At 41.5% G+C, this 144,179-nt stretch overlaps 1 protein-coding gene across 2 annotated transcripts; it reads right to left on the bottom strand.

Annotated features, from left to right (window-relative positions):
* Positions 1–25,417: 25,417 nt before the first annotated feature.
* Positions 25,418–139,431, bottom strand: grin2ab (glutamate receptor, ionotropic, N-methyl D-aspartate 2A, b). 2 transcript variants are annotated; one of them, XM_005460723.4, is made up of 20 exons: positions 138,088–139,431; positions 137,101–137,307; positions 111,024–111,248; positions 110,772–110,930; positions 56,433–56,599; positions 56,193–56,327; positions 55,992–56,091; positions 54,304–54,509; positions 50,734–50,848; positions 50,414–50,616; positions 44,727–44,895; positions 42,142–42,295; positions 40,568–40,693; positions 38,068–38,297; positions 37,215–37,375; positions 35,056–35,243; positions 34,040–34,278; positions 31,802–31,985; positions 30,092–30,875; positions 25,418–29,997 (listed from the first exon to the last, which is right to left on the bottom strand). In XM_005460723.4, the coding sequence occupies exons 1-20, from the start codon at positions 138,103–138,105 to the stop codon at positions 28,995–28,997; spliced, it is 4,773 nt and encodes a 1,590-aa protein (XP_005460780.1). In that variant the 5' UTR covers positions 138,106–139,431; the 3' UTR covers positions 25,418–28,994. The 2 variants fall into 2 exon arrangements, with proteins under 2 accessions (XP_005460780.1, XP_005460781.1); XM_005460724.3 differs by lacking the exon at positions 138,088–139,431 and adding an exon at positions 111,362–111,427 and having other exon boundaries at positions 137,101–137,223.
* Between the last annotated feature and the right edge of the window lie 4,748 nt (positions 139,432–144,179).

Raw genomic sequence — 144,179 nt, 5'->3', positions numbered from 1 at the left:
TATCTTTAATATTGCAAATGAAAATTTTTGCTTGTAGCGGCATAACTGCTACATCATCACCCTGATCTCATTTTGCAGCTCCATGTGCAGCTTTTTAGCTTCTTGTTTTGGTTTGCAACTTTATTGTTTCGTCTCTCTGCTGTCACCAAAATTGAGCAGCAGGGAGATATTTTCCACAAAAAAATAAAAAATAAACTGCTCTAACAAGCCCCACTGGTTGACAGGCAATTAGATGCTAAACTCAGGAGAGCAGTTTAGCTACAAAACAAATAATGAGTTGGTTGAGGCCCAAACGGGGCAGATTCAGTGGGACGAGCAGACTTGATAGTCGTCAGGTGGCCAGAAACATGTCTCTAAATGAATGTCAAAGGTCTTTCCTCTGTACATTTTGTTGCCTGAAAGTAGCTGCAGGCAAACAGCCAGAGTAAAGTAAAATTGCACGATGCAATAACTACACATGGAGGTCCTTTGCTGCAGGAGGTGTTTACTCACTCCTTTGTCAAACCTTTTCCAGTTGTTGATATGTCACGGCTGTGTGTATTTTTTTTCCTCCCCTTTTTCTTCCCTGCACTGTTCCCTCCAAGTAGCGCAAAAAATAAATGACTGCAGCAACCCAAGAATCATCTGGTGGACATGAATGTTGCATAAGGCTGTCCAGCTGAGAAAAGAGGTATTTTAAGCCTCTTTGAGATGAAGAGAATTCAGCAGAAAGGTGTGAGACGAACAGGTTGAGTTCAGAGGGAGCTCGGAGACATGTGTTAGGAAGCATCAGCGAAGTACAGAGAAATCCTTGTGGTGACTCGGAAGGAGGAGGCAGCTCATTGACCTGGCTGTGCTCTGCAGGTACAGGGACACACTGCTCTTTAACTGTCTGAGGGAAGGAGAACATTTTTCAGGAATTTGTACATCGGCTACACGTGTAATTTGGAAAGTAGTTCTCAATGGTTTAAAAGGGTCTAAGCGTTTTTCCTCGGTGGAGGTCAGTAAGAGAGCTTATTTAGAAAAGGCATAATTTTCATTTCAGCTTTGGGGGAGCAATCTGCTGGGAACTGCTCAAGACACTACAATTATATCCTTCACCACCATGTGCACTGTGCTCTTAATGGGTATTATTCATGCACATTATAAACACCAGAATCTCTGTGTGTGGTACTTAACATGACATACTGGCCTAAACAGTGACTGTGTGCTGTAATTCAGGCTTAATGAGCAGCAGTCGACGTCTAATGGGGGGAAAAAATGCTAAATTTATTTGATAATTCAGTGAACAGTGTGGCATTCTTCATGGAATTCTTTGTGGCAATACATTAGCTAGCTTTAGAGGTTTTTTGACCACAGACAGTATAAAAGATGGACACAGGCAGCCGCTGGTTAGTAAAGTCCCATTGTCAAGCATCGAGTGAAGAGAGGATCGTGCCATGAAGTCCCACGTTCACTGGCTAAAGACTTGTTGGTCACAAATCGTTGTAGCATATCCTGGAGTATTCTCCTTTCCGACTCTTAGAATGGCACTAATTTTAAATGTTTTAGTCATAAATATACATTAAATAATTGACAATTATGTCTTCCATCAAATTGATGCTTTCTCATAAACTTCGACTGAATCCATTTAAAGGAGGAGGCAAATGTTTTTGTTGCTCCATCATCTTGAAGGACATCACTGTTCCGCCTAATGGGAATGCGGCTATGCATGTGACTAAGCTAAAGGAAGAGAGAACAGAGAACTCATAGCTGTTTGTGTGGCATGGAAGCAAATTTTAATACACCTGCACCTTTACACTCTAATATGAAGGATCATAGCCTCACACCCTGAGAAGAAGTCACCTTCACCAAAGAAGCAAAAACCCAAAGGAAAGACACAATGTGGCCTACGGATAGAATGAGAGTAAATATTGGAACAGCAGCTTTTCCCAGATGGAGGGAGTGTCAGAGAGAGGAGGATTATAAAGATCTTTGCACATGGGCTTTGAAAAAAGGAAAAAGTTTCTTTGATAAAAGTGTTTGTCCTACTGTGGCCATGACACCATCACAACTTCCCTTCCAAAATGGTTAGTGAAGTGTCGAGAAAATCTCAATATAAGGCAGAACTGTACCAGGCTATAAACATGCTTTTTAATGGTGTAAAGTTTGACTTTTTAACATGGCAGTCTGATGGGAATCTCAGGTGGCCGCTTGAGTAACTGCAGTTTACAGGGTTCATTTTTGTGCCCCTTAGTCGCTGATGTACAACATGCCAATCGTGTTATATCTCGAAAGGGGGGAAAAAATGCACATGAAAATGTAATTTGGTGATTGTAGCTTGAATTAGCCAGCTTTAGTTACAGCCCACATAGCAGACAGGTCTGGCCCGGATCTGGTGTCAAGCCGGCACTGCTGGCTGACATCTGGCATGGTAAGTGGTATGTCATCCAGATATGGGCCAGGCCTGGCGTAGATGGCACTGTTTATGTGATGGCATGCCACATCTGGCCCGATTATGGTTTGGTTTATGTGGCCCAGGCTCATAGAAAACAGGTTTGGCCTGGATCCGGCATCAAGCTGGCACTTCTGACTGACTGGTGTCATGGCAGGGTGTATGTCAACCAGATGTGGGCCAGGTCTGGCAATGATGGCACTATTTATGTTCCTATTTTCCTATTTTAGTTAGAAGACCCAAATGCCATGTTGCAATACTATACAGCTATGCAGGTTTGACAGGTTTGTGAGTGTACACTTTATCCAAAACCTAGTGAGGGTTTACTCATGTTTACCAGTGGGTGGCTGTAGCTCAGGAGGTAGAACAGGTCACCTACTGATTGGAAGGTTAGTGGTTCGATCCCTGGCTCCTCCAGTCTGGATGTCTAATGTATGAATGTAGTTAGGAAGCACTCAGTTTAGAGAAACTGTGTGTGATTGGGTGGATGCGGCATGTTGTACAGAGCACTTTGAGTAATCTGGGAGAGTAGAAGAGTGCTATATAAGAATCAGTCCATTCACTGTCTGAACAGAGTTTTGTCATGTTACTTTTGCACTATGTTGTTCCGGCACATGTTGCTATTACATGGCTTGATTAAGGTACACATTAGGCTGACATCTGGGGCCAGAGCTGAAACTGTTCTGGGTCAGCACAGGGCCAGCAGTGTGTCTGCAACTGGCCTTGTGCTGGCCCATGTGTAGGCCACCTCTGGTAAACCAGATCTGGGCCAACAAAGGGCCGTCATTCTTTGCGGTATGTGGGCCATGTGTAAGCACATTGTGTGGGCCAGATCCGGGCCATAAAGTGGTTTTCAGCAGACACTGTGCAGCTGCCACCTCTGACCTCAGCCTCTGTCTGTGTCTCTTTCCCTCGTAGGTCTGAGGAGAGCCGAGATTGCAATGGACACTCTATAGAGTTAATTGAGGGGCATAAATGATTTATATGACATATGAGCGATGACAAGTCCCATTGCCTTCTCATGAAATTACACCTGTAAGTATGTGGAGGATGCGTGGGTGGATTAGATTCATCTTGACATGTTGCAGCGCTTAAAGGAAAGCTTCTGAGTGTTTAAAGTCTGCCACATGTAAACACGCTGATAGAAACCGGCTGCTGTAATCGCTCGTACTGTCGTTAAGCAGAGTTCCCTTTGTGTTTTGAAGATGATAGAGAAAATCTTGCCTTTGTCACATATCGAAATGTATGTTTAGCTCAGACAAAGCTAAAACCGCCCTTCAGCAGTCAGGATATGGATCAATAGCATGAAAGATTACAGCAGCTAGCAATGCTCAGGGCACACAGCTATTGTACCAAAACTAATATGAAAATCTATACCTAAGCTAAACCCTAATATATGTAGCGAATGCTGAGCCATTTCTTTTTGTGTGTGTCTGGCAGACAAGGATGGTGGTCATTTATTTTAAATTTTGAGCAGGTTTTAGGATGAAAGACACTCATAAAGCACACAAACAAGCCAATCTGGTAGGATTCCTTCCTTCTACGTCTATAACACGCAGGTCGCAGGAGTTCCTGCACAGGCTTGCTTCAAACACATCAAGCCTGCCCGTTGACTCGGTGACAGTGAGCCGATCTGTGCAGCCACTGATTACAGCTGGACCTCTCCTTTATCTGAATGCACACCACCTTTCCATCTCTGCCAGCACACAGCGCTCCTTGGAGCTCTGTCCATTTTCACACCTCTGCTCTCTCCCCGAGGACCCAAGGACTGTTTCACCAGATTTGCAACGTGCGAGCTGAAATGTAAAACATGAGATCATTTCCCCTAGCTTCGTTTTGACACATTTCACGGATCAAAACAAACACCACACCGAGTGACCCATGCGTGAGCATACGAACGCCCTGTCGAGTCATCCGTAATTTGCAAGCGTTTGTGAAAAAGCGACGGCGCACCATTCGTGATTCCCGTGTGTGCGAGTCACCTCTTTGAAATGGTTCAGGGCAGATTTTAGTTTCCAGAGTCCTGAGGCTCAGGAGAAACCAGACTAAAACTCTTCTGACCACAGAGCAGTGGACCAATACATTTTCCTCACACTAATAACAGAGGAGTCTGGGGAATTTGTTAATCCTGTGTTTTGTGGATTTATAACGGCTTATCTCTGTTTTCCCCAAGGTATCCTGTTAGAGGTGCTGAAGGAGTGTGAGGAGCCAGGGTCACTGCTTTGAGCTGTTCAGTCTTTTTACCCTCAGAGCGAGAAAGCTGGGTTTTAGTTGCCTGGTATCAAATCAACCCTAATCCCGCAGGAGGATCTGGAAGAAGTTGGAGGAAGTTTCCAGGGGAAGTTGAAGGGAGGAAGTCATCTGCTCTGCTGCGACCTGGATAAATGTTGAGAAAGTGCTTGGAAAACTGTAGAGCCACAATATGATGTTTTCTTGAATGCTATACTTTCAGACTTGTTTCCATAGTAAACCAAAATATCTTCCTTTATTTTTTTATAACTATGACAAGATCTTGCATTGATGTAAAATACAAGGCTTCATTTTAGCTCTAAGACCATTTCTTAACACGTGGTCTGTGAGCTGTTGGTGGAATCCACCTTTAATTACTATGTGGGCTTTGTGGCATAACTAAAGGCAGTCCACCGTTTGCAAAGATGAATTCTGAATACACAATAAGTCAGTGTGAGAGTGCAGCATCGTACTGATGATCTCCCTTGTAATAGCAGTGGAAAAATGAGAAACATCTTTAAAAGACACGATGAGTGAAAAAGGACATCTGCTCCTCGACTGTCATGTCCTGATGGAAATGATCCATGATCCAGTAATGTAGGACTTTAGCACAAGTGTACGTGACTTATCCGTAATTCCAGCATAATATGTGCAGGAATCAGCATGAATTATTCTATGAATAAATGCATGACATATGAACTCATGAGCATTCATGCTAATAATGGAGGGTGATGTGTGGCATTAGCCTGCACTTGGCACATATACATTAATTAGCCTATTGGGTCAAATGAGCCTTCAGCGGTACTTCATTGCAGCTAAAGATACAGAGTGGAGCTTTTTTGAGTTTAAATTATATATTTCACTCAAGTCTGATTCAGGTGAGACTTAATTTGGGCTGTTTTATATGGAAATTATAGAAGTTTTGAAACATCTCATTCTAGCTCCAGTCCCTGGTCTGTCTTCACACTTCTTCATCTCTGGACTTGCATTCATAATCATAGTCAACACCGTCTTTAAACTGTAATGTTTTATATATCAGGAAGTTATAAAATAATCTTGTAATCAGAAGTTCTTAAAATTAGGTAAATAAACGAGCTACAAACATGATATATTATTATACTGTTCCATTATTTGTTTCACAAACACAAAGCCAAAACGCAGAAGCAGTGTGTGAAAATAATGTATAATCTTACAGCCTCCATAGGAATTAAGAGGGTAAGTAGCAGCCAGAAGCAGCTAATTAAATGTATTTGATTAACTGATCAACTGTTGCTACACATCCACTCAGGAAGGGAATGAAACCATTTCCAAACAATAAGAGGTCCATTATTCTAGAGTGAAAAAGATTATTCGCAAATGGAAACAGGCACTGATGAGACAGTAACAAGACAGGCGTCAATCTTCCCAGAAGTCAAAGTCCTGCAAATTCACGCCAAAGTCAATGCTCAGAAAAACTAGCCGACCTCGTCTATAAAAAAACAAAAAACAAAAAGTTAGCATGTTAAATGTTAGAGCTCATGATAGTATTGTTAGAAAGAGACTGAACAAGGAGAAAGCCTCTTCTATTGAAAACAAACATGGCAGCACTGCTTATGTTAACAAAGTGAAGAGGTTTGATCATGTGCACTGTTTGGTGGGAACCAAACACAGCACATCAGCACCTCATACGAACTGTCAAAGGACAGTGATGGAGGGCCGATGATTTGAGTGTTTTGCAGCAGAGGGACCAGGGCCTCTTGCAGTAACTGAGTCGATTGTGAACTCCTCTGTATACCAAAGTATTCTTGAGTCAAATATGAGGCCGAAGCTTGATCTAAATTGGTCATACAACAGGAGAATGATCTGAAGCACAGCAGCAAATCTACAATTTACAGTCTCAAGATCTCTTACCAGGTGTCTCACCTGTTTCAGGTGACTTCAATAGGTCACGTGATAGGGTGGTGCACGGTCTCACAGTGGTTTCATCCAAAAACTGGTGGTAATGACCCATGTCTTTTTTCACACCTTGGCTCATGTGATGACTCACATGATTAATAGTGAGTCAATGATCGCCTCCTAATTGACAACAACTGTTAGGGATTAAATGCCTGGAACTCTGCACATGTTGGCTGTAGAACTGAAGAAGCCTCTTGTATGAGGTGAAATGTCTTCAAACAACTTAAAGAAATCCAGTCTTCTTCCTTCCAGCTTTTAAGTCTTTTAGGAATGCTTTCCTTAAGGTTTAGGAGGGTGTTTATGCAAATTTTTCACCATTTTTCCAGAAGTGCATTTGTGAGGTCAGACACTGATGCTGGACAAGAAGGTCTGCCTTGCAGTCTCAGCTCTGATTCATCCCAAAGCTGTTCTGTTGGGGTGAGGTCAGGACTCTGTGCAGGCTCCATAGACCTTGCTTTGTGCACTGGTGCACAGTCATGTTGGAACAGGGAGGGACCATCCCCAAACTGTTCTCACAAAGTTGGGAGAATGAAATTATTCCTTTCACTGGAATAACGTTTAGAGTCCAACTCCTGAACAACATCCCCCACACCATACTTTACACTTTGCAAATTCCAAACCCAGACTCATCAATCAAATTGCCAAGTCTGCACACTGTTCTTAAGTTGCCGAGGTTCCTAGTCATCTCCACTTTGTTATAATAGAGCTGACTGTGGAATATTTAGTAGTGAGTAAATTTCATGACTGGACTTGTTGCACAGGTGGCATCCTATCACAGTACCACGCTGTAATTCACTGCGCTCCTGAGAGCAAGCCATTCTTTCACAAATATTTGTAGAAGCAGTCTGCATTCCTAAGTGCTTGATTTTATACACCTGTGGCCATGAAAGTGATTGGAACACCTAAATTCAATGATTTGGGTGGGTAAGTGAATACATCTGACAATATAGTGTTTGTTGCGAGACATGTCAGAATTTAAGACAGATCCTACTGACGAACCATATTAATAAATACTGAGAAAATGTCATTCATCTGCACATAACTGCTCACAGACTCCACACCGACTGGATACAGGTCTTTAAATGGCAACACTGTATAAATGGAGTGCACCACAAGGTTAGCAGCACAGGCCTTGGAGAGGCTGGATCTAGATCTCCTGGGAATCCCTGCACTTAAATATACTGCAATCAAAAACAACCTTTCCTCCATAGAAAACACTGCTTATTATGCTGACCTTGCTTTAAGTGTATCAGTGGTGTTATTATCCTAATGTATTCTGTCCGTGCTCTTCACCTGTTTTGTTGGCGTCATGTTGTTTGATCATGTCTCTACACCCATTGCATGAATACAGAACAAAAAGCACAGCCTCCGGGATAACAGCGCCACTATTTTTAATTTCCCATCATCAAATTAGTATTTTTCCTTTACCCACTCTGAGTCCATCCCTGCCAGTTTAAAACCAGTGGTCACATACTAGCTGCATTAATCACAAGTGGTGTCCAATCGAAGGCATCAAAAGCACCAATCAAAAGCATCTGACTGCAGCTACATTTAATGAGTTTTGCTGGTGAGAAAAGACTTCATGAATATTAAAATATCCGGTCACTTTATGTGCCAAAGCAAAAAATGATTCACAGTTTGGTCCACAGAGGCTGTTGTTGTGCTAACTTTGTGAAGACTCTGGAAACATGTGAATTCACTGTTAAAAGCAATTTGTGTGTTTGCATTTCAAATGTACGCGCTGATGATAGATTACTTTAACAACTGACAAAGCAACAAAGCCGCTAGCTGCACGTTTTCATCTCCTCTGTCACGTTTCCACTTCCATGATGCAAGGCTGAAAAAAATCTATTTTCACTGCGATATCACCCAATCTTACTTTCAAAGTGTGACAAGTGTGTGTTCTAACTGTCAGCCTAGCTTATGTGTATAAATATATGTGTGTGTGTCTGCTGACACCAAGTACATTGGGGTGCAAATTCTCTTTGCAAACACATGCACAGTGTGAGCACGTTTAGCCGGCCCTTGAACGGTGTCTTCTTTTCTGCCTCCCCGCTGCAGATCCCTAAGATGGCGGTCGTCACTGTCACTGACGTCAGCATAGTGCCAGCAGGGCTGATGTCAGTGTTTCGGCTGCTGTTACAGGTATATGACTGACTTTTCAGTGATGAAACAAAAGCTGACAGATCAAAAAAAAAAAAGTAAAAGAAGTGGATGGCTGGAGAGCTGAGAGGGCACTAATATCTCATAGCCAAAGCTTTGCCCCTGCCGTCACGCCTCTTACAATCCAAATTTGACAACTGCCACCATTCACTTTCCCCTCTTCCTCCCTACCTTTTCATTCTCTCTGCTCAGCAGCTTCTGTTTCCCTTTCTTCTGCTCTCTATATCTCTTTCTTTCTCTCTCCTCCTCCTACGCGCGCCCCCTCACCTCTTTTCTCTCGTCGTTTGATCAGCAGAGCAGCATCTCAGCAGGAGTATTTAAGGAAAGAGAAGGCTCCCCTGCTTTATTCTCTCTTTCGCACCCCTCTGCCTCACATCTCTCTGTGCTCTCGTTTGCTCCTTTCCCCCTGTTTTCCTCTCACTTTAATATTCCTTCTTCACTCCTCCTTCTCAAACTTTCTTAGCTTTTTCATCCCAAATTCTTCTTGGTGTTGCCTTTTACACAATAACTACAGTGCTTGTGTACACATCTGGTTGTACGTCTTTAAGTGCGCGAGTAGAGACGGTACAGTAGTAGTGTTCAATTACACAGCAGGAGAGTTGCTTCTGAGTCACTCAAACTAATCTGGCCTGAAGGTGCAGCCCCTGAGACCTATAATGTGTGTGTGTGTGTGTGTGTGCGTGCATTGCTAAAAGCACATTTTTATAATCAGTTATCATGTCATCGCGTCATATGATAACCACTGAAAAAGGATATAAATATTTTGCAGGACTCTAAAAGTAGTTTAACTCCTTTTTCCATAAAGATGACCTCCCCCGTACCCTCAATGATGAATTTTGACACCTTATATACACCACCTGTATATTCCCTTTATGCATGTTATATTCAGCAGTTTTCATAGCAAACACAAATCCTACTGAAAAACCCAAGCCAACCCAGCTCAACAACTTTGTTGGTAATGTATAATGCCGCTGAGGGATATTGTGCTGGTAGGAGCTTGACTGTTTCTAGAAGATGGATGTAGCCACTCCAACTTCACCATAGTTGGTGAGCAAACATTTTGAAACCTCAAGTTTCGCATTCTGGCTTTGTCCTTATCCTTTAAATTTGGTTGTAAACAGACAGTAAGGAAAGGGTACCGCTGGCTGGCTAGCTTGGTTAGAAAGGTGCTTTTAGCTAGCTTAAAACATCCCCAATATACAATACACAAAGTGTGTACAGTTTCTTTCCACACCAGGATATAAACATGTAGTCATATGAAAAAAGATGTATACCCTCTTTAATTCTTTACAGTTTTTACATATAATGATACAATAAAAATCATCTGATTCTGAGCAGGTCTTAAAATTAGCTAAATACAACACCAGATGAACAACACTGTATTATTATTTATTTAACATATCATCATGTTAGAACTCACTGATTCAGTTCTGCTGTGTTCCCATGTGTTTCCACTTCCCTTGATCAGCTTCCTTTGTATCTTGTCTGCTTCTTCCTCTGTTCGTTGTTGCGCTCTCCCTCATTGTGGTCGTAGTGTTTGTCTATCTGTTAGTTCAGCTTGTTGTCAGTTTGTCAGTCTTGTCTTTGTCCTTCTCTTGTATAGTTCTACTTTTGTTGTTGTCAGCATTTAATTAAAGCTGCGATTTTGCAGCTTTGGTCTGCTGAGTCGTCTGGGTCCACACCCTGTTTGCCACACACTACATGACAATGTGAGTGGATGGGGACTAACTCATTTTGGGAGCCACCCAGGAGTGGCCGTTTGACGACCTTTGCTTTAACCTTTCTAAACAAAGACTCTAACAGTCACATACACTCGATGCTGTGATTGTCCAGCTATGTGCTTCAAGTAATTATCATCATTTAAGCACTACACGGCTTTAGATTTTTGATCTAGGTTTTCGCTGCTGATACAATTAAAAACATATTCTATTCATATATTATAAAAAAGAATAGCACGACACTGTAGAAAAAGATTTTCATCCACTTCACTAGTACTGATATTTGCACTTAAGGAAAAGTGGCCACGTTGTAGCCCATGTGTCCTTATTCTAAACACAAACATTTCATAATCCTCTGAATGTTTTTATACACCGTGGTAGGCTGCATGTATGTTCATACATATTAGCAGCTTGTTGGGACTTAGTTTCTCAGGGCTGAATCCCCACGCTGAGGCTCAAGAGACGTTACACAAGACAAAATTGTTCATTGGATGCGACAAGTATTCTCACCGAGCTGCAGAACGATGCCTGACAGCCTCACACACCTCATCAAGTATTTAATGCAAACTATGTTTCATGCATGGCTGTCTGCGTGTGCTGTGTGTTTCTGTGTGTGTGTGTGTGTGTGTGTAGATGAACAGTTTTTTATAAGAGCTGGGCACTGACAGAAGACGGGAGTACATCCTCTCTCTCTCTCTCTCTCTCTCTCAGACACACACACACACACACACACACACACACACACACACACACACACACACACACACACAGATGAGGCCTCCAGAGTTCAGCTGGCTCCGTCCATCGCCATCGGCAGTCAGCCTTTCTGCATATTGTGAGACACTAAGACATTTAAAGAGCAGAGGACATAGAGTGATGGGATGGCAGCTGGATATTGAGTCAAAGTAAGTGACAGCTCAGTTGTAAACTAACAGAAAATGAATCTATTTTTTTACATTTTTGTTTTATTTAGTGAAGGACTAGTCCTTTAAATTTGGACTGTTAAGAGCACTTAGTAGCTGCTGCTTTATCAGAGGACAGGTGAACACAGAAAACTTTTCAAAACGCCCCAATTGTGACCCAGGTGACAGTTTTGCTCGTTGGTGCTCTCACGCAGTAAGACACAGCAACAGCTGGAAGGTGTCAAAGCTCCACAGCACTCATGCTGGACAGTGAGACCTGAATCATCCTTTGGACACAGGTTCCTGAGATCACCTATAAGGGTTGTCAAAAAGAAATTAGCAGTCAGTGCAAATTCGACCTTAAGTTGGTCTAATAACTTCAGGTATTACTAAACTCTGGGATAAGTGGAAATAGTAACAGTGGGCACACCTGAACTTCCTGTCTTATGTGTCCTAAAATATAATTAACTCTTATTTCTGGATTCTGATTGGATCATTGTAACAACTTGTAGATTTGCTGCTGTTGGTATCGTTGTCCTGCTACATGACCCAGATTGGGTATGAATTAAAGCACGAATGGTTGCCTGCCTTTCAGTGTTAGCCCTGCAGTGGACGGGCAGCCTCTTGCCCTACGACAGCTGGGATAGGCTCCGGCCTCACTCACTCGGTTAAGAGAATGAATGGAAGAATCGCTTAATTAGAATGATGACTGAGAATAAATGCAGTAAAATTTCATGTATCACATCATCCGTTTTAGCATAGTAGAATGGGCCAGAAAGGAGCCAAATGAAATGCACTGTAGTGGTTAGTCTGTACAGCTTCCCACAATTACTACAATTTAGAAAAAACACTAAAGCTGACTTTTTTCACTGTTTTTTTAAAGGTTTCGAAATGCCTGCAGTCGCTGTGAGTGACTCCCAGTCCTTTAAAGGACAGGTTAAACGTAGGATGTCAATTGCACAATCCCGTGTGATGAAGTGGACGAGTGGACAGCCATTTCAGAGCCACTCCACGCTGCTAAGAGGGCTGTGATTTGCATTGGCCTCTCTGCCGGCCTTGGTTTTTCTCATTGTTTCCCGCTGAGCCAAACGTAAACTCAAAATGGCAAACATAATCAACTCCTCCAGGTGGTCTTATGAGTCATATGTTAGAAGTTCCCTTTCGCTTTAATCCAGCCCTTGATTAAAAGGTCCTCAACAGGGGCTCTGAATCCCACCTGCTCTTCGCTGCCGGGGTCGATATATGAATTATTTAAATGTCCGCAGTCCCTTTTGCTTGGCTGGTCTCACAACCACGAGAAAGGGCGGTGACATTTTGTCTCATAACAGGACAGACAATGGAAGAAAAAAGTTTTCATCCACCAACAGGAAACCAGACCACATTTCCACCCTGTGAGCAGCTCACCTAAAGGCAGTGCAGGCACCATTAATTATGTCTGTGCTTTTCAGCGACAAGCCAAAATATCTGTTGTGATTAGGTCTTAGAAATCTACCTTTCTTCTTTCATTTAAAGTGTGAAAAGCTCTTCCACACTTGTGTGACAGCTGCTCAATTTTCACACTACAAAGCAATCAAAGACGAAGAATACAGGCTTGAGAACTGATTGCTAGTGTGCTAGTTTATTGATTAGGTTAGTGACTGAGAAAGGCTAACTCCAGCAGCCCTGTCCTCGTCTTTGCTGGATTTGGGGAACTTTGGAAATGTTGATCTACACTTTACTCAAGGCAGCATTGTGCTGGCTAACCACGTTATTATTCTTTTTCCATTTAAAAGCCTCTCATCTTCATTCTTTATCACACTAAGACTTGAACACAAAGAGATCAGAATAAAAATTGGCAGAGAAAAAGCTCTGCCTCTATACTATGAATCATGTCATTCCCTGAGTGATGTTCTATGAAGGATGAAAGCATCAAACATTTGAAGATGCCAACACCAAAGTGAAGATAGCAGCATTCCTTACTTTCTAATGTGAGTGTGGACTGATAACAGTACAAACCATCCAAGAAGTTTGTGCTTCAGGATCGTTGACTGAAATTCTTGCACTGTGTCAGTTTGTTACACTCATTAACTCATATGAGTGTCTGTACGTAGATCTGTAAAGTTTGTGAGTGCATGAAAGCTTTTTATTGTAATTCCTGGGTTAAAAACAACAACAAGGTGCTATACACTCACTGGCCACTTTATTAGATACACCTACCTAGTATTAGGCTGAACCCCCTTTTGCTTTCTGAACTACTGTCATAGATTCATCTTTCATCACTCATCCAAGTTGTCTCCATCTCCGACTGAAGAAGTCACAGGGATGAGTAACGAAACGTTTCTCCCACTGAAAACGTTACGTCCAGATGAACAGAATCAACCTTCTGGGGTACCCTGAGACCATCAAACCCCATCAGGAGCCTGAACCTTTCACACAAGGCAGGTTGGATCCACGAGTTCATGTTGTTTACCAGATTCTGATCCTGCCATCTGAATGTAGCAGTAAAAACGGAGACTCATCAGACCAGCCGATGTTTTTCAATTCTCCCGTTGTCTACTTTGGGTGAGACTGTGTGAACTACAGCTTCAGGTTCCTGACCCCCCTGCCTTCCTATCAGCTTGAAGCAGTCTGGCCATTCTCCTCTGACCTCCAGCATCGACATGGCATTTTCACCCAGAGAACTGAACTCGCTGGATATTATAAACTCAAGAGATGGATGTATTTTGAAATACTCAGATCAGCCAGTCTGACAGCAACAACCATGCCACATCACTTAAATCACCTTTTTTCTCCTTGAAAGATGCTCAGTTTGAACTTTAACGTGTCATTTTGACCACAACTACGTGCCTACCGTCATCGGGGTTGCTGCCACCATTTGAATGGCTGATTAGATACTACTGCATTAACAAGCAGCACCTAATAAACAAGTGTACACCTCCATATACAGTTAACTGTCTCATAAACAGAAAAGAACACACATATTTTGATCACATGAAAACAGACCCACACCCACAAAACACTGTCAAAGTGTCAGCGAGAAAAAAAACCCCTCCCACAGTTTGTATGTCCCAGTCGACAGGAACAAATAATGTCTGAGTGATTAAGTAACAAAGATCTGACGCAGGCTGAGGGCTTCCCACGGCTAGGAAACGTTACAGACAGCATGAAACTCTTCAAACACTTTGGACAGAGACACAGCGTTACCTGGGCTGTCCATGCAGCGTGAAAGACAATCAGAAATCTTTGTTCTGTGTTGAACTTATTTAGCAACATTAGACTAGGTGTGTGTGTGTGTGTGTGCAGCAATGTAAACTATAAGAGATCAAGACAATGTTCACCGTTCGAGGTGTGCAGCAGGAGGGATTCGAGTGTAAATCCATATTCAGCCAGTGGGGAACATGCATCAGGCCCAGCGGTGAGTTTCCTTTTAGGAAAGAAGAAATACAGTGTGATCCCCGCCTCCCGTCGAGTCTTCCAGTTTGACTTTTACTCCTGGTGGGAACATAATTCAATACAAGTGTGGACAAGGATTCTTCTTGTCGAGTGGACTTACAGGCTTCTTCTGACCGTGAGATGTTCCAAAACAGCGAGTCAACGACGGTTAAAAGCTGCAGAGCTCGCCTCAACTGCGCACATGACTCCATTTTTTAACATCTTTGTGGTCAGAGCTGCATAATTTATGGCCTCAGCCAACATTGCTGAATGGTTTAAAAGCTGGCTTACTCAACTGAAAGCCATGTTTGACAGTGACAAGTACTTTAACAAATCACTAACTGCATTTTATTTTTGTAAAACTTTAAGGAAACTCAGAGAGAGGTGCAGACAGGGGTCAGTGTGGGTACAGATACTGCGAAGTTAAACGAGACAAATTTATTTGAAATTCCTCAGCGAATGTTCGTGTCTTGATAATAATAAAAAAGTGATAATAGGACTTCTGACATTCGAAGCAAAAGATGTACCAGTTGATTTCCTTCATTCAATTTTGCAGCACACACAAAAAAAAGTTCTTCTAAACCTGCATTTTTTTCTAATGGCCAGCAGGGGGAGACTCCTCTGGGGGCAAGAAGAAGCCTGCACTGAACTGGAGGCTACCAAATGCATTTTCTAGGCTCATTTAACCTTTTTTGTCTTTTTTCTTTTACAGGATGTTTTTATCATGATGATTTATATGTGACTGGACTAAATCACTATTAAATAAAATTAAATAACAGAGGATAGAAACGCTTTCTTACCACTCCACAAAAGGTTTGTGTGAAGGGCTTATTCAACAAAAACATTGCCAACAACATGATTTTTTGTAATTCTGCCATGAAATATCACATTAACTGAAGTTTTACTTTGTACTGCTATTTTAAGAAGAGCTCATGATCACCATCCAGTTATTTTGCTGCTCACCTGTCCTTTGACAAATTGACAAAAATGACATCACCCTCATGTCTGTGCGTGAGTACGGATCTAGATCCAGAAGGCGATCCACTTAGCTGAGTATAATGACTGAAAACTATATATAATTAGTAAGAGGATCTGAATATTTATGGTGCCTTTGTAAAAGGTAAGGTGATGTCCATATAAGTGACTCCACAGCAACAGAGCTGCAGGGGATGAAAAATGGAAGTGCCAAAAACTGCAGTTCCTCTAGTGGCCACTTGAAGCTTGATCCAAAAGTGAGTCAGTCCCCCTACACTTCCACATTAAATTGTCCAACTCTAGAGAAGAAATAAACACTTTTACAGCTTGGTACATAAAATAAGTTCAAGCCTCCTTCCCTCTTCATATAGCTTCCCCCCCCTAAGGCTTAACATTTGCATTATTAGGGGTCTGACTGAAAGCTGGATGCCAGCTGTAGCTGTCTGCTAGCAGCTAATGTCTTAGTACTGGACCCTCTCATCCCAATACGATTGCTTCTCACTGTGAAAGACCAACAAGACATCAGCCCAAATGTTAAAACTCTGAAGCCTCACAAAGGGGCTTCACATACTAGTGGGTGACATCACAGTGGATCCTTCACTCTCTGGCACAACACACAGTTGTTCCTTTGTTTGCTTATTTTTGACTTTCATGTAAACCAGTGTCATAATCTTTTTTTTTAAGTCTGTGTTGGTGTCAGTTTTCTTATCTGTCAAATTCTTCCCTTAAAATCAGGAAATAGAATGAGTAGTAAAGGTATTTTCAATAGTCAAATTGTGGAAAACTTGTTTTTTTGTACATTTTTAATAATTTGCATTATTGATTTTAATCTTTGGCTGGTGTTCACAATAACAAAGCACTTATTATGTTGCTTTGTTGGCAGCATGTTGATTAGTTATCTACATTTCTGCATCCAGGACCTACAGCACTTGTACGCCTTGTACTGTATTGTCCCTTTTTGGCATCTTTCAGTTCATAATTTGATGCCACATACGCTGAATCAAAGTCGAGACGCTGCCCTCATCACCATCTCACCGAGCAAACTCAGATTAAGTGACAGAAAGATTTCTCTCCGTCTGGGCGACAAAATATTGCTAAAACTTTTTTTCCCCACCAAGCAGATGACACGAACAATAAATATTATTGCTGATGGTTATGCTGATCTCTCACAAGGTCAGCCATGTAGTAAACAGGAGTGTTTGAAGAGATGCTAGATAAATTACAGGCTGGACTCTGACAAATGACTGTGTCACTGAACTAATGAGTGAAGCAGCATGACATAAAATGAATGCTTTGAATGAGAAACAGCCTCCAAAATGTTAAGACATGTTGTACATTTTATGCACACATATGCACAAACTGTCCTTGTTCAGGGGTGGAAGAGGAGGTGGGTGATGCAGAGGGGGACGATGCCCAGCGGCGAGCACTTTCCCCCCGGGGAGGGCTGAGTGCTTCTCTCTCTCCCGCCTGGAGCTTCATCATTTATAGACGAGACAAAATAAAACAAACACAACAAAACGGCGTGAAGTCTGGGAGCTGTGGCTCTCACAGATACACACTCTCACGCGTTGAGAGGCTAGCAGAGATGCACACGGAGCAGAGTTTTATCCAATTCCTTGTTGCTGCCTCCCAGCATCCCTCAGCCAGCAGCAGTCAGGTGGAAACCTTCTATTAGAGTACCAACAATGCCACACACTGTGCACGTGTGCAGCCGGCTGTATGTAACATTAATGGTGTGATTAGCCAGGTTATTAAAGCTAAATTTACTCTAAATGCTCTGTGTCTATTCTTGCACCTGGAAACACCCTGATTAGCATACAGCTATTAGCATAAGCATAGCGTGGTAGCTACTCTTTCTGTGTGTGAGTGAGAGAGAAGGAAGAGGTGAGACAGGGACTAGTTGTCATCAGTCATGAGTGACATCGCTTCACACAGTGCTTATTTCAGATTTATAGCTTCCTACCAAAGAGGCCATGTTGCTTTTGTTGCTCAAACTGAGCTGACTGACAGAGACTGTGGTGTCATTCAGACATCAGCTGTCAGTGTTCAGTAAAGCCAGTAGAAAGTCCACATCAAAGATGTGAAAGGAGTCGTTTATCCCGGACATTAAATAGTAGAGGCATTCAGTATTGGACAGATGGAAGCTTGGAGGACTTGCAAAGACTCAGATAAAAAAACTAAACAAAAAACAAAACACCGGTCAAATCTGCTGATCCAGAGAAATTGTCCCAGTAGCAAATATGGTGAGCCCAATTAAATTAGTAAGAAGATACCATTCAATATCTCTACTAACCACAACATACAGTCTTGGATCAAATTCTTTCTCTGTAGTGTGCCAGTGAAGCTTCAGTTAGATCTTTAGTATGTTTTAGTATTAGTATGTTTTATATTTACACTCATGTGAAAAAGAATACAGTTTTGAAAGGGCTCTGTGTGGTCCTGTGGAAAAAGTAAGTACACAATTACTTGTTTGGAGGGGTTGACAGGAGAAGGTCTCTTTTCTCTAAAAAGAGCATGGCTGCACAGTTTAGGATTGCAAAGTTGCATCTCAACAAACCACAACAGTTCTGGAACAGTGTTCTTTGGATAGATGAGACCAAAGTGGCCACAGCTCCACGGGACCTGGGAACATTGCAGTCATCGGATCAACCATAAACTCCTCTGTGTACCAAAGTATTCTAGAGTCAAATGTGAGGCCATCTGTCCAACAGCTAAAGCTTGGCCCAAACTGGGTCATGTAGCAGGACAATGATCCTATATCTGAATAAGAAATTGAATGAAACAATGTGTTACAATGATCCAGTCAAAATCCAGACCTAAGCCTGATTGAAATGGTGTGGTGGGACCTTAAGAGAGCTGTGTGTAAATGATGTGAGGGACAGATAAAGTCATACAGAACACAAATGTATAGTTATTGCTGTTAAAGGTGGTTTTATAAGCTACTGAGTCATGGGGTTCACTTAGTTTTTCACATTGTTGTGCTGTCTGTCCAGTTACCATGCATGCTAAATACCAGAGTTACCATAATCACTTGTTTTTCAGTTAAAAGTAGGGTTCAGATCAAGCACCGTGAAAGTTCAACATATCAGTGCTTTTATCAGCCAAAGTTAAAACCAGACGCAGTGATATACTGAACGAGAACCTTTAAACACTGCTTACTGTTGATTGGGTAACAATAGAGTTATTTTCAGACTGTTAGTTGGCTGACTTTGAAGACATTTGTTAGTGCTGATTTTTTAATATGGAGTCTGTAAAGAGTGAGAAGTGGTTACATAAGAAGACTGCATCTTGAATTGTCACATAATGGGAACGCTAAGTGGAAAACACAGGAATATTTCCACAGCATAAACATCACCCCCCCATGACAAAGAGGCTTGGGACAGGTGCTCAGATAACAATAAAATAAAGGACTTGTGATTAGGGATGGGAAATGAGACCCTGTTCTCAGAGAGAACCAGTAACTCTCAAATTAGAGCCAATGTGAATGAGTGAGAGAATCGATATTGATAATGGAATCAGAATTGCTTAATTCTTATCAATTCCCATCCCTACTTGTGAAATAATTGATTAACTGGTATGACTCCCTGCACTGAATCATACTTGTTATTAATCTCTGTCTCTCTTCCACAGCATGTCTTTTATCCTGTGTTCCTTCGCTCACCTCAACAGGTTGTGGCAGATGGCCCCGCCCCTCCCTGAGCCTGGTTCTGCCGGAGGTTTCGTCCTGTTAAAAGGGAGTTTTTTCTTCCCACTGTCGCCAAAGTGCTTGCTCATAGGGGGTCGTATGATTCTTGGGCTTTTCTCTGTATGTATTATTGTGGGGTCTACCTACCTTAAAGTGCCTCGAGGCGACTGTTGTTGTGATTTGGTGCTGTACAAATGAAATTGAATTGAATTGAACTGAAATTGATCTGTAGTGATGTGTTACTTGACTGCGTTAAAAATGTAAAGTTATTTTAATAACATGTTACACCTAACACTAGGCACTAGGAGCTACTGCTGCTAACATGTTATCCCATTTCTCCGAGCACCTGAAGGGCAAACAAAGCTAATCTCAATAAGCAGAATCCTGCAAAGCATTATGCAGATTTCTGGTACTGGAAGATTCCTGGTTTCTGTTTAGATTCAGTTTTTGCGTGGCCTTTAGTGATCCAAATAGTTATTATAGGAGGGATAGCATTAGGGGAAATGCATCGGTTTCAACCATCCGCTATAATCTGATTAGGTTTTAGCTTTTGATTTGCTTTGTAAACTTCAATTCAATTCAATTCAATTTTATTTATGTAACTCCAAATCCCAACAACAATTACCCCAAGGCACTTCCCTTTGTTTAGATATGGAGACAATGAGACAGTGAACAAAAAACTGACATTTTGGGTCAGATACACCAGAAGCCCAGATAAACTAATCATTGCCAATTCAAACATTCTCCTTTTCTGGTTTGCGTTGCATTGAAGATCACTACATTTTTCTGTGAAGTGCTCTTTGGGATGGTTTTTATCAATTTTGCTGTCAGGTTTGTGGCAATATCAAAATAATAATGATAAAAAAGTGGGCATATTTAATGTAAGCTCAAGTAAGAACAAGCATGTCTTTGGACTGTGGGAGGAAGCCAGAGTACCAGGAAACATGCAAACTCAACAAAGAAAGGCACCGGCCAGATGGTGGATTCAAACCCAGGACCTTCTTGCTGTTAGGTGACGGCGCTAACCACTGCAGCACTGTGCTGCCATTTATAGTAATGTGTACTTATATTACTTGTGTACAAGCAATATGATGTGATTTTTCCAGAAAAGTAGTAGGTAATGAGTAATGATCATCTAAAACTGCACTTCCCATCATCTTTACTGTGCATTATAGTGTCTTTCAGCCCATGGTTTTCAGCTTTGGCACCAACTTTTACATTGATTCTGCTCTTATGTGTGATGTTTTCAACAGCAACCAGTTGCTATGTAAAAATGCTCTAAGAAATCACTGTGTACCAATCAGAAGACCTAGTCAGCAACTACTTAGTGAGCGTAGTGGAGCACTACATATCTGATGATCAGCAGATAGGGCCTTTTTAAATGAGTTATTATTCAGCTGTTAACCCTTAACGAATATTTACTGACCATAAGACACAACCAGTTATTAAGAGAGAACCACAATGATTTCAAACATCAATGTCTTTGTAGGCCTCATAAGCTGCTCGGTGATTGCAGTGTCTCAGGTGAGTCTGACTCAAATGAAAATGAAAAAAAGTCTGGAGGTGTGGAGCTAGAAAGAAGCGGGACCTCTGTATCTGTTGCGTTACAGGTAATGTAGGCGGCAGGTTTTGACAAGGAAGATGAATGTGTGGAATTATAAAACGTAGTCTCTGGCTCTGTATTGATTTTGATCCCTTTCACAGATGTAATGCTGAAAAAAGGGATTTAGAGAAACACAGCCGCGCTGTCCATCAAACGTCATCTGTCAGCTTCACTGAACCCGTCCTAAAGTCGACCTTTGCAGTCGTGAAAGGAGCAGCTCGGCTCTGATCCAGACATCCAGAAAGAAAAAGTCCTCCTTTGACTATTCAAGTCCCGAAGGCAAAACTCCAAATCCAAAACTGCCCGTCCCTCCCACCCTGCCTCCCCCTGCTGCACCGATGACTTTGACGGTAAAATGCTGTCAATCCTCATCAGATCGGCACGAGAACGGCCTGTGAATGTCGACATAGGGAAAAAACTGAAACTTCTCCTGCCTCTCTGCTCAAGCTCATGATATCAAGGGAAAGTGGGAAAACATTTTCACACTGAAACACTCGCTCACTCGCACACAAAGTGAGCGCTGACCGCTGGAGGCTGAGAATAGATGTTCCAAGTTTTGATGCAGTTGATGTAACTATTATTTCTCCCATTTTTTTCTGCTCTCCTCTCCCCTGCTTCATGTTACACCTATCTCGTCTTCTCTCCCTCCCCCTCCTCCTCTGCCGCTCTCTCTCTCATTCCTCTCTATTCATCTCCTCTCTCTCTCTCTCTCACTCTCCTTCCTCCCCTTTCCTCTCCTCTGACTAGGCTCAACTCACTCCAGTATTTTTAGTATTAGTGAGTAGGCGTCGCCAGGTCCTTATGAATTTTCATGGGTTTGTTTAGTGTGTAGGCTGACATGCTGCTCTCTCTCTCTCTCCCTCTCTCTCACACACACACACACGATCAGAGCAGTTTAAGAACACAAGAGTGCATGCTAACACACGCGCACGCTAACACACGTGTTAAGTGAGTAGGCTGACTGCTGGTTAATGAGGATGTTTGGAGTCTAGGGAAGAGCCAACAGCCTACAGCGGCCCTGTCAAAGTCAGCACTATCACCCTCATCGTCCTCCATCATCCTCTTCTCTCTGACTTATTCCTCTTGTTTTCCTTCTGACTCCTCTCCAGCCGGGGGCTTGCTCAGATGGAGACGTTCTTAATCCAGGAAATTAATTATCTTCATTTATCTGCTTCATCTCACACCCCTAGAGAGTGGCTATATGTGGGAGAAGGCCCAGTCAGATGTGTGTGTGTGTTTGCGTGTGTAGCCCTGGGATTATGTCTGTGTATCCGCAGGAATATCCACATTTAAGAGTGCGTTGTAAGTTACTGCAGGCGGGCAATGATCATATATATTCTGCCCCTGTGTGTTACAGTAATTACATTACAGCCTGACGTGTGGGGTGGCTCGATTCTATTAATTAAAAAAGAGGAAGAGGCTCGAGTCTGAGAGTGTGTGTTGTTGCTCTGTCCATTAGATACGAGCATATGGATCACGTCAGGAAGAATTAGGCCGTCGTGGTCCTCGCACTTAGACTTGGAGCACACACACACACTTGTGCACAATTATACACTCATGTGGGCCTGTGCAGATGCTCTGTGGTGTGTTTTGTGATGTTTCCTCCACACAAAGACATCTCAAAGAAAGTCTGGATGGCTGCAGCGGGAGTCATCTTGTCTTTGTTCTCTGCTCTCGTCCTTTTTCCTCTGGCTGCAGCTGGTCTGTGGCTTGTGACAGATCCTCCAGCCTCGGTGTGTGCCGATTTGCAGCACTCATAGAATTGTGCGTGCGCGATTGTGTGTCTACGTGCTCTTGCCTGCTCCCCTCTCCTGTCCCACTTCAGCCCAGATTAGAGTGTTCGTCTCCTGAGGGAGACAAAAATATAAAAATAAAGCTTTTTACCAGAACACTGATCTGAACACATACGTATATATACACATATTGTGCGCGCAGACACACACACACACACCAGGGGTGCATTATGAAAGCCTACAGAGAGAGGGACAGAGAGCTCTTTTGCAGCAGAATCCAAAAAGCCCTTCTCTCTGAGTAGTCAGCAAACTGCAGAGATGGAAGGAGATACATACAGAAGCAGACAGAGAGGCCCAGTCTGACGAGGCATACGAGTTATACTAAATGTCTTATGTTGCCAGGTTTCTTTATCCTCCTCCAGCATAACCTGCTTTATCTATAGCACATTAATAAGTCAGTGGGTAGTTATGGAGAGCAGGAATTTTTCCAAGTACAAATGTTGGAGGTAGTTTCTGTTTCTATAGTGCAGAAACTGGGAATCATCGTATTGCAGCTAGAAGATTTAGTCAGGTTTTTTTTTGGCTCATACTACTTATATACAGTGGTGCTAAATACAGATTTTTTTGTACTGAAAACATGAAGGAGAGTTACCAGAGTCACTGCTTTATGATGCCTTGTTGTTGCGCTTATGAGAGCAAAGTGTGGGAAAAGACACTCAAAGGGGCAGAATGGAGGACAGCAGAGAAAAGCAAACCAGTGAGCTATGTAATTGAATTAACACATAACAGTAATAATGATAATACACACACAATGGGACTGCAGTGAAGTGAATAGATACAGGAATCCTGCTTTTTTGTCTTCACAGGAGTGTTTTTTCTTCTTCAGTGACACAGATGATAGAGGCCAGTCGTAGATCATGGCTTTGCAAATTGTACTGCAGTATCTTTGTATCACGATATCATCGCTGTCACTGGAAACCTGTCATGATAGCAGCGATAGTGATAGATGCGTTACACTGTGATTGCCACACCTCGATGTTTTTGGTACTTTGATTAGATGAACACAAGTGTCGGTTGTGATCACGTTTCATTTTTTGATAATGCATCAGTGTAACACATTGTTGTTCTAAATTCAGTAATCACATTACAGCTATGATTATGTCTTTTTTTTTCATTAGGTCATTAGGTAGGGGGTTTGTGTCAGCATGTAAGACTGTAGATTGAGTAATGCAAAAACAATGTAACGAGCAGTGTATCAAAATACTTTCTCAAGGGAGTAATTAAGTAATGCACTTTTAAAAAATGTAACAAATGATGTTTTATACATTGCTTTTACCAAGAAGCCTTTCATACTGAGGGTAAACAGAGAGAAGTTAAAACTAGACTCATAATCAAAGGGAACAGGCTTTATGGAGTGATGACAGCAAGCTTGAACATTTTGGTGCAGATCATCATCAATGTGTACAGAGAAAGGCAGGAGAGGTACAGCAGGGAGTGTCTACAACCATCAGTAAAATATGGTGGAGGCTCTGTCATGGTTTGAAGCTGCACTTTAGTCAGTGGTGTTTGGGATCTTGTCAAAATGGAAAGACTTATGAACAGAAATATATTGACAGATTTTGATCCACTAAGCAATACCATCTGGAAAGCATCTGATTGGCAACAGCTCATCAAAGTCATACCTGGATAGAAAAACAATGGAGCACTGTCAGTCATGGATTGGCCTCCCCAGAGCCCAGACCTCAACGTTATTGAAGCAGTGTGGGATCATCTTGACAGAGAACAGAACAAAAGGCAGCCAACATTCAAAATAAGAGCTTTGATTGTCCTTTTAGAAGCCTGGAGAACTATTCCTGAAGACTACTGATAGAAATGAGAAGAAAGCTACGAGTTCAGGCTATTTTGCCTTACATACTGTATTTCCATGTATATTTTCAGATGTTTCTAAATCTATAGGTGTGAATGTGTGAATAATTGTCTGACTGTATATGTTAGCCCTGCAGCAGGTTGCCGACCTGTCTAAGGTGTACTCCACCTCTTATCCTATAACAGCCGGGACAGGCTCCAGCCCCTACCCCCGTGAGCCTGAAGTGGAAAAGAATGGATGGATGGATAGTCATAGAGCTTATTTTTGTGAGGATACAAAAGAACATGGAAAAAGTTCACTGGATTTTTGTAAATGGAGCTTAGGCAAACCCAACTTAGGGGACTGGCCCACAAAAAGAAAATGTCTACAGGACCACTCTCAGCCCCAAAAAGCAGGGTTAGAAGAAGTTTCAGAATCTCTTGCAAAGATGGGGTAGGAGTGAGAAGGTGAATTCCTCTGACAGTTACAAGGACTCTGAAACGTTGTCTCTGGGTCAAAAGGACATAATAAAGAAAATGAAGACACTGAAACAGGATTACAAGACAATAAAGCATCAAAACAAGAAGATACTACCTGATGGTTGGCCATTACATCGCCTCAGAGTTCCTATTAGCCCTGCTAATGCAGGCAGTATAAATGCCAGGAAGGTTCCTGGCTCCCCGGATCTGTTTAGTCTAAAAGTGGCTAATGAATAATTGTGTTTTATTTTTCTTAAACTTCATGTTTAACACTTTAAACGTGAATTAGTTAGTGACAGACAGAAGAACTGACACAACCCAGACAAGTAGAAAAATGTAACCTTTACTTATTTACAGATTGTACAGAGGTACTGAGTGACAAGGTAGTATTTACAACACAACTAGTAGCTTAGAAACCCCTGAACTTATACATAAGTGAGATACACGGCAGGGAGACCCACAGGACTACACACCAACACACTCTGTCCAGCTAGTACTGTGTATGTGTGTTTGTGTGTGAACACCTGGGCCAAACTGAGATCTGTGCTGAGCCCCGGGAACACTAAGCGTGCTCCTCGATAGCGGCTATGTGGGAGCCAGCCAGGTGCCTTACCGCTGACATCATGGGGCCAAGAGCCAGGAAGTGTAACCATCCAGGCCTCTGACCAAGGCGTGGAAGGGTACGTGTTGGTTCGTGTAGTCCAGTAGGTCTAACTCAGGGAGAACTTAGGTGTTGCAGCAAAATAGGTACCACCAGAAACACGAGCACGTCATGCAATTTGAAAAATCTGAAAGTAAAACCAAAAGGTTGGTGTAAAAATCTGTGATGGTGGACATACAAAAACGCATACCTCATGCTCGCTTAATCACAACGGTACAGACGCAACATGTGTGTGTGTGTGCCTAGCTGTATTTGTGTTGTATGAGTAAGAGCCAGGTCAGAAGGTTACGTGTGGGACGAAGGGAAGAGAGTCCAGAAAAGCACACACACACACACCACAAACAACCTGTAAATACACACATCCTCTGTCTTATATAAATGCCTGCACGGTGTAAAACACACACGCACACAGATACACACACACTCACACTCGCTCACAGGTAAAACAGCACAGACTTGTAGTGGAACTATGTGGGTGGGAGGGGGGTTTTGTATTAACCACACAGGCTGGACGATCATTATTCATTGAGTGTGAATCAGATGACCCAGCTACGTGCAGCTAGTTAACAGGCATAGTTAACTAGTCATTAACCCAGCAGTGACGACTGTACAGTGAGGTCCCAACCAGCAACACACCAGAGGGGAAAAAAATAAAGAAATAAATGAAAAAAAAGAAAAAACAAAAGAAAACAAAATCACGATAATCTAAACCATGCCAGTCTTTTTTTTGTTTTTAAGAAGCAGAATTAAAAAGCCACGTTGTTATCGAAATGAATTCAACACTTAATACCATTCAAATCAAACAAATGAAATCAGTTTCTAACATTTAAAACAAAGATTTTCTCTGTACAGAAGTATAATATTGCAACCTGATATTGTGCATATAACTCACACATCAAACCTGTTAAGATTACCAAAAGAGGGGCGGCGTTCACCGTTCAAAGGTGCATTTTTTTGTTCAAACTCTCTTGCATTCTTTGCAGCCAATATATATATTAGATATATGTGAGCGTGGTTTGCCTGTGTGTGTGTGTGTGAGAGAGATAGAGGGAGAGAATAGAGCATAGAAAGAAAGAGAATAGACAGACGCTCAGCTAATGGGATATCAAGTCCTTTTTCCATCAAAATCCTTGTGTTAAAAAATAAATACATTAATAAATTTAAAAAACAAATCAGTGCCCTTACTCAGTAGATTATGGATTTCTAGAACACTCATACACACATTGCCAGCTTGTTGAGTGTGTCTGTGTGCGTGTGTGTCTGTGTGTGCGCGAGTGTTGCCTCTGTAACGAGTCACTTTGCAAACTCTCCGCGTTGCCACGTGACTCTCAGTGCTGAAACACAGCGCCGTGTTCTCGCCAACACAGAGAGCCACACAAGTACCAGCTTACTCTGACGCGCGTCCAGGAGTATTCATTAGATGAGTAAATCTGCAACAGCGATACACTCAGCCTCTAAATTCACTACGGAGACATTAAAACGGGCTCCTTTGCTTGACATAGAAAGTTATTAGAAAAAAAGCACTGGGATCCTACGAGAGCCGAACGAGTTCTCACAGCTACTGATGTTAAGTGATTTCCAGCAAAATGTTGAGGTTTTTTTTCTTTTTTCTTTTTTAAAAACACCACGACTGAACTTTAATCTTCTCATACTCGGTCTACTCTACAGGAGGAAGCGGGGAGAGTGAAAAAAGAGGAATCGAGGAGGAAACCTGGTTAAGGAGAGGGGTGGAGGAAAGGGGTCAGTGGGAGGGGGCAGGGCGAGGGATGGAGCGCGGGTAAAAGTTCAAAAAGAAGAGAAAGATTTAAAGTTTGTGTTGTGTATACTGTATGCATGATGCTGTACCCCATTATCTAACACTGTAAAACGTCCGACCTCACAATGGAACGGTGCCCTAAACCCCAATGCCAAAGAAGAAATTAAGAGAAAAGAAAAAACATCTATTCAGCGAATGACTGAGAATATTCATATTTTTCAGTATAAAAGTGTTTTTGGTCAAACGTCTTGTGTAGGTGGCAGGGTATAAAATCTACAAAGTGCACAAAACGAAGCTATCTCGTAGCCTCGACACACATACCCAACCCTACACTACTATCCTAGACTACTGCGTATGTGTATGTGTGTGTGCGTGTGTGTGTCTGCATGTATGCATGTGTGCATATATGACCCTGTATAGGAGTTTAACTGTAACACAGGGCAGTAGGAAGCATGCAGTATGACCTGAAGGCTAGCTAAGAGAGGAAGCAAGGATGCTATACTGTATGTCTCTAGATTGATAAAACACTAGAACACACACCCTCATCCTGAGAGGCTTTTAACTGGTGGCCGCATTCGGACCACTTTTTGGAATGTTCAATTAGCTGACATCAACAGTGACAAACAGTCTGTGGTTTTCCTAACCCCAACGACAGACAGCACGTGTGTGTGTTCGAGTGTTTGTACGTCTGCGGGCAGGCGCCGATACACTTCTCAGACCTGTTTCCTGACCAGCTGCCCGCTGCCCGGTCTGGTCTGTTACATAGATAGTGGTTCCCATTCAAGTCAAGGATTACTCTAAGTGAAGTTTACTACTCTTTAAGCCATGCTGGCAGTGCAGTTTGGAGGCTCAGACAACATACGGGTTGACTGTAGAAATCATAGTGCAACAGGAGAGTCCTAGAGAGGGGGTGGGTGTGTTTAGGTTAAATATGTGTGTGTGTAATCTCAGAAAGAAAGGGGTTTCTTGTGTGTCCCCTTTATCTCCAAGAGGCTGGTGAGAGGGCGTGACAGGTCGGCTCGTCTTCCAAACACTTCATCACAAGTTCCCTTACATCCCACTGCTGGCGTTAAGAAACCGTGTACAGTGTCCGTCGTATTCCACAGGATGTCGATCCGTCTTGTCGGACAAATTGTCAGTTCGTGCCTCGTTGCCCGCGGCTCGAGGCTGGTACACACACTGACACTCATACACACACACACACACACACACTCTCTTCATCTTGTATTATGCCTCCAGCTGTCCCTGTGGCCCTCCCATCTCTGACCTATGGAGGGTGTGGTAAAGAAAACAATGATTTATTTACTCACTGTTAACCTTTTTAGTCCCGAGCTTTCACCCGTGTGTACGTGTCTGTCTGTGTGTGTGTTTCTTGTGCATGTGCTTAGAATCAGAGCTGCCTCGTCCGGTCACACACACCTCTTTCTTTGCATGCGTGCGTGTTAGTGTGTTTCAGTGAGATTTTTAGTGTGCTGTGTGTGACTCTCAGACGTCAGACTCGATGCTGGGCATGCGGCGGTAGAGCCGGGGTCGGTTGCCGCCCGCGCTCGAGGCTCGCGGCGCTGTCACATAGCTCATTGGCTGCGAGGCAGCAGGTGGCACCATGTAGGCCACAACGGGAGGCTCCTGCGGAGGGTAGAACGCCTGTTGGTCGACCTGGCCGCCATGCTGGTTGAAGTGATGGTTGCCATGGTTACCCAGGGTAAGTGACACAGGCATTCGCTGCTTATAGAGCTCATGGGCGGAATTTCTCTGTGGCATTCGTGTCGTAGCCTGGGAGGCGGGATCGCGTTGTGCCGTGCCCGGCGCCGACTGTAGGAAGGGGTTGTGGGATGGGCGGTCGGGGAAGAGGCTCTTTGAGCGCCGTGGCAGAGGCATCGGGGTGTCCAAACTGTGGTGGTGGGAGGGTGAGGGAGAGGGGGGGCTGCGGCTGCTCAGCGGACGATCAGAGCGCATTGTGAGAACATTAGCATAGGCCCCCTCATCCAGGGTCAGCTCCCTCTCCCTATCTCTGTCAGGCAGACTCAGCCCCCGCATGTGGGGGTGGGCCTGCGACTGCCGCTCGGGAATGCCGTCCGGAAGCACATTCTCGTAAGAGTGCTGGCGACTCAGCTGGAGGTGCTGGGCCGACGAGGAGGTGGGGAGAGGCGACGGGGAGGAAGGGGTGGGCTCGAAGTGGCTGACAAGCCCGTCCCCCTCACCCACCAGGCCCAGCTCGCTCTGGGGAAGGTAGTGCGTGAACATGTCCGCGCTGTGTGGGTGAGGGTGTGTGTGGGAGTAGTGCGAGTGCAGGTGGTCTTCACTGATGTCATACAAGTTCCCCAGGTGGGCGCAGGCATCGCAGCGAGCTTGTGGCGAGCGAACAGTGTAGAGGCCAGAGTAACCGCTCAGCTTGGTGAGGCAGGAGCGACAGTGGCCGGGTCTGACGCTTTGCGTCCCTGGACCTGCGCTTGGAGCTTCGAATGAACCTCCGACCTTCTCTTTCACACTAGAGGGAGAGAAGACGCCGCTGATTATACACAAAGAGACAAAACAAGCACCTTAAACGGGGCTTTATGTGCGATTAATGCTAAATAAAATACCTGCTGTGAGTGTAGGTGCTGTATTTCTTATCCTTCAGAGAGTGCAGGTCGGCCTCAGCGCTGTGACTGTGGTGTAGGAGGCTGGCGCTCAGCTGCAAAATGGGTGCGTCTGACTGGTGGGAGTGTGTGTGTGGGTATGTGCTGTCAGGTGGAAACAGGTCAGGTGGGTAAGGGTGCTCATCACTTCCCCCCTGGCTGTCTCGCTGGTATGGGGGAGCGGACTGGAGACTGGCCTGGTCTGAATCAATGGAGTAGATCTTGGATGCTCCACCTCCACCGCCTGCTCCTCCACCGCCCCCACCCCTCTTCCTCAGTTGATTGATTGGCTTAAATCCGCCCCTTGCTGCCATGGAGTCAGAATCTTTGTGTGACGGTGGCCGACTGGAGCACTCCGAGAGGTCCGAGTGTTGTGGGTCCTCGGGCAGGTAGCGCTGGCTCTTCATTTGTGGCGGTCCGGGCCCAGATGCAGGGGCGGGGCTGTGGCCTGGAGATACGACGCTCGGCTGAGTCTTCAGGGTCTCGACACTTTTCTTCCACAAGGCTCGGGGCTTTGATGCAGTGAGGCCCGCCCCGGTGAGGCGGGTCTGGCCGTTGTCATTTGTGATTGACAGCTGGGGCTTGTTGGGGCTGGTCTGGTGGGGTGGAGCTTTTGGTTGCCCAGGAAATGGCGCAGCATTATTGAGGAGGTTTTTGTGCCTCCCGGACAATGACAGGAAGCCCTGTGGACCCACAGCGTTGCTATAGAGACCAGGACCCTTCTGAGGCAGAGTATGGAGGGAGTTACCTAGGAGACAAGGAGAGATGCACCTTACACAGAAGATACAAAAGATGGACGATTGGTTGGATGCTCAGCCAGGTCAGCTGATACATCATCTACTGCCTCGACACGCAATGCGTGGCATCTAATGCATTTCTAATCACGAGGAAGGCGTGGACATGACAGTCAGCAAGGTGAAAGTAGTCACCTTTACTCACGCATACGCACAGTGTAAAGAAAAGGCAGCTGCTATGTGAACGATCGTATTACAGGTGACACGGCTTCCTGATTTGCGCTGGCGCAATATATTAGTTTTGAGCTCAGAGCTCAGAAAATACAGAGTTAGCAGAACCCCTCTATGGTTTAGAAATGCCCTTGTTCTTCCAATTAAAGTTTTTATTTAATATAACATGAACTTGATCAGAAGATCTGCAAATGATGATTAATGATTCATGACATCATCATAAATTATGATTCATTTTTAACTAAATAACTGTGTAGGTAAACAGAGGCCCGTTTCCAGCAACAGTGTGTGAATTGCTTATTGCGTTGCCTAATGCAAGTTTATTAAGTTAGACAGCAAACTGATCGTGTTAGCCCGGCTGAAAACTGTTGATTTAAGAAGCAATAAATTGGATCAGTCATCGGTTCGTCTCAAAATGCCCCCCAAACAAGAACACTTTCTTCTGAAACTTGTCTACACCAGGCCATATAACAGTCTGTTTCACTCTTCAAAACCAGCACATAAAGGCTTTGATGATTCTTTCAGTTGACGACCTTTAAGGCACATCAACCGCTCACTGTTATTTATGATCAATGATTCCAACAACCACTAACAACATCTGACTAATGCTATTTAAAATTAAAAAATGGACTTGTCTCCAAGAAGTAAGGACATTTCCAAGTGACCCTCTGAACCTCTGAGCGTACTGAGCATGAACGTATTGCAGTACCTTTCCCTGACATCATGTCTAGAATGCTGGGCTGCACGACGACCGTGTTGCGTTTGGGAGAAGGCAAAGCGATGGACTTGGCAGACTTGAGCAGGTGCAGCATGTTGGCTTGAGGACTGAAGTCCAGCTCTGGTGCCTTCTTCTTCATATCTATATGAACGCCGTGGATACAGCTCCATATACCCTGAGAGGAGACGAGGAGAGGAAATTAATGGAAGAAAAGGAAAGGAAATGAGAGCCGGGGGAGGAGGGAGATAGGAGAGATAATAGAGAGTTAGTGTAATTCACAACCCAGTGACTTCACAAAAAAAGTTCAGACAATCCCCGAGACTAATTTCCTTGTGAGGTAAATTAGCAGAGACCTCTGCATCCTCTCTCCAGTGCGTTTACTGCAAACCTTAACCTCATTTTGTTTTTGTAATGTGGCTAGAAGAGATAATCGCCACTTTTTTAGATGAACTGCTTTCTGAGGCGCCTAGAAAATTAAATTTAGGTGATGATGTCACTGGAGGGGGCCTTTGAGTGCAAGGAGATGTTCTTCCTAGAGCCACTTAACCTCCAGCATCGCTGCTCTAACAGCATGTGCACGCCAAGAAACACACACAGTCACAGAGAGACACACACACACACACACACACATTGGACTCTTTTTGTAAAACACTTAATGTGTGAAATGCTGCTCGTCTGGAATAAAAGCCCTGCCTAACACAGAGACATGACATATGAATAATGAAATAGTGGTCTGTCTGTGTGTGCCCATTTTGTTTTTTGGGTGTGTATTTGTGTGTGCATATATCAATGTGTACCCCCGTTTGGTCAAGCCTGTCCCTCATCTCACTCCACCTGCGAATGTGTTGCCATTTTTAGAAGAGAGCCAGCGACGCACCGAACGTCAGAATATTCGATATCGGATGCCATCAGCCTATCAGCAAACAGAATGACATTTAGCAGTGGTGAAACTGGGCGAATATCTTTGTTCTTTCACTATATTTTTTAACTTTCACGTGTGAGAGAAAGAGGGCGATGTGTGTATGTAAATGAGCTCGCGTCCATGTTCTCATCATCTTAGTTGTCTGATTCCTCTATCCTGCCGTCCGTGCGCGCGGCAGTAAATTCATCTCTGCCTCAGTTGGGCTCCATTATCACACTGCCCCTCCTTCCTTTTTAATCACACACACACACGTGCAAAAAACTCTTTCTGTATCCTAACAGTAACAACTGTGTGTGTTTCAGACAGCTGAATCACAGCAACACACACACACGGGCCCGTAGATTTTCAGTAACATTATATGAGTTTCTGATTCACTTCATCTGTTAGAAAAGTCCTTTCTGCACATCCCCGTGTGTATTTTCGCTGCCCCGGAATAAGCATAAAGATTAGGCAAATTACAGAATGGATTAAAATTTGGATGCTTTGTTTGAGAGGAAATTTTTCACAACAAGACAGCAGCAAACTAATCATTTCTTAAAATCTACTGTGCTGTTTGAATTATTGCTGTTAGGCACCACAAATGCTCTCCACCGGCCCTCACAGCCGCAATAATGCGCTGAGTTGTTTTTCTCTGTTATTTCTCTGCTTCAGCCTGAAATAATCTACAAATATAGTTATGTTTGTTTCTCTTGCAGATTCTCTGTATGTTTAGCCCGCTCTTTCTCTTTATCGGATTTTCTTTTTGAGAACTCTGTTAGCCGGCTGTGCTGTTAAACATCAATAACATTATGAGACGCTCACAGCCCTCATCCCATTATTGATATAGGAAAATCCAGTGCTTTCTTACAGTCTGAATGAGCGTTGTACATCAGTTGTTATACCCTATAGGGCCCTGTTTTATCACTAAGTGCCATTCACTGCTATGAATTCTAACAGCAACTATCTATTCCTCAGTCACACTAGAATAAATGAAGGACGGAGACATCCTTGTGACTTGGAAAACTGGCGATTGCATTGCATTGAATATTTTCACATTTGGCAGCCAATTGCACATAGTTGAGATGACCAACTCGTTAAAGTCTCTTTGAACTGACTGTGAGTGGTTGCAGACTCGGCTCCTGTCTGTGAAACAATCAAAGGTAACAAGACTGCAAGTCCATGCCTCAAAAATGCTGGCAATGCTCCAGTGTGACTGAAGCATTAAAGTCCTGCATGAGATTTTGAAAACTAGGAACCAAAACTTCCTGCTGTGAAAATGTGGCTTCCTGTGCAAGCTTCCAGGTGTGTGACGATTTCCTCTTTCTTACCCTGCTGATAGTAAAGAGAATGCCCGGCCTTCCAGAGCAGACACCAGTGAAGCAGTATCTCAGTCTCCAGTAGAACAGGTGCTCCGAGATGAAGGTGAGGATGGAGAGGCCCATGGCCGTGGCCAGCATGTAGAATACCCCTGCCATGTTGTCCACATCCAGCTGACTGGACATTACCTCATTCTTCTCATTGTGGCAGATCCCAGTCAGCCACTGAGCTTCCAGCTCCTCCATCTCACCTGTTGCAAAGATGAATGTGAAGGGTTAACACTGGAGGGGAAAAAAGAACAACGTGAGGAATGAAGGAAAAGGAATTCGAGATGTAAGGAGAAAAAGTGAATGAGGTGATGGGTGGCAGAGGGCAAGACAGGGATGCGGAGGGAAAAGAGGCATATCATTACGAGGTGAGATGGGGAGAAGGGAGGAGGGGCGAGAGGTGAAGTGGTAAATAGATCGTAATGGAAAGGAGACAGGAGGCGGAGTGAAAAAAAGAGGTTGTAGGAGGAGGGCGAAGAATTGATAGTGATGGAGTGATAAGGAAAGATGGGAGGAATTATTATCAAACTGAGTGTGTCTGAGAACGTGTGTGCTTGCGCACGAGGGTGTTTGCCCTGAATAAAATGGCCGTGTGTGAAGCGAAGCGCTTTAGTGGTTTCAGCAGTTTGATTTCTGTCCGACTGATTCTCTTTCTTCCATTCGCACCATCTCACAGCTTATTATACAGAACAATCTGGAGGAGTAAACATAACAGGACACGGTGGGCACACACACACACACACACACGCGCGCGTGCGCACGCACACAAACCCGGAGAGTAATGATGATGAAATGGTGTGTTAAGACTAGCCCTTGATAGCTTTCTGACAGACGGAGGGAGGAGGGAGGCTGAGTGTTGGAGGGAGAGGGGTAAAGGAGGAGAAAGCTGAGCGATGGCACAACTGAGCAAAGTCCTCCAACAACTTAGAGACTTTCAATTTCAGTACAGTGTGTGACTGAGATGGCTCTCCATGGCTTACCGTCTCCTATGATGCTCAGTATGGCCAGGTCAACCAGGCGTTTCCAGTAGGATCCTTTCTGCAGGGCAATGCCATAACCTGTAGTGGCAAAGATATAACCGCTGCCGATGGTCACCAGTTTACACCCATCATCTCTCCCCGCCATGTAGTTCAACACCGCAGCATCGTAGATGAAAGCATCCAGCTTCCTGTAAGTAGTATACAATATACTTATTAAGCACCAACAGATTAAAGCCAGAATATAAAACAACAATCAGGACCTGGAGCTCGGTTTCGGTGAAGTCCCATTAGGTGATCATTGTGTCCAAGTTAGATGAAAGTCTCATCAATAACATTGGAAGAGTAATGATTTTTGTGAATTGTGGGCAGATGATGGATGTCTCACAGTGGCAGACACCTCACTGTTCCTTTGGCCGGATGAGCTAAAAAAGAGTTTACCAATATTTGTACTAACTTCTATTTCACTGACAGTCAAACTGGCTCAGTTTTTACTGTGAACTAAATTATTAATACTATAATAATATTTAATTTTATTAATTAAAATTGCAAGATTTTGAATGTGAGCCATTTTCACCTTCTGAAAGTGACTTTCTGGAAAAAGTTTGAGATCCACTGACTTAATACAAAGCTAAAGCCAGTTAGCTTTACATATTACAGAATGTGTAGTCTTTAGGGTTCCTTTTTTAAACTAATATTGTGCTAATTATTCAGCTTTTGATATCATTTAGTGAGCACCATTTAGAGTTCAAAACATTTGGTGGAGCCAGGAGAGCCCCCCCCCCGTTTTTTTGTGCTGCTCTAAGCTAACTAGTAGCTAGCTTAAACCCCATGTTACATTTAGAAATCAAAGTGGCATCGCTCTTGCTCTAGCTGTACTAATTGATTATCAGTCACTGAAGTTACTATTTTTATAGTTTTTGTATGAACTTTTGCCTTTTCCTTATAAACCTCTCCAGGGATTAAAAACCCGCATTCCAGTTAAAAATAAATATAAGAAGGAAACATAACTTTGTGTAACTGATATTTCTCACATAAACAGGCTTGTACTCTTCAGTTTTTAGATCTTGTTTTTGCACTGACACTATGGGCTGCTAGCTAAGAGGCCACAGTTTGTGTCTGACACTAGCACAGATGTGGGCCTGATACATCTGAACTCAGCAAATAGAGCCTGATGAATGATTGACCAAATACAATGCAACAAGGACCCTCTATCATCATCCCATATAACAGAAGAAGCCTGCACTTAACTTCATTTTGGTTTTATATAATAGAATGAGTATACCTTGGGGCTAGACATGTGCATAAATATAAGTTATACTTTGGATGTAAATGCGCATATACTGTATGAAATGAATACATGGGCGATCTGTTGTTGCTGAGTTTTGCTGCTGCACAGAGAATTTTAAACTAATAATCACTTGTGTAACTGTGCACAGCACTGGAAAACAATATAAATTCATTAAAGGATAGAGAGCGTCCTGAATGTGCGTCTTGGGCCACAGACTATTTCATGACTGGACTGAAATTTTAACTCAGACTCCCAAGTGTTTATATTTTTCTCTGTCAAAACAACCTTTTTTTTGCCTAATAAGTTAGTTAAATACTGATGATGCTGCTGAACGTCTTCATTATACAGTTTTGATGCTGTATAAACAAAGCCTAGTGTATTAATGTGAGAAACAAACCTTATTTCTTTCATATGCAGTATCAATAAAGTAATTATTACGGAACAAGAAAACCAAAAAAATGAAAATTATTTTTGGAGAAAGATCAAAGCCTGCAAAACTAATGAACAAATAAGAGCACTGTAGCCATCCTTCTATGTAGTGTGTGTTTAGATGGAAGAATAAAGGTAGCAAACTCCAGAACAAATTACACTCTCCCTGTTTTGGCAGCTCGTTCTTTCCAGCAGCAACAAGACTCTATAATGAGCACTTGCACACACTGTCAGTGACAGAAACACTCAGCACAGTTACTGCAGCATTTTAGCATAAGCTACTGTTTAGCCCCATGGGGTCGAGTTCCTGCATGATGCAATGACTCTTTTTGTGTTTGTTTTCACATGTTCTTAAGCATATGTGGTGTTTGCCAACAGAATGACCGCCTCAGGTATAAAGAATCTTTCCTTGATGTGAGTTGGCTTGACAAGTTAACAGTACCCGGTCTTGAGGCTGATTAGTGCATCCACGACGCCGGTCTGATGGTATTTGGTCATGTACTGATGCATATCTGGGTAGTTCTTCCTGATGTTGCGCTCGGTGCTCCCGTTCGGAACCGTCCCGAACCGAAATGGAGGGGAATAGGAGTACGGGCTCTGGAACTGCAGTGAGGAAAAATAAGGACAGCGAAATAGTGACATATTGTTCAAAGGGGGTAAAGACAGCGTGAGACGGGAGCACAAAGGGGGAAAGAGAAACTTTAAAACAAAAAGGCTCAGAGATGAAGAGCAGCGGTGAGAGACAGCAGGAAGAGACAAAGTAGGAGGGAAAAATGGGGGGGGGGTCTAAAGTAGGAGTCGGAGCTAAAGTGTGAAAACGAAGGAGAGGGAGGGGAGAGAGGAGGAAGAGTGGAAAGTGACAAGAAGAGACAGAGGAGAAAGGAGGTGGGAGAGACAGTGGAGTGGACTCATCAGTCATCATCATTGTGTGTCCAGCCTAGCGTAAGACTGGCTGGGGTTCTGCTGACACTGCCAGCCCCTGGAAACTACACACACACACGCATGCATACACATCCAAACACAAACACACACAGCTTTGATCTGTGCAGCTTGTGTGTGTGTGTGTGTGTGTGTGTGTGCGCGTGTGTGTGCCTGTAGGTCTGCTGTGCTGGCAGTGTTAGTGTGGTGACAGCTACGGCCAGAGGGTTTGGGCTGTTGAAGCCCAAGGGCGCTCCCTAGAGAGTTCTGTCTGGCTGCAGGGCTGGCATCCATTACAAGAGCAACCCTGACTGTGAATGTGTGTGTGTGTGTGCGCGTGTGTGTTTACATGTCCATTTGTGTGTGTGTAACCCCACCTTCTTGTCAGAGAGTCCAGTGACTTGGTCCACAAACTCTTCTTGGATCATGAAAGCAGCCAGGTTGGCAGTATAGGAGGCCAGGAAGATGACAGCAAAGAAGGCCCACACGGAGACAATGAACTTACTGGTGGTGCCCCTCGGGTTCTGCACAGGCACAGAGTTGTTGAACACCAGACCCCACAGCAGCCATATGGCCTTACCGATGGTGAACGAGGGGCCATGTGGGTCTGTGAGAGAGACGGAGACAGGGACCAGGCAGGGGAGAAGAAGGAGCAACAATAAAGAAAAAGTGAAAAAATGGGGAAAGGACCCGTGTACAAAACCTTAAACTCACAACATGAACTTCAAAAAGTTTGAACTTTGTGTAAAATGTAAATTAGAAAAATGATGCAATGACTTACAAATCATTTCAACTACATTTAACTGAAAATGGTGCATGTTTCAAAAAGAAAGTTAAGACAGGGGCAACAGAAGACTGGAAAAGTTGTATAATGCTAAAGAAAATAAACCCAGCAGAACTTATTAGGGTTTTTAGTAATGTGACTAGCTGTTTTTTAACATAAAAATACAAAGAATCTGGGGATTTTATTATCTACATATACAGTGTTATTGGTTCTGTGAAGCACTTTGGCATACCTCTGGTTTTTAAATGTGCTATATAAATAAAATTGTATTGTATTGTATTATTAAATGATTACAGTAATGTGTGGTAATCCCTGTGCATGGGCTCAGAAATACTACAGAAAAATCAAAATCTTGGTGAATACAGGTCATTGCTGCACTCACAGTAAGTTCAAACTCTTCAAAAAAATCATAATTTAAAGCTCGAGTTGAGGGAAAAACGGTCCTGTGGTCTGGGGGAATCAATATTTGAAATTCTTCATGGAGAACTTAGAGATGTTGTGTGCTCTGGGCTAAAGAGGAGAGGGGCCATTCAGCCTGTTTTTTACTTACAGTTCAAAAGCTGCCATCTGATATTGTATATGGAGTGCTTTAATGCAAATTTGCACAGCTGTGAAGGCACCATTAATCATGAATGACGCTAAATGATATATTATTTCATCAAGATAAAACCAAAATACTTTCTGTGAGTAATACTAGAGCACGACTGAGTCAGAGTGCTAAGCCTGGTCAGGCCTGCAGTCCAGAACAAACTGTTGCAATATTTTACATGAAAAATACAACAAAAGAAGTCCTGTTGAGCAAGGGAAACATTTTGCTTTCAAAACAACAGCAACTGGTTGTTAACCGTTTTTCGAGTGAGAAACCAAACTTGGCAACTTCAGTAAAAATCCAAAATGGCCTCAATCCCCCCTCTGTGAAGTCGAAGAGCTTATATGTATTTCTCTAAGCCCCTCAACATCATGGCATCTAAGCAGCCCAACCCTAACCCTAAGGTAACTAATATGGTAATTTCACTGACCTTGATTTGCAACAGAAAAATGAAAAACTAAACAATTAAATAAATTCTTATAACGTCTTCTACGGCTGATATTTTTAACTTCCAAGTATTTAAAAGAATTTCAAAAAATAATAATAACAATAAGAATCAGAAAACCCTTGTATTCTCTTACACCCGACTGTTTTTTCACACAGGTTCTTGCCATGAAATTTCCACCTTCTTCTCCTCACCATCATGTGATGCTTCAAATAATACGTTTTTATAACTGACAACCTATTTTAGAATAGAGACATAATTTGTAAATGAAGGAAAAAGTGCTTTATAATTTAATAGAATCAGGGGGATGATTTTTGTAAAAATGCACTCAACCTGAGCATTTTTCAATGTCACTGTGAAAAACAAGCATTTTCTTGGGTTAAAAAAAAAAAGAAATAGTGGAAAAAAAATGTTTTTGCCAAATTAAATCAAAGTCTCGAACAAATTTGTCCATTAACTGATCTAATTTCCAATTTGGTGGGTCGAGCCAAACCTAAATGGATGTTTTTCAGATTAATATGTTGCAGAGGAAAAGACAAAAAAGTAGAGGAAAAAAAGTAAAAGAGGTAATCAGATTTCCAAATTGTGGCTACAATCAAATCTAAATGGATCTAAATGTTCAGGTTAAAAGTTTGGTTACAAAGGAGTTTTAAACTTGGCATTCATTGTTCAATCAGTGGGTAGTGAAAAAAACAGCAAGCTAAACACAATGTATAGATTTCCTGAACTTTCAGAAGTGCTGAGTGGAAAATCAAAGAAAAAACATTCACTTGCTACTTCTGGATCGGCCTTTAGCTGATTTAAATGTTAAATTAAGTCACAACATTGAATGCAACATTAATCTCCAATTCAGAGCCGACAGGGAAGCTCCAAGTTTGGTTTTTTGATGACGCCTCGGATTACAGTTTTGGTAGTTCTGGGAGAGAAATGCTAATGCTCTGTAGCATTACCTGAACTGTCTGAAGTCAGAGTGATAATAGGTCACTTCTTTTGCTTCAGGGCTTCTTGCTCCTGGGAAAAACGATTGGTGTGATATTCTGTGTGTGTGTGTAAGTCTACCTTTGCCTTGGGCCAAGTTGCGGTTGAAGCCCAGCGGACTGACAAACTCAAAGAGGAAGACGGCGATGGCTGTGACAATGAGCAGCATCACAAACATCATCACCCAAACCGATGCACTGAAGGGCTCTGAGAGGAAGGAGAAGGAGGGAGAGAGGGAGCAGAAAGAGTTAAAGGCAAATCGAGTACACGAGACAGCGAGATATCGTGGAGGAGCAGAAGCGGCGTAAAAAAAGTGAGGGACGTAGAGGGAGAGTGGAGGCAGACAGACTCGCGGAAATAAAAGAAGAGATGCACACACACAAAAAAACAGGGATGAGGGGGGAGATAAAGTGAGGAAATGATGATAGAGAAGAAACAGAGAGGGGGAAAAGGGATACAGATGGAGTGAGAGAGGAGGGAAGGAGAGGGAGAGTTAGTCACAGAGAGTTTGACGGAGCACATTTCCATATTTCTCATTATTCCCTTGGATGAGAGCTGAGAGAGAGGGAGAGGCCTGGGGCGGGGGAGATGGTAGAGGAAAGGGGGAGAGAGAGAGGAAGAGAGGAAGATAGAGGCAGAGAGAGAGAGAGAGAGGGGAGAACCAAGCCCAGAGTGATCTGCTGTGCCCTGCTGTGGGCATGTGTATGTGATCTATTTGTGTGTTTGGTGTGTAGCAGGGCAGGAGTTCAGAGAGCGGGATGAGTGCCAGAGACATTGAACCCAGACAAATTGTATGTGTGTGTGTGTGTGTGTGTGTGTGTGTGTCACTGCATGTGTAAGTATGTGACTGCCAGGGTTAGCCAACCCTGAGAGATTGTGCGCTGAGGTGCCTCTAATATGAGTGCGAGATACTGAACCGTCACTGATACCCTGGCGCAGGCTCAACACACACATTTGCTTAAACAAACACACACACACACACACACACATGCACACACGCACGCAATCATACAATAAGCTTTCACATAAATACACACACAAAGCATTCACCTCTTAACATACATACGGCCACAGCACATTCGTTCTCCACACATCCTTGTCTCACTACACAAACGTCCCAATATATTAGCGCAATATCGCAAAAATGTCTCGTTTCTGTTTTTTTCCCAGCACACACGCACGTGCATACTGACACATGGCTTGATACGCTGGGACCAACACATGCATGGTCCAATACATCCCCTCGCTCCAATGACAATACAAGACATTAGGCAACCACAGAGGAGCGCTTCAATTCCTAGTCGTCTGAACAACTGGAGAGGAGGAGAAGGTAGGGGAGAGGAAAGGGGGGGGGTATCAAGAGTGCTTTGTCTGAGCTGACTTTTCAAAAAACAGCTGGCACGCTCCACTTCCTCTGCTCTGGTAGAAATATTAATGTGCTTAGGGTGTTGAGGCTCAGATAAAGTCAAGAGTACAAGTGGAATTTGGCCAGCATATACTGTCTGAATAAAATATTCCATTTTATGTGCAAGACTTCGCCAACATGTAAGCACCTCCCCTTTTCTCTGCCCCCAGTAGTCAGCTGAGTTGGGGGACCGCCAGAGAATAAAAGAAAAAAAAAGGGTGTCGAGTTAAAAAGAGAGCGATGGATTTACCGAGGAAGGCTGAAGGCGAGACGGTCCCGTTGCTGCGTGACACCATGACGCTGATGCCAGTCTCCACAAAGGGCACAGAGAAGTCAATGACCTCCGACCTCTCCTCGTTAATGGTCAACGAGCCGACGGCCATCTCTGCCTTTTTATACACCACCTAGCAACCAGAGAGAGAGAGAAGCACTGTTATACCGAGAGCATGACTTACTGTGTACACTGTCAAAAATAAATACAGTGAGCTCTGTAAATATTTGGACATCACACAGTTTCAGTCTGACTTTTTCCTGCTTTTTATTTTGGATGTGAAATATCACATTGTATCACAGGGTATAACTCGGAATGTCAGTCGTAGTTGGAGGGCAGCTCCAGCCGTATCCGATGAAAAGTGAAAGTACAGCTGTCTTTTTCATAGTGCCACCATTTGTAAATGTCTCGGTGTATTGTGACAGAGGGACATTCTGCTCATAAAGATGTCTTTTGTAGTAGGAAATAAAATGTTATGTTTTTCTTTTAATCGTCGAAAGGCTTCTAGTGGTCTGATCCGTGAACAATCTGTGGATCGTAATGTCAGGTTTCATTATCCCTGGTGTAAATTTCAGTTTAAAGGTTTCCCTGTGGCAGCGTTTAGCTTTAATATGATCTGTGGCTGAATAAATCATTTCCAGATAAGATAATTGATAGGAATTGGGTAAGACTGATGGTGTCCTGTTCCCTTTGTAAACCAGGACCCACGGACATAACTGTTCAGTGAACAGAAACAAGCGGATGAGCAGTTATTACATTTCTGTTACACTTTGAAGCTAATCAAAACAGATTAAACGGTACCTCCCAGTGCTGTGTTTGAGATCTGAGAGTACAAATTGTAGGTTTGAGAGCAAAGCTGATATTCTATATTTTTCATATTGATAATAAACTATGTGAAACAACCAAAAACATTGAACTGATCCAACTAATCGCATTGTTTTTATAGCTAAAGTCTAAAACACGCCTTGGTGCCCCCAGGGCTCCATCGTTGTCCTTAAAGTAATAAACAGAAGTCATTAGAATTACAAGTTCCCTCATTAGAATTAACACAGGCACTGCAGTTTATTTCAAGTTCATCCCACTTAAACAGTATTGCTCTTGTACTGAGACATTAATTAATTTAATTAAAAAATACAAACAATTGAGATTACTGAGCCTCTTTAAAAAAAACATTAGCAATCCATTTTTTAAGAATCACTTTTATCGGTATTAAAGGAAATGAAAGTGGGAAAAATGGGCCCACTCCCCAAAACATGATGAAAATGTTGCACAAGCTCTTCCAAATGTAAGCATTTGCAACTACAATGCCACTGCAGCAGAAAATGGCCTAAAATACATATATACATCACACGCCGAGTGTCTTGACCATGTTCGTGTAATTAATTGTGTAGTTAATTTGAAAATAAAGAGCTATGGGGCTCTTACGGCTTATTCATTTTTACTTTGCTAAATATTATTGGTTAACTGGCCCCTTGCCTCTCAGCCCATTCACGTTTCTGGGACCATCAATTAATACTCATTTGGCCAAACTAGCATGGCTCATTTACCCACGATGCCCTGACAGACTGGTTTATGGTTAGTGAGATAGGTCTGTCACCCCTAACTTGTCATTTGCCAATAAGTGTCATTACTGATGTGAAGAAGCATATTTTACACTGCATCTTTTAATAAACGTAACTAAATGAGGGTATTTGTGAGTCTAGTTTGGTGCCTAAACCAGACCAGAAAGTGAAAATAAGCCAAATTAAATACAAAACACAAAGGTCCCAACTGTCCAACCTTGAAGCAGATGGCCTATAGCAGCAGAAGACTGCACACAGGATCTGAGGCTACAATTCGCACAGGCATACCAAAATGTTCCTGGTCTGATCAGTCTGGATTTCTAATGTGATGTTCGGAAGTAAAGGTCAACAACATGAAACCATGGATCCATCCTGTCTTCTGAAGGCTGCTTCAGGATAATGCGCCATGTCACAAAGCTCAGACTGGTTTCTTGAACATGACAGTGAGATCAGTGTACTCAAATGGCCTCAACAGTCGACAGATTTCAAAACAACAGAGCACCTTCGGGATGTGCTGAAATGCGATTTTCACATCTTACACAATCAAAGTCAGCGAGGAATGTTTCGAGCGGCTTGCTAAAACTGTTCCATGAAGAATTTCGGTAGTTCTGAAGGCAAAAGGGAATCCAACCCAGTACTGGCAAACTGTAACTAGCTGTAACTAGCTAGTAAGTGAAAACGTGGGCATTGTTTGTTGCTGAAGGCAGCCAATATATCTGTGTGCCAGTATGTGAAGGAACCAACCCTAAACGACATCTTGTGTGTAATTAGGAAACGCAGGTGGCATCTCACAGAACATCATTATATTACGCCCGGAGAGAGAACAGGTTTCATTTTGCAAAAGTAGCCGGCAGAGTAAGCATAAAAAAAACTTAGAAGGCAGCACTATGTCACTGCTATACTCAAAGTTCTATTTCATATCATTGTTCATTGAAATGCTTGCACAGAAAGTCAGACTCACAGAGTAATACATTCATTTATTAAGACAGAGACAGGCAGTACCTCTCCAACCATGCCATTCCAGACGTTGTTGATCTTCTTTCCATGTTTCCCGTTGGTGACCAGGTAGAGGTCATAGGTAAACTTCACATTCCTGGCTATCTTCTTGAGAATGTCAATGCAGAAACCCTTGCAGCACTGCTTAATATAAGCGCCTCCTGATGTGCTGTTACTGCAACAAGCATATGCACAAACAGAATTAGGTCATTTTTTATATCAGAGGACATTTGAGTGTTATGTGTGTAACTGTGCGAGCTGCCTGCTCGCTCCACATCTGGTGGTTCCATCAAACTGTAAAACTAGAATTATGACACTGCTAAAGGGCAGAGAGAGCTCTCTCAGTGTGTGTGAGGGACTGTGTGTTTCCCTTAGTGCCAGCTACCCAAACCAGATGAAAACACAGGGGTACCGAGGAGAAGCTGCTGGGCTTTAAATAGAGCCAGGCTCTACAGAACAACCAACCCACATAATTAAAATATCAGCTGTCCTTTCCTCATCTGTCTTCTGTGTCCTTTTCGCTCTGCCTCCTCGGTGTTTCTCAGCTTTCGTCTGTAGGAAGATGCTTCCCCAAAAAACTCCACAGCCACACACAAAGGATGCATAGAATTCGAGCCGGTGTTTAAGTAAACTTTTCTGACAGCCGTCCCCGAGGACCTCAGAGCAGTGAACTAAACTGCATTGTTGGATCAAATGATTCTCATAATCTATTAAACCCTACCAGCATTTTCAAAAGCATTTCCATGAAAAGTTAATTCCGTTCCCATGTCAGCAATCTTTGATGTAGCGTACTGTATGTGGATGGGAGCAGCAGCTCTGTGACCTTTTCACTTGCCTTTTTCGCTGACTCCAATTCAGGAGAAAGTTCAGGAAGAACTGAGGGATTCACGCACACAGAACACCGAGAACGACTGTCAAAGACACGACACATCAAAGGATTAACAGATCCTTTAACTGCAGTCGACTGTATGTGCGGCGCATCATTACTGCGTGTACGAGAGAGACAGAAAGAGCCAGAGCGAGCATCGTATACATACGTGTGAGTGAGTCTGAGTATGTAAAATCTCAGCGTCTCAGGTGTTCTAATGCATACGTACTGCATGCATTAGTTTTTCCCAGCTGGGCCCTCTCCGAGCATGCAAACACACAGACACATATACACACACCAACAGGCTGTCTGAGGTTCACACACAGTACATCTCTTTGAATATTTTCATAACAACAAACAGATGCAAATGATGTGGAAGTAGTGACTGGGTAAATGTAGCAGCTGTAGGGGGTTAGATGTATGTACTGTATACAGATGTATGGACATCTGCACATGGAGTGCTGCACATAAACATAACAATTGTAGAAGAAACTTGTCTTTTTGCCTCAGATTTTACAGCAATCCCCGCTAGCGGATGACTGGTTAAGGTCACAAGTTAAGCTCTCTATGAGAGGTGATTCAGACGTCTAATAGTCCTTGCCTACAGTGCTGATAATCTCAGAGGTTGTTATGATGCATCCATTTCTCTGAGGCATCTCCCGTCTGCCTTCTTTGTGTTCTACAGATGCAAAACCTTTAATATGGTGGCTTCCGGCTGTTAAAGAAATCTTCAAAGAAAGTAATTACCGGTGAGTTTTTGCACTTCCCCCGTGGTTAGCAGTGACAGTCCTATCCTATCCTATCTATGCTAACCCACGCTAATGACTATCCTGAACAATTTCAACTATTTTCTGCTGTCTGGATGAACCGACGCATTGATGGCACAGAATGCTTCAGAAAAGAGATATTAGTTGAGCATTAGGGCTGTGTTGTGGTTAATGAAAGCACACATATGGTACTCAACAAGTGACAAATGAACCTCAGTCAATTATAATGCATATTTAGGGGCTCCAAACTGGACTTCCAAAATGTGCAAATGAGCAAAAAAGAAAAGCTGCCTTATGTTGTCATGGAGAGCCACTGGTCGAGGTGTCCATTTGTAGATAAATGGAGCAAATCCAAGAGGAGTTTAATTGAGAAAGTTTTACTTTCACTGAATATCTGAAAAATATCTTCTTTTTGTTTATACATTCAAGACGGCGTGTGACATATTTCAGCCTCTACAATAATGCCTTTTAAGTTCTTTCAAAGAGAAGAGTCCTCAGTATTGTTTGACGTGCCGCTGCTGAAACAAGGCTCTAAAGCGCTCTGCTGGGCTGACTTAAAAACAAATGTCATGTACGTTAAAACACATTGAACTGACATGACATCTGAAGAATCTATATTTGATGTTATTAAAGGCCTATTATGAAAAATATCTTTTCATCATTTTCATCTTAAAGCAATTTAAAAAATATCGATTTGTTGCAACAGAAATGACATGCAGTGCAGAGTGAACATCAGTCAATGAGGTGGACAGTAACAGTAACAGTGTACTATAATATATATGTACACATATAAAATAATCACATTAAGTGAAGTAGCATGGCAAAGTCTGTGTGAATTTGTGATACTGTTGTCATCAGTGTTGATAGCAGATAACAAAATGTTCCTGGGATCCAGATAAAGACATCAGATGTCAGATAAAGACTTGCTAAAAATAATGATAAGAAAAAAATTTCAGCAAACGGGTATGAGGGATGTTTTTAATGTGAGTGAGGAATCGAGATATTCAAGGGAATATTTTACAACACAGGATATGGAGCAATTCTGCTGTCCCGCCTGGAGTAGAAAGGACATTTTGCTGTTGGGGAAGAGCAAGCGCAAAAAAAAAGAAAAAAAGAAGAAGAAGTCAAGGCCAGGTGAAATGATGACGAAGCTGCCGCAGGGAGCAGAGAGCTAAGTGGCCGGTTGTAGCAGAGCACAAAGCACAAGCTGGTGAGTTCGGATAGGCCGTAGCCTGCAGATATGGACGCACGACTCCCCGAGGAGCCTTGAGCGCCAGGACCAGAATTTAGAATTTGATGCGAACAGCCACCGGCAGCCAGTGGGGAAGAAGAGTGTGGAGGAGGTGGGGAGCGCAGGGAGAACTTGGGGAGGTTGACGGCAGGGCAGGCTGCAGCGTTCTGCTCAACAGAATACTTTACGAGGCTGGCTTGGTGGATGTTGCAGCAGTCCAGATGGGCGATGACAAAAGGTTGGGCAGCGTCCCACATGAAACATCTTTTCATTTTCTGTCTCCAGGCATGGCGCAGGCTGGGGTTTGTTCTTTTTTTTTTACAACATAAATTAACCTCAGCTAAAAATGTTACACATAACTGAGTGCCCCGGAGTTGCCCAGAAAGCAAGATTATGTCCTTGGTATGAAAACAAAGAAGGCTGAAAGAAATTTCATCTTAATGCCTCTGATGATCAACATTTTCTAATCTACTGAACACTGTGCTGATGCCAAGATAAGGTGCTTGTTTCACAGAATACCATATATCAATAATTTGATATGTGCTATCAATTCAGTTTACATTAAGTTTATTGATATAGCACCAAACCACAATAGCAGTCGCCTCAAAGTGCTTTTTATTGTAAGGTAAAGACTATAATCAGACGGCTGCCTGTGAGCAAGTACTTGGCGACAGTGGCAAGGAAATAGTTCCCTTTAACAGGAAGAAACCTCCAGCAAAACCAGGCTCAGGGAGAGTGGACATCTGCCACTAGTGGTTGGAGGTGAGGGGAGGGAGACAGGACAAAAGACACAGAGTTAAATAATAACTAATGATTAAATGCACACTGGTGTATAAACACATAGAAAGTGAAAAAAAGAAGAAACACTCAGTGCATCGTGGGAAATCCTAGCAGCCTAGACCTGTTGGCATAACTAAGCATAACTAAGAGAAGGTTTAGGGTCACCTGATCAAGCCCAAAAAGCTTTATCCAAACAACTGTCTTAAACCCAGTTATTAAGTGTACTGCATTTACTTATTAAATGTACAATATATAATTTAAATAATTTGTCCACCAATTAATCAATTAATAAACAGTTATATTTAAAAATAGATTTTTTAAAATACTTTTCTGTAGAAAAAACTGTCCAAATTTCTACTGGAATTACCACCTTTGGGTTTTTGGCCTCTGCAAAACAATCAAGATAAGGTTTACAGCCATATCAGTCCAGAGTCACTGTGTATATTCCATGGAGGTTCCGATGTAGTTTAAAAGATGGACACCCAAATATTAAAAAATGGCCACAATGTCCCTTTCTGTTCCCGAGCTGTGACACAGAATAATGTGTTTGCAGAACAGCGAAGATGTTGCTTGACCTTTTGGACATAAAATGTCATCCTCTCACCATTTTATCCTGTTATAAAATTATGTGAAGTTTTTGTTATAATTGCCTCATGAATTCTTGAGTTTAAAAATGTGTTTTGTGAGGTCAAAGTGAGCTTTGACTCTAAGACTCAAACCAGTTCCTCCTTGAGACAGGCTGAACATCTGTGCCAGATGCACTGAAATTTTGTGTTTCTGTGACACTGCAATCAAAACAATGTCGTGCTAAATCTGAAGATTTCTGGAATATACCCTCTTCATAAAAATGGGATGGACAGAAGTACGTAATGACAACTTGACCAGAGCTGTTGATGACGCAGAATCAAAAGATCTTATAATCAAGCTCAGGCTGAGAGATCTGTTGGTTGTTTTTGAACCCATAAATTCAAGCCAACCTCTTTAAGAAAACAAAAATCAGGAAGAAAAAACTGTATTAAATAATATTTTGAATAAGTTCTCTAAGTCACACGTAAAACCCAAATCATGAAAGGTGCAGAGTACCACCGGGGGGTTTAATTTTCCCATTGTGAGTAATATCCACATTCTTCCAGGATCCAAGCACGCACAGCCTTAATGAGAGCAGTGTTAATGTACAATATGCAATATGAGGAAAACAATAAGCAGGGTTACTAATTAGCTGTATTGCAATATTTAAAAACAAGCAACACATTCAGAGCATTTAAAATAAAACACAAATCAAACCGAACTAATGAAACAATAAAACCACAGAGGGCTGCACTTGCCACTACAGTGGCAGGAGAAACAAAAATCGAGTATACCGACAGATTGGCATTAGCGAGCTGACAGCAACAGAAAGCAATTAATTATTAATGCTGACAGAACTGATTACCTCTGAACCAAATGAGAACTCGGGCTGTGTGTGTCGGTTCTGTCTCTGACACAAGAGTTTTATTCTTGTACAACACTGGCAAAGAACAGACAGCGGGAAAAGAATAAAAAAATCGAGCTAGGCGAAAGCTGCTCCTCTTAAAATTGCATACATTTTCGGTCAAGTTGTAACATGGGCCGCAGAGTTTGTGAGTTTAGTATTAAGTTGTGCTGAAACGTAATTGAGTTTGCCTCGATTACAGTGCGAGCTACGTACTGTACATTTGGATTTCAGACTAGAGGACAAACAGATGGTGAATCATTATTATATAAAGTAAAAATGAGTGGGCCCAGTATAGATCCCGAAAAGTGCAAGAACAAAGGGCAGCTGATTGACAATCATCCCGTCAGACACACTGAGACTGGTTAGAGAGGTGTGATTCTGTTCAGCCAAGAGATACACAAACAGATGAACTAACACTACCTGTGTCCTAATGAGACTGAACCGATTCGAAGAACAAACAGGTATCTGTCTCACCTCTTGTAGCGTCACCATTTCGGGGCATGCGAAGTATGGCTAACAACCTGGCTTGTGATTTTATGTGGGCAGTGGGCAGGTGTGGGTTCAGGTACTTACTTTTTGACGTGTTTGCGGCAGGGCACTGAGTTTCTCATGCAGGTGCCAGTGAGGATGTCTACGTTGTCCACAATGACGAAAGGTTTCTCTTCCAGAGTGACGATGGAGAGGTGGTTTTCATCTGCATCCTCGTCCCCATAGGAGTTATACCTCGGCCACACCGGGAACATCAGCGACAACGTCCCGTTCTCCCAGCGGCCCATCTGTGCAGATGGGAGAAAAAACACACCAAAAATCACAGTCACAAAAATCACTCCAAAAATCTATAAAAAGACATCTTATTGAAGTTTTTTCTTTAAATTTTCGCACTCATTTGTTACCTTCTCCCACTTCCTTTCCACATTTAGGACGATCACCACCAGTTTTGGGTTGGCCTGGTAACCGTCTGGAGTAAAGGATAAATCTCGGCCTTCATTCCACACGTGCATCATGTGCCTGAAACACATGGTGGGGGGGTGGGGGGGGCAGGAAGATTTGTTGTTGATTTGCATCTGCTGGAGTGTTTGTATATGTGCACAACAGCAAATACATTCAAAATAACAAGTTAAGCACTCTGTAATCACCGCAAGAGTCTCCACTTCAAATCAATGTTGTCTTCACCCACCGTGTGTGCACGGACGCCTGAGTGTGTACGCGTGTGCGTGCATCTATTTGTGTGTAGGAGTGAGAAGAGTCAGAGGCCACGTATCTCTCCCATCAACATTCTGCATTGATTTCTCCACAGATATATGCCTGAAAGACAAGTCACTGGTGCAACAAGGCTGCCCTCACTCTCTTACTCACTAAAGCTGTCCTGCATACGCAAACAGATCCTATGCTGAAACGTTTACACACTCGCTAAAGTGAAGCAGCAGAGAGAAGTAAATGAACTAGTATCACACACAGTGATATGGGGATTAAAGACACACTCGCTCCAGTGAAACAATTTTCAGAAGGAGAGGATTTCTGAGTGTGAGGACTGGGATAATAGTGTGGATTCCCACTAGGGGAGAGAAGGCCTGTCCAAGGACGTTTACCTTAAAGACTGAATCACAGGGAGGACAGCAGCTGTCCAAAACAGACAGCACCTTTTCTCTGACACCTTGTGTTCTGTTTTATTAGAAATTGTCTGAATCATCTCGACACCGCATCGGGGTTAGCTGTACAAATGAAATATCATTCAGCTAGAACAGAATATTTCAGAAGGCAAACATCTGCTTTATAAACACATTCATACTCTGTACAAAATTCCCCTTTTCATCCAGAAAAAAACCGTCTCAGTCCATCAGCTATCTAAACATACATTATCTGAATTACTATTAAAAAGGAAGAGTTAAAAGCAGTTTTTTTTATGTGAGCTAAACAGGGCACGGGGCCACAAAGGAGTCATGCATGCACTCAGATATTGCGACAGCAAGTCAAGATGCATAAAAAGAACCATGTGAGCACTGTTTAGCACGCAGCCTGCAGCTAAAAACCATGATAATTATACTCCAGTTCAAACAGGTGGGATTTTATGTTGTCTCATCTCCAGGAGAGGTATTAGAGTCAACACACATAAATATTGTAGTCGGACAGTGGATTAGAGGGAGCTACATTAATCATCTGTTCTCACAAAGACTTGGAAAAAGGCCTGTGCTCTGTGAAAGCCGGCTCCACTCACACTGAGAAAAAGTAAACAAAAGGTCCCCGTCTCCCTCGTGTACTGGCACTGAAAAATAAATAAATAAGTAAATATAGATATATACCAAACAGTTGCGGTTTAGTTATGTCCTCTCCCAGCAAAGACAATAATTAAATATAAATCTACACAGCCAAACATTATAGACCGGACCTTCACTCTACAACCAGACCTACCTCTGTCACAGATCACAATGCTTTGGACTATTAGTGGCACGTCAAGACAAATATATATTTTTTTGTGTTGGAAAAATCTTCCCGGTGCAGCAGGTGATGCCCTTGTCACAGCGCATCGCCACGGCTGAATACATGTAGCGGAAACGCTGTGGCAGTTTATTCTGGGAAACTGCTGTCGCCTCCTATTTCAGGTTTGTTACCATTTTGGGGGAAAAAAAAAAAAAATTCGTTTCTGATGTAAACGAATGACGCCGCTGTGTTTTTGAGGCATGCAGGAGAACCAAATCCTGTTTGTATTGTGATTCTTTGTGTAATGAAAATGAAATGTAAAGCTACATTATGAAGTGGGTTCAGCGATTTTTATATAAATGTATCATCATCGCCTAGAAATTCAGTAGAGGTTTAAGTAGTACGTGGAAGAAAGAGTTGCATCACAGAAATATATGAAATATATACCTCCTTCAGTAAGTGCAGTTTTTAATGTGGATCCTGCTACCACTATGTGAGAAGCACTTTTCTATTAGCTGAAATACTCTCTGAGCACTTTTATGAAAGTATGAATAAAGAAGAAAGGCAGGCTTCTTCCCAAATTCTGTATTATGGCAGAGAGCATATTTTTAGAGGAAAGTGACAGCTTAGGGGTTTGCACGCTACACTGGTTCCATCAAAAAGAATAACCTTTTGAAATTTACAACAAGGACAAACCTTCCATAAAAACCTGTATCATTGTGGAGACCAAATAAGCTCAACTAGAGTCTGAGATATTAATTCCTGTCAAGCAAGAATGACAGAAAATCCGGCGGGTCTGATAGTGTCTTTTAAGTGCCGGATTATGTTGTCCTATTCCCCCCCACCTCGCGTTGTTTATATGCACACTGCGGCAAGATTGTATCTAGACTAATGTATGCAGAATCCTGATCACAGCCTCACCACTTTTCCGAATCAGGGTGGGGGAAATCCAACCTGTCAGTTTATTATCACAAAAAAATTGGCTGCAGTTGTTTTGACAAATATGCAAATTCGATCTAATAAGTTAGTGAGACAAATGAGGTACCTCTGACAGTAAGAATAGAGCTCTGAATAAACATTTGAGTTCCTGTCGAGGTCTGAGTTATATTGGATCAACCTGTCAACAACAGCAGTGTTGTATATGCTTTGATATACACTGTAGCGGCCTAATGGGAGAGAAAAATGGGATAATAAAGCCATAATGGTGAAAATCGCACTGTGGCTCTCATTCTAATGAGCCAGCTCATAAGTCATCACCAATGTGCAGACCCTAGCAACATGACCTTTATATTTTTAGTTAGTTTAATATAGACTTCTGAATTTATAATAGCATATTAGCCACTGCATGCTTCATATTCAAGATGCAGTCACAATATCACTCTGAAAAAAAACTTTACAGAGGCAGTTTAGCTAACAGCCCTGTAGCAGCGACTGCTCAGTAGCTCAGTATGAATCTGCATGCTTGTGTTTCTCTGTGTGTATGTGTGTGCGCCTGTACATCACAGAGACTTCAGAGAAGAGTACATTATCTTGCATGCTGGTATGCACACCTACACACACCTTCTGACAGACACTGTATGAGCCCCCCACAGAGAAAGTTAAAAAGGAAATCCAGACAACAAAGCTAGTAACAGCTGCTCTAATCCAAACTTAATGACAGTCCGGTCATGATGTGAAGCAAGGTGCACACGCAGAAGTTCACACTATCATACACACACGCAAACACAAGACACATCCTAAGCTCTAGTTAACACAGGGTGGCAACAACAAGGTCTGCCTGAGGTCTCCCAGCTAAGGAGGCAGAATGAGCTCACACACCGAGCAGCCGTGCACACAACATCTAACAGTGTTAAAAGCCATTAGAAATCACAGTGTTTAACACTGCTGTCATCTCCGCTTCCTTTCTCTCCTCTTCCCCTCTCATTACTACATTAAAAAGAGTTATGTAAGGCTGCCGAACAGTCAGCCACAAAGACAAACCGAGTTATGCAAGTCCCTGGACCTTGATCTCCTCGCAATCGTCACACATCCACAGCTACACACACCTGCGCAGGGCACTAGGTGGGAGCTTCCCCGGGCTCCTGTCTGATGCTGTGCTGTAGCAGCTGCTCTGGGCCTCTGGTAGCTCTCCCTTCTCCCGCAACATGAAGGTGGCTGCAGAGGAAATGATGCCCACCCCATCCCGCACCCGTGTCTCCAGCGGGTACTCCCAGTCATCATAGGACACAGAGATCATACCCAGGGGGAAGACCTGAGAGGGGGAGGAGAGGACATCTAAGAAACGACACATATGGTTTGTAAGCTTCAAGTTTAGTTTAATTTGACATTTTTACCCCAGATTTGAAACATCCATATGCATTTCTCAAAGGTGTCAGGCGGATGATTTATTGGTTCTGTCTGTCCTCCGGAAATAATTCATAGCTGGCTACTAGATACGTGTGAACAGACTGTATGTCTATAAACTGAATTACTCATTCAGGTATCGCCTACATCTTGCAGCTGTCATTGAAAAAAAAAATGGTATAGCTCAAACTTTGTCTCTCTAAAGCAGACTGAGCAAACATCTGAAAAAAAATGCAGGCACAGCAATCTGTCAGTCTACCCTACGGTACTTTGTTTTTACATTTTAATTTGGCTATAGCTGTAGCGTCAGATCCATGCCTGAGAAAGAAATCAGAGGCAGAAACCCAACACAAACAGGAAGACTCGAGTCAGAGATACAGAAGAATTAGGTGAATAAACATTTGAAAGGCTTTTGAGAAGAAATAAAATAACATGTTACCACTTCAAGCATAGATAAACATTTGCGCCTGTTATGCTTTGAATTACTCACATTTTTATGTGCTATTTGGATGATCGGTACCTTATTGTCCTACCTGTGGCAACTATGTATTTTATGCCTTTGGGGCTGATCATATGTTGTTATGTACAAAGTAGTGTAAAAGATGACTTTTTGCTGGATTATGTGTAAAGTAGTATACTCTGACGTGAACTGTATTACAGCAGTCAACATGATTTGTCTTTGAAGCATCTTTTAATAAGTAATACATGGATTAAAGATAAAGTTTCACAAATTCTGGGAATTCTGCACAGACACACAACGTCACTTGTCTATGTAATCGTGTCTGCCTGCCAGCCCCTCTTAACCCTACTAATTAAGAATTTCTATCTTGTTTGTCTGATCTACAGACAAACAAAAACAGGTAGAAACACCATATTGCGACCAGGGTTCAACTGCCAGAGTCATTGTTTTGGCTGGAAGCTGTGATTTCCTGGAATCTTGCTGTCGTGAGGTTATCAAGAGTTCAACAGCGTTCAAGAGTCGAAACCAGCCAGCCCCTCATAAAACATCTATCAGAATTACATTTGATATTTTAATCTGGTGCCTGACCAACACTAGATTATATCCTTTAGATGGCAAAAAAATCAATATATAACATTTAATAATCTTCATTTATAAATATATATATATATGATGCATATATACAATATTTCAGAGATTTTATTTATTTAATCTAGAAAGAGAAACAATTAATCTGTGGGTACCGGGAATTATATTATTTTTTATTTAACTCAAAAAAGCTGACTATGTATCGTATGTCAACATTCATAAATAAGAGGGGAAATCTGGGATACAACAGATGACCTGCAACAGCCTGGGATCAAAAACACTGCTTGTCTTGTCAAACCACTCAAAAGTGGCCACCTGTTACTACATATGGGGCCTCACTACCTCAGGGGTAAAGTCTGGGTTGCCAGTGGTGAGACTGGACACGATCCAGATGTAACCAGCTCCTATCAGACCCAAGGACCGAGCCTCCTCCATTATATACCTGTCAAAGAAAGGAGACAGATCCAAAGCTGAAGTCTGTGAAAGCAGTGTGTGACAAAGAGACAGAAATGGCACAACGAAACGACACACGCAAACACTTACACGGCTTCATCCTTAGAGCAGTAGAGCAATATAACAGGACTCTGGATCCTCTTGAGTGCAATGTGTGATTTAGAGTTTGGGTCGCCATCCACAGCATCTAGAGTCACCACACTCTGCAGGTCCCATCGCACAAAGCTGTAACAATAAACCATTAAATAATACAACACACTTAATCTTGTCAGCTGTCATAAATAAAGGCAAGAAAACAACATGTGCGTTTGTATTGGGTGTTTTCATTACCTGTGATCCACAGTTATCCTCAGCGTGCTTATGAATTCCTGGTACCCCGGGAACTTGGATGTGACGATAGAAAAAACATGCCAGTCGTATTCCTCCATGATAGCAAGCATGAGCAGAGCCTCCTGCTGCAGAGCCGCGCCGAACTGGAAGAATGTGGATTTCTCATCCTGCAATGACATGTGGGGCCAGCAGCACAGACAGTCAGCAGATTTTTCAGAGGAAGTAAATTAATTGCAGAAAAGGGGATAAAAAAAGGCACTGGAGTCTATGTGAGCAAAAAACCAGAATTAGAGCCATTTTCAATTTTACAATCAGCGAGACAGACCGAGAGAAGAAGGGAGATAAGAGAGACTTGCAAGAGCTGGAGAAGCGACAAGTAGAGAGGGAAAATGGGAAAGGGGCGAAGAGATGCTGAGAGATTCAGACAACAAGTGAGACTGCACAGCAAGAAGAGTGACTGCCGGCAACAGGGGGGGCCTAATGGTAGGAGATAACTGCCTCATAACTCACAGGTTTGATTCACTTCAGCACTCCGTAGCCAATATACCAAACAGCCAGGCATTGTCTTGAAAGGTAATTGAGCCAAATACTGATGTCTCCGATCATGTGAACTGACTTAAAAACATTTGAGTCATTAACACTGAACGTTTTTTTGTTGTTGCTTTCCTTTTTTTCCCCCTGTGCTAACTGCAACAATATATAAAGTCATCCTATAACCGTCTCATTTGGAAACCATCGTCTGTAAACTGCGGATCGAAATGTTCACAGCTTTGGAGCAATAACTCACAATGCCATGCACACTTAAATCATTTCGTCTCAGATTCAGAAGGAAACTGTGTGAGAGTAAAAGAGCAGTATGCACTATCAAAACCAAAGCAGCTGTTAAGCAGAATGAAACCCCAAACCGAGTGTGAAATAAGTTGCTAATGATCGCAGAATGTATGTTTGCATGAAGGCTAATCTACCCCCCAATAAATAGACAGCAACACGGCCGAGTCACCAGAGAGGGAGGGAGAAAAGAGGAGGAGGAGTGGGGGAGATGTGGATGGGAAGAAAGAGAAAAAGGCTGAGAGGGGTGAATGAGATGGAGAAAAATGTTCCAGCCTTCTGAGTGAGATTGAGATACCTGCTGCAGAAAGAAGTGGGGGGAAAAGTATGTGAGCGAGAGAGAGAGAGACACTGACATCAAACCCTCCTTCACTATGACTGTGCCTCTATTCTATAGGCAGAAAGATCACACGCACACATACATGCTTTAACACTCTTTCAGCAGAGGGCATCGAAAAACGTGACACATTAAACATCAAAGCCCTCGCGAACACACACGAAGAGTCCGTTCTTCTCTTCAGTTGTGCGTGCATGTGTGCGTCTATACTGTTTGTGCACGTAAAAGGGCTCAGGCCCCGTACTTTGGTCCAACAAAAATTTCTCGGCTGTAGCCGTAACGCACATCAGATCCAACACGCCTCCCTCAACCACAAGAAAAAAATGGGAAGGGGAGAGGATGAAATTGTACTTCAAAAAGATCTATCTTGCTGTTTTCATCTCTGTGTGTGTGTGTGTGTGTGTGTGTGTGTGTGTGTGTGGCTTTATACTTTACTGAGGTTTAGAAAAAGGAAAAAAAAAAAGAAATCTCCCTCTGTGTGGCAACAGGCACATCCTCAGCTCTTCCTAGATAAGAGGGACACACAAGCACAGGTGCTACAACACACTAACACTCTCTTATATTCAAGTGCACAGCTGTACACTCACATATAAATCAGTGCTGCGAGTCTGCGAGTGAGATTACAAGCAATCTGATTTGTCAGGTAGCCGGTCAACCTAATTATCTGCCAGAGCTTTAATAACGGTGATAATTTTGGGTCACTCGTTTCTACTTTTGTCCACTGCAGATTATTAGTCGTCAAGGCAAATTGTTAAGATCTGAAACAAACGAACATCCTGACATTGCAACAAAGTCCGACTTGCCTGATTGTCTGAGTCGTCTTGTAAACAAGACCAAATTTACATATAATAGCCACATTATCTAAATCATTCATGTGTAAATGAGTGCACTCAGAATGACTGTAATAATGCATGCGCACAACTGCAGCAAGTGCGTCAATATCGGAACGAGGAAGCCAGCAAACCATGAGTGATTTTTACCACTGATTAGGTAATTATTGTACTATGCACCTCGATTTTCACATTCAAATAAGTCTGCCTAGCCTGAAAGGTTTCGAGATTGTCGGTTGGACATATAAAGCAACTGAATATAAGGAGTCTAAAATATCTTGTTTTTAATTTTATCATTGTGCACATTGTATTGCAACACACACAAAGCTACTTAGGTGGTGCTAAAGTTATATGTACTCACTGGCCACTTCATTTGGTACACCTGGTCAACTGCTTGTTAAACCTAATATCTTATAAATCTAATCTACCCACACATGGCAGCAACTCAGTGCTTCCAGGCATGTAGACATGGTCAAAACAAACTGCTGAAGTTCAAATAGATTCAGAATCAGAAAGAAAGGTGATTTAGGTGACTTTGAATGTGCATTGTTGTTGGTGCCAGACGGCCTCGTCTGAAACAGGCTCCTCTGCTGTAATCTTTTCACACAACCAAAAAGAGAAACTATTGAATAAGTGGTAGTTTTCAGGGTGAAGATGCGTCGTTGATCCGAGAGGTCAGAGGAGAATGGCCAGACTGCTTGAAAGTGACTGGGAGGCAAGAGTAACTCAAATAATCAGTCTTCTCTATACTCAAGGTATGCAGATGAGCTTCACTGCAGAAGAGACTCTCTGAAGACGGACTACAGCAGCAGAAGACCACAGCGAGTGCCAAACCTGTCGGCTAAGAACAGGACACTGTGGCTATAATACGCACTGGCTCACCAAATTTGGACAATAGAAGATTGCCTAGGCTGATGAGTTTTGATTTCTGCTCCAATATTTAGATGGTAGAGTCAGAATTAGGTGTAAGCAACATAAAGTGTGGGTCCATCCTGCTTCGTATAAGCAGTTCAGACTGCTGCTAGTGATGAAATAGTGTGGGGAATACGTTCTTGGTAGAGCATTGTTTAAACACCACAACATACTGGAGTATTGTTGTTGACCATGTTCATCAGTTTATGACCACATTGTACCCATCTTCTGATGGCTGCTTCTAGCAGGTTGACACACCATGTCACAAAATTCAAATGATCTCAAACTGATTTCTTGAACATGAGAGTTCACTGTATACAAATGGCCTCCACACTCACCACATCTCAATACAAATTTGGCAAGTCTGCAGCGGTGTTTCAGAAGGCAATCAGCCTGGGACTAGCAACGCATACCCAATAAAGTGTCCAGTGAGTGTATGCTCATGGCATATTTACACCTGTCATCGTAATCGAAGCCACGCTTTATTGAAAATGCACAGCCAAAAAACGATGAAAGCCATAGAAAGTAACATGGCCCTCTTTGTAGGAAATGAGTCTTCTTTGTCTGAGAAGGCCTTTGTATTAGAATAGTAATCTTATTTTAAGACAATATATCCAACTTTGCTATAATAGGATACTCCAGCTAACACTGAGCTACAGTTAACAGGCTTGAACAAATCGTTTGCATAATATTCCAGCAGAGGAACAAGATTGTTTTCCCTAATTTAAGAGTAAGACCTCTTGCATAACTTCTGAATTTAAGCTCCCTGGTAAAACTCTGGATCTAACCAAGACTTGCAGTCTTACATCTCACCATAAAGTCCTATTTATCTCATTTTGAGAACAATACACTATGTAAAAGCTGATTGTGTAAGATTATCTAGATTGTTTTAAGAATATATGTTTTATTTCTTAGTGAAGCTGGTGGATCTGAAGTTAGTTATTCTACAAGAAAATTCAAGCTTAATTACCATCAGCTGTACGAGGCAACATCTTCTTACACTGCTTTCAGCTGCAAAGGCAAAGGCTGTCCAGTAACAAGAGCTTAAATCACACTTATATTTCTTATTTATATAAATGCTGGTTCTGCATCCACATCAAATAATTTATGTACACTCATTTTGTGATATCAGCAGTATCATCAGACACCCCATTATGGTTATTAGTTTCTGTTTTTAAGGAGAACATCAGAAGGGTGCACGCTGTTAGAATAAACCGGTTGAATAACCTGATGTGTGATCATCCACCCTTTCAGCATCTATCAGCTCTGTTTTCCTGGGCAGGTGTATTAGATTATAGTAGCATATGCTCACAGATCTCTATTCGGAGCAATAAAATGAACAGTCCAGATGTTTTTTTTTTATTAGTTCACAGAAACGTACACTTCCTCTGGTCCTTTCATTAGTGAACTTATCACCAGTAAGAAAAAGTCACTTTACAGCGCCTGCATTTTAACTCATCCCAGCTGAATAGGTGCAGGTGTAATGAATAACCCTAATGACTATTGGGATGTATTAAGTGTCCCATCAATCCATTTCAACCAGCCAGCAAAATACCTGGAAAGGACTCACCTAAATGGGATGCATCCATTGTTACTGGCATCAGTTACACCTGTGTTTTTCCTGCCTCAACAGTTAAAAAATGTTGGTTGTTTTCTCCTCCATATGCATCACTTTGGGGATTTGATCAAGCTCCTTCTTAACTTCAAACAAAAAAAGGTCACCAATGACTTACATACACTTTGAAATTCAGTTCAGACGGTGGTTTGATTCCTCAAACCTCTACATGCCAAAGCTGCTCCACTCTCATTGGTGCGTGATCTCATGTTTGAACGGGTGAATGAGAACATCAAGCAGTTGTAGAACTGCAAATACAATATTTGCAGTTTTATATTTCACATTAATAAACAAAAAAAACATTTAAAAAAAGAACTGACTAGATTTAAGTGTCATTTCTCTTGCAGTTTTTCTAAAAAAAAAAAGTCCTTTTCTCTGAATAAAGTCCTCATTGAAACATTCTTTGGAGAAACCCTTTTTCACTGATCTCAGTTAGTGTTTAAGAAAACTTCAAGGACATTTAAGCCAGTTAAAAAAACACATTTCCACTGAACTGTGTTGCAATGGATAACAGTATCAACATGTGGCCAGATTTAGGCACAACTACGGCACACACGTATCATTCAGACTCACTGGATGTGATGAAACCGATACATGTTGAGAAAGCAGCTCGGGTGAGTTGAAGGTTAATGCCAACAACGGATGGAAAGAATGTGACAGGCAAAAGAGGATGAAGCAAGCAGTGTTTTCCACTACAGAAAGGTGCCTGTTTTTAATGCCATGCTGCCTGACGCCTCAAACACCACGGCTGTTCCATATTGATTTTTGGCCTTGTCTCTTGTGTACAGAGATTTTCACAGATTCTAATTTCCAATTTAAAAATATTGGGAACAGCAGATGATGAAATTCCCATGTCCTTTGTTATTTCACGCTGAAAAAGGTTACTTTAAAATTATTTGTGTTTAAGAGAGTTGTGAAACCCTCCCTGTCTTTACTTCTAAAAGACTCAGTTTCTCTTAGATGCCCTTTTAATACCCAATTATGAAATTTACCTGATGGCAATTAACATAATTAAAAGTGAGATTTTCCACTTGGTATATTTTTTTTCTTTTTGCATAACTTTAATAATCCCTAATTGTCCCTGTCTCAGCTTTCAGACCAGATCATATATTTAAAAAGAAATTCTCAGAGTTTCAAATTCTGATGTGATTCATTTTCGCCTTTTTAAAACTGTAAAGACCCGTCAAACTTTAGACAGATGCTCGAGAACATGCTTTCCACAGGCGCTAATTCAATAAAACATCCCGTGAGATGTTGGTGAGGACTTTTAGCCTGACTCGCAGGTTTACCTCTAATCTTTTTTTGTAGTTAAACCACAAATGTTTGTGCTCTTTTTTTGTTTGAGGGGTGTTAAAAATGTACCGTGTGTGTTTGAATTACACGAGTGTGTTTGGATACCTGTGCATATCTGAGTTTACAACATTTATGACAAAACATTATTGCAAACTGCCTTAGATTACCAACTTAGACTACTAACTGCCTGGATGACTGAGAACCTACACAGACATATATTTGTAAACTGCTACACAGATAAAGCTGAAGCCACGGGTGTTTTTCATTTCTAGTATTTGTGTCTAGGCGTTTCTTTGTGTAGTTATTTAAATGATGATTTATGTTCCAAGCAGTCTGACACATTTTATAAGACTTGTTTGATTTTGTTTTTTTTTAGTAAAACGGGATGTTTTGTTGGTTTAGTGACGAGTTGTTCATTACCCCTACAGTTTAAAGATTGTAGCTAAGCATTCATTTATTTTCTTAATAGCTCACTCAATTCAGAGTTGCAGGGAAGCTGCAGCCTATTGCAGTGGTCACGGTTTAAAATGCAGGGCACTCCTTTGACAGCTCTCCAATCTATCACAGCAGTGAGACACGGGCAGATCCATTCTCATATTCACGCATACAGCCAGTTTAAAATCACCAATTAACTTAACATGTAAGTCTTTGGACTGTAGGAGGAAGCCAGAAGTGCTGTGCAATACTCTAAATTTTGGTATTGATCCGTTACCAACCAAACCCAGGATCAGTATAGCCAATATCAACACCAATACACATATAGTTTCAACTTATAAAGGTATCTTATGTCTAATAAATTATCATCAATTTGCAAGTTCTGAACACATATTAATGAACACTAAATCTATTAGTGAGTTAAAACACACACACACTTTTAGGATTTCCATATATTTTGAAAGTAAGTTTTTTAGAGACCTGGAATGTAAATGTGCCTGTCCGTGACACCTCCGGCCTTGTTATTGTTTGGTGGGCCTGTTGTTGTTTCCTCCTGTTCCTCCCATCCATTAAATGAAATTACTTCACCTGTTCATGATTAGAACCAAGAATCTTCTTGCTTTGAGGCAACAGTGCTGCCTAAGCATCAGAAAACCCCCCAAAAACAAAAAACATTTTTTTATTTAGACTTTATACAGAAGCCCAACCATCTGACACGTTTATCTTTAGGTCATTGAAGGGTCACTGTTTGTAGCTGTTTAGTTGTTACTTTGTCCAATAGAAAGGTTTGTGACTACTACTCTTTACAGACTGAATTAAACATACATTTTTCTAACTGCACTTTTACGTGAAGACTTAGTATATATTCCCAAAAGAAAGAGTTTTGTTGCTTTAAAACAATGTTTTGAAATACAGAAATGTTTGAAGGAATCAGTATTGTGGAACTGTCCAGCACTGACCTGTGCCTGCAGCAGGGCGTGGATAAAGCAACTGCACCCTTTGAGTACGGATCAAAGAAAAGGTCAAAGTCCGCTTACTGTCCAGACCTAGTACCCAGACATGGCTTGTTGACTTTGATTTTACAGCTGTTTATTGTGTCCTGTAATGTGTTGTTCATTTAGATTCAGGATTCTTTGTCCTTTTTCCTTTTCTGTGTTATTACATCGAAGTTCTGATATTCACTATTGTACTTCTCTGAGTACGTATAATATACAATATCAAAAAGTGTAAGTACACTTTAAGTATACCTGTCACAAAGAAATGTGACTGAAATGAAAAATGTTTTCAATCTTAGTTTTAAAACCATCTCCCGGTACATTGTTTTAATCCTATGAAAAGGCTGAACACACCCTGTTTGTGGCTTTTGGTTCTGGTTGAGTGGCTTGGTAAATGGCAGGATTGGCCTTTGTTTAGCGAATACAAATGAACTCACTTGTACACCTCAGAATGGCTTCAATTAACTGCATTCAGGCCAGCGGTTTCAGAACACCAAAAACCAAAATATGAATAACCGTGATGCAGCTGACTGCATGCTGGACTCTTGTTCTTGGCTGAGATCTGACTTGACAGAAGTACCAAAATGAGGTCCTCCAAATTGTACCTGTGCCACTCTTCCAGGAGGACCCTGTCCTGTGGCTGTTACAGCAGGACAATGCCCACCCAAACACTGCCAGGAACGCCAGAGCAGTGAAGGCCTTTCTGGATCAGGAGCATATCCAGACACTTCCTTGGCTAGCATTTAGTCCAAATATGTGTCCTACTGAGCATGCCTGGGAGATGCTGGGTCGACATTTTCATCAGGGTTAACCACAACCAATGACCATTGCACAGCTGCAGGCTACACTAACCTGGAATGGAGAGCAATTCCCTCAACAGATTGGGACATTTTTACAGTCCTTGGGCAGACAGGTGTGCTGCGTGCATTGCATCCAGAGGAGGCCATGCTTCATAGTAAATATCTCGCATGTGCATATATGATAGTGTCAGTCTATAAAATTGATTTAAAATAAAAACTTGTGCTTCTTTTTTGACTAGTATAGATATTCTCAAAAAGCAAAATGCATTTACTTTACACATGCTTTTTCTGCAAACTGCAGTAAAGCACTGGTACCTTATTTCTTCTTTTGTAAAAAAAAAATCATAACATTAACAGTCTCACTGCAGGACCAGATGAATTCATCTTTCACAGGTACACATTCTCAAATCTCATGCTTTTTTTTTCAGCTACAGATTTGTGCAGTGTGCCTTCATTACCTCAGCGGCGAGGGCAGAGCAAAGGACGGCGGGCATGTGGAGAATTTAGAATGAATGAGGTGAAAGTCTTTTTGGAAAACTGAAGGAGAAGATGATAATTGCTGGTGGTTGCTGAATTATAAAGGATAAGAGACGTTGACACAGACCTGCATCTTCTCATCAAATCACACAAGTCCACCAAGAAGCTTACCTATGAATAATGCATGAACATAACACGTGTGTACACACACACAAACTGCAAATGTGTCTCCACATTATAACCGCACATACCCAGAGATTCTCTGATGACATTGTGCATCAATTATACAAATACAGTGAACTTCGCGTACAGTTTCACTTCATTCCATGTGCATGCACACGGCACATACGCACGCGCACACGTGCACAAAGAGCGGCTAAAATACAGCCTTACTCATGAGCCAGCATACTGATGAATAATACACCATCAAAACCAAGACAGTATCTCACTTATTCTCGCTCCCCCTCACACACACATGGTGCTTTATGTCAAAATTCATTTTTGTTTACAGCAATCAGATTAAGAAAATATGAAAGTGTAGTGGGAGCGGTGCAGATTCAGGCTAATGACGGATGAACTGACACATTTCTAGAAATGGCTGGGAGATGGAGTCATACGGGCTAGAGGATGGAGGAGGAGGAGGAGGAGTTGAAACTACCCTTAGTGAAGGTGGATGAAGCAAGAACTGAGCAACCACATGCTAAGACACCACAACCAAATGACTGGAAGGAGAGTACATGACATGGGGCAGAAGAAAATAAAAGAATAAAGCCAGTGCGCGGGATGATGACAAATAGATGGGTGTGAGGGGGGAGAAGGAGGAGAAGGAGGAGGAGGGTGATGAGGCCAGCAATGTGCTATATTAATATTTAATGCAGCAGGTCAGTTAGGATAGAGCAGCTACATTAACTTAGACTGACACAGTATGGCCCCCAAGTGCAAACAAACTAGCATGGCAAAATAAAATCTGTGTCAACAAAGTGGAGCTCACTGCAGCTTCAAGGGTCACTTGTAGAAGAAAACAGCCACAGTGACAGTGCTATAAAGGCAGAGGGTTTTCTTTTTTCTTTTTTTTTCATCCCAGAATGAGATTCTGCCCAAAGTTGAGTTGTAGAAAGCTTAAAATAAATCCCCACATTATTCTGGTGAACTGAACATCAAAGTCTACTGGCTACATAGTGCAGAAAATGTACTCCCTCAGTTCCCTGTGGTCTGAGGTACAGGTGACTGACAAAAAAAAGAAGTACTTTGGTATATAAATTATGGGATGGCATCAGTAAGCACATTTGGGGACAGCTGCACACAACTTATTTTGTTATTTTTATTTGTCCCAGTCTTCCTGTGATATTAGATCTTAGTGCAATTAGGAATAATTAAACACTGCAGGTTAGTGCGTTAAGAGGGTGAAACATAGGGGCATGACAAGAGGGCCTGTCAGACATTAAAACCGAACTAAAGAGCTTCACTGGCGTACGAGACACATTTTCTGCTGCAGTCTAATTCTCTGTAAATGCTCAGCAGATGTTCTGCAAACCCGAGTGCTAACAAACACTGCTCTAAATCCATGCGCTAACATAGAATTAGCTCAGGAAATCTACTCACAAACAAACACCTCGGGTAGTCCAGGAAAGGAATATTTTTTTACTTGACCAAAACCAGAATAATCAGGCCAAAGAAGAGTTATTCAAAGAGAGCTGCTTGTGTTAGAATAGCTTCAGTACAACGGGGCCATTTTATTCTACACGTGTACTTTGATTTCTTGGTGTTTGAACTGTGCTGTGACTTCAGGAACTCTACAAAGAGCAGTTTTATGAATATAATAGTAACACATGTTATATCAAACATCAGTCTGTGGGTATTCCTGAAAGCTGCGAGCAGGGACATCACAGTCGACAACCTCTGCAGCATTAAAAACACTGACGTAAGGCAGGTCCTTCAATAGCTAACAAGCAGAGGTCCCTTAAGCTCTAAAAGCTCTTCAGTTTTAGAACACAGAGACAGGTCCCAAAGCCCACATCCACCAACCGTGCACAGGCTTTCTACTTTTCTGGGATTGACAGAGAGCTATAGCATTTAGCTTGCAGACATTGGTTCCCAGTGCTAACAAAGACTACTTCAGTATTTAACAAGAGGTAAGTCCCGCTGCTTAAATCTACTGTAGTATTTAAAAGTCTCGCACTCCCCGTGGAAACACTGAATACCATTTAACACAGCGCAGAGCCCCTAAGCTAGCACAGCCTAGCTCAGATTAGGTCTCACCACAAAACCATGGGAAGTACGTAATGGACAGCAGCACAGCCTCGGATTGACAAAGCTCACAACGAAACCTCAGAATGTAAATGGGCCGACGGGTCTCCTGACATTTAAAACACTTTTCCTTCTCCGACCCAACACTTAAATGGTTTGATGTTACTTTACTCCTGAGTTATCCAGAACACACCGTCCTAAATGGTCACACTGCTGAGGATGTTACTTTTAAAGTAAAGGTCTGCATCCACTGATGTAGAGAACTATGGAAGAAGAAAAGGGTATTTCTAAAATACTTTAAAAATACACACTAACCAGCCATTGTATCAGGTACACATGTTCAGCTACTCATTAACACAAATATCCAATCAGACCATTACATATTAGGAACTCCATGCATTTAACCATGCAGACGAGATGACCTGAAGTTTAAACCAAGCATCAGAATGGGGAAGAAAGCCATTTTAAGTGACATTGAATGTAGCATGGTTGTTGGTGCCAGATAGAAACATATACTGCAATTTTTACAGGATTTACAGAGAATGGCCTGAAAAAGAGAAAATATTATTATAAGTACCTTATTCATTTGAGCTGCGCTGCTTTGAGCTGATAGGAAGGCAACTGTAACTTAAATATCCACTTGTTACAAGGAAGGTATGCAGAAGAGCATCTCTGAATGTGCAACAAAGTGAAACTTGAAGCACTTGTGCTACAACAGGAAAAGACCACACCGTGTACTACTCCACTCTCTCAGCTAAGAACAGGAAACACAGACTCGCAAAAACTGGACAAGAGAAGATTGGAAAAATGTCACACGGTCTGATGAGTTTCAACTTCTGCTGCAACATTTGGATGCTAGAGTCAGATCAATATGAAAATCTGGATCCATCCTGGCTTATATCAAGAATTCAAAGTGCTGCTGGTGTCTGGGACATTTTATTGAAACGTTATGGGTTATCTCTCTCTAACAGAGATGTGAATCACCAGACACCCCATGATACAACATTATCACAGTACTTACAATATGATATTATTGTGATTTTTAACATTTTCCAATATGCAGTGTATTGCAAAAAAATTCAAATTCATTTATATATTTATTTGTATATTTATTTGCCTCAAGGTGGTTTATATTGTGAGGTAAAGACCCTGCAATAACAGAGAGAAAAGCCCAACAATCAGATGACTCCCTATGAGCAAGCACCCAGCAAGAGTGGGAAGGAAAAACTCCTTTTTAACAGGAAGATACTTGGGGAATTTGCACAAATTGCATAACTGCACCATCACTAAAATAAATGCTGCCATGAGATAACATGGACTCACTCTGCTATCAGTCTGCCAACTTGGATGGGGCCAAATTGATAATAACATGCAGACTTTTTGTGAAAATACACAAATTAACTGTGAGAAATAATTGAAAATCACATATCTGTAGCTTTCTATAGAGACAGAAATTCACATTTAACTATCACATTTGCGCCCAGCTACCTTTCTGTTCTACAGGAAATTAACTAGAATGCAACCAGCTGGCAGTCAGAGAGTCAAATCCCCCTCACGTTGCGCTCATTGACAAAGACTCATTCATAGTGATGGCAACATTTTGGCAATCTGTCTGTATTTAGAAATTAGGCAGCAATGATTTGCAAACCTCTGAGAGTGACTGCAGGTCGCTTCCTATGAGACAACCTGTGCAGTCACCGTGGTCATGGTCATTTTTACTCATGTGACTGAGCCATTAGCCTGCTCTGAATTGGGAGGTAGCTTTGCCAAGGCGAGTGTGTCCAGTGTTGGATGGTTTTTCAGCTGAACCAATTTAATGTGAGTGTGCTTGACTAACGTTATCTCAGGATGGTGTTGAAAGAGAGGAGCCCTCTTTGTCGTGTTCTATTTATTTAATTAAATACATACATTTTTGATGTCCCAGTATTGACATAACATCACCAAGCAAAGATATCACAAAACTATGTTGTATTGATTTTTTTATTTTTATCAGTGTAGTGTCATTTACATTTGCTCATTTACATTTTCTTACTGGATTAAACTGACTTAAAGTATTAAAAAAAATATATATTTTCAAGTTTTGGAATATTTCATGCTTATAAATATAAAAATTTTAAACCCCTTTTAAACACACAACTAGAAAGATTTTGATATAATTAGCAAAACTTTTAAATATGGATGTTTTTAGGATGCAAATAATTCATTATTATAATTACAAAGTTAGTAAAGCTTTCCTCCTGTTTGTTTTTGCTCATGTTTGTCAAGTTTTGGAGCATTTTAATGCTTATAAATATGAAATTTAAAATCCCCAATTAGAAATTGAACTTTAAAATGGGATTTTGATGAAGTCAGATGAATTCAAAGTAAACCATTAAATGCAATATTCACAGGTGTTAAAGTGTAAGTTTGTATTGAGCAACATTTAATTTAAAACTGTTACGGTCATTTTTTAGTTTTATTTTTTACATGTAGAGAGAAGTGATTTACCTCTCAGACTTAATTTGTATCTGAGGCTTTTTGCCTTTTTGCTGTCATTTCAGTGTAATTGATTTATTTTTGCCCCAGTCACCAAAACTTTGAACCCACTGCTGTATTTGCTTTAGTCAACAGTTAATACACCCATCTGCTGCAGGTTTACCTTCATTATCTCAGAGAAGTCATAAACTCATATTTGTTTTCCAAAAATCCATTAAAAACAGCTCGCGGACACGCTGCAGCGTTGAAGAACGTATTGTAATCCATCACACTCGTGTAATGCATTCCTCTCCTGTGAACATGTCTGTGAGTTGGGTTTTTTTGTTGTTTTTTTACAGTTTTTTGGGGAATCTCGGTGAAGCAAAAACAAATTATCAGTTATTAATGCACGATGAGATTAGCAGATTAGTGAGTTAGTAATCCGGTGTCACACTCCTCTTAACGTGCCAGAGCAAATCCGAGTGATTAAATCAGGTAAGATATCTCTTCTCCACTCTGCCATCAACACCAGCTTTTATTTGCAATGTTTCCGTTGTAACACTGCACTCCAGCTCTGACACCTCAGACGTGCCTTAGTTTGTCAAAGTTTGTTTTTTGGCGATGATTTGTATTAATTGAAGAATCATTATTGCAAATATTAATAAATATTACTAAAAAAAAAGGCTGGTTAAATAATTTCTTTTTGAAGCTGGATATCACTGAACTTACAGTGTGAAGAGTTTTAAAAAAAGTGGGGGTTTTGTCTGATACTGACAAATAAGAAGTAAATATATGCAACTGAAACAGCCTTCTTTTTAGGTTAGGACTGTGAAACACAAACAGGCTCTTACAACATTTGGATCCAATTAGCAAAACTTTTGAATGTGGATGTTCTGAGGATGCATATAATTCATAATTGTGACTGCAAAGCTAACCGAGTCATCCCCCCCCCCAAATGTAATCCTTTTGTTTGTGTTTACTCATGATCGAGTAATTTGACATTGATCTTAATGGTGACACTTTATTCCTATTGCTGGCACGAAGAGGCTTCAGGAAAACAAAGCACATTAAAAAACACAGGTAGAATTACACAAATGAAAAGGCCTTGAAAACGAAACCTACTGTAATCTGGTGATAAATACGGCACGCACACAAGAGTTCGTGCCTTTTAGACTTTAAATATATCGCATGCTCACAGAAATAATCCATCAGCTGTCCCCGATGAATCAAGATGCACTCTGCAGTGCTGACTCCATCACATATGTTGCTGCATCAGCGTGCAAAAAGTCAATGAGAATAATGTAAAGAACTAATGTAATTTTTTTTGGCACAGCCGCGGAAAATTCATTTCGAGCACAACTTCAACAAAGCACATTGTACTGGACGTGCGCTTGCCAAGCACCGCTGGTTAAATCTGTCTCCAGAGTGGCAGCTGATGGTTGTGTGTATGGTTGGCCCTGCCTATCCAAGTGTCAGAATGCTGCTCACGGCAGAGGCTAATCACAACACCTGTTTAGGAGAGATTACAGCAGGATCTGCCAGAGTATTCAAAGGCTTCTGCTTTATTAAAACCGAAGTGCCTGTCCAGGCTGTGACAACCACAAACACGCAAGCATATGTGTGGCAGGAAAAAGAATGCGATGCCTGTTTATATATGGTCTGCGTGTGTGTGCGCGTGTGCGTGTGTGGCCACGGCTGTTTGAGTAATAAGTGCTTGACTTATAGAGCTTCAGAGAGAAAGAGATGTTAATGTTATTTCATCCCTCTACATGGAAAATAAATGACAAAGCCAACCCTATTCCTCCCTCGGTTCCTCTCTTCCCCCATTGGTGAATGAATTTAAAGCAGCTCGAGAACTGAGCAAGACCCTGCATCCTCCTCCCTCCTTTGGCAGCCTTCATTGGTAAATCAAAGAATTGCCAGTTTGATATTTATAGCTGGAGTGCCTTGGGGGGGTGAAAAAAATCCTACTTTCTCTCTCTTTCTCTCTCTCTTCCAGCCTACTGACGGTGACTCCGTTGGACTTTAGAAACCTTAGGCCTGGTGTAAAAATGGCAGCAAGCTTTGAGTCAGCCCATCCTGGCCGACTACCGCAGCGCTGATCGCCGGAGCACGCTGAGCAGGCTGAGTGCCGCAGGTATGGGAACCGGATGGTCAGTCATTGTCGGGATCAGGGCACTTGTCCAGAGTCACTGCAACGCAAACAAATCTGGCTGATGTAGGAATACCGCGAGCCAGAAGATTAATTAGACAATTCAAAGAGTGTTAGTATTCCTGCGTTTAGAGAAGCGCTTCAGGCCCTGCTGAATATTAAAACACTGGTTTATCCACATTTTGGTTAAAATTACAATAGACTAGTGTTGCTTAAGTGAATTTATGACAGCAGCGGCATTATATCTACTAAATACCACAGTATAAGTTTATACAATGACACAGATGCCCCCGGGGCTTGTCAGTTGGGCGCAGGGCTGATTCTGGGAGCAAATGTTAGGAAGCGGTGAAGGCGTTTTGCAAAGATTGTTTGCGGGGAAAGGAGTGTGTGTGTGTGTGTGTGGGGTGGGGGGCTTAGACAAATCACTAATTCTGCAGAGGAAAGAAAAACGGTAGCTGAAGGGGGATTCATTCATTATATATAAGCCTTACTCAGGTTTGTGTAAGCCTTTTTATACCAAAAACACTCCCACAACTCTATTGTGCACCCACTCTCCCTTTGTGAAATGCACACATAAAATCTTGTTGCTACATTTAGTTAAGCCAGCAACAGGCTAGCGAGCATTACTCCTCCGTCTTGTGGTCTCTGTTGAATTTGTCCCAGTGTGAGTCCACTTGTGCCTGTTTAATGCCACCACCGGCCTCCTCGATTCCCCAACTCCCCTCGTCTCCTTTCTCGGTGCCCTTCCAATCCAGCCACTTGTTCTCATCGCTTTTGTTCACACGACAGTCACCAGCCACTGTTACCATGGCAAATCAATGGCTAGTCTACAGATGGGAGCAGATTCATTTCGCCCTAGCACATTCTTGCACACACACTAACACACACAAACACACACACACACACATGCCTGAACACACAATGTATTTGGGCATTCCACCACTGTGGTAATGGTTTGGTGTTGATTTGCTGTGGCTGAGTGCATGCAGGCAGGTGTGTGTGTGTGTGTGTGTGTGTGTGTGTGGCCAATATGCTGAAGATCAGATAAGCAAATCTATTTCCTTTACTAATTAAAGGCAGGCAGTGCTCCTAAGGAAAAGGGAGCATACCAAATGCCAGGGCATGGTGCTTTAGATGTGGTGATAACCGCACACACACACACGTGCACAAATACACTCACACATGCACAAATGACTTTTGGCAGTGTGTATATTATCTCTGCTGTGCGTCGGTATGGGGTAAGACTGTACATGTGTGTGTTGTCTATTAGTGTATGTGCTAAGTTATTAAGTGTCCACTGGGGGAGTACGAGCAGCTACATGGCAGATGCTTAAAGCCAGTGGCTGTTAGACAGCAGAGCAGAGATAATAGGCTATGGCTGCCATTACCTACTACGCCCTATTAGCCAGTACCCAACCTGGAGATAAACAGACAGACACACAAATGGGGGCAAATCTGTACTTTTGTGTTTGTATCTGTGGGTGTGAACGAGCGTGTGGGGGAGAGAGAGAGAAAGAAAGAGAGAGAGGGGAAGGATAGAAGGGCTAATTTACCAGGCCTCCTATTAGTGAGACAGATCTTTTCCAGATGGGGAGGGAGTGCAGGAGAAGGTAAGGCGAGACTCGGAGGATGGGGAGGAAGCAGAGGAAGTGCTAACACATTCAGAAAACAAAAGTACATTACAGTCCATGTAAGCAGGAAGATGAGCAGAGAGTTGACAGGGAGAGCGGAGGGAAGGGGGGGAGCAGTGAGAGAGAGGGTGAAAGAGACTGACAAACAGAAAGAAGGAGAGAGTGAGATATGCAAGAAAACCCCTTCCATGTGACATCCAGTGAAAAAAAAAACAAGAGGAAAAGCCTCACTTCTAATATCTGACTTGTCTGCAGATGATGCTTCCTAATGTGCATGTGTGTGCTGAGCAGAGCACGAGTGTGACACACACATCACATGCTGGCTCTGTATATCCATCTGTCTATCCATCCACCCCTCCTTACATCCTTCTGTCAGCCAGTTTGATGCTGCAACTCTCAACGCATGCAGGCTTTGCCTTCATGGCTGCTCCTGCTCCTTGAGAGTTACTCTTAAAAAAAATGGTGAGAGTGTATTGGGAACTGGCATGGGGAGGGGGGGCGATGACAACGATGATGATGATCAGGCACTATCACCACCCCCCACCCACCCAGGTCCTCCCTCTCCCCTCTCTCTGTGTCTCCCTCTTTCTCCCTTCCTGCTCAACACACTTTACAGAAGTTTGAGCCACTGGGAGATCATTAGCACAGGATCAAACCCCAACACTCACTGTCCACACACACACACACACACTGGCAAAAACACACATACACACTGAAAGAAAATGCACACAGACCACACAAGAACACACATAAACAAGAAATGGAGGCGCACACACACACACACACACACACAGACGAGAGCTGCAGCTTGAAATCCAAAACACAGAGCGAGGGAGACAGTGCGTTTTAGCATGAGTGTTCATATTGGTGTGTGTGTGTGTGCGAGCGGATCAGGCAGGGAACACTGACACACAGTGTGGTGAGAAAAGGGGACAAAGAGGACTGATTGACTACAATTTAGTTAGTTTTTTCTTTTTGAGTACAGTGAAAAAAGTAGCTGAAGACAGAAAATACACATTTACTTCAACAGACTTGACAGACGTGTGTGCGCACTTCGCCACATGCACGTAAAAGTGAGCAGCCACCCACACATCGCGAGCCCATTCAGTGGCTCTGAGCAGCCTCTCTCTCCTACACTCCTTCTAGCACACAAATAAAGAAAAGTTCAGACAAATGCACAACAAACTTACATTTCTCTCTCTCGACAAATGCATTCATGTGCTCACGCCCATACACGCATGCACACCGCAGGAGCCAGACATGCAGACACACACACACAGTCACAGTCAGTCTCTCCATCAGGCGGGTGCTGAATAATTTAGTTTAAGGGAAGTACACAAGACTGTTAGGAGTGTATTCAGCGCTGGCCTGAGGGCCGGCCTCTGCTCTAAAAGCATGATGTCACTTTCAGCCTCCTCCTCCTCCCCGTCCCCTTTGCACCTTACTTTATCATTTCCACTTTCTGCCCTCTCCCTCCTCCCTTGATAACGCCAATGGTTAAATTTGCCTTGGTGGCTCTTCGTTGCCTAATTGGATCCATAAATCACAATGTGTGTAACCACAAAACAACAGTAAAAATAACCTTAAACAATTTTAGGAACGTTCATGCTTTATCAAGTATATTTAAACATTCTGGTGAGAGTCAGGCTACCCAGATTTTTTTTCTCCCGTCTCTCCAAATTTCTCCCTCATTCGTTACATCACCCCTCCCTCCCTCTGCAGGTCCGCCAGCTGTTCTGCTGATCCACCAAAAGCCTCTCTCAGATGTAGGTCACTTTCTCAATTAAGGCAATTAGCAGCAACCGGGCGAGACTGAGAACGAGACTCTCTCATAACAGCAACAGGAGCCATAGGCCCGCATCACATGGCGAGCACTTAACACTCCACTTGGCACCTGCATTGGCCTCGCCTAGCGCCAATCTGCCAGTATTTACATGCACTAAGGCGGACTTGGCCCCAGCAGAATAAAAAAAGAAAAAAGAAAAAAAAGAAAGCCACACTGCTCAAACTGCACTGTTCAAATCGGATTAGATTTGCTCTGGCTGTAATTTCCCAGATCATTCATACAGCATAAAGAATCTCTGCTGATAGGAGTGATGTAAAATGTCCAGTTCGCTTCTGGTCTGCCAAAAAGAAAAAGAAAGGGAAAAAAAAAAAAGCAAAATATTCCAACAAGACTCCCAAAAATTCAGCCCAGCAGCAGAAAAGAGACGTTTGCACCTAAAGAATGATGCTTGTTTTGAGGTCAAAAATCTCCCTCCCTCCAGTACATGTGTAATGACAATCTGCTGGCTGCTACACAGGAAAGCCATTATTGAGATTATAGTGGTGTCACTTCAAGCTGGATTGCTATTATCAGATGATTTTGGAGTTGCTTGTTCCCCTGTTGTTTTTCCCACATTGATAAAAAATGTAGACAAGACAGAAAGGCTGTCAGACAACGCTCCCAAAAAGCTCGTTTTGTAGCACGAGCCGTTCTCTGAGTTCAAAAATGAACCTCCAATCCACACATCCTAATAACTACTATTTCAACATCTTGCAGTAAAACTAATAAAATGTGAAGAGTGCCTAAAATAATCTACATAACCCCTGCCAGACTTGTGATGCAAGCATCTGCAGTGTGCTGCTCTGCATTGCAATCTTTTAGGATGTGCCAGGCTTGTAGCACCGCTGGCCATCATTAACTGGCCTTAGTGATGTAGGCCTCTCTCAGACTACTTTGATTCAAGTCCTCTGCTATGTAGCCTCGTACCAATAACACTTGATTAGCACTGGTCTGCAGAACAATGTTCTAGGATGCATCACAATCAGCTAGCCCAGCAACACCTCTGGCCATCATTAAAGTGCTGCAGCGAGGTAGGCCATGTTGTTCCATATTGCTCATACACAGCCGGGGTACAATTAATAACGCTTTAATTTTGTTTACGACTTCACATGTTCACATTTAATATCAATGATTTCCTCCAAACTAGTTTTTATATAAACAAAAGCTTTATTACAATTCACAATTAAAGTTCTTTTTTTGTCAATCGGGAATCTATACATCAATAATATCATCTGTTATGTCAGCTAGCTTTGTGTTTTGATTTATTACACTGAACAGACTCATGTGCCGTGTAATTAGGTACATGTAGAATACATTTAAAGGAAGATGTACATAAGATAGACGGGAAATTTGCAAACCCAAGATAATTAGTTGACAATCTATGAAGTACATTACAAGTACACTGGACACTTTAATAGGCACACCTTGCTTTTGCCTTTAGAACTGCTTTAATTCTTCATTGCACAGATTCAACAAGCTGCCGGAAATATTCCTCTGAGATTTTGGTTCATGCTGACATGACAGCATCACAAAGATTGCTGCAGAGTTGTTGGTTGCACATCCATTATTTGAATCTTCCGTTACATCACATCCCAAAAGTGGTCTACAGCATTAAGGTAAGTATGGAGGCAATTTGAACTCCCTGTCATGTTCAAGAACATGTTTGAGATGATTTGAGCTTTGTGACATGGTGTGCTATCCTGCTGGAAGCAGCCATTAGAAGATGGGTACATAAAGGTACATAAAGGGATGGACATGGTCAACAGCGTTTAAAGCAATGCTAAATTGGTACTAATGGCTCAAACAGCACAATAAGTTTGGACCCTACCATCTGAATGTAGAAGAAAGTGAGACTCAAGGGAATGAGCAGTGTTTGTAAAACTTCTTGTTGTCCAATTCTGGTGAGCCCATGTGATTTGTCGCCTCCTGTTCTTAGCTGACAGGAGGAACACATGGTGTGGTCTCCTGCTGCTGTAGCCCATCTGCTTCAGTGTGTTGTGTGTTCAGAGACGCTCTTCTGCATATCTTAGTTGATACAAAGTGTTATTTGAGGTACTTCTGCCTTCCTATTAGCTTGTTTGGCCCATCTCCTCTGACCTCTGATATCAAAAAGATTTTTTCAGCTGGAGAACTTTCCCTCACCCATGGTTGTGTGGTGTAATGGAAAATTACACCACAGAGAAAACACCACCAGAAAGACACCTTGTTTGTGTAGATCGACTTATTTCAGATTTCCAGTGAAAAAATTCCAGTAGATTAACAGTTTCTGAAATACTAAGATCATCCCCTTTGACACCAACAACCATGTGATAGTCACTTAAATCAGCATTCTTCTCCATTCTGATGCTCGGTTTGTACTTGAGAAGATTGTCCTGATCGTCTCTACATGCCTAAATGCACTGAGTTCCTGCCATGTAACTGGCCGATAGGATATCTGTGTTACCAAGCAGTTAAACCCGTATACCTAACAACGTGGCTAGTGAGGGTATATCCATAAGTGTTTTACTTCTTGCAGTTCAAAGTGTTGATGCCAGCTAACCACATAAATCAGACTAAATGAGACGTTGCCTGATGTTCCAAATGCTTATGTTAAATGCATGGAGGAAAATCACTAAATAATACAGGAACTTTACTGGCAGAATGGGCCTTTGGGGGGGCGACTATGCACGCAATAACAATTGGTCCATGTACAGTACATATAATAAATATGTCGTAACATATTTGACAGAAATCTAAGCATTACTTTTTTGGATTTCGCATCTTCTGATGAACAAAAGAAAATCTGTGAAAGTTAAAAAGTTAACAAATAGTTAATGCTTTCCAATGCTGGTAATTTTGTTCGGCTCTGAATAAAACTTCTTTTAGTTATTAGTTCAATGAAGGATTTCACAACATGCATATTAACTGCAGTGTTCATAGATACAGTGATTTTGGAAAAATTCTGCTGAACACACATGCTGCGGTGTTTGTAAGACAGAAAGGTTTAATAGATTTATATGGGAGAATACAAAACCGGGCATTAAATACTGCTTTCCTGACACATGTTGCTGGTGTCACAGAGATACATGAAGGTGCCCTTTGGTGTCTGTGCCTTCATGCACTAGCTGCAGAGAGAGAGAGAGAGACCTCTTCCGCATTGGAAGTTGAAAGGGTGGAGATGGAATCAGTCACGTCTGCCATCAGAGAAACTGGTTAGCTTCCTACTTTGCACTGAGTTTATCTTTTGTTATCATCCATTCACTACATTTAAGCCCCACCCCCAACAAAAAAGCAAAAAACTAAAACAAAGCAAAAACAAAAAACAAACCTACTTGTATCCTGAATGTTTGTGATGCTTACCTAGTCTTCAATATTTTTCCTTTACAAGCATCCGTATGCATGAGTTTGAAAAGAAACCTGACAGAGAATTAATGACATTATGATGAACTGGATTTCCTACTTCACTTCCAGTTTGTTGTATTTCAGTTTATGAGAATATTAGGGGTGCACAGCAACAAAGTCCTGGGTTTGAATCCCTTCTGTGTTTAGTTTGCATGTTCTTCCTGAGCCTTCATGGAGTCTCTGCAGAATTTCAAGCTTGCTCCCACATACATGCATGTCAGGTCAATGGTGATTGTAAATCAGCTGTAGATGTGAATGTGACCCCTTTGATAGACTGGAGACCTGTCAAAGTTACACTCTCTTTTGGCTGGGATAGCCCCCTGCAACACTAAATTGGATATGCACTTAAGAGAACGGATAGATTTGAATATAAAAAGTTTGTATCTGGTGCCTGGGCTATTCAGTTTAACAGGCAGTGTCGACCAAAGCAGCTGGAGGCAAACCGTTTGACCAGCTGGGAGCACTTGACAGCACTTTGTGGATATTCCGTATCATAGCAAAGAAAGCATCTCCACTACACCTCCAAAGGTATTTGTACAGGTAGATCCACAGCGAACAAAATGTTCCTCCATGTGAATATTGTGGCCGTGTGGTGGTGCCATTTGCTACAGATACAGACACTTATAGAGCAGCAGTGTTAATTTCTCCTTCACACTTGTTTGGCACTTGTACTTGCAGGATGTGACCACTGATCTGTGTCATATTTGCCCCCTTCCTCATCCACTGGGACTGGACAGCTGGGTAAATTGACAGTGACGAGCACACGTACCTGAAGTTGAACATTTTTCATTTCTTGCTTTTTGAGCGTAATGTGAAAAAACCAAAACAACAACACTCGGATTGCAAAGATGTGAAAAAAGTCCACCTGCCTCGGGTAAAAACCACTTTGATGGACACACACAGCCCGAGAACATATTTAACATTTTGTGAGAGAAAAGCTATGTGACCCGGCTGAATTTAATTACTGTCACTGTGACAATGGCCACTTAATTATTTAGGGATCATGTGAAGGGTAGAGGGAGAGGTTTTGTCATCCATAGGGTGACGTAAGGATGGTTTTTAACTGCTTACTGTGGCAAAAAAAACATTTATTTAACTTCACAAGTCAGTCCACTAATTAACATTGCTTTTTATAAAAAAAACAAAGATTTAGGAAGGTGTTATTTCTATAAATGACTACTCAAATTGTATAACTGCCATTTATTTAATCTTTGAGAAGAAATCTGCAAAAACTACTGTGACGTGTGTCTCACTGTAAATCTGTTCATCGTGTTGTGCGTGTGATTCGAACAAGGGGAAAAAATGGCAGAATTAGCTGTTGTGCATGTAAGCAAAATGATTAAAGATCTGCTGTTTGGCAGTGATGAGCTGCTGCAGTATCTTTACACTATTAATCATCTTCACCGTGACTAACGCTGATGGTGTCACACAAGCACCGCCTAAGACAGTCCATCTCATGAGATCACAAACACACACACACACACACACACACACAACTCTCCCTCTCTTTCTCTCTGAAGGGTTCGTACTGTACATCTTCACATCCATTTCTCTCTCACACTTGTTCTTTCTCTCTCTCTCATCTTTTCAGATCGCCTCATACTTAACTGTTACCATATATGGTTCAATTATTCTACAAGCGCTCTCAATCTCCTCCATCTCTCCCTCTCTCTCTCTGCAGTACTTTTCTCTTTGCTCTCTTTTCCTCTTGAACACTAAAATCACTCTGATCAACTGTTTCTCTGTCTTTCTCTTTCTCTCACCATCTCGCTTGCTGTAGCCCCTCCAACATTCAAGCCCCCCTCCCCTGCCCAATCTCCCTCACCATCTCTTTCTCTGCTGTTACAGCCTCCCTCATCCTCTCTCTTTCTCTTCCTCTCTCTCTCTCTGATCTGCTCTGAGAGTGTTATTTATACAGCAACAACCCACGCAGAGTAGAGCAGAGCAGAGCAGAACAGAGCAGTGAAGGGAGTTTGACTTGCCAAAGTGGGCATCACCTCAGAAACACAAACAAAACTCTTCTTTCTTTTGATCCATCTATGGCCACACCGCTGCACTTCTTTATCTTTGCCTCATCAAATGCTTGCAGGTCACACTCTTAAAGCGAGGTATTCTTAATAGTTCAAGGGCAGCAGCTTAAAAAAATGACAGTAAACACGCAAGCTCTCCTTCCAGTGTAATATGGCGGAAACTGGGCTATGTTTGAAGTGTTGCAAAATATATTCAAGTATAATTTTTTCTTATTATCATAAGGGATTAACAGCGAGGTTGTTGAAAGCTGTCTAAAAAGCGTTTGAAGGCTTTTTTTTTCCTGCAGCACATTTTCCTGATTTGGATACTGAAACATCATATTATGTGAAGTGAGTCAGAGCTCTGTATGGAGGTCAGAGAAGTGGGACTATGACTCAAAGGTTGCTAGTGTGAATTATTGACTGGCTGGGAACATCTAATAAAAAATAACATGGATACTCACTCAAGTTTAGTTGGATAAAAATAGAAAAATAAATCCCACTGCCTACCCTGACTAACATGACTTCCTCGCTTATCTGTACTCTTTTTGAACTCACACATATTGTCCTTTTTTTTCCTTTTTCATATTTCAGAACAACACTTTTAGTGTGGGCTGCAGCTACTATGATTGGCCCTGACAGGGATAACGGGTCATTTTAAGAGCACGGTGATGTTTGGGCCAATTATTTTTTTTTCTTCGATTAGTCCCTCGTGAATTTGGCCTGGATAGTTTAATAACTGGCAATGGTTAAATTAGCCCAGAAATCAGCTTCAGTGAAGTGTGAAAACAACGACAACACACACACACACACATATATATATATATATATATATTATACATATATATATATATATATATATATGTATATGCACAACAAAAGAGACAAGCCCAGTTATGTCTGACAGTGAAATCTGTGTGTCACCCTCCGATGACCATTAGATTTTAATCACTTTAGGCTACAAACACACCATCAAGTACAAACAAGGCTATGAAGGCACATGAGGAGGAGATACTAGCAGCTGTTGATGTGCAGCCCAAAACTAAACAAATGACTCCACTGAGCATCACTGAAGCACTCACTGGTTGGACTCCTTATGACAGGAAAAGGAAACGATGGATAGAAAGTACTGATGCGGCTTAATGGAGATATAGGACGGCTTTAAGCAGCTGGCTGAAATGCTCAACTCAACATACAACAGCCCAGGTAGAAAATAAGCTCCTGATGAGGAGAAGGTTATTTTAGTTATCTTTACACTAGTCTTATGTGCAGTTATGTCACACTTTTACATAATTTATTTAAAGGGAAAAACGCTAATGACGCCACCTTTGAGCTTGTGTTTGACTTATGCTGTGTCAATGGATGTAATGCTGTGTCACTACTGTTACACTATAATGCTGCTGCTGCTGGCACCTTGTTTTAGTAGATTCACACTTTGAATTAGGCAGTCTGTCATCTACGACAGCAGCTCGTTGGAAACAAAGGATGGAAAATGCTCTTCATGTTGTTTGCACTAACAAATGCTGCTGCCTGCAAGCTGCAATCTTAGTATGTTTGTTTTCTGTATCATCAGAAATATCGTCATCTCAAATTTCCCTGAAATGCTGTGATATCATTTTTAAGCTATATTCCCGACCTCTAATGAGCAGAAATTTTTAATTATTTTTCGTTTTTTCATAGTAGACTTCATTGTGGCTTAATTAACAAATTCATCATGGATATTTTTTTAATTAAGTTAACTTTTAACTCCCTAACTGTTTCAGCTCTAGTTCAGGTAGCTGAGCTGATAAAGCTACTACAGGGTACAGTACTGTCAGTGCATAAATATCAATTTTCTGAAGCTGCCAGTTTTTTACAGGACTATAACTGAATGTGAGCAAATATAATGGACAAGAGACAATTTCCCAGGTAACATCCTTCAGCCACTCTTAAAGGATCCAGTGGCATCTGCAGACAGTTATAAAATATAATTACCTTTTTTCTTTCGGATTCCTTTCCAAGGTGACACTTCCAGTAGGAAGCACCAAGGACAGTTTCTGCCTGGACATGCTGACCGTTCTTGGAAATTTTAAGGCCAGCAAACCTGTGGATAACCACAGTTCTAGCATGCATATCCACAATTTCATTTCTCAGAAACAAACTCAGGCTCCCGAAAACACAATAGATGAGGACTGTGGTTTATCTTGACCAGCAAACTGTCTCTTCTAAATTGGCTCTGCCTCAGCCACCGCATTCTGGTGCAGCACCCACGTAGCAACAGCACTTGTCAACTTCCTGGCCCCTCTTTTACACTCATAAGTGACAACGACCCAAAGGTATTCTAACTCCTACACCTGATGCAGACACTCCCCTCTGTCTGAACACAGCCAGCCACAACCTCCGATTTGGAGGTGCTAACCCTTTTCTCACCAGTCAGAAGTAAAAAGCTCAAACTGCACACTGGAGGTCGCAGACTGATGAAACCAGAAGGACAGCACCATCTGTGATGTAAAGAAAGCGACAGAAGTGGAGTTTTTTCTTTCTTCTCAGCACACCGCACCACAGCTGCAGCTCCCTGCCTCTCTCACAAAAGACAGGAAAGCAGGTAAAAATGCAAGATCCTTGTATTCTTGATCGGTTTTGAACATATTAAATATAATGGCAGGTATAACAAAACAGCATTCACTTTGGTATACAAGAACTACACGTGTCATATTAGGAGCTTGATGCGCAAAATTGTCCAGTTTGCCCATACCAAATAAGCCTTAAATCAATATCACAGGTGGTGGGGTCACAAAACGGCAGCTTCCTGTTGCTTTTAGTCAAAACACAGACACACAAGTGCACAGCTTGGCTGCAAGCTCAAGTCCCCAGTCCAGTTTAAAAAACAGGAGCCACTAAAAGCAAACTAACTGCCACAAGTACTGAAGATAAAAGTCTAACAATAAAATATGAGATACTCTGACTTAACAGATATAACTCAAGAGACAGTTTCTCTGCAGCACAGACACATCTGCCTGCATGTCTCATGTAATTATTGGTGATTTAAAATAACATTTAGTGCTCCATTGCTATAGAAAGGGGAAAATTGAGTCTAAAACAAACTGAAACGACAAAAAGATAAAGGCTCTCCTACCATCTAATTAATACTTCAGTTGACTTCACTAACTAATTGCATCCTCTCAGCTTTAAGGTATAGCTAATCAGTGACATCAGCTGCCATTTGGTGACTATAAAGTCACACAATCTCAGATATACAGGTCCAGTAAAAGTCCATCTCTGTCTCTACACATGCAAAATACACAGGGCCAATTAGTGCACCTTAAAGAAACCATGTGCACATTTTCAAAGGATAAAAAAATACATACACATATATTCTTCAACAGTTAACACATATTTGCACCATGTTTGATTTTTTTTTATGGCGCTGTTTATTTGCTTATTATTTGTTTATGTCAGCCCTGTGAGAGACTGGCAACCTGTCAACATTTCAACAGTCTACTCCACCTTTCCCCCTTGATGGCAGCCGGGATAGGCTCCAACTCCCACCCGCAACCTTGAATTGGATAAGCCGAAGAAAGTGCGTGGATGCATGTATGAACGCCTGCTTATTTGAGTTCAATCAAAATTGAATAAACATATTTATTATATTCTCAGAAATTTCAATTTATAACTTTCTGAATTGGAGTCAATGTGTCTGCGTGGGTTCCCTCAGCGTACTCGGGCTTCCTCCCACAGTCCAAAGACATGCTTGTTAGGTTAATTGGTGATTGTAAATTGGCCGCAGGTGTGAATGTGAGCATGAATAGTTGTCTGTCTCTTTGTATTAGCCCAGCAGTAGGCTCAATGCCTATCCAGGGTGTACCCAGCTTCTTGCCCTATGACAGCTGGAAGAAAATGGATAGATGGAAAGATTAATGGGTACCCCTGTACGCATTTTTGTACCCTTTTTTTTAAAAGATCAGCTTTTTTCTCTTGTTACATAACAGTGCAGCACTTCCACCAGAGGTTGGATGTCAGTTTTGTCATGTCTCAGAAAGCTGGGGCCAAAAAACGATCCATTTATTTTGCAAAACAAGCATTTGGAGACATAACCTGGAGGGAGTTTGGAGACTTTCCTTGCTCGCGACAGCAACAGTTTTTCCATTTTTTTCATTAACCCTAAACTATCTTCAAGTTGATGTGACTGAATAGCTCACACGACACCCCCTATATCACCTTCTACAGTAATGTGCTTTATACCTTATTTTCTGAATGCAGAACACCCGGCTACAGCCAGTGTAGTAAAGAGATAATCATATAAAAGCACCTGGAGAGACTGTGTACTCCTCAACAAATACATGGATACTTCCCTGCATTTAGAGATGTGCTGAAAGCCTGATATTGCACAAGATCATTGACTTGGCATTTCCACTCTCTGTGCACTATAAGCTACAGACTAAATGAAATGTCATGAGAGAAACATGACCAAATATTTTTTTTAAAAAAAGCTCTGTTGTTTGTTTGAATGGAGATGCAGCACACACAAGGAAGTCAGCTCTCCAAGGCATTTAATTGAACACCACAGCTGCATGTAGTGTTTTGTTACCAAAACTATCACTCTGCTTTTGTTTTGCTATCTCCTCATGTCCTTGCTATTGTTTCCAGTGTCCGTGTCTCTTCTTTGTTTCTGTGTCTCAGGGCCAGTTGGTGTGTTTTCCCTCTGAGGGAGAGAGAAACTTCTTAACATGGAGGAAGAGGAGTGGAACTGACACCAACATGGTATGCCTCTGACACAGGCTTCACTCAAATCTACTTTTTCTCTACCTTTTCTTTGTCTGTTTCCCCCTCTACCACCTTCTTCCTCTCTCCCAATAGATCACATAAAGCACGTGGAGGGTGGATGCCTCGAGGTATGTGCTCACAGTCTTAGCACAAATGGTTGCCCGCCTGTACAGTAGATAGTGGTGAGAAACACTATGTTGCACGTATGCAGGTTTAATCATTCATTGTAGCTGTCTATTATCAAGAGTTGGGAGTTCGCCTTGTAATCGGAAGGTTACCGGTTCGAGCCCCGGCTCGGACAGTCTCGGTCGTTGTGTCCTTGGGCAAGACACTTCACCCGTTGCCTACTGGTGGTGGTCAGAGGGCCCGGTGGCGCCAGTGTCCGGCAGCCTCGCCTCTGTCAGTGCGCCCCAGGGTGGCTGTGGCTACAACGTAGCTTGCCATCACCAGTGTGTGAATGTGTGTGTGAATGGGTGAATGACTGGATGTGTAAAGCGCTTTGGGGTCCTTGGGGACTAGAAAAGCGCTATATAAATACAGGCCATTTACCATTTACCATTATGTAGAGCAACAGCTCATTTGTAGTAGTTACATATGTCAGTAGTTATGTCAGTGTTACATATGATTGTGCAACTTATGTAACATATGCCAATGGGCTGCTGTAGTAATGATAATAAGGGATTGTAAATATAGTACCACATATTCATGAACCCGTTAGCATGTAAAAATAAGGCTCTTTAAGTACAAAGAGTTTTTTTTAAATTTAACTTTCATTTACACCAACAGAGCTAACTTATACAGGATACATTAGCTCAGCATTCATAGTTTAGGATGTCCATCACAAGCCCCTGGAGGCTGGTCAGTGACCCCCTCGCAACATCCAGGCCAGTCAAACTATTCCTTGATTTGTTGCTGGAGGTGAAATTGGTGTCAAAGAGGTAGACGGTGCTTTGGTTGGCATGGCCACCTGTAGTTTGTGTGGAAGACACCAACTTGTCTGCAACTATTCCCCAACTACTCACCAAGCAGTAGAAAACCTGTAAAAAGGTATGTTTGAAAGCAGAAACAGTTTGCCTTCAAAGGAAAAAAAAAGTGCCTTCAGCCAACGTGGTTCAAAGGGCACATGTTTGCAAACAATCTATAGCAACTAAAGCAATCACAAAGAGCTTTCTGCAGCACCCTCTTTGCAATTGACTTCACCTGGCAGCAGCCAGTAATGCATGGTAGTGTATTTACACTACCTTAAGGGGCAGGGATAGCTCAGTAGGTAGAGTGGTGGCCCCATGATCGGATCCATCGACTCCACTGAACGGCTACCCTGAGGTACCCCTGAGCAAGGTACTGTCCCTACACACTGCTCCCCGGGCGCCCAATGCCTGCCCACTGCTTCACTGAGTGAATGGGTTAAATGCAGAGAGGAATTTCCCCACGGGGATCAATAAAGTATACATTATTATTATTATCACTAGTATGTCAGACCAATGACATATGTTATATAAGTTGCGCAACAACTAATTGTTCCTGAAGTGATTGGGGAGCACAACTAGAGGTTGCCACAGGGTGGCCGACTCGCCTCTAACCCTAAATTAAAAGAGCAACAGGACTTTTTTTTCATGAAGAATTATCTCATATACCTTGTATATTCTATTCAACCTGCTGCTCCAGTGTTTAACTACAACTGAATAAAATGGATCTAAAAATCTCCTTCTTTCAGTATTTTGCAGTTGCTTTCGTTGCGAGATGAGTGATATGAAACAGAAGCTACTGGTCCCTCATGTCTTGCGACTTTGTCAAGCATCGTCCTAACTGTGATTGATTGGGTTACATGGCAGCTGCAGTAATTGGCATATCAAAACAATCGAAAAGTTAGGAGGTGGTATTCCACCTATGGAGAATATCTGCTCTGGAGAATTCAGCCCTTTGTTCACCAAACCAATTACCGTGAGTGAGAATTGCAGCAGTCGCTCTACAGTAGAAGTATCAATAAATACAGAACTTTTAGCCTGCCACCTATCTTTGTTTCAGATAATTACACAACACTCTGCTAGTCAATAGATGTGTCTTCTGGCAGTGCTGGAATAGGCAAGGATTATTACAGGCTGTGATCGCACCCAGATTGTATAAAACTTTTTGGGGGATTATAAAATTAATCTTAACTACTGGGGGTTAACTAGGAGGGGAGCACTCATTGGCTTGAGAACTGAAAAATATGGCAGCATTTTAATGTTATTTTTACCACCACTGAGTCTTTGCATACAGTAAGAGTGTGACTGCTTGATTAGCTGCCTCTGCCTGTCATGCTTTCCTGCAGCAGAAGAAAGAATAAGCTGCCTGTTTGCAAAGTTTAATGAATGCAGTATGAGCCTGAGCCTGTAACGCAAACAGGTCCTATTTATTCAGGCCTGAGCTCGGGTCCGGATAAACAATCCAAAAAAATGTTCGAGTATGCATTTGCCTTGAACTTTAAAACTATAATCTCGTGATAGTTTTATTACCTCCTAATTAAAATATGCTCTGAACATTGGGCCGCTATTTTGGCTTGGGGGTGAAGGCATGGCCAATGAACTGCAACGTCCCTGCTTTGCATCCACTGCTGACCTTTGTTGCGTGTCATTTCTCATCTCTTCTCCTCGTTTCTTTCTCGCCGCTACTCCTCTTCTGCCATCTGTCTAATGAAGGCAAAACAATGCGGTGAAAACACCTTTAAAAACGCTCACGATGCATCAGCTAACTAGTGATTAACGCAGTGTTCTTGTCACCAGTCATCGGCAAATCATCAGCCATCCATCTAATCCAGGCGAAATCCTTAACTCTCCTCCCAAGAGAAGCATCACTGCTGTCTGCCGAGCGGCTTAATGGACAAGTTTGCTCAATCGACACACGCATAAAACACTGCTTCAGTTCATATCAGGTCAGACCCAGTCAGGCTGTGTTGTGCACCTATTTTCACCGTGTTGTTTAATTTGCCCCAGTTTACCACCAAAAGTATGAGCATGTGTGTGTCTGCATCATTAATTAAGTTATTAGAATAATAACGAATGTCAAAAAGATACCATGAATAAAGAGTCACCACGGCTTCTGGTTTAGTCGGTGTTTAATTGCACTGATTTGTCTTGATTTGAATTCCCATGAAAGCCTTCGCGTCACTGTCTAACAACTTAATTAGGAAATGTACTTTCCTAACGCTGATGATTTGGATGATGCTGTTCTTAATCTGTGGTGCTGAGCACATGTTTTCGCAACAACAGCTCTTCACTGAGCCGAATCGCAGATAATATATTCAAACAATAACTTTGAAATGAAATTCTACATGATTAGTGGGATTTTGAAGGCAAACACTGCAGTGAACAGCTTTGTTTTTCAGGGGACGGACCACTTTAATTACACAGCAGATGTTTACATTATTAATGTAGATGTTATTTTACCGTTCATTAGCATATAATATGAACACTGTTCCCATATAATCTGAATATTGCGCAGAGACATGTGAAATCCTTTTTAATAAAAGTTAAAAAAAATACATAAAAATCTAATTACAGAGAATGACCTCAGTGCTGCTGTGATGACTATTATTTCCTATTTCCTGACATCAGAGATAAAAAGAGCTCTCTAGTCTTCACAGTATCTTCACCACTCATCACCATCTAAATCCTTGTCATTGTTACCTTCATCGCTGTCATCATAGTCGTTATCATCTCTGACATCACTGTCATTATCATCGACAACTGGAGCTTAGAAGTCCATATGTCAAAGACTTGGACTATTCTGATATAAAAGGCTATTAAGTCCTTTGTCCTGATAGACAGTGACAGTGGTATGTAATCTCGTCAATGCTGATCTTCTCCTGGTGCTACGAAGAGGTACTTAATTCTCAATCCCATAAATCCACTCATGCACAGAAAACACTGTGTCCTCATAAAGTGCAAAAAAAAAAAAAGGTTATAAAATCCATTTTGGTGTGAGCAACATTTATAAGAGTTGATATAAATACTCTATGCCAGGATATGTCAATAGTCTAAGAAAGGCAAAGGTGACTCCTCTGAATATGGATCAATAAAGAATCCCCCGTGATAGATGTAGATAAAGAGGAACTGACGTTTGAGCCATTTCAAGGGTCTTTAAAGAACAACCACAGTTACTTACAATGCCAGACCATACGCAACACATCTGTGCTATGAAAGCGCAAGTGTGAGATTAAGACAAGCCGACGGGGAAATGTGGTTTACCTTTCTCTTGTAAGACTGGCAGCAATGTACTATTCATCAGGCAGGACATGAAAGACAGACCAGTCCATATGTGCAAGGATTTAAGTAATCCAGCAGAAAAAGGATAAAAGGCAGTGGTCTCAGAATTGGAGACAGTCTATAGATGCTATGCGGTATTCTATCGGCCTATGTTAATACAGTTTTTTTAGTAAATGAAAAAAAGATATAAATAGAGACGATATTCTTCACACATAGAGGAATTATAGTTATACAATAATGTGCAAAGGTGTTGAGCCACCCATGATTTCTTATATCTTGCTTCTAAGGAACAAAATATAATGTCATTTCTGACATTTTTGCTGTCAAAAATGATTAAACTATGAGTGCAGAGTCGGCAGTGGCTTCATTTTTTTTGCCAATGCCGTAAACACATACCTGGACAGAAAAGCACACAGTGGAACGCTATCAGTCATAGATTGGCCTCCCCAGAATTCAACATTATTGAAGCAGTGTGGGATCATCTTGACAGAGAATAAAATAAAAGCCAGCCAAGATCCAAAGAAGAGCTTTGAGTGTCGTTCAAGAAGCCTGGAGAAGTATTCTTGAAGCCTACTGACTAAGAGAGTTCAGGCTGTGCTGAAGAATAATGGTGGTCATACCAAATATTGACTTTCAAGACAGTAATAATTTGTACAACCTCAGTTTTTGCCTTCTATTCTGTATTACCATGTATGCTCGCACATTTCGATAAATTGTTGCACCTTTTTTCTATTTTTTTAGCAAAATATAAGAAAAGAAGTGGGTGACTCAAAACTTTTGCACAGTAATGTATTAAAAAGATAAAATAATGTGGTCATTATTTATATATTTACAGCAATACACTAAACACTAAAGAAAAGACAAGACAAAAAGCTTTTCATATCAGAACATATTAGATAACATATACAATAGCAACTGATAATACTGATAAAAACAAATAAGTCCAGACAGGCCAAATGCAGAGTATTTCCTCACACTGTGAATACTCCATTTCTGAATTGTACAAATCAATAGGTTTTAGCAGGACATATCACTGGGTGTTCTCAACATAGCAGTGAAGGGAAATGTAAATCTTGAGTTTATGACTTAGTAAAGTAGCGAACTAATGTAGAAGACAAATGTCTTTTGAATCGAACCCTGTGGGACCCCGTGAAAGATCCAAGTCGAAGTAAATGAAAAACTGTCCAAATGATTCTGGTGCCTGCTTATGATGTAAGCACAGCCAGGACAGAGCTGTCTGCACTGGCCCGGTTCTCAGAACAATCAATTTTAGTTGTATGATTTACTTTATCAAAGGCACTGCAGCAGTGTACGAGGAAAGCACAGACAGAACCAGCAGTCAGGCAAGTGTGCTTACTATTCAAAAGCAGCACATAGTCACCAATATGTAAATGGTTCAAAAGACTGTGTAATTTTAACAAGAGTCCGGCCCATTGCATGTATAAAACAGGACGGAAAAGCCCCAGTGGCCAAAGAGCTATTTACAGTGGAGATGACACTTGGACCGACAATATCAGAAACCCCTTAAGGGGGCTTGTGGGGATAATGTCAAGAGGCAGGTTGTAGATTTCATGTAGGAAACAGTCTCTATTAAGAAAGAAAGCTCACAGCAGTTCAGCACAGCAGAATTTCCCAGTGAAATAGAAATGTTGGGGGACATTTGTAGGACACCACCAGAGCAACACATTTATTAGTGTGGAACAGGGCCCGTGAGACTGTCCACTCCAGAAAACAACAGTGCTGGTCATTTGTTTGAATTTATAACAGCAGATGTTAATGTTCAGAGCGGCGATGGTGGAACACACCATGCACATTTACTCGCGTGCTGGAAGTATTTACTTAACTTGGTCTATTTTCTGTTATCATTTCAGTTATACTGAACCAAGAGATTTATGATCAAATTTACAACCTGTTAGTTTTATGCTGTGCTCCTTTTTCATACTAAAGCCACAGAATCCCCATTTGTGGGTGATACGAAGGTACTTTTACATTGTTATATCTGCTATATGACTGTAGTCCTTCTATCCATCCATGAATCCATCCATGAATCCATCCATGAATCCGTTCTCTCTCACTTATTCTATTCAGGGCTGCAGGACGACTGGAACCGATCCCAGCTGGGATTGGGCAAGTTTCTGGTGCACTCTGGAGAGACCGCCTGTCATAGGGCTTATGATTGTAAGGTAATATATACACATGGTGACCTTGTAAAACATAACAATTTAGTATGAAATTATTTTAGTATAAAGTATGCAACAGCTGTGTACAGCAGTATAAGTCTAAATCAGCTATAAAGTTTAAATCCAGTGTATACTTTAGGCTTAAATGTTAACAAACTGCAAGGCACTTCCTTTCTAAAATAAAATGAACATGCCTTTTTTTTCACGGCGAGGTTATGTAAAAACTCCAGCATGTTTTGGCACACAAAGCCTATATGTATCCCTTCCAAAGAGCACCTCAAATAGAAGCGGGCTGAATTCAGGAAGCGCTCCGTCTCGAAACAATACCAGAGTGTACTTTATTGTAATGAATCAGTCATAACACAGGATAATATATACAGGACATATGACTTTTGCTTGTATTATTTAAAGCTCATTTAGCTGGTAAAATGCATTTTGTTCTCCTTAAGTGACACTTTATTGCTGGGCTTTTACCCTGTTGGAGTAATTAGCATGGTGAATTTTTTACTGTGAGGGCAGAGAAGTATATTTCTGTCATGACCTTGAGTGTCTCCTGATGTTTTAAGCAGTCTATCAAATAAGTGAAAATCCTTCCTCTTTCTCACCTTTCCCTCCAAGGAGCCCAGGTGCAGCGCTGGCTCAGAGCCACGGCTGTGCCACTCTTTATTTTTTTATAACTTTAAAAGGGGCAATGACTCAGAAATGGCAGACCAAGCGCTACGGAAAAGAGAGAACTGCTACTCTGTGCTAATAACGGACATGTGATGAAGGCCGAGGGATCAAACAGTTCACAACTGGAGATATTACACTGCTGTGGCAAAAATGAGCAGGCAATATTCTTTGAGTCAAGTTTTACTGCCAGGTTTATTGTCTGGAGATCCCGCCTGTTTTATTAAAGCACCGGCTTTGCTTTTTAAATATTCAAGTTGACTTTGTTTTTGCTGAGACGCTAACAGTTTTATGACCCAGCAAAAACGCAAATGTGGCTCTGCAAAAAAATTAACATAGCACATATAGATTCAGAAGGGACAGCTATTTTCCAGGTATACACTTGCTCGCTCTTCAAAAAGGCTTTAAATTCATAATTTTGACATGAAGCCTAAAAATGCTACGTGCGCTCAGCTGCCACGACTGAAAAACATACAACCATACCTAAATACTCACACGCTCACTCTTTCTCGCCAAACACACTTGGTGCACAGTACGCGGACAAGCTTTCCCCCTCGAAGCTTCTTTGAAAAGGTTTATAGAATCTTAAAATAGCAGTGTGGTCTGTGAGCATGGGGATTAAAAAAGAGAGAGCCACTATGGAGCTGCTGTAGTGTGACATCATACAGACAAACACACCGCACCGCACCACACAGCCCTGCCGTTGCCATCTCATTGTACTCCCCAACTGGGGCGTGAGAGAAGGAGGAGAGGAAAGGGGGGGGGGGGGGGGGGTGACAAGAGAAAAGGAGAAGAGATAAGGCAGTGGCAAGATGTGACGGGAAGAAAGGGAGTAAGTAAAAAGACATGGATGATGACTGAAAAGTAAGAGGTTATAAGAGGAGTGAAACGGGGCAAAAGATGGAAAGCGTGGACTGTGAGAGATGACAGTGGTAAGCAGGAAAAGAGATGAAGATATATTAACATAGACTCGGAGCGGGTGCGTTGGGCTGGGCTGTTTGAGGCAGAGATGACTGCTGACAGATCTGAGTGATTCGTGAGCACTCGTGCACACATTCTTTTTCATAAACACAAACACAGGTGGGGGACGGCGGGTCCGGCTAACGCAGCTCTCTCAGTGCGTGTGAGACACAGGAACCTGTTGGCTGACAGCGACATCCTGCTGTTCCATCACACAGCACAGACAGACATCAGGACGCACCAACACAGTGTATGCTAAACAGCTGCAGCAGCTCTGCTGTGGAGAGACTGACATCCTCAGCAGCCGCTTCCAGCGAGCAAACACCAATAACTGAGACTCACTGCCAACACAGGCAGATAAACAGAGAGCAGACACACACAAACACATAATTACACAAGTGCTGTTACACTGTCAACAATGTTTCACAGAAAAAAAAGCCAGAATTTTGCACGGCTTTTGTTGTTGTTGCTTAAAATTAATGAATCGGTGGACGGAACATAAAGTTAGACATAGATTCTACTGATGTGAAATGTGTGGATGTGTGAAATTAAACTTCAGTGAAGTTTTATTGATTTCTTTTTGATACATCAAGGCAACTCGGATCCTTCTGCAAGTAATCATTTGAATCTGTTTTTTTCCTCCATGTGGGAGATGGACACATTATGTAGTAACAGACTCTGTATTGAGGGTACTGAATGAAAACCAGTGCTCCTCTATGTCTCATTGTTTGTCATGGAGTCTGTTGTCTTGACTTAGGAGTCTTCGTGTTCATGTTATTCACTTATTATTATTCAGATCAAGTTATTCTGGTCATCTCAAACTGGTTTTGTAAGCATGACAGTGAGATCACTGTGTCTAAATGGCTTCCAAAGTCCCCAGAGCTCAATAAAATAAAGCACCTTTGGGATGTGGTGGAACAGGAGGTGCACATCAAAGGTGTGCAGCTGACAAATCTGCGGCAACTGTGTGACGCAATCATGTCAATGTGGACCAAAATCTATGAGAATGTTTCCAGCACACCTTGGTGAACAAAGAATTCAGGTCATTCTGAAAGCAAAAGGTGGTTCAACTAAGTAGTAAGAAGGTGTACCTAATAAAGTGGCTGGTGAATTTCTTTGTGTGTCTTTGTGTTATTTTTCTTCCGTCCTTTCTTTTTTGATTGCCTGAGCAACCCGAGTTTAACCTGAAGTTCACCAAAACAAGGGTATCTTTATCCTTATCTGGCTTCACTTACCCTAACATCAACAGCCAGCGTAAGGCTTTCACAGAGGTGGCTATCAACTCGATAAATCAACCCAGGGTTTCCACACATAAAAGAACGGAAACCTATAATATCAGAAAAATCCAAAGAGGTTAAAGATACAATGCAGACTAAAAGGAGCACAGCTGCTGCAATCAAAGTAGCGCTGAGTGAGTGGTGGTGATGTGAAAAGCACCGTGCATGGCATGTAGGTCTGTAGTATTAAAAAGCCCTCCGTGAACATTTGCACACTTTAAGCACTTTGAATGTAAAAGCTCTATTTACTACAAATAAAGACATTCAAAGCCAAGAAGAAAAGCTTGGAAAAAAAGGTATTAGCGTTATTAGTATCACTGCCCCAACATTAAAACACAGGGAAGATCTGAGTATAATTATAAAGAGTGCAGCCTCTCCTGTTAAATTAATTCTGCCCTAAATGGACAGAATTTTCTACAGTGTGCAAGACACTTTTAGCCTTTTCCTACAGCTCCAGCAACCCTTAGCTGCTAAAACCTGAGAGAAGGTAAAGAACAAAGAGAATTAAACCTTTTAAGTAGCATATGCTGCTGAAAGACAGACTTTAAAAAGTCTCTTAAAACGACTGACCCTCTTACCATCTGTGCACCGAGGCCATCTGGATCTTTCAGGAACAGTAACTATTTTCCAGAGAACTGATTGCCCAGTAGGCTGCGATTTCTTACCTGCTGGTCTGTTATCTCAAACACAACCTGCCCCAGAGAAGTGAGCCAGTGTCCTAACACTGAAAGGCCAGGGTTACACATGAAGTTACCTCCTTATCCTAACTCAGGCCTCTGTACTTTGCTCTGCACTCCCCTCAGTCTTTTTCAGATTGCCTGTGTGCGCTGTGCCACTCCACGTCTGTGTTCCTCATCTCTAACCTTTGTCAGTTCCACTAGTTTGTGTCTCATTTAGTTTTTGCCTTTGGTGCACAACACTTTGGTTTGCTTCCCCATGCTTTCTCTACTGAGACTTCTTGCTTAGCTAAGCTAATAAAGATCAATGTTGTTTCTACCTTTTTGGGTTGGCTGCATGTGTCAGCGTGATTGAAGTCCATGGCAGCATTTAGTGCTAACCTTTTCTCTCTCTACTTTTAGAGATAGAGCATTTTAATGTGGACACATATTGCTTAGCTGTTGCGATGCAAGGAATTTTTGCTGGTTTTCAACTTTAAGCCAAAGGAGCGACACATCCTTTACTTGTTATCACTATGGCCAGATGTAGCAGAGTAGTTTGAATCCGGTGACATGTTCTGACTTCAGCTGATGGTGAGAGAAGTGCAGAGGGAGTTTTTTTCCGAGATAACATTCAGGTTTTTTCTTTCCCCTTCCTTCAGCTCTGATGAGCTAAGGGCACCCGAGTTGACATCGGCATTTTGGACAGCCAAAATGACTTCCCACTATAAGCAAGCAGATGACGCTATGGATTATTTCACATTTGATAATAGGTTGTCAGCATTGCCTTGCTCAGGCAGTTTTCAGGGGCATGGGCAAAAAATAAATAAAAGCTCTAACTCTAACTCAGCTGAGCCAGAGAAGGTCATGAACTATGAAAGGGCCAGGGCAAGGCCTGAAAAGTTTTGATTGCTACTTGAAAAGGGCAATTTGCACCCAAGAGGAAAAAGGGCAGACCATTCCTGCCCCCATGAACGCCAGGCGTTGTCAGTGTCAAAGCTGACTTGCATGAGCCTGAGTCACCACAGTACGAAAAAAGCAGAGGCTTAGGCTGGGCAGCAACACCAGTAGCCGGGACCTTAAAGACTACGCTGTCAAATATCAGCTGCGACTGACAGCATTTCTCCTCGTGGTGTCAACAGAAACCAACTGATCACCAAAGGCTTTTTACATCTACGGACTTTTAGCACAACATCATCGCAAAGAATGGCTCTGTGTTACTACAATCACTGGCTTAAAACAGTAAATAAAAAGTGAATCTGCACGTCCTTTAAAATGTGTGTTTCAAAGGGTTGGTAAAGCAGGGATTACTTGCAGAGCCTGATCCTAAACATCTTGCTGCGTGCTTAGCACTTAGCTCGACACACAGCGAGATGGGAATATGACGGTGCTTGAGCATCACAATAGCTGAGATTCTTTCCATTTTCCTCATACTGAGTCATTTTACTGACATTTCGAACATTTTTGAATACAATAACGAGGCACTGAAACGGAATAAAACATGTCTGAACAAGCAAGTTAACTTGGTTTATTCAAAAGACATATTCGTAGTTCTGCCTAAAAGAGTCATTGGTACAAATGGCTCTGACTACATCCATTTATACTGTCATTCAAAGGAGGCAAAATTAAACTAAATTTCATCATAACCAATGCATGTATAATTTCAAACGCTGCAATTGTGCATACCGTAGAGATCGGAATCACCAGACACCGAACGATATGATATTATCACAATACTTAACTCTCAATACTGCTTTTAACAGTATTTCAGTAACATATACTTCAGCTATTTTCTTACTGCAAAATGAGCTTGTTAAGCATATCAACACTCACACTACAACCTGCCATTAATGTTGCCATAAGACAGATTCAGTGTCCTATCAGTCTGCGACTGAATGGGGTCAAGTTAGCAATTACATTTAATCTGCTTCTGATAATACAGCAATTAACAGAGATAAACAGTCAAAAATGACATATCTACCGCTGTCTACATGAGAAATTCACATTAAACAGAAACACTGATCAGAAACATTTAATGATTACATTTGCACTCAGCAACCAAACAAAATACAACCAGCTGAAAGCCAGATGAGTCCAGTCTTCTTTAGCTGTGCTCATTGATGAAGACAAAAGAGCTTGAAAAGAAGGCAACTGGACTTCTTTACGTTGTTTTAAGATGTTTCACTTCTCATTTTCTTTTCAAGCTCTTAAGACTACCATGACCTGGATGATCCTATTTGGTCACCTGTGCAATCACTTCGTAAACAAAAGTCGCCACGAGTGTGAAACACCCTCAAGCTATGGGTAATCACTCATTTACCAAAAGTTGCATTCAGTGGGAGAATGTGAAAGAACACAATCACCAGGCAGCCACTGATTTTCTTGTAGATGCGAGGAGACTGCTGTTCTATCTTTGCTCATGTGGCTGAGCCATTAGCTTGCTGTGAATTAGGAGCTAGCTTTATCAAGTTAAGTGTGACCAGTGTTGGATGTAGTTTGTTCGGCTAACGTTCTCACAGGATGGTCGTACAACAGATGAGCCCTTGTTTTTATAGTATTCCCAGAGTTTTTATTTTAATTTATTTAATAAAATATTGATGCTTAGTGTGCCTGGATTGATGTCACCATGCAAAATATCATGATAGCATACTGTATCTTTCCCGCCACCCATAACTGTTTGTTTTCTTACTGTAATTATGTACTTTGTAATTTTTGATAGAAAGTAAGTTATCAAAACTGACATGTTCCCCGAGTAAAAATAGCAGCCATAGCTTAGATGTAAAGTGTGTGCCTGCCTTCCTTTCTGATAAGTATAAATGCAGAGTTTAAAGTCACGTCCAGGTAAATACACTCATTCTCCTAATTGATAGCACTGAATAAATAGCTATTATAGTAATGAATACATTGTGCACTGATATTCAGGGTTCTTTAATAGATAAACTGTAAAAAGAACCAAAGTACAGTAGAATGGCTTTAATGGATTGTACTGACCTTTCAAACTGGTCGTCCACGTCACTGGATGCAAATTATTTCACTTAAAGCAATCATGTGAAGAGTGGGAGCAGAAGGTCGGATCAGAGGAGCTTTTGTTTAACGGAAACAAATGCATTGCTCTTCTGTCATCCTTCAAGGCAGTGATCCACTCATTTAGCAGTTTCCAGATTAAATGAAAAGCAACTTTTGCTATTGTGCTTATATCTACAAACGTCCACTTTTGAACAGGGACTGTTTATATATGTCTTTTTTTCTAACATCTTTTTCCTTTTGTGCTCAACATTTCAGTAATAACTATATTACTATAATAACAAAATCCATTTCATTGATGGTGGCGAAAAAAGAAAGAAAGAAAATCAAAAGATGTGTGTAAAGCACAGTTCACCAGAACTGAATAAGAGTATTATTTTTCTCCAAGTTTTTGTTATCTTACTACTGTGCCTCAGTTGCCTTCTGCTTGAATTTGGATTTAATATCTCAAAGGAGATCCAGTCAAGTACAATATATATGGTTTTTTTTATCAATTTTGTACTTAGAGCAATGTTTTCTTTTTTTAAATTTATCTTTCCACAGAAATGGACGGCAAAAGCATGAATTCGATATGTTTGTGTATTTTAGTAGAGTCCCAGATTGATCTTTAACAAGTCTGTAAGGTCTTGTCAGTTTGTTGTAGGTTTCTTTAGGACAACGTACAGAAAATCAAACTTCATAAACAGAAAATTCAAGGACAAGGAAAGTGGAACATGTACTAAAAGGCAAGAACAGAAGTAAGAGTGAACATCATTGTTCACAGATAAAAAGCACTCTAAGTTAAAAGGTAATGATGATGAAAGGGAGATGTGTCAAAGCTGAGACTCGATTGGAGGCTGATCTATAGAGGATTTCTTGGGAAGATGTGGTTACTGAGGGCAAAATTCTGATATTGTTTTAGATATGTAGATACCACTTACAGTATGTGTGACTTTTAATGACTATATATAAAACATTTACCTAATCCTGCATTATTTCTGTTAGCGGGAGGGGGTCAGGGGCGTAATTTCCAGGGGGGTTATGGGGGTTATGACCCCCTCAATAATCAGACCCAACCAATATAACCCCCCCAATAAAATTATGAATTATCTTGCATAAATAGACTGTTGATTTTCTTTACTCATTTCAGTTATTACGAGCAAAATAGTTGCATGTTTAATCATCTGGGAATTTACCCAGATTATTTATTTATTTAGACAGAGATCTTGACCCCCCCAATGTTCAGCACAAAGTTGCGCCGATGGAGGGGGTCATTCCCAACCATCCATGCATCCATGGGAGGCTGGAGCCTATCCCAGCTTTCAGGGACGGTACAACCTGTCACAACCATCAGATTTGCAACTACAGTCAATTTAGACTGACCCCATGCATATCATTGAACAGCAGGAGGAAGCTGGAGAGAACATGCAAACTCCACACAGAAACCTATGGTCCACTTGCTGGGCTGCAACAGTGGAAACCACCACATCACCATGGTGCCCATTTTAATACAACATGATCTTCATTCATAAGTTCATAAGTTATTGTCTCTATTGTAGACAAATAAGGCAATAAGGTAGGAACGGTTTGTCAGTCCGATGACTGTCACATCCAATTTTAAAACTCTGGGTTGTAAGTAGCAAAAATGCTCAGCTCAAGGCTTTAGGACTGCACTTTGCAAAGCAGTGGGGTCATGTCAAGGTTACTTAACAACTTCATTTTACTTTACAAAAAGTTAATTTACTGAAAAAGGAAAAAAGATGATGTCTATTAACGTTACACAAGAGCCGGGGGATCTTTGTGTTTACACCAAATCCACTTTGTTACATTTGGGATAAGATACGTGGAAAAGATACGTGGTATCCAGTGTTGGTCAAGTTACTTGAAAAAAGTAATCAGTTACTAATTACTGATTACTTCCCCCAAAAAGTAATCCCGTTACTTTACTGATTACTTATTTTCAAAAGTAATTAATTACTTAGTTACTTAGTTACTTTTTAAAAACACGATTTACAACCTGAATAGGTAATAAAGCGATAGATCTTTCAGCCCAATTCTACTTTTTCTGCATAATTCATCATACAAAATGTAATCAAATGGAAAAGTCTCTTTTTAAAACTTGTTTTATTAGTTTTAATCTTTTAACTTTATGCAACAAGCAAAAATTTAATTATATGCAACATTCTCTGACTGGAAGAAATTTGTTAAACATTTAAACCTATTTTCTGCACATTCCAGCACATAAAATAAAATATGTTTTTGTGTTTACACTCACTCTTTCAAATAGATGCAAGTAAAACACAGCAGAAAATAAATAAAATCAAAGACTAGCGGTCCTGTTGCTCTATTTTCACCTGTAAAGCAGGACTGGAGTAGGCGGAGGTTTATCCTGGTGCAGGTGTGCCGCAGCGGTCAGTGGAAGAATCCGCGAGTTTCTCTGTGAATTTCACATTACGTGGTAGTACACTCGGTGCTTGCTTGGAAGTTTAGGGGTTTTTTAGCTGTAAAAAGAAGTTTTCTTCCCACGCACAACGGACACTAATGTTTTTGTCACTTTTTATGGAATCAAACTCAAAATAAGGTCAGTACTTCCATGTTTTAAACGCTGCACGCTCATACTCTCTCCCGCACTCAATATATTATGATCTGCAGACAGCTGTTGTCACGAACGTCGCACTCGCTTACGTCACTGTCATGAGACGTTCTCGCAAAAAATCACGGTTTTAGTAACGCAGCGTTCCTACGTGAAAGTAACGGTAATCTAATTACCGTTTTTGCAATAGTAATCCCTTACATTACTCGTTACTTGAAAAAAGTAATCAGATTACAGTAACGCGTTACAAGTAACGCGTTACTGCCCATCTCTGGTGGTATCTAAGAGATTGTGGTATATGGCCCGTCACAACATTGATCCTGCACATTGACAAACGATTGACTATGAATGAGATGCCAAAACATCCTTAACAAGCATTCATATTTGACAAGTTGCGAGTGAGACCGATCACAACTGCCGTATCAAGTATGATGGCAGTGAAGCTTTTACAAAATGGCAAAATTTGACACCCAGGGAATTAAAACAGGCTGTAATATTTTGAGGCTCTAATGAAAACGACATCAACAGAAAACAGCATGACGAGGAGACATGCTTCAGCTCTTTTCTTCTTGGAAATGGTGACCTCACCAGCCAACAGCCAAGTTCCAATATCCTGTTTAACACAATAGGGCATAGACCAGCTGCTTTTTTAAATCTTTCAAGTTTCAAATATATTTCTTCAACCCACAAACAATTTTAATGAATTTTAATGAAATATGCTACAAATGTGATGTTTTTTTGGTCTTTTTGTTTCTCTCTCATTTTCAGCTGTCCATTTTCTGATTTGTGTCAGTGCACATTTTGTGCTGTTCTATGTTCAACAACGGAGAAAAAAGTCTCTAAATTTTGTTTCTATCTGAGTTAAGCACACTGGATCTTTAATTATATTGTGTAGTAAAAGTGACCCTGTTTTTTTTCACATGTGAAACAGATTGGATATAAAGTATGAACATGCCAAAGGTGGAAAAACAGACACAATGTTAGATATTAAAGAGTTCTATAGGGCCAAATATTAAGTGCATGTAGTACTTACTGGTACCTCTGAATGCACATGAGGTATTATTTTTATTGGTAGCAGCTTTGATACACTTTATCATGTCAGCTGATGACAGCAAATGCTGCAACAGGAAATGACCTTAGACCTACTCAGTAATGTTGATGTTTGAAGCAGTAAAATGCTGCCTAGTGATGAGCTGGCAGTGGCCACATATATTATTTCATCACCACTTTTAAGGGTAGGTGTGTAACATTAAAGCAATGATAGTCTTTGATGTGCTGCATCAGTTGGCAGATGTCTGGCTTCGCTGCAAACGGTGACTTCACTGTGCACTTAGGATAAGTCAAAGTCTGTTCGTCAGCTATGTCACATTCACAGACTTGATGAACAGACTATCAGCATAATGGCGGCCATTTCGAGGATAACCGCGATATGACCCACATTATGGTATTGTTTAGTTTTTTTTTAACTGCATTACCATAAGAAAGTGTCAAACAGAAACTGTAAACACATTTTTCCCCCTCTGTATCGACAAAACCGGAGTTTCCATTCACTAAACACATTTTTAAAAACAGTCTCCAAAGTGAATGACTCTAAAAACATCTCAGTGTAGAAAGGGAAAACTGAGCTCTTGGAAACAATACAAATGAATTTCTTATATTTTTTGTACATAAAACTGAGAGACATTACTGTGAAATAGGCATGGGCACAAGTCACTGCAGATGGCTGCAACTCAGTCATATTTACACTCTGGGTGCTATAACATATATTTTATATTATACATATAGAATATATGTATAATATAATCGTGTGTGACAGACAGTATTAGTCATGTGATAGACTGCTAACCTATCCAGGGTGTAACCTGCCTCTCGTCCTATGATAAATGAACCAGCAACCCTGAACTGGATAAGCAGAAAAAATTGAATGGATGGATTCTTTAGAACTGTCTTCTGATTGGTGTGCATAGGAGGTGGGTGGGGCTTTTGCAAAAACAGCCAGGCAGGATCTTAAGGATATTCACTCTCTCTGATATCATAAAAAGCCAAGAATAAGAAAAATCCTGTCAGAGACTGACAGAGCAGTATGAAGCCTGAACCTTTGGTTCACAGTGATTACATGTAAATACGCCGGCCTCATTATTTCAGACTCTAGCCATGTTTAACAGTGTGTTTATTCCAGAAAATACTGAAGACCTCTTTAATTTCTTTAACCTACATTTGAAATACACAGTGTCTGCTTGCTGTGAATGTTGCTGCTTAGATGTTTGTCAACCAAAATAATAAGACAGAGAAGAGGCTTCCTATTTTTCAGGTATTTTAGTGTGGATAAAGACCTTTGCTAGTGTGGCCATACTTCGTATTTTTTTAATTAGTCATAATTGGTTCACTATATTTGGAGAAAAAGACCTCAAATGTGGTTCACACTGACAGTCAGTTGTGTCAAAGTGGTGCTCAGCCAAGCTCGAAGGAACCAGGCATTAAACCCTGTGGAGCCAGAGAAGCACAGGAGCCAGGAAAACAGGACTAAATGATGTAGTCTGGTTTAGTCACCATTGTAACCATACTAACCAAGCTACTCTCTCTTTCCCTCCCTCCTCTTTTGAGGTTTTTCTTTATTTCTCTCACATACAGACCCACAAAGCCATCATCCAAGCATGCTTCACAGGCTTCAAGGCCAGCAAGACTCCCAAATCCTTCTAACATGGCTGGCTGTTCTTCACACAACCCGAGCCTTCTGAGAATAACAACCACGGAAGTAAGAGTGGATAAAATGAGAAAAACAGAAGAGAGAAGGATAAGGTGGCAGCACAAATGGAGATGTGTGGGAGAAGGGAACAGCAGAGGAAGCTCAGAAAGAAACGTGGGACTGGAGGAGACAGGGAGATATGAAGGAAACAAATGGCAGAGAAAGGGAAAGAATTAGAGGTGAAAGCGTGGAAGAACTCAGCGAGTGAATGACACAGTAATGTGTCTTCAGCAAGTGACAGCAGGTGAGGGGAGCAGGTGTTAAATATTAAAGAGACGCAGCAGAGAACCTGGGCAAATGGCCCCTACTGATATGGGACATCCCAGGCTGGGACAGACGCACACACACACACACACACACACACCCACACACACATGCACACGCAGATACAGAGACACTAAGAGTAGCATCCGACCACAGTGGCAGAGCAAAGCAGAAAGAACATGCATGTTTAATTCACAACCCTCCATTTCAGCATGTTCCTGTTCCTACACACTGTGACCCTCTGCTCCCCCCTCCACATACACACACACACACACACACACACGTGAAAATAGAAAGTTTAAAGTCGAGATGAACAAGGCTGGCAGAGAATAAGCGACCATATATGAGGCTGAGGTAAAGCCAACAACATGTCTTATTTCCCAAAGCGGTCTCTTTGAAATGGAAGCACAGCATTCCAAACTAATCCTGTTCCTCTCCCGGGCTTACACATACACTCTGTCCACATCCATTCCACGTTCCCTAACCATGTCTCTCTCCTAACTGCACAACATCAAACTTCCCACTGTTTATCCCCTGACATGCATTATGAGGGATGAGGAGGAGGCAGAGACTGGAAAAGAGAGAGAAAGACAGCGGGAAAGAGTGGACAGATCTCTAATCCGTTTGTCTTTAATTAGGAGAAAAAAAGCATCTTGGTCTGCAGCTGGCAGAGGCTGATTTAACTCACTTAATTTCAGTTCAGGAGCCAAAATTTTGCTGTGCAATAACAATGTAGGGTGATGGTGGATAAGGTTGCTATCTAGAGGGCCAGTCTGTTACTAGTGTGCAGCTGCAGAATAACCCTGAGGCATAAAGCTTCTTTTAAAAGGTGTACTGCCAGGACTTATCAGAATTTCGGATAATAAAATGTGGCTTATTTTCCAAGCCACAAATATAGACAAAGACAAAATTACTGAACTGAGAACAAACAAACTGCCATACCTTTCATGTTTTTACTGAACACACTGAGGAAAAAGTAAGCGAACAATTAAGGAAATGAGATTGGATGCGTGGGTTGCCGAGGTGCCTCTCTCTACAAAAAAAGGCAGACAAAATCTGGTTAAAGACAAAGTCTGCTTTTCTGAGGAAATATAGCTTTGTGTGAAGCATTCCTCGATGACAACAACTTTTAAAGGGGTTAGAAAAATCTTTATAGAGACATGTGAAGCTGGAAAGGCTGCAAAAGCTTTATAAAAACCTAGTTGGTCATCAATCCACAAAGACAAGCTGTCAGCAAATGGAGGCAATTCTCCCTGGGAGTGGGCGTCCTGCAAAGATAACACCAAGAACACAATTTGAAATCCTGAAAGATTTGAAAAAGAACTCAAGGGTGACAAGAAAACACCAGCAAAAACTGTGTTCATGTATCATTGATGAGAAAAATCTGTATAAAAAAGATGTAATGGAATGGATAGCATGCAAACCACATTCAAAAAATAGACCTAGTAGGTGTTAAAGAACACTTTGTTCTTTGGACAAAAATCCACAACACTATGATAAGGAAGAAATTAACTGTACCCCGAAAACTTATTCTAACTGTGAAGCACGGTGGCGTGAGCATCATGGTTGGGGGCTACTTTGGGTCCCGGATCCAGTGCAGTCTTTGGAGGAACAATCCACTCATTAATCCAATCTTAAGACAGAAGCTGTATTTAAAGAGAACTGATGTCAAGCAGTCCAAAATTCCTTTGTGTTTTGCAAGAAGCTACATGAAAGCCTGGTAGACGGTTCATATAAATATGTGCTCACTTAAGCCATCTTGTTCCAGTAGCCCACTTCTCATCAGGGTGTAATTGTTCCTCAACACCTGACGTGGACCTTGCCAGGTGCGACGTCCGAGCTGGTATGGCTTCATATTTATGTCTCTCACTCATGTTTGAGGGAGGCTTAGTTAGCATAGGGGGGTCTAGCCTAGGGACCCTTACTGGATACAGAAGTGGAGTCGAACTCATAACTCCCGTTCCATGTAGTCTTGCCACTACGCTATCCAGCTGCTTTTTGAGCACAAGATCCATAGAGGCTGGGGTCTATCACACCAGGCAAGACCCCAGGTGCAGGCTATGTAAAAATGTGTAAGTTGCTAGAAGGCAGGGCATACATGAAACGCCATTACCAAGTGGCCGGTACAATATTCAGAAACATCTGTGCCAACTATGGCCTGGAAGTCCCGAGGTCAACATAGGAGACGCCTCCTAGGTTGGCCGAGAATGACCGAGCTAAAATCCTGTGGGATTTCCAGATACAGATGGACAAAATGGTGATGGATAACCAACCGGACATAGCTGTGGTAGATAAGCAGAGGAAGGTGTTAATGTGGTTATGGTGTTAACGTCATTTTATCTAGATTAATGCTGACAGCACTAATATATATATAAAACTAAGAGTACCTCTGCCTTTCCCTTACAGTATAAATACCTCATTGTATTTTTGGTGACTTAGTAGTAGATGGCCAAATATAATGAGTAATCGATTCAGAAATCCTGGTAATACCAAAGGATTCATGAAAGATTCTTGAAATCCATAAATCTGACAGAACAGCCCTGCTTATAAGTCTCCAAGCTTCCCTCATTCCAATCTACAAGATGCTGAACAAAAGATAATCCCTGTACATACATGCACTATCCAGGCCAAACTGGATGTGGTCATGCACCGTTATGTTATTACAGTACTTTATTATACAGAAGCCTGAAGAAACAGAAAAATGTACACATACAACAACCTTTAACACCTTAACTGTGAGATATGGTAACCTGCCAAGATATCTGAAAAATGTATACATTAAAAAGCAATATTGCTTTTTTTAAAGGTGGCTGTGGGCACGAATTTCAATTCCCTGATTTGCCTCTAAGACAAAACATTGTGGAGCAAAAATAAGCCTAATTATTATTTTTATGAAAGTTAACCAAAATCACTGATATCGATGGTTTTGATCAGTTTAAAAATGGCCCCCAAAGCTACATTCTCACTACTATGAAAAAATAAAAAAACTGAATGGTATTTGGTAACCAAACACAACTTGACAAAAAGCCTATTTGAAATTATCTCCAACTCAAAAATACTGAAAATATTCGAGTTCGTGGGAAGAACATTCAAAAGCTCAGAATTCATATAGTGTGCAAATGAAGAAATATATATATGAAAACCCTCATTTTAACACTTTTTAATGTTTTTTATTTAAATAGAGAGTCATTGCAATAAGTCACCTCACCCTGGTTCTTTATCAGTTTACATGGATCGGTGCAGTGCCCGTCCCTGTTTATAGCTAATAAAAGTGACAACTGGAGAAAGCCTTTACTTGAAATGTGACACAATCATGACAGTTAAGTTGGCATTCTGGCAGCTTAACACTGCTTTAACACCAAGGATTTCACACTTGCACTGCCCACCTCTATGTATATCCATTATTTTAGAGCACTTCCCCGCTGAAGTTTTTTTTCTGTATTTTCTTGGCATCATCCTCTTCCTTCTGTTTTTGCTCTCCATCTAAAGCATGCTGTCTAAACTGATACTGTGGCCAGCTAACATACCCGAGGTACCACAGGAGGATCCGCTCATTTTTCCACTCCTTTCGTACAAACTTGATTGGCACACTAACAGAGTGAAGTGTATGCATACGTGGCGACAGAGAGCACACGACTCGACTTGCTCGAGCTGCAAAAAGCACAATATTGTTTGTTAGTCCACAGTAATCAAGCTGAATTGTTACCAGCCCACTGGGATTTATTTCGATCCTCCAGATTATCACTACACCACTGACAGCAGGTATGAAAGCAGTGGTCACACTGCCAAGAGATATTTCACATAGCCAGACTTTTTTTTCTTCCCCCCACAGCAAATCATGTTTGCTGGAGTTGGTTTGTTTTTATTTTCAAAGTCTCCAGACCATTCCTGCTTAAATGTGTCTGATGTTGTGAGATTAATGGGATCTAATAGAGCTGAAAAAAAAAGTGCTGAAGGGGGGTTATTGTGAAGCTGTCACGATCACAGAGGGAGCATCAAGTGCAAAGTATGTGTCAGCCTCACTGAGAGTCCTCGGCACCTCTGTAATCATTTTTATTAGGCGCCATCAGCAAATGCTGTAGCACACCAGTATGTCTGACGCTCAGAAATATTCTCAAAAGAATCAATCAGTTAATAAACTAATAAATACCAGCTATACTTTACACCTAATCAAATAAAAATACCAAACTTTTGATTGTTTCTTTTAAATGTAATATTTTTGTTGAATTTATGTATTTGTATCTATTTATTAAGATTCTGAACAGTAACAGTATCCATTTATTCAGAAATGTGTAAAGAGGCCTTTTACATATCATATCTGCCTCCCAAAGAAAATAAAACATAGTTATCTATGACTAGCCGCCACATCTTGTTATTATCATGCCATGTGCATTGTAGCGGTTTTTATGTGGCTCGCCTTATCTGCAAATATGCAATAAAAAAACCTCTTATCTCAAAGAGGTGATCATGTCTCCCCTTTAAAATATACGCATCTCTTGTTAAAGGTACAGTGTGTAAAATATCACGACTACATGTCAGTAGATTGCAGATTACAGTCACCTGAGTCCTTCCAATTCTAGTGCATAATCCTAGCTATGGTGGCAACTCTGGTCGTTATTCATCTGTAGTGAGTGCAGGCTGCTGGTTCACTGTTTACCTCAGCTGTCAATATAACAAGTGTATTCACTCTGGAGGGGGGACGAGTCGGTGAGTCAGTAAAGCTCATGTCTGTGCAATGACAGCAATACAGAAGTGAGTTGTTGAAGATATCCTGAACTTTTCTGCTGTTTCTGGGGCTGCTAGCTGATGTTAGGCAATATTAATGAAGCTTTCTTTAAAGTGGATCTAACATTGTTGGACTTGGACTATTAATGAATAAAATCTCATACAATGAGAGAGAGAAAATGGCATTTTTAATTTTAGCTGGCATACTAAAGGTTAGCCACTCGCTAACGGGTATGGAGTTGGATGATGTCTGTTTGTGTTAGAGCCAAGAAAATGCTTTAAATTTTATGACATTTTTATTTCAAAAATGATCAATAGCTAATGAAAACCTATAGTCCCAACCCTGTCTACAGAAAGCTTTAACACGCACAAGGAAGTTCACTGGTGCCCTTTCGTGCCCTTTCCCTACATTTCTGAACTGACAGGGTAGATGTGAACTCGAGCAACCGCATGTCTGAGACTTTTAGTCAACCTACCAGCAATGCTTTCGACGATATGCTGGTTCACTGTCCTTCCATACCTGCCTCCTAGTGGGATGGTTTCGCCCCAATTTAAACCAGGCGGGGAGTCTTTGTTATTTACAGGTAAACCCTGCAGGAGCTGTTGTGGAGGAGCTGGTTAGTTACAGGCCATACACACTCACGTTTACACCTGGGAGCTGCCAGAAATGACCGCACTCTTGTACTTTTGGCCACCGAGCTGTTCAATTAGAGCAGTCGGGGGCTAAGTACCCTGTTTAATGGAACATTAACGGCAGCGATTGAGAGCGAGAAAAATGTTATTTATTTATTTCCCCTATCATTATAAGCTCAGCGGGGAGTCCAAACCGCTGACCTTCACGTTACAACCACAGCCCCCCTCACCTTCAAGCCAGTTCTGTCTCCTTTACCTCACTCCTCATCTCTGTTATCGTTCTTTCTTGTCTTTTTCTCTCGCACACGCTCGCGCACCGCATCCCCCGTCAAGGAGCACTTCAAAAGGCTGCTGTACTGCAGCAGTTATTGGTTCCTGTGTTTTGGCTGCTGTGCCCTGAGAGATTTAAAAGCTAAAGAACCAGTTGTGTTTGTCTGTCTGTCTGTCAGTCAGCGAGGTCTACAGAGCCAGCACCAGAGAGAGAATTCAGCTTAGAAAGCAATGTACATCCTTAACTTTGCACTGAGCACCGCACCAAAATAAACACACACACACACACACACACACACACACACACACACGTTCTTAAAGGATATCTCCTCTTTTTTCTTTTAAAACTAGAAATCTGTTTTTTTGTTGTTTTGTTGTTTTTGTTTTTTCTTGCATCCCACTGAGCACTAGACATGATACAGCTACATACAGCTCAGGATTTCTTTTTCTTGTTCTTTCCTTTTGTTTTCTTTGGGGGTGGGGGGTTAAGCTTTGCATAGCCCAGTTCTAGACAAAGCAGAAAATGCATTATTACATATTTAAACAATCCTCGATCATCTGCTAAAATAAAAACGATGTACCAGAGGATGCAGGGTGCTCCATGCAAAGGCTTCTTCTGACCTTACAAACACCTCACTTCTAAATGTGCACTTTGTAACCTTTTAAAAGCCTAATTAACATAAAATTACTTCGGGTGATAGCAGCCATCAATTCAGAGCAATTAAAATTCTGTTTAACTTTGACAGCAGCATTTCCACTTTCAACTTAAACAAACACTAAGATGATGGAGCTGTTGATAGCACACAGATCATTCAGAAACCTCCCGGTGTATTATTTTCTCATCTAGAGCATCCATTTATAAGACAAACAACCTCAAAGAGGCAGACCCCCAAAGTAACTCACTGGAAGCAAATGATTTATTCCACTCATGTACCTGCTAGCTGAGAACATGCAATTCACATGTGTAACGCATGCAGCTTATCGTTTTTCATATTGGAAACCAAGTGGACTATATTGCATTTTCCAGTCTATCAGTGCCACAACTTTAATGGGAGTCCTTGTTTTCACTTCCAAAAAACAAACATTGATGTATGCAAAGCAGTCCACCTTGCATGTGTGTCCTCGAAATGGCCAACACTGCGTCAGGTCACTCACCTTGTCAGCCATAATCATAGAGGAGCCTCCGTGGACTCCCAGGACTGGAAGTTGAGTCTGAACGGACAGGAAGTCAAGGATCTGGGCAATGGCCTCCTGATCGGTGCCATCAGCAAACACGATTCCATGGAGACGAGTGCGAGACAGAAGCTCACACACCTTGGGACAAAGTAAAACAAACTCAAGCATCAGTTTGTGGCAGGCGATGCATTCATGTGCGTAACGCTTGGTGAATGCCAATGCGCTTCTCACCTGTGTAATCACAGACTTTGGGTCTGTTTGGTTCATCTTCAGCGTGACCACGGAAACGTCAAGCGCGTCTTCGGGGCGCCGAGGTGGTCGGAGATCCTGGTCGTTAACGGCGCGCGTCTGGCCCATGATCACGCCCACGCTGAGCCCTGGGGGCTTTTGGGATGCCACAGGCGCCATCATATGGGAAAGTAGGAGCAACATCCAGCCCACTACACCCATTATACCCTGTAAAAAACAGACACACACACATCAATACAAATAAGAACCAGTAACAGAACATTTTACTCCTGAAATGATGGCTGGGCTCATATACTGAGCCTATAACAATATTTCTTTACCTTGACAAATCCTGCCTGTTATCAGCAGCCTGTCACAGGTGCAGATGAGAGATGCAGCACCGTGCACTGTCAAGGTAAAAAAATACTTGTATATTCATATTTTATGAACATCTTAAATCTTAAAATAATAATCCTGGCGGTTATAAAGTCTATAGCCAAGACTTCTTAAGTAAAATAACCAACAAGTCACAGTTTCTGCCACAAAAAGTGAAATCTTTACTATTTTAATGTAAAGAATGATTTTGAGTCATAAAAAACCAAGAACATGTTCAAATCTACAGTACTTTACTCCCTATTAGGCAGGATAAATTTTGGCAGTGCATTCACGTGTCTTCAAAAGGCACAGAAGTGATATCAAAGCTTTCTCACAGACTGTGTTTTATTTATCTAAACACAGTGTGACTCAGATGCATTTAATGATTAATCTCAAGTGCAAAACCAAAGATTACATGATAGGAAATGACTGCAACTAGAAGCCCATCATCCTCTTTTTGTCCTCTAGTGTTCAAAAATAACTTCTTTCAGTGTCAAAGTGGGCAACCGCAAGGAGACCAGGGCTAAACCTAACTAACCGCTAATCGGCCTTCATGAGATGCCCCAAATCTCTCTTCCACTGTCTGCTTTTATTTGAACACAATCTATGCCTTCAGGCAGTATTCACAGCAAAGTGCCAGCTATTAACAGATAAAATAACCCCGAAATAAATAATCTGATTTTACCTCATTCCTGGGGTGGGGGATATGAGGGGAAACCAAAGTGCTAAAGCCCCACACACGTGTCTGCATCAATCAGTAACATTTGCTGAGATGAAAACGCTCTTTAGCTCTATATCCTAACCAAGTTCTAGTCTAAGACAAGCTCCTGCTCCCTGTTTCAGCTTACTCTGTATTACCTTCTTTTTTCTGTAATGTGAGCAGATCTAAGAGAAGCAGATGAGTAGAGGAAATGCAGTGTGAAATGCCTTGGGCTGAATGAGAGCTAATGAAACCATGATGCAAATGCTACGTTGCATCTCAGCCAATTTCTTACACCGCCACAGTCCAGCAGAGCTGAAAAACACCCCAGGAGGAAACATCACGTCCACAAAATTAACCTACTGTCTTTTTATCTCTTCATTTTCCCCTCTCTTGGTTTTTAACTTTCCACCCATTTCTCCTAATCATCCGTATCTGTTCATTTTCTCTCAATGCACTCATGTTTTTTTTTATTTTTATTTAATTTTTCCCAATCTGTCTTTCCAGCTGGGTTAGTATGTGTATCTGATCCATGTCATCTCACACCCGGTCTAATCAGGCCAGTTAGTGAAGGCAGTACTTTCCCAGCTTGCTCTCTCTGCCCTGGTGCCCACATACTAGCCCGGAGCTCCAGCAGCACTTAGCATACGCCGCTAAATCACACACCGCTACACTCCTGTCCCAGGGAATTAGTGTCAGCTCCAACCAATGGGACAAGATTACACTAACTTTCCCTGGAGTTAGCATCAGAGCTAACATAACTGGGAGCCAGAGTGTGCTGCGCCGCAGTTTTCAAAACGGTCAACGTAGCTGGAAAACTTTGGGTCACTGAGTGCTCACGCTGTCTTGGAGGATTTGCATTTGTGCTTAAAATCACATCCGCTGACTCCTGTGATGTGTCATGAGGGATAACTGTTAGCATTCATGCTAATGTTGCCAGATGAGGGCCCAGCAAGATCTTAATGAAGTAAAATGTTCAGTGAGATAATTCTCTGCCAACAAAAATTGCTGTTCACTCTTTAAAAAAATGACTATAAAAAGGAATTTTTATTTTTCCCCCCAGTGGCTGATTTACTGCAGTGGAAGAGACTGTAAGGAGCTTTTTCATTTGTGATTATTAAACATGCTTTCTAAATTGAACAAGTTTGCCTCCAAGCAGAAAATAAGCCTTGTCTAAAAGAAGAAAAAATGTTGTTTTTGTAGCTGAACTTGAATCTAGATTTGTGAAAATGATGTATCTGTCAAAAATCGAGACAACACACCCAATGGTGGAGCAGGATCTCGCATTAACAGGCCCCTCAAGCCGCAGCTTCAGTGACAGTGAATCAGAGGATGTCTGCGCGCACGCTGTAACACAACCCAGAGTGATTTTCCTCGGATATAAGCACATTTTGTGGTTCAACAATGTTAGCCCCAACTCCTGTTAAATAAAGCTCATGGGGGCGTAATTGCTTAAATCTATCAGTCCACAATTTCATCCTTTCATTCATCGCCAATGAAGCAGACCTACATAGTGCCTCTACATGACAACACAAATTATGCTCTTGGTTATACGGCTGTTTCCCCAAAATACCTTAAAGTGGTATTCCACTCGATATCTCTCCTTAAACCTTCAGAGGCCTCTTGTAACAGATTAGAAGCTTAGTCAGTCACTGAGGGAATTTCATTGACGAAAGTCATTTGCACAAATATGCAAACAGTTTTTGGTGGAGATTCTCTTTTAGGCATCTGTCATACAAATCTGAATTGTGTGTGTGGAAATGCTGCTTCGTGTTTGAGTTGATCAAATTTGTCTTGCTATTTTTCTAACTAACGATCTGCTGTCATATGCGTAAAGCTGACAGGCATTTATATAGCACCCTTCTAGCCTGACTAACCACTCAAATCTATCTATTCACACACATGAAACTCTTATATATTATATATCACACTGACACGCTGATGGATCCATCAGGGCTATTTGGAATTCAGCATCGTGCTCAGAGCCTGGAAGGGCCAGTGATCGAAACCCCTACCGCCGACCTCCTGATTAGCGCCCGGCCTTCTCTACCTCCTTAGGCACAGCCATCCTATATTAAGTGTTCAGTGCAGTGTAAGAGCTCAACATTGTATTATACAGTCAGATTTCGAATATGATCAAATCGGTGGTCAGCAACAATGCAGCTGCAGTGGAGAACTTAGAAAGGGAGGAAGAAAATTAGTCCAATAACAAATCAGTAAAACAGGCCTCTTTAGTGCTCCTCTTCATCATGCTGTAGCAATAATATTGTTCTTTGACTCAACGGTATTGGTACAGAAGCACCTGGGAAATGTGTTGCCCTTTTCCTGAGAAAGCGTGTAGCAGCGATCGCTATTAAATCCACTTTTGCTTAAGGGCGAATTTCTTTAGCGAGAGAAAACGTTAAACTGCACATTAACAGGAGCACAAACACAGGGCTTTTTGCATTATATCATACAGGTAGGCTGCTCTCCGCACTCTCAGGGTTCAATAACTTAAAACATATTAGCATTTTTTTGATATGCACAGCCCCTGTGGTAGCACAGGACAACAACTTCCAAACTAAAATATCTCACCACCCTCTTTCTAGTGTGAGTGGTAAAAAAAAAGCTTCTTCTTTTTTTATCATAAAAATATATATATTTTTCAGTTTGGTATGTTAATCCCTGTAATACCCGGTTCTAAAATATGAGTGTCAGGGCCAGATTTATGTGCATATTTGAACTGGCAATCTGCATGAAATTAGCGTCTGATTTTCTAAAGCAGAAGCTAATTATCAGTAACTGGGACTGTCTTTAGGTGCTTTCCGCATGTAAACGAGATCTCCAAAGATGCACTTTAACAGTGAAACTAGGATGCAGAGGGGTGATACATCAAGAAAGAAATCAAGCCTAGAAAAGCAAATAAAAATGTGCTGATACTGAAATAAAGGTCCCCCATTAAAGGAAGTTTTTAACTTTCCGAACCATTTACTGAGGTCTTGATTAAACGCTAAGTTAGAAAATTACTGGAGCATGTGCGGCAGGAGTCGCTCAGAACATAAAATGTTTGGGGAAATTAAAGCCACAGCAACTTAGATCAAGATCAACATCACAATCTCCACAGTGGCTTCGCTTGAATTAGCTCTAGTGTCAAGTTCAAGTTCAGCTTAAATGATCTCAGCTTTCCATCCTGCGTCTCTGCACAACCTTCCTTTAACAGCTCATTTCAAATCTGAGAATCATCCTCCCAACGCTGACCCCTGACTATTGGGCGAGCCTTAATAAATGTACCAGAATGTGTAGTCGACCACAATATGTGCACTCTCCCTCTGATGTCTGCGCAGTCCCTTAAATGCTAAGTGCATTTGCATTAAGAAGAGAGGCACACTTCACTGGATGCACACAAGCTGCATCTCAAACTGCGCTTCCAGGCCGATGCACCCGGTCGATAAATAACACGCACGCCAAGTAAACTTGCACTGATGTCGGCTTTCATACTTGCTTATGACTTGATGAGACTGGCAATGTTAGCAGCGTTGTCTTAAGAAACTGGCAGCCGGTGCATAATGCATACATATATGAGAAGGTTGAAGAAAAAGGAGTCTGTGTCTCTGTTGAAGTGAGCAGTTCAGCGTTTGGAAAGATTATAGTGCACAGAAGTTAAAAGAAGAGTTGGCCACCCACCTTTATTGTTTCTAAGTTTTATTTGGCTGCAATACTACTGTGAGAAGCTAACCATGCTCGTCACATTACCAGCCAGTCTGTGCTAAACTGTGTCTCAGTTGGAAAAAACTTGCAGATGGCGGTGTGACGTCTTCAGGGGCATATTTCAGGAAAATGTTTTAAAAGGTGTGGAATCCTTGAAAAAGAAAAAAAAAACTCTGAGCTTGCCTTTTTATACATATATATATATATATATATATATATATATATGTATACATACAGTATATATACAGTACATATATATATATATGTGTGCGTGTGTGTGTAAAATGCATTAAATTATAGCTTTCAGGAGTAAGTTTGAATCAGTGTGAATCAGCAAATGTCTTGAGTCATTTACAGTCTTGTCTTTTAACTGCTCCAGTGCACTGTCACCCTAATATAGATTATTGAGTTTGGACGCAGCGCGACTGTAGCCTGTGATGTTTACACAGACCGCGGCAAAGCAGAGACACTAATGTGTGACTGATGGGAGCAGAACTGCACGAAGTCACCCAACATCTCGGGCATGCTGGCTGCTGTAAACATGTCAGACGTGGTGTGGAGTTGGTCTAATGCAGGTAAACAAGTGGCAAACACTATCATTAGGTATCAATGTCAGATTTACAGAAAGGAAATGGCTGGAAGGGGTGAATATCGTTTGATCGATGTTTCTTCTTTTTTTCACTGCTGCACAGACAGTAAATAAATCAATGCGTGTGCATATTTCTGATTTGTTAAGGACTCCTAAGAGACAATGTGTAGACAGGCAGCTGAATTTAGCACTGTAAGACTGCAGTATTTGCCCGTAATCTGCTTGTTTGCAGGTTCAAGTATCGTGAGAAACCTGAATGCTTAAAGAGCGAAAGTGTTTTTTGAATGAAATTTATAGCAAGGCAAGTAAATATTGAAAGTAGGCACACACAAACACACACACACACGCACACACTTAGACACACGCTCTCAAACACTACACACTACATTTAATGGGTATGAAAAACGAGACTGACAGCTTAACATTCATCCGTCTGTCATTTAGCATTTAAATCAATTTTAGCTGATAAAAGTGATATTTTAAAAAAGTCACTAGAAATACAGCACTTGCAGCTGACATTCATGGCACTGAGCGCTTAATGGTGGTGTTGGAATTATCTACATCAGATATGTTATGTTAATTGTGATAATATACATCAAAAGTTTTTGATACTTTGCAGCTATGCATTTCCTTTATGTAGGTTTTACCCCATCTGTTGGCAACCAATTAAATCTCTCCATTCATTTCAGACACAAAGAAGCAGATAAGTAAGAACCTACAGCCAGCGGCTAGTTGCTTTAGCTTAACATAAAGACTGGAAACAAAGGGAAACAGATGGCCAACACAAAGAGAAAATCTGCAGATATTAGTGAATGAGTTAAATGGAACAAGAATCTGTCGGGTAACAGGAGCAAACCTATCTTGTGGAGATCAGGATCAGACAGGAGGAGAATCAGTACTTTGCCTTTTAATTACTTGGGCTGCATCCTCGACAATAACCTAGTAATGAGGTGCAGCTTAGCCTGCTTCCAGACCTTTTGAATCTCTGCCCACCTCTCAGATTTGTTCAGTCATTTATTAAAGGATGATTTTGTGCAGAATGATAGCTGATTCTGCCAGTTGGAGGAAAAGCGCTGAGGTCAAGCTGCTCCAAAAACAAGATGATGCATTTCAGCCCGTTTATCCTCAAAGAGCAAGCAAGATAAATAACAGGTGGGTGAGATCAATGCGCCTCCAAGCACTGAAAGTCAGCATGCGGACATGGTGAATCAGCATATCAGTTTGTCAACTGGAAATGACACTGACGGGCTGGTGCTTCTAGTGGTGGGTCGTTTGCCTTAAAACATGGAATCAGTTAATGCATTTCAAGAGTAATTATAAGCCAAACAACTCTAAGTGGTCCACACATCCACATGCTGCATCTTTTGTGGAAACAGAAAGGAAGAAGCAGTCGAACATTGTGCAGATTTTCAATAGAGCTGTTAATCAATGCTCTGGGCTCTTACAAAGACCTTAAAATGCAAACTTCAAGCAGCACAAAACAAACCAGTCAGCGTCACTGAATGCTCCGAGGCATGTTGGCAGCTCTCAGCTTCTTGGGCTTTCATCGGGGGACCGAGCATGTCATTTTCAATTAAAAACAGTCCTTATAGTACTTGTAAGTGCACCCAGCCAATTTTACAATTACTTCAAGAACATATGAGGAGACTAGATAGTGTGTCCTAATAAATTTGAATGCAGTGTTAATGTGGTGTGGCTGGTCTTGTTTTCATTTTGTGAGTCTGTTTGTATGTGTGTATATTCTCTGCAAAATGTTTTTACAGACACAAATCAGCGGACGCTACCATGAGAGCAGGTCTGTCTGTTTGTATGTGCACAGACACTGTCAACACAATGGAGTGCAAAACTTCATGGGTGTGTAGTTGGAATCAAATGAAGGCCAAGTTAAGAGGTATCTGATATTGTCTGTTCAGTACTTAATGGTTCAATTCATAATTTCTGAATGACACATTGTTGGCCAGTCAAATAAACTCAAGGACAAAAGAACTGAGTCACACGTCTCAGTCTTTGAATTCAGGTGTTCTCAGTCCCATTGTCACAGCGCCTAGTCATGCAGTCTGGTTTGACAAACATTCGTGAAAGATTGGGTCGCTCCAAACAGCCCACTGAATTCAGGTGTGCTAGTCTGTGAAATTTCTTCCCTCCTAGATATTCCACGACTAACTTTAACTGGTTATATTGCAAAGTGGAAGGATCCACAGCAGCACAGACCACAAAGTGGCAGATTGCATAAAGTTAAAGTGCTGAAGTCCATAAAAAGTGTGAAAAAGTCACCAACGCTCTGCTGCATAAATAACTGCAGACCTCCAAGCTTTCTCTGGTGTTAACATCAGCGCAAACACTGTGTGTCCCGGGAGCTTCATGGCATGTTTTTCCATGGCTGAGCAGCTCCTGTTAGTGCAATGTGTAGGTGTCCCAGTGCTTTTGTTCATATAGTATAGAACCTTCATTAACCATCTTAATGAAGGTTCTTATTATACAGTTAAAGCAGCATGTGAGGGTTTGTGACATTATTGGTTAAGAGGAACTGAAAATTCTTCTTGTTCCTTTTTTAAATTAACATCATAGAAAAGTCAAACATCAAGTCCATAAGCACGGATATAGTGCACCAGGCTGACCCACATGCTTTAAGGCTATTGCAGAGGTTTGGGTTCAAATCTACGTTCATGTTTTCCCAGTGCTCTCTCTCCCTGCTTTCCTTCTCTACACTGTCCAAACTCGATAAAGACTAAAAAGCCCCCCAAAAGACCAAGTCCACATTTAGAGGGATCTGTACATTTAATCCAAGTATCTTCTGTCACTCACCACAGAATGTCTAACTTAGGGTCAGACATTATTATCTATAATGAAACGCCTTCTTGATTTTGTAACTGAGTCTGGCTGTCGATAGCTCAGGTTCTTTGAGTTGAATAATGAATGAGTGCAATCAGACTCCCATGGTCGTGTTTGAAGAACAGAAACATCTGAAGCAGGGGTGAAAATCTCATTTAACATCATAGACTGCATGTAATCCAGTTTCCTCTTAAGCAGGCTGGACCATTACAGCTATTGCTCAATAACATGCATAAAAAAAGAGCTCCAACTTTCAGTGTTACGAAGTTTAACTACAGATTCAGTCCCTGAGATGTCTGAATTAAACATTTTTTTGGCTGCCACAGCTGCCCATCACCATCCTAGCAGATGCAGCTATGGTATAATATAATCCTATGTGATTACATTATTTTAAAAAACACTTGATCTCTGACCTTGATCTTAAGGTCAAGGACACTGAGATTCAGTCCAAAGATTTTTGTAAATACACCTTTGGTATCAAGTTGAAAATCCTGAGTGAGTTTTTCTCAAGTTAATTGTCAGTTGTTCACACGCCCCTCTTGGCAGCCTGACAAACAATGACAATCCATCAGCTCCTTATGGCTGAGGGGTTAACAGTGTGATTGTTAGCATGATACTGGTCTTATTTTTTCCATATTATAAAGAAATGCTGCTGTACGAAATCAAAGATATCTGTGAGCATGACTAATCGGGTTTATACTGTTAGAAATAAAGAAAAACAGGACTTTATCCTGTAATTAAACAACACAATTTACCTGTGAATTCACAGAAAATGTCTCTTTTTACAAAAGTTCTATTGTAAATGTTGAAAAAAGGCATGTTTTTGTTATCTGATTTAAACTAAGTTTAATCTTTTTTAAAAAGCTGTCATTTTTACTAAGGCAGTCTAACTCTTATGTCTTTGTCAATAAGAAGACTGTAAAAACTGCTGAAATTACAATAATTTATACAATTTATACTCTCTTATTTAAAATATTCAGGTTTTCCAAAGCCGAGTGAGTGGGCTGGATTGGACCCTTTGGCGAGATGGTTCTGACCTGCGGGCTGTATGTTTGACACCCGATCTAAAGTAAAGCTGTCAGTAAAATCACACAGTCATTTATTCATAGAGAAATTTCACATTTTACAATCTTACATTTTATAAATCTCAGAGAAAATGGTCAGGAAAACAAATTAAACTAAAAATTATCGAATTAAATCAAAATCATCCCAGAACACAAATAACACATTTAAGCGCACAGCACAACACTTAGATGACACAGAATCATTTTAAAAATGGTTTCACTTTTCCACAGGTGCAGTGCATCACCTGTGAACAATCTTAATACATCTTTGCTTTCAAATTACACATTTCGATGTGATTCTCCTGACCTTCGATTGCCGCGGTTCATTTTTCCAGGGGTTGTCGTGCGTTTACTAAAGCACGGCGTGTATCATTATCCACCCACCCAGACACTAAATTGCAAAACAAAAATGTTTGTTGTCTTGATTTGATGGCAGAATATGGGGGAAAGAGCTTGTTTGAAATATCACACTTTTATTTGTTTAACATTGACGCGAGCTCCAAGTGCCTTCCTGCTGGTCCTCCATAAAAACGGCTGCCTGCTCCCTGGTCCCCTCTAGACGCAGTCTTTTAACAGCCCAACAGCCTTATCCCACATCAAAATTTCAGTAACTCTGAGAAATGTGTGTACATCTGTTAGCGGGGCAGACTTTCAGCCAATTCTTTTAGTCCTCTTGTTTTTTATATCATTGTTGTATGTGCGGACATATGTGGTATATGTTAACTCTGCATGACTTCTGTCATTTATATTTCATTGCTGATAAATATGAAAAAACAAGCACAATGCCAAACACCAAAAAGGACATGCTGTCTAATTCATAAGGGGCCTGCACTGGTTCTCTTTGTTACTGTGTTTGTGGCTATGACTATATGCTGTGTGAGTTTGACTTTGAGGGCATTTGTGTTTCTGTGCAGCAGCGTGTCAAGAAAGAGACAGGAAAGAAAGACGCAGCCCCCATGGAGGAGACTAAAAGGCAAAAGGTGAGACAAGAAGAGGGAAGAACGAAAGGGAAAATAAAGTTATTATGAAAGTGTGCCAAGGTGCAGAAATGTAGTCTTTGAGGCTCGATGCTGTCTGAGAGATGGAGAGAGGACTTATTATAAGGTAACGTTAACTCTCATCTAGGATTCTGTATTTGGGACGTATGAAGTCTGAGCTGTGATTGTTTTGGTTTCGTTTTTTAGTTCCAGAACTAATTAGTTTACATGTCAGAATTCTTTGCATATGTCTGAAGCAGCTGCCAGTTAAAGTTAATTAATTAAAATGAGCATGTAAAAAGTGTGTCTGACCCCAAACTGTAAGAACAGCAGGGTTACAAGAACACTGCGCAGCGTGCTGAGCTGTGACTGGCCCGCTCTTATGAATATACAATGAGATTTTTTCTAACAATCAATTATTGAAAAGGACCTGAAACATTAAAATGACACAGGACAGTTGTAGACAATCATTGCCTTGTTAGACAATCTGATGTAATGATGGAATAAATTCACGCTTTAATTTTTAACCAAAAACCGAACGTGCTCTCGTTTTCATGCATGACAAGTGCGCCAATCTCTTACACGATCCATTATTGATGAAAGCAAAGACATTTATTAATCCGCAGAATGCCGTAATGTCTAAAGAACTTTATTCTGTACAAAGTTGAGAAAATGACTGATTTCAGCAGAGCAGATTCATGCATGTAGAATGTTAAATAGTGATTATCTGCAGAGGAATGACAGAGCCGAGACACAGATGTGTAATCAGTACTGCTTTAGAAGTATTTTTGTAAGTATTTTTGTAAGCAAGATTAACCATAACCTTACAGTCTCAATGTAAATAAACTTAGTGTACAGGTAGGGCCTTGGTAAAGGTAGAATCTGACTCCCTATTCCCGAATTTCTAAACTTGAGAGTATTGACCTTGGCAGAACACGCACTCTCCAATAGTTTTTCCAGTTATTTGATTTGGGGATGATCTGGGACTAACTTGGCAGGTGTGCGTATTTGTTGTAGCGGCATTTAAAAATCAAAGGTTTTGTTTATCGCTACAAAGTGATGAAAAATAATCCAGGCAGCTTGTTCTTTTCCCTTCCATGCCCCCCGTCAGAGACACTCACCATGGTCTAAATGTTACAAGCTCCAGGTCAGAATCACTTCTCTTTAAAAGTCATGATAGTAATCTTGTTAACTTGAACCTAATCCAGTTTCTAGTTTCTCAATATCAAATACAGTGCTTAACAGAAACTCTGAATCAAAACTAAAATATAATTATTTTTGTTATCAATGGATTTTAAATTTTTTTACAAAAAACAGCCCACCTTCAGTAGCTGCTTGTTAACCTGATACAACTGACATCCATACATGGCAATGCCCTAACATTGCTTCCACCATGTTTGACAGATGATGTATTATGCTTTGAATCATGAGCTGTTTGTTTCCTTCTCTGTGATTTTCTCTTTCCATCATTCTGGTACAAGTTAATCTTGGTTTCATCTGTCCAAGGATATTTTTTCTGGAGCTGGGCAGGCTCTTTTAGATTTCACATCTCAGCTGTTCTCACTGTTCGAAAACTTATGGAGCGAACTGTGCCGAAGAAGCCACAGTACTTCTAATCAGAGCTTTAGTGGCCGTTTTCCCAAAATGTCACCATAAACACTGTAATACTTGCACAAGCTCTGAAAACAGATGGGAACGTGCTTCAGATTTGGCACACGGGTTTTCACTGGAAATCAGTTTGTGGCAGCTCAGACAGCGCGAAGGACGCTGCATAATGTCAACATCTATGGATGCATCCAAGGAAAAAAACCCAAACTCTTTCTCTTTGGCAACAAACTCCAAGATTAAATTTTGCTTAAGAACACGAAGGGACGTCTGATGAATGTATTCTTTGAGCAGATATGACAAAGATAAATTAATTTTGCTGATGTGGAGTCCCACACGTTTGACGTGAACCTAATCAGGACTACCAAACTGAATTCTTAGTGCCTACAGAGAAGCACGGAGGCTGGAGTGTGATTTTAAGGGGCTTTATGAATGCAGTCTCCAGAAGTCTGGCAGGTAAGGAACTTTCCAGCGTTAGTGATCAAACGCACGCTGCCGAAACCACACAGGAGGTTTCTTAAGACCAAAAAGGGGAAAAGCTATGACCTGACCGAGGGTGAGTCTGAATACATAAGCCACCTTAAAGCAACGAGCAGATATTAAAAAATTACAAGCATAAGGATTAAATCCATCATTAAGGACACAGAACGTACTGAAAAAACAAAAGATTTTAATCTTTGTTGTGAAATTATACTTTGGAGACTGTTTGTTTTTTTAATCATAGCCAATCAAAGCTCTTACATAAGAGCAAATAACCAACCTAACCTCAGGAGTAATGTAATTATGTAATGTGACACAATTTGAGTCACTTCACAATGAAGTGATATTGCAGAGTGATGTACGCACTTCTGCTTTACACATAGAGAAGACCTAGTGTGTGTTTGAATGCGATGGACAGCTGGAACCTGCAACGTTACACATTCAGCATCTGAAATATTGTCACGTGAAATAATACATTTGATGACAGACTCCGACATGAAATCAATCCCTGATCATACGTGTTTGAGCACGGGAGCCTGGTCAGCATATGGTTTTTGATGTGCTGCTCATTGCTGTTAAAAACTACACTTGGCAGAAGGCGACAGAGGCTTCAGATATTCCCACATCACCAGATGCACTGTCTGGCTGAGACAGCACCTGTCGCCGGCGCAGAAGGGAGCATTATACCTGGCGTGATATATTTTGGATGATCTGTGGCTGTATTGGGAATATTTTTGGCCTGTGCATCCTGCTGCCTGGCAGAGTTCTCAACAAGATCATGTTGAGGGAGGAAAAGAAATGAAAACTGACTGGACGTGACACACTAAATCATGGAGTGATCAAGGTCCAATTCATAGGGAAAGCTGGTAAAAATTACAACATCTCCAAGATTTCCAGGCAAGTAACAGCATCATTTTATTTGATGATGCCTTAAAAACTTCATCGCATTTACCAAGGTGCATCTCAGGTGCTTCACTGACCATTTCTTTTTAATACACCACATCACCAGGAGGGCAAAATCAATCGGGCAGTGTCATACTCCCAGACATTTGATTACCATGTTATATTTTATGGGCATGTATTAGTATGTAAATGTGTTTTGGATTGGAAAACCAATTGCTGGTAATGTTTTTGCTCACATATTTATCAAATCAGTGTGTGTTTGTATCTTCAAGGTAAGAAGCGGACTTTTGAAAAACTGCTGCACTGGGTTGAGAGCATTAAATTACGCTAACTGCTTAAATCAAAGTGTGGTTTTTATTAAAAAGCAATCACCCCCCTCCCCCTTTGCAGATTTATTGTTTGTTTTACTGTTACATAATTAAAGCAATAATTATTTTTGTGCAGGACTTTCAGAGCTGCACTGCCCTCCACACGGCTTGAATAACACAAAAGAATCAACAGCAGAATCAATAAAAACAGAGTCGGTGCTCCAGGAAGTCTCCTAGGTGCCATGTTTGTACAAATTGGAGACCAGAGAGGCCTCTGACTGAGGCGAAAAAACACAAAGCAACAGCCGACTACATGAGAATACATAACAGCATGGATGACTTTAAGCAAATCAATAATAGATAAAAGAGCCTAAATTTTGAAAGCATTTCTTTTCTTGACAGAAACAAGTACAAACAGGTCCTCCCCGACATGGGAAATTTGGTTTTTTTAATAGTTTTCTGATGAAAATGCAAATATCTGTGCATAACACTGTAGGTATGCCCCCTGGGTGTCCATTGATACTTTGAGAATTTACTTCTATTCACGCCATCAAAAGATTTGAACTCCAACTCCATTTGCATGGTGAGGTATCATCGCTCTGATCTCTGGAGGGACATATGCCCTTTTCAGACATGAGATACGTAATCCTGCCGCTTTCATCACTCTGATAATGTGACAGTTTTCTGTCATTCAGACGCAGGTCACTTTTATGCTCCTCACATCCTTTTAATGTTGCTGTTTTCTGCCAGAGACATTATATAAGGAGGAGGAGACCGAGCGGTCTGCAAGAACGTGACATGCTAAACATGGTGGTTTTCCTGCCCTTCTTCTCATAAAACCAATCAACGGCCCAGATAGGAAAATTTTTTGGCCACTCATATAGCTGAGCTGATGCATGGCAGGTGCCATTCGCAAATCATCATCACAGGAAAGATAGGTAGGTAAATGTACTTGCCTACTTTGTTTTGGCTTACTGTCTCCATAACACGACTGCTGGGTTGAGATTTGCCCCTAGAAGGATATTGGACATTCCCATGAGAGGGAGACAGAGAGAGAGAGAGACGACCACGCTGGGTGTGTTATGTTTTGCCATATGAGCAAAAGATTTGGCGCACTGATAACACGCACTGTCAGCACCTAATGAAGTTTACCAGACTTTCTTTGCTGTTGTCACTGAGAGCAGAGTCAATATGTTTGTGCAGCAGCTGCCCCCACTCCTGGATTGGAAACTACAAAAATGCATCACAGAGGATTTTTTTTAATCATACTGCAAATTAGAAGCAGAGCTGATTAAATACCAGAGCCACGTGTAGCTGACATTTTGTGTCTGCCTATCAGTTATCACAATAGCGTGCAGTTCAGGCCTCTGATATGTCAAAGTTAGGAGGTCAGACGCAGCTAGTTCTCATAGTCATTCAAATACGGCTCTGATATGTTCACATGTAAAAGAGGGCATGTCTGAAAGTCCACTGTATGACTGGAGGTCGTGGCAAAACATTTGTCATTCACACTCAATTCCTGGTATCCACATTTTTATTCAGGATTCTTTTAGAAGTGAGTCTTTTTCTTCTGCCTCCAAAATCAAACAGGTGAAAAGGAAGTCTTATCAGGTAATGACAGAATATTGGTCCAAAAATTTGAAAGATCTCCTAAATTTTCCCTCTTTTAGATTTGCCAAAGAAACAATAATGTTATAGATAAATAATTCCAGGTGACACCTTTCTCAGCAACACTGTTCATGATTGTCAATTCCCTTAATGCTTAATATAACATTAGTTACGTTTGTTACCGAACACGAATCACTTAATTATTTTCCACAATTTTATAATGAATATTATCACAGGACTGGGACTTTACTTAACATTTAACAAGAAACTTTGTAACACCTGCTAAACGCTGTCTTTTCTCTGAGGTCCAGGCCAGGTTTCATCCAAGAGCAGTGACAGGCAGCAAGGCAATTTAAGTTACAGTGGCCAGACTTGGTGTTGGAGTCTGTAAGTTACTTAGCTTGGCCAGAGAAGTAGGCCGTAAGAGTATTTCTGCTTTCACGGTATAAAATCAAACCAAGTGCCAATATTTTAGGACCATGCAGTGATTTAGATAGTGTCTCTATGCTGCACAGACTGAAAGATCCACCCCTCTGTGTTGAGTCCAAGAAAATCTTTCTTTCTTTAACATAATAACGCGCAGATTTAAAACCACATTAAGTGATGTGACTGCAGCAATTGCCAGTATTTTTGTGCTAAACTGAGTAAAAAATCATCACAAAAACCCCAGTTAGAAAAACTCAATGTGATAACTGAACCATAAATGTTTTTTCTTGAGTAAATAAACAGGTTTTTCCTGCACTGAGGTTTTATTTCAAATTTTAATTAGAGGAAAAACCCCTTTGAGAAGCACCATGTAATTTTTTAAACAGGGTCCTCAGACGCAAAACTTAGAAATTAAAAATCATTTAAACAATAACAAAAACAAAAATTACATGAATAAATAATGATGCTAATTAATTAAACAGTCTAATAACACAAAAATAACTAACAGTAAAATCAACAAGGTCATACACAAGAGGGCTCTCCACCATACAAACCGAACTACCTAACACATCAGCCACAAGTGATATCCAGTCAGTTTAAGTCAAAAACTGGAATTCTGAAGTAATAAAAAAAACAATCAGTTCAGTTCCACCAAAGTCCAAGTCACACAGTTAAGTACATATGATGACTGAACTAAAAGGAGGTTTCAGTATAAATGGTAAATGGCCTGTATTTGTATAGCGCTTTACTAGTCCCTAAGGACCCCAAAGCGCTTTACACAACCAGTCATCCACCCATTCACACACACATAAACACAAACGATGGATGCATCCACCATGACATCATCCTATGTTTCTGGATCGACTCATTTAGGGCGCTTCGAAACCTCAAGTGGCTTGGAATATTAACTATTTTGGTGTTTTGGAGACATATTTGGATGAACCAAACTATTCATTTGTGCTAGCTAACATAGCTATAAAAGTGCATCCACACACACAGAAACCTGCTAATTAGTGCAAAAATAAAATGCTGATATTGCTGAAAGCTCTTACTTCTCCAAAGGTTTGTTTTTACAGTTAACTGCACAGCAAGACACATTTCTGACAGAAAATTACACCACAGTCCAATTAATATAGTCCTTATTTGTAGTCCTTTGTAGTCCAAAGTCCTTATTTGTAGAAAAAAAAGATTAAGCACAAAAAAGAAAAATAGTAATTGAAAACTAGGGCTAATGACAGGCCAATGGATAAGGATTAGGGCCTGATTAATATTAGCCATCTGCTGATATATCAGTGTTTAACAGCTGATGCATGAAAAAAAGAGAGGGAGAAACACCCCTCAAACACATTATGTGTTGATATTTCACAGTTAGTACACCAACAGGCACTCTGCAACTTGTTACCCTGTTGGGAGTACCTGATTGGAGCAGCACAAGCAGACCCAAGTGTGCTGATTGGAGCATAAACAAGTTTTCCAAAACTTTTTGTGACAATAAAACAACATTACTTTTAAACTGCATTTTCATATTATCTTAGTAAGGACTCAAATATAACTACATATAACACATGTTAGGGAAATCTGTTGGTGTCTATGAAAGAATATTGCACTTTTAACTCACCAGAAATCATGATTATCAGCAATTTCCTTGCATCTTCTAACTTATCCCAGTCTATTGCCTTAATATCAGCAACTAAAATATCAAGATTCATATTTTTAATTCTGCCTCATGCATATTGGAAGATGTTGGATTTTACACATCCAAACACAGAAGAGAATAGAGTGGTCACTGAAAACGATCAAAAAGCATGTCTGAATTATTAATCTGTAAACAACATGGAAAATTGGAACATTATGTTGGAAGACATGGAAGATTATGATGTTTCAGTAAGTGTAAGAATAAGTTATATTTATGCAGTCAAATGCATTTTTATCAAATAGGCAGCAGACAGAAAGCCAGTCATAGGCAATATACATTTCGTAATGCACTAGGTTTGTTTTAAATAAAATTTATCATAAAAAATGTGATGACATCAGTCTAGAGGTGACATATGTCAGCCTCCAGCCCCCATTCTGAAGTGCATAAACTAAAAATAGCACAAAGACAAGACGAGCAGACTTGAGTACAGATTGTTCACATTTTCTTTTCAGCAGTCCTAGAAAGTCAATAATCCAGATCAGCAGGCTGACTCATTTACTTGAGGCTAGAATTTACAGTTTGAAAACTCCAAATCTAAAAAAAGTATGCTGTAGTGACGCTACACTGTATACAAGACAGAACAGGGAAAAAGCTCAGCAGTGACCGAGGAATAAGATAAAGCAGGCTCAGTAATGGACTGTTCATGTCAGCAGATCAAACAGTTAAACTAAATTTAACTTCATGCATCCCAAACAAAAACAAAAGAGAAAAACAGACATGCACAACATTTTTCATTCAAAGAAACGTCAAAATTAGATACTCTGATTACACTGTGAGAGAAGGGTATTGTGCATTTCATTGTGGAGATTATAGTAAGAATTCAAAAAGAAAAAAAAGACTGTTTCTTCAAGGTAATGGAAAAGTCAGGGATTGCCATCATCACCATGGATGGATAAAGCACGGACTATTTTAACCTGAGGTCATGAAATTTCCTGTAATGGAACCATTTTCACCTTGTCTTGAAGTGAAGAAACTATACCAGTGTTGGTAATGGGCGAGCTCTAGCCTACAGGGTCAGGGTCCTGCCATGAAAAGTCAATCAAAATTTAATGAAGCCATGCAAAAATTTACCTTGACACAATGAAAGATTTCCAAGTCACGGGCCCTTAAAGTGATTTTAATTTCTTTGTGTGTTATTTTTCCAGCATTTTTAACTGTAACCAAATCAGTTTTATATCCAGAATTCCAAATCCCACAATCTGAAGCCAAATCTGTAGATTTGGATTCTGCATGATTTTTTTAAACCCCAAGTTTGAGCATCAGTGTCATCGGAGAGCGGGGATAGGTTAATTGGAAACTCTAAATCACCCATAGGTGTGAATGTGAGTGCAACTGGTTGTCTGTCTGTATGTGTTAGGCCTGTGACAGACTGGGGACCTGTCCAGTACCATGCCTCTCGCCCTAAGAGAGCTGGGATAGACTCCACCCCTCCCCCCACCCCACCCTCATGACCCTAAAAAGGATAAGCAGAAGAGAATGGATAGATGGATGGATGGATGGATGGATGGATGGGTGGATGGATGGATGGATGGATGGATGGATGGGTGGATCGGTGGATGGACGGATGGATGTCATTGGAGACTTCATAATATGTCTATGACACAGACTTGCTGAAACACTGAATGTTTTCTCTGTTGAAAAGTTGCACTTTGGGTTTGTGAAACTCTCATTTTTTTCCCTACATTTTCATACCAGGCACATCTTCTAGCTGGGATTCCTTCATTGGTGTCCACATGTTCTATAAAATAGTTTAGATAATGTTCCTAAACTTCTTTTGAGTTTTGAATCTGATATTCTTTCAAGTTCTACTCTGATAGTGTTAAATTCTTGTTATGTCAGCTTGTACTGGTGGCCCGTTTCCATCATCAGATTGTAATTTTCTGCTGGGCTGGGGAACCGACTGTATGGCACCAACTAAGCTTCATTTGCTCATGAAGATGCTCAGTCTTATTTGTGTTAACTCTCTGCTGTACCTCCGACAGATGTACCCTCATTTTAATCACCAGTACTTAAATGTTACTATCATTATAGATTTGATTTGCTGTAAAGGATCCAAAATTGTTTTAAGAGAAACCTCAAACAGGTCCACTGCGAAAAATTCATTCCAAAAAACTGCCAGTCTACAGCTCAAACAACCATATTTGATGAAGCATCTGCATCACATGACAGCAGCCGATGTGTTTTCTTGCGTTCAGCCCGCACGAAAGGAAAATTACAAACACAGACATGATAAGAAGTTATAATAAAAGAGCAATTCAAATCCTTTTCAAAAGTCTTTAATAACAAATTATCAAACAACTGCTGAACAAGCTGCCTTTGACGTTCCAGTCAGCTCGCTTCAACAGATGCTGGATTGGACAGCAGGCAGCAGCCAAACGAGACAGTTATTAGATTTTTACTGTGCCCAAATGCTCCCAGTATAAAGTATAAAAGTCGTAGGTTTACAGCTGTGTTGAGTTGCCCTCTATTCAGGGTCACTCTGAGTCTGAGGAAAAACCTTGTTAAGCTAGCAAAACAGGTGGTGCTCAGAAGTGCCACACAGGCTTTTTTTGTTTGATACACACGGAACGAGGGTTTCATTTCAGCTAAAGTCACCTCACCAAACTGTCTGGTAAACAAAGTTAAGCACGTGCTCAGAAACAAAATGAAGCATTTGTGGGCTGCAATTCTCGAATCCTTTTAGAAGCTTATTTCTTGTGTACGCATGAAACAAGCCTTAAAAGAAAACCCTCAGTGACGTGTGTGTGTGTGTGTGTTTTAACTCTAATTATATTTACTGAAGGAAGGAAGAATAATATGGGGAAGAAAATAAAGCCATGTTACTTGGGCTAAAGCTGATTGATAAAATTCCTTATGGACTTAACATCATTGGCACAGTTAGTGCTGTGCACACAGTGCCAGCCTTTCCTTTTTGTAGCTGTAGCTGCTGGGTTTTCTAGAGAATTACATTTACTATTTTTTTATACATTGCCTTTTGCCAATAGAAAGACGGTGCTGCGTTTAAAAAAAAAAAAGAGTGTGTGGCTCCATAATGCCATTGTCTAAAGAAAGCCCTACTGTGCATGTGTTATCTCCTCTGGTTTAATAATGTCTGATTCATTGTAAAAATGTCTTAATCATCTCAGTCACACATTGAGCTAATTGTGCCGTAACATATGTAAGACATGAAACTGTGAGAGTAGGAACTACATTTCATGGAATTAAAGAGACTTCAGCTACACACCGATCTGTGTTAGAGACAAAAAAAGTGATGAAATAATGCTGATACCTTTATGTGAGTGATCTGGTCCTCGTAGCCATGAAAAACTGAATCGAATTGGATTTAAAAAGCTAAAGAATGTCTTAACTAGGACAGTGTTATATCAGTCTCAACCAAAATCTGGTGTCTGTAAAAGCATAAAATTGGAATATGGGTTTTGGGTGTTAAGTTGGCCGAAATGACAGAGCCAGGCTGGCCGCACTTAGGCACCTCCTAAGCCTCTTTCTCAGCCTGGAAAAAAAACCCTTCAGTGACAAAGAGTAAGAGGCATCATTTAAGGTAACAACCCGGCCTCCTAGGAATCTGGATTCTTCTCAGAGCCACATGTTGTGCCTAATACTAATCAAGCTAATTCAAAAGCACAGCATTCAAATAGGCACATAGGGGGGAGGTTACAATCCAAAATGAAACTTCCACCATCTTGAAAGCCTTAAGCTTTCAATTGAAAGATTAATACTGACATCAAAGAGGAGCAATCTGTCTGCATCCATTTTTTAAAATATATATTTTCAGAAAAAAGCCTGCTATCAGTATTGAGGATTAACTATTTTGAAGGAACATTGTCAATTCACAGTAACCCTAATCAATAGTTTTATAATAATTATGAATATAATAAAATTATAGGTGTTGGTGCTCCTGCACTACGCTGCAGCAGATCCTCTTGGCAATATGACTTTTAGGTTTTATTTTTGTGTTTACCCATCCGTGTTTTGGGAAGGTCTCTCCACTCTCGTCGACTAGATTTCCAGCGACAACAGGCAGTTTGTTTTTTTCAGTAAAAAACATCAGATAAATCCAGTAAGTGCTCTCAGCCTCGCGGTAGTGACTCTAACTAGTGCCATATACAGTGTGTTTCACTAGGGAGTTACTGTAATTGAAAACAGTCATTAAAAAGGGAGCATTCTTACTTCATTAAGTAGCTGGAGGCACCTCTCAACATGAACGCTTATGTTGATCCATGCCTGCTGGATTTCTTAATAAGCAATTGTTTGCTAACATGTCCGCCATAACATTGGAGGGTGCTAATTTATTAATGTTGTTTTTACAGAATTTTATGCTATGGGCAAGTACACCCCCGCCCCCCAAAATTAACGCTGCTTTAAAAATAAGTTTTACTTATCAGCCAGTTTCAGGTCCTTGCACAAAGACTGTATATAAAAGATGCGCATAGCCATTGCCATCCCTCATTGGTTAATAAAGTCCTGTCTTTGGGTGAAGTCGTGAGCGAGGGGATCTGACAGAGATTTTTCACTAGAGATCCACAACCTAACGCAAACACTACAGTTTTCACTTGTTTCCTCAATTTGTCCTGACGCACTTGGATTTAACTCTCATTTGTGAACAACACATCACTAAATGAGATCATAAATTTATCAGGGAAAGAGTTTACTGAGGTCATAGATAAATGGGAGGGTCAGAATCGACCTCCTTAAAGCCCTTCTGCACTGTCTTCCCTTTTCAGACCCAGATGTTACATCCATCTTTTATATAGAGTCTTTGGCATTGGGCTGCTTGGAGACGGTGGCCAGTAACAACAACCAAGATTCGCCTCAGATTGATAAGGGGCCTGGCAGAGCATTTCTATTAAGACATTTTTTTACCTATTAAAAAACTGTTGTGTTGAGTCTCTCCCCAGAATTGGACTCCCTTCACTTTTTACTGGGAGAGTATGACTGTTATGTTTCGGTCAGTGATAAACTGCTGAGACTTACTGACGTTCCTGCAGCCCTGTCAATACAGGTCAATCAAAGTTATAAATTACTTAACATCTCACCCCTCCTTATCTCACTACAAGCTCAATATAAAATGTTAATAATAACAGATTGCTTTTTAGCTAAAACTATTTGTATGGACAAAATGAAAATGGCATGAACCGCTGTGATTACGGCAGCATGGATGGTGTCGCTAACAGCTACCATAATGAAAAATAAAATTACTTTTATGATTTCTAATTGTATTACTGAAATGTTAGTGCAGAATAGCAGCCTACATGAATTCAAAGACATCTATAGAAAAAAATAAAGGAATTGAAAGGCCATTTGGTGGACTATCCAGCTGGTCCCTCCATCTGCAACAGAGACATTTGGGATGAAACTGTTTTGACAGGTTTGCTGATGAAAATAGAATCATGAAATGCTAATTCATTCTCAAGATGTATAGATGGCAATTTCTTGGTTACAGCCCTATTATGCTTGTCACGTCTCTAAATCCACCCCGAAAGCACCTCTCAAGCAGGATGAAGATTATCTCGATTTCCAGCATCACAACTATCTGCCTTTGAGTCATGAAAAACACAGATACAAGTTTTGAGATTGATTAAAGGTGGGTTTTTTTCATTCTTAAATCCAAATCCTCGCCTGAGCAATGAGAATATGATTTATCAGGTTAAAAAACAAACAAACAAACAAAAACGCCAATTTTAAGATTTATTCCAATCCGATTACTTAAATCCTATCCATAAAGTTCGGAAAGACTGTGCTGAAACTGGATAAGACTTATCTGAAATCTGAAGCAGATGGAAACACTTTAAAACCATTAAAAATTCACTAGAGATGTCGTGCACCAGCTATAACCATTAGGCACAGGCCCATAGGCAGGTCAAACTGCCAACGGGTTCAGTTAGAATCTAAACTATAGGGCTACAGCTTCGACTCGCAATACCGGTAACCGCAACGATGATGCAGTCACGTCTTTTATTCTTAGTTATGAATTCATATAACATTTAGAAACATTTAGGTTGGGCGATTTAATTAATCACCACTAGCAACTTTTGAGGGCCTATCATGTAAAAGCAGGGACTCCCACACACCAGAAAAGTGTGTTAAGGCACGCAGTGGTTCTACGAAATGGCATCTACTGTCAGCTTGATTTAAAAACGATCGGTTCAAAAACCTGTATTAGTCAAACCCTACTTAATATCACACATGGCTCACTAACTCTTTAAATGAGAGTACCAGCTGTGTTTTGATTAAATGATTAAACAGTGCACGTTTGTAAGAGGCGTTTGGGTTATTAACTTGCGTCTGAGACTGCACTATCACACATCAATGTACAGAAGATCAGCAGGGGTCAAAATACTCATTATCATATGTCACTCAGTCCTTTTTACTGGAAATGGCTAAGAAAAGGAAAATGAAAAGACTAATTTTCATCCTCTCAGCCCTGGGTGTAAGACGAATCTGACCTGCCATTGTATTTACAAAAAGGCACTGGCTTTTTCGTTATTCTAGCGGCGAACAAGAAAATGGGTTCAAACTGTCCGCCGCCGGGTCGCGTGTAACCAAATTTCGACCGCGGATGTTTTCTTGCGACGAGATTATCCGAAGTAACAAAGTGCAGGCCCAGTAGCGGGTTTAATTGACTTTGAAGAAAGCACTCACTCAGCAGATGACAGCTAAAAGGCGACGCCAGAGGCTCGGTGGCTGCACGTGGCTTGGCTGTTAATGTTGTAGGCAGAATACCGACATCGAAAACCTTAAACCCACAGTTTGTCAACTTGGATAGGGAGCTCCAAACAAAAACAGTGTGCACATAAGAGGATTATTTGCCGTAGCTCCCATCACGGGATATGTCAATACCTTATTCTGGACAAATACAGCTACAACACAGGGCAGGAAGGTAAATAATTCCACCCACAAGTTTCCCTGGCTTTTCTTTTCCTTTGTTTTCGGGTTTTTTTTGTAAGTATCTTTGTAATTTTTCTCATAATGCTCAAGGTTGCAGTTTTGTGTGAGCACTCCTACCTAAAATCCACTAAACTGTAGGAAAAAGAGACAATATGAGTAAAAACTTAAAAATAAAAACGCAGTATCTAGTACCTGAGAGGCACCAAAGCAATATTTGTATGGTTTAGTCAATGTTATAATCAAAGAGTCAATCTTCACACAAAGCCATTCTGGTGGTACGACCACGTCACAGTAAATGCACAATAATAATTGCATAGTTTAGGATCATTTCAGTATATCTCACAGTTCAACAGAGGTAAAAGAAAAAAAAAACTCTATGTATCTTTCATGAAAAGAAAGACTTCTGCATGATCGCTCCCTGAACCATTCCCCCACTTGCAGGCATATGTAGATTTTGGGCTAAATTTGGGCGCTGACTCTAAAAATGTCTTGCACAATATTAAAAACCAAAACACAGAGCCCTGGTTGACACAGAGCAGTGTGAATGCACACCTCCTGCAGCCCCTCTGATGCAAGAAACCTCTCCTTGTGTAAATGTAGTACATTTGTGTTTCAGCAGAGCCATGGGGAGAGAAAGGCACCTTTCACTCTAAAATGCTGCTGTGAAAGTCCCTACAGTTCCACTTAGGTGCCACCAAAATAATCCCCAAGAGGACTGCCTTGTTACAGGCAGCACAACAACATGTTGGCACTGGCACATTAAAAACGAGAAATTAAAATCGATTTAACTGCGGAAATCCAAAACAACAGAACCTTGCTTCTGACAGCACTGACAAGAAGCTTAGACGCAATGAGTTCTGATGTACTTTACCTGCTTGTCCAACAATGGAGCCGGTTCAGTGCACAGCTCAGTCAGATGCATCTCGACACATCACTTCAACACTATGTCATCCCGGAGCCCAAATGGGACTCAGAATATGGTATGCATCACATCACAGAGATTTTTTTAAGGTCTTTCCTGTTTAGCTTTGTCTCAGTAGTTGGTTAATAGCAGACTGCGAAGCGATGAAAATACAAGGCCCAACTGAGCAGGAAATTCTCTCTGGAGTGATAACAACAAGACAGAAAGTGAATAGAAAAGTAGGCCTGTTATAAAATACTGTTGAGCTTTTTTAAAAGGTGCTGTGACATCACACCCAGAATTCATTGCTGCTTTGCACGAGATATTTATATTAATGAAGGTAGCAACAGCACTCGACATTCTCTGCTCCCCACTCTATTGCGTTTATGCCCTACAGAGTTGATCTCCTTTTGTGTCATCCCACTATTCAGGAAAATAGGCTACTGCTGAGCACAACATCAGTCTCTCTTCTCAGTTCTCTACAACACCACAATGAGTCTGGCGCAGCACGGATGATAATTTGCTCTAAGTGATTATGATAAATGGGCATTCATTCATACATAATATTAAGTAGTCAAAATTGAGGGCATCCGTTTGCCAACAGGAACGATGGGGATCATTCATGATGAAGATTTATGGCCATTCAGGGCTATACATCCTGTCATCCTGCCACGTCACACTCCTATATTCTTATATTTACCCCCTCCAGTGTAACATCTGTGTGTGTTTATGAGTGTGCATGTCCATGAGCGTGCGTGCCTGCGTGTGCGTTCGTGTGAAGGCCTCAGTGTCCCTGAGAAGAGGAGAAGACACTTTGTGTGTCAGACTTGGCACGCCAAGCAGGAGGAAAACGGAAGAAAATGTGTTTCTACAACGTGACTGCATTCAAAGCCTGAAAACTGTAATTTGAGATATGAATTCATTACATGGCTTCTCATCAGCAGCCGGGGGATAATGTGATGCAACAGCGCCGCTTAGCGTCGCTCGGCGCTCCGTCTAAAAGAAGAGCGTCGCTCTCTCCTCCTTGAACGCAGCGGTCCTTACCTTGGGTGTCACAAAGCGCGGCTGCTGCGGGGTTGTGTTCGCGGAGGTTTTGCGCCTTCTTCTGCGGAGTCCGTGCGATGAATGCTGACTTGTGCTGCCGTGGTGCGAGGGCCCGTGCGGGCAGCCACCGTGACCTGTCCGTTTACTGGCATTTTGGTTCCTTCTCACTGCGTCGGTGAAACCAGAGGAAAAGTGTTCAAACTTGATCTGAAAATGAAAAATAAAGAAACGAAAAGATACCAGATTTTAACACTGCGCCGCAAGCTCCCAGGACTTGATGACTTTGTCGCTTTTCTATAAATAGGCGCGAGCGTACAGGCAGGTGCTTATGTGAGCTATAAACATTATTACCCAATGTCGTTTTACTTCTCGCACCTCATTAGCATTTTAACAGTTTGAACAGCATCAAATACCAGCTAGCTCCAAGTGTCTGCGTGTGTTTTTTGTTTCCGCGCGCGTGCGCGGCTATATGTTTGTGTGAGTCGGAGCAGAAGTGAGCGCGTGCTTGCGTCTCTCTATTGGGGGATTGTTGGAGGGAAAAGCTCGCCGTGACGAAAACACAAGTTCATATCATAGGTGTAGGCTACGGTGAAAAGGACGAATTAGTGCTCTCTCCCTCCGTGCGCGCGCGTGTGCTTGTATGTGTGTCTCAGAGAGAGAGAGGGGGGTGGACGGAGTAAAAACAGCCTGTGGCTCTTTGGCGAATATTCCCCTCACGCTCCTCTCTCCGGTGCCGGGCTTCGTTTATGTAGGGCATGCAGCAGGTTGTGTGACGAGGACTCGGACAAGCGTAAGAGCGCGGAGGAACCCGAACCAGGCACACACCACCCCGCCGCTGTTCCACTTTAAGGAGAGTGAGAGTGCGGCAGATATTAAAACCACCGGACCCCGACAAATGCCGCTCATTTTCCGCGTCTTTGGTGACAGAGTTAGTTTTGACCCAACCTAAAAAAAAAATTAATAAAAAAAAACACTAATTACGCTCACCCCATTCCCGTGACACATCTCTCCAGGCGGCCAGGTGGAGATGACATTGCAGCCTGTTACTCCATTCGGGTGCCCTCGGCAGGAGTGGGAATCGCATACGACTCTCCTTCGTCAGATTAATCCATCAATTTCTCTTCCATTCAATCTCCCTTCCCCAAAAAAACGAAACCACACGGATAAATCCACCTGTCTGGTTCTGAAGACTTCCCCCCTCCACCGCCACCTCTCCCACCCGTAGATAGGTAGTATTCCTCTCGGTTTAGATGTCAAACGCCGTCCATTCAACGGGAGAGACGGGGTGGGGGAAAAAGCCCCCTGGCGCGCGGGGATCAGTTAGACTCTAGAATCCAAAATAACCGTTGGTTTGGAATCTCCAGCGGCAGCCCCGCGCGTTCCGCAGTGAGGGCTCGTGGACAGGTCCGCGCGCCGCCTCCTCCTCCTCCTCCTCTCCTGTCCTCCTCCTCCTTGCGCCGCTCGCGGATTCTTGGAGACTGAAGGGGGGGATTCCGTCACAAATAACATCAAAACACACACACATACATATATATTCACACACTCTCTCTCTCTGCCTAGCTTTTCTCACTTGCCCTCCTTCTCTCCCCCCTCTTCTTCTCCTCCTCCTCCTGCTGCTGCTCCCCTCACGCGCTCTCCGACGAGCACCGCACTCCAAGCCGCCCTAAACAATTCGGAACAAGTTCAAACGGGTCGAGTTATTTTTGTAGCTTTCCGCGCCGCACGACCGAGGTGACGCTCGGCAGCCAACCGAGCCGTCCGGGCGGAGAAGAAGAAGGAAATATTCTCCCGACAGTGTCTTTACCCCGCAGCAGCCCGGCCGCCCACGCTCCGCTAGCTGAAGGTACTTACACATCAGCCTAGTTAATTAAACATATAAGGGGTAGAGGAGGCAGTGGTGAGGGGGTGCAGACTTGGGTGACTTCATCTTCCCATTATAAAAAAACGAAAAAAAAGATATGTTGGGAGTTAAGAAGGCGCGCGCTAGGGAAATTTCGCCATGTCTACCCCTCTAAGAAAAAAAAAGAGAGACTCCAACTTCACAGCTCGTTAAAACTGACATGTCGCTTCCTTGTCTGTCCTGGTCGTGTTTTCGCCCTCTCCGGGTCGTTCGCTTTCCCTCGTGCGTCCTCTCCCAGGCAGAAAAAAAGAAACGAAAGCGCGAGAGGGGGTATGGCGCACAGCATCATCCGTCGTTTATGGCATCACCTGGTGCCATCTCTCTAAAGCGAAGCCGCGCGCGCGTGTTTGTTCCTGGATGCCAGTGTCATTGTGCGCGCGCGCGCGTGTGTGTTTGTGACGACTGTCTCGGCGTCAAAGAAGTCGCCGCGTCGCGCCTCCTCTGCTCTTCAGCTGCGCGCAGATAAAACATTTCAATATCCGCTCAACTGTTATAACCCAATCTATTGGTCCCCCTGCAGACACCTCAACTCTTCCTCACAATTAAAACGCAGAGCCCTTAAAAAATAAATAAATAAATACAAATTACCGCACCGGAAAACGTTTTTATTGCTGATTGTGTGTCATGTTCTCTCATCAGCGCCGGAGTTTGTTAAGAGCCGCGGCTCAGATAAGGGGGAATAGAAGCAACGCGAGTGAATTACACAGTCTCAATTGAACATAATTAGCAGATCAAAACTGAAGCACAGGGGGTCCTCGGGGAACGCTGACACCCCCCATCTCTCTCTCTCTCTCTTCCTCCCCCACCTCCATCACTCTCTCTGCATCTCTCTCTGAGTGTTGCCTTGGAGTCCCATTGCAGACAGATGGTGTAGATCCTGCATGGGGTCATGTTAGCAGGCCGGGGCTCTACTAGGACTGGCTGTCATAAGCCTAGTTACCCTTTGAGGCAAGAAGCAGCGCAGCATAAGCAGATCAGAGGGCTTATTATTAAGGAACAGTTCACTACCCTCTTCTTCCTCCTCCACCTCCTCCGCTTATATCCCTAGCAGAACGAAAAAAAGGAAAGAAAGGAAGAAAAATCTCCACCTGTTGAGGTCCTCTATCCTCCTCCGTCAGAGCTCGAGCCTCCCAGGCTTGGAATAAAAGAAATACATGATTGCATAACACGGGTATGGGGGGGGGAAGAAGGGAGAAGACCACACAAAAGTAGATAATGGTCTCACTTTTTTTTTTCTTTTGAGGAATAATAAATCCCGGGGTTTCGAATATAATAGGTCTGCTTTCAGACTCTCCCACCCACCACCAGCTCCCACTGCTATTTACCCATTAGAGGCATCCTGATGGGACAGGCCAGACTCAGACACTGCCTTGGGAGATGTACGTTGTGTGATGCCATTAACAATGACTTTCATTCTTAGTCTCTTAAACAAAATAAAAAAAGGCAAAAAATAGCCCCAATGGAGTACGATTGTCTCATTCTATATTTAAACACCAGGCTGTTGCCAAGGAAATAAACTCGTGCGCTTGTTTTTTTTCTCTCCTGACCATATAAATAAGCTTTTAAAAGCCGTATTTTCCTTAATCTCATTCAAGGGAATGTATGCCTGAAAGACCTCCCTGTTGTCATTTCGGGGACGCGACCTTTCTGCATGCGCACAGGCTTGAGGATGGCTGTGATTTAGACTATGGACTGCACAGTGTCCTGTGTGCAGTCTGGGTATCTAAGCAGCTGATGGGAAACCAATAGAGTTACAACAGCGTGAACACGCACCCCTGCTGATGTAATAGATTTATAACTGCCGGTCTCAGTCATCATGCATCTTTCATTGGCCAGCAGCGCACTAAACAGAAGTTACCCGGGCATGTCGTGCCGCCCAGACAGTGCCGGACACACACACACACACACACACACACACACACACACACACACACACACACTCAGCTCAAGTTCAGATCTGGCTCCCAGCATTCAAACAATGAGCCGCCTTTTGCCTCTTCATCTGTGCCCTCTGATTAAATTTCACAGGGGTGTTGCTAATAGCTCATAGCACGAGTGCGATTATAAAATATTTGAAAAACAAGGAAGAACCCATTATCACTGTGCAGTGCGTCAACAGCGTGCTAACTATTTTGTTATCATTGTGTATAATTATTCAAGACAAAAGCTCATTTCACTAATGTTGTTTGGCTAATAGTCAAAGCCCCGCACTCTAATATTCCTGGAATGAATCAGAGGAAACGGGAAAAGGAGTCCAATTAAAGAAGCTCCAGCTAAGAAACCCGCACGCGGGCACACAAACAAACAAATAAATACATTAAAAAAAATAATAAAAATAAATAAATAAAATAAAATAAATTACAGGGAAAGGAAAGGGATTATACAAGGCCTCTGACAAAAAATGATGTGGGCAATTTTTGTATCCATGGTAACTGACTTTTTCAGTGTCACTACTTTTGCTATGGCAGACACGCCCAACACAGATATATAAGGGTTTGTGCTTTGTCACTACAAAGTCCCCATTCACAAACACCTGTGCCTGGTGCAGGACACCAGGCAGCCGCTCATTCTGACCGACAGACGTCAGCCCCACTGATCGCACCTACCCGGCACGCGCAGCCCCTCTGCTGCGCACCGGTGATGCAATATGGAAACTTTTTGAAGCGCGTGCTGCTAATTAGCTGCACAGCTAGCTGGCTGGTCTATTACAGCCTGTAACTGTCAACTGTAAACTTGAATTTTTTGTGTGTGTTTTCAATAAAAAAAAATTGCATTGTTTCCATGACAACAAGAAATAATGGCACACTTTGGGTTGTAATTTTTATTTTATTTTATTTTTTTATACTGTTAATGCGTATGTGCTTTCAACAAAAGCATTGTGAATTTGCTTTCTTGTCTTCTTTTCTGATTGTCACACATGGTCATCTACCATAGTTCCAGCAGCCACACAGGCTTGCCCAGCTTTTTTAAATTTAAATTTTATTTAATTTAAATGTACTGGCAACTTCTTCCGAGCACAAACTAGACATTATCTGACACTCATCAACACTTTGATTGTCAGGCAAACAATATAGAAATTCCACAAAAGCATGATTCACGTGTACACTTGAAGACAACTGGATGCAAGCTGGTTGGTAAAGAAAGTAGGTGGGCTGCGTTCAGCCTAATTGGCTGCACGATGAGCTCAAGGGAGAGGCAAGCATACAGGACGAATTTGTCTTTTATACAATGACTGTTCATTTTCTTCTCAGACGAGGCGCTGCCACAGCAAAGACACTTCATTGTAGCTACAGTACATGGCTTTATATAGGCTCAGGAAATGAATCACTCTGTCAATAAATGGCAACAAAATAAACTGAAATGTATTCAAGGCTCTCTATCTGGAACACAGCGATGCGATATCTGGCACTTACTGAGTTATAGATATTCCCTCTCTCTCTGGTCTGCCTTTTTTTTACTTTGTCTCCCTCCCTCTCTTGCACTCTCCACCCTCTCTCGCTCTCTCGCCCACAGAGAGTGGGTGACCTGGAATGAGCTCTCCCACAGACGGCTCTGCTTCCAGCCAGAGAGGGGCAGTATGTGGAGCTCGGTTAGGCCCGATTCTCAGCATAATCAAGCATTCAGATTTCATAGACACCTTAGAGAACCACTCATCTCAAAAACTGATGGGTGATTACTCGCTGTCACACTGCTGATGTCAGGGAAAAGTTCATGAGTGCAGCGGCCAAATCAATTAGCCAGGAGTGATGCACTGCTGTGTCTTCTCCACTTGGCTACATCAGCAATTATCCTCAACTTGAAAAGGTCAGTCAATAATTTAATAATTAATTGCAGGTAAGGAATTAGAAAGTGTTGGAGTGCTCCAGCGATACCTGTGTTCATGAAAATTGCCCATCTTCATTTTCGCAACAAAAACTCAACCACTTTAGAAACAGTCGAACCGAATAAGCATTAATCAGGTGAGCAATTTGGACTTCTTTTTTTTTTTTAGCTGAATTAAGTTCAGCCAAAGTAATTGGCACAGGTTAAGCTTGGGGATTTGAATAATTCATATTGTGAATATCATTAGAAAAGAGTAAAATATACTGTAAATGAGAAACATCTGAGCTTCCTTAGCAAGAGGTTCAAAATGTATAAATTCTATGCGAAATATCCCTGCAAGCGAGGGTCTCAGCTTCAATAGTTACTGTAAATAAAAAGGAAAGCAAATACACTTACAGCGGGGGAAATTAAATAATTATTTGATTCACTGCTAAATTTGCAGTTTTGCTCACTTAGCAAGACATGAAAGGTCCATTCAAATGAAACTAACATAAAAATAAGATACTGTTCATTTCTTTGTAAGTGAGCAAACTTACAAATTCAGCAGAGGATCACCACCACCACTGTACTGCTAAAGCCACTAGTTTGGGAAATATACGTTTTCTTTACTTAGTATCTATACTCGTGAATATGAAGCTACTTACTAAAAGTGCAGTGAAAAATGTGTCGCAGCATGCGGCATTTTTATTTAAGTCATTTTAAAAAGTTATTTAACTGCATCAACTTAGAAGCACCCTACAGTTTGCATTGAAATAATCCAATAAAAGGGTAATTACTGACCAACATCACTGCTTTAACGTTCCCCATAAATACTGAATTTGCCTAAGTGCTCTGCTGGGCTGTTATCACACTTACGTTTCCATCAGTGGAGCTTCTGCTGCAATGCTACAATCAGGCAAAGCCATCCGTATACAGAACGGTGTACCCTGACTTAGGGCTTGTCTGTCCTGCCATACCTACACCAGTCAGCCACAATATTTAAACAACCAGCCTAAAAGCAGCTTTGAGGTGAGAGGGATAGATTTATTTTTAGTTGTCAAAGGTCACATTTTCAGTGTGACGTTTTGGTCATAGCTCAAGAATTCACATGCTAATGATCACAGAAGTGAACACAAATTATTAATAAGATAAAATGACAAAGTGATGACATTTTCCAAAAGGTCAAAGGCCAACATAATATATTAATGTTTTGCAAAAAGACTTTTCTTGCCATTACTCAACCCTATATCTCAGGAACAGAAGCGAATATTGTGATCACTGAACTGGTCAGACTAATCTTTGGTGCTCATCTATTAAATTCCCATGAAGTCTTCACTACATGCAGTACATTATATAAATCTGTTTCCAGCATACATGC

Source organism: Oreochromis niloticus, linkage group LG6 (genome assembly GCF_001858045.2).
Source record: "Oreochromis niloticus isolate F11D_XX linkage group LG6, O_niloticus_UMD_NMBU, whole genome shotgun sequence".
NCBI classification, from domain to species: Eukaryota; Metazoa; Chordata; class Actinopteri; order Cichliformes; family Cichlidae; genus Oreochromis; species Oreochromis niloticus.
This window is presented reverse-complemented; position numbering and strand designations above follow the sequence as displayed.

Coding starts and splice junctions, on each gene's coding strand:
- grin2ab (XM_005460723.4), bottom strand. Junction 50,849..54,303: donor CCACCTAGTGCCCTGCGCAG/GTGTGTGTAGCT, acceptor CATGTGTTTCAG/GCACATGATGCACGTGTGGA. Junction 34,279..35,055: donor ACTGAGCATCATAGGAGACG/GTAAGCCATGGA, acceptor TCTTTGCAACAG/GTGAGATGGAGGAGCTGGAA.